Source organism: Ochotona princeps, chromosome 29 (assembly GCF_030435755.1).
Source record: "Ochotona princeps isolate mOchPri1 chromosome 29, mOchPri1.hap1, whole genome shotgun sequence".
Taxonomy (NCBI): domain Eukaryota; kingdom Metazoa; phylum Chordata; class Mammalia; order Lagomorpha; family Ochotonidae; genus Ochotona; species Ochotona princeps.
In genome coordinates this window covers 18,014,525-18,138,066 of record NC_080860.1, presented here as the reverse complement: position 1 = coordinate 18,138,066, position 123,542 = coordinate 18,014,525, and the positions used below count along the sequence as shown (strand labels likewise).

The following is a 123,542-nucleotide window of genomic DNA, read 5'->3' as shown; positions in this document are numbered from 1 at the left end:
AGAGGCGATCGTTTTGACATTGGGTTCTGACTTGACCCACCCCCAGGGCTCTTCGTGGGGTGAGGTGTGGCAGGGCAGGGCAGGGCTGGTGCGGTGGGCTGCCCTCGCCTGTAGCACCTGGGATTCTAAGCTCTGACCCTGCTAACTGGCTCCTTGCAGCCTGGCTGGGCAAGGAGTACCTCCCAGGCAGGAAGAGAAGGAGGAGGGCGATCCTGGCTGAGCCCAGGGCCAGAGGCTCTCTCAAAGGGAGGAAGGGATTAGGCAGGGAGGTGCTGGAGCCCAGCTGGGTCTCAGAGGACGCGCTTGGAACTCAAAAGCAGATCAGGTGCAGGCCACAAAGATACCACGGTGGCGCTGTGGCACAGCAAATTAAACCACTGCCTGACGCGCTGGCATCCCGTGTAGGCGCCGGTTCTTGTCCCGGCTACTCTACTTCCCACCCAGCCCCCTGCTCACGGCACCTGGGGAAGCTGGCCACTGGAGACCTGGAAGAAGCTCCTGGCTTGGGGAGTGAATGAGCAGGTGGAAGATAAAAAAATGCCCTTTATCTCACTCCGCTCTGTAACTAAAGTAAATAAATAAAAAAAAGAAAAATCCAAGATGGGAACTCCTTGTAACAAATCCTTATCAATGATGACAAGATCTAGGTTTCGATGCAAACTAGCAAGGGCTCAGTGAAGAATGCCTCGAGTAATGTGTAACCACTTTTATTCCTGGCTCGGTCTCTTGCCACAGCCGCTCCAATCCGGTCAGCTGCTGCTGCTTTATTTTTAAATAACTCTTTTTAAAGATTTTTAAGAAAAATTGTCATTGGAAATTCACATATATAGAGAGGAGAGCCAGAGCAAGATCTTTCATCAGTTGGTTCACTCCCCAAATGGCCGCAACGGCCAGAGCTGAGCTCATCCAAAGTCAGGATCCTGGAGCCTCTTTCGGGTCTCCCATGTGGGTGCAGGGTCCCAAGGTTTTGGGCTGTCCTTCACTGCTCTCCCAGGGCACAAGCAGGGAGCTGGATGGGAAGTGGGCCACCGAACACAAACTGGCGCCCATATGGTGTCTTGATGTGTGCAAGGTGAGGACTTTAGCCACTAGGCTACTGTGCTGGGCCTGGAGCTCTTTCTGCTTCACTTCACTTCTGTTCTCACTGTGGTGTCCGTCCTTGGAGATGGTCATGGATGGCAGAGATGGGCTCAGCTCACCAGCTGTGCCTGCAGCCCCCAGGCAGGTGGGGGGCAGGGAGGAGAAGGGGGAAGCCAGCTGGGGAGCTGGGTGTGGGGCAGAGGTCAGCTCCTGAGGGGGTATGTGTGTGTTAGAGGTTTTGAACCAGGTCCAGGGGCTCCCAAGCGCTCCCTGAACTGAGTGGCTCTCACCAACCTCTTTCTCTGCACCCCATGAAGACACTACAAGAACACCCCTCCAAAAAAAGAGAACCTAGGTGGGCCACCTGAAGGCTAGGCCAGTCCTGGGCCCCACCCCGGGCTTGGGGTATCCGTCAGCTTCCTAGTTCTGGATCGGAGCATCGACAGAAGAGGAGCAGGGAGGCTGGGTGTCCGGGCTGGCTGTGGTTCTCTCAGCTCCCATGGGTAGGATCTAGGGGCTGGGGAGGCAGGGAGCAGGTCCAGCTGGGTCCCTATCTAGCTCTGGCGCCTCAGCTTCCAGGGATCTGGGTCATTCTCTCCCTTGTGTGTCTTCGTTGTGGGCCTGGGGCCCATGGGCTGAGGAGCTTGTCTCAGGGCACGCCCCACAGCTGGACAGGGCTGGGTGAGGCGAGCCAGAACAGCCCCTACTCCTCCACAGCACCTCACTGGGAGTGGAGTGGGGCTCCCCAGCCCTGCACACAGCCTTTCCCATGCTGGACCCTCCATAAACAGAGGCAAAGACAACTGTTCCATCTTTATTAGAAAAGAAACAAAACAAACAAAAGGGGTGGGTTGCGGGATGGAGTGTGGGGTGCGGGCGTGGACGGGGGCGCTGGGCTCACGAGGCCAACTGCTATTTCATAGGACAGGGCGCGCGGCCCTCACAGGTCCATGCAGTCGTCATCCTCATCGGTCTCACTCTCCAGCGAGGACTCCTGGCTGGATGTTTCCAGAACCTCCAGGGCTGGCTGGCACAGGCTCTCCTTCCGCACGTTGGCAGCCGACTGGGCGGACAGGATGGCCGACTGTGCATGAGCAGGGCAGAGCAGCCGGTGGTCAGGGCTGCCCTGGGGAATGGGGGGCCCTGGTCCCACCCCCTTCACCCACCCCTGTACCCTGCAAACCTCCCCTGCCCCTACAGTCACAGTCACCTTCAGCTTCTGCTTGGTCTCCTCGGAGATGCTGCCTTTTGGGGAGAGCAGGGTTGGGGTGGGTGGTGTGACAGTGATCTCCGGGGGGAACTTGGTGGCAGCCGAGGGGATGACCAGCTTCGGCATGTTGGGCAAGAGGCGTGCCCTGGCCCGGCACGGCTCGGTCTTGTTTGTGTGGCCCTCAGGTGGCTGGGTGTTCCCACTGCTGGGGACCTTGGAGCAGGCGGCTGTAGGGGGGAGACCTCAGGAGAATGAGCCAGCCTGGCACATCGTTTCCTGACCTGGACCAGTCCTTGACCAGCTTGGGCCTTAGCCACGGCCCTGCTGCATGCCCCCAACCCTTGACGGTCCTAGGATGGACACTGAGCTGGCCCCCAGGGCAGGTGAGCGAACAAGGCCAGGAGATGCCTGGACAGGGGGCGCTGCAAGTTGTGGCCAATCTCGGGGCTGCTGTGTGAGCCAGGGGCGCCTGGCCAGGCCCCGCATTCCTCCACAGCCCTATGACTGTAAAAGGAGTGGGGCTTGACTCAGAGCCCGTGCTGGGTCCCCACAGGCCTGGAGACACTCCCACTGTCCCTGGCGGCTGGTGGGGTGGGGGAGGGAAGAGGTCCGAGCTGGGGGTCCCCAGGGGCCTAGCTATCAGGGCAGCTGGTGGTGGGAAAGGGGATGTTTGGCCCAGCCCAAGCTGGCCACCCTGTCCGCCTGCCTGCTGACGAGCCCCGGGCACGGGGCCCAAGCTCCTCCCTACCCACGCCTGCGTGAGGCCTCACTCTGTAAAGCCAGGGCTGGGGAAAGAGGTTCCGGGGCCCTTCTCCCAGGCCCTGACACTGCAGTAGACCTGTGGGACTCTGCAGCCTTCCCCTCACCCCTACCCACACCTCCGCATCCTGCCAGATGCTGCCGCCTCCTCCTCCAGGAAGCTTCCCCTGCTTGCCATGGGGTGGCAATGGAGTTGCTGGCCCTCGGCTGTCTGTGGTTCACCTTACCTTGGCTGCAGGTGGGCTCTGGTCCCGGCTGGGGGGCAGTCTCCACCGGCCAGCAGGAAGGCTCTGCTGGGGGTCCCGTGGGGGCCGGCTTCACCTGCTGGCTCTGTTGCGGCTCCTGGGGTGGGAAGCCAGGGCCCTCGGCCACTCCGGCCAGCTCCTCTCTCTCTGTGTGGACATGAGACTGGCTGTGAGGGATGACCCAGGCCATGGCCCCGTGCCCCATGTCTGGTGAAGCCACATCACGTGGGAGGGGTGAGCTTGTGAAGAGGGGAGGTGTCTCCTTTTCCTTCTAATACACAGCGGGGGAGAGGGGAAGCGAGGGGCCACTGGAATCCAAACATGCCACGTTAGACCCCACCTTCTCTGGCACAAAGCAGGGGCTAGGAATGGTCTGGGTTGTGCCAAGGCCTCGCCAGTGCCCCGGGGCGAGGGCCGGTGCCTATGGCTGCTGGCCAGGCAGTTACTTAGCACAGGCGCTGTGGGCCCCAGCCTCCCCCTTCCCCCATCGCCTACGTGGCCTCTTGGCTTCCTTCTCGCTCAGGCCCTACCAGGAACGCCTTTCTCCTCCACTCCAGCAGAGAAAGCCAGTCTCCTCCTGGGTTCTTGGGGGCGCATCTGGCTTCCAGAGGCCTGCCAAACTTGCCCAGGGCCCAGGCCGCCACTCCAAAAGGGCCACTCTTTCTTTTTCCAGGCCCATTGCCTCTGACAGCGGTCAGCAGGCAGAGTGAGCACCTGAGCAGGTGGCAGCAGGGCTTGGGGGGCAGGACACGCGGTGTGGGGGCATGGACAGGTGTGAGGGTGTGCCTGCATTTTCTGGCTGATATGAATCTATCTAGGGGACAGGAATGTGACAGGGTGGAACTGGCACACCCAGGCTTGGGGCTAGGGCTGGCTGCGTAGCAGGTGGAGGTTCCTCCTTGTAGGGTGGGGCTGGCCCTGCTGCATGGATGCTCTGAAGGGCACCTGCTCAGGTGACAGTTTACCCACCCCAGGGCTTCCTTCTTGGGCAGCCTGCCAGCAGGGAGAACACCACCCTGCTCCCAGGTCGAATCAGATCCTCTGCCACGTGGCAGCCTGCACAGCCCAGACTGGGTGGCCCAGGTGCTGTCCTGGCACTCCTGTGTGAGTAACTACAGGGAAAGGGGGGCCTGCCTGCCCTGTTTCCCCCAGGATTCAGCGTTCCTTGCTGTGGAAAGCAGGTGCTGGGCTGAAGTCCTGGACTTTATGGGCTGCTCTTCTTGCTCCCTGGGCTGGCCTCGCAGCCTGGATGTCTGCCAGGCCTGTGTCCCAGGAGGCCCCTGGGCCTGGCTTCTCAGGACATGCATGGTTCTGGCCTTCCAGCTGCCCCAGCTTCATGGGTGGGTGGCGCTCAGCTCAGGCAGGAGCCCTTCCTTCACACTTCCACCCTGCTCCATTCTCAGGGCTAGGATGGGTGCCCTACTTGTTCTAGAGTGAGGTGTGCAGGAGATGGGGGTCTGGGTGGGCAGGAAGGGAGGGCTGGGGGAGGGAGGTGGCATCGGCAGTGCCATGGGACAAACCCAGGGCTGAGTTCTCAGGGTGCATGTGCCAGGGCCTGCAGGAGCGAGTGCCCCACTAGAAGCCAGGAAACGTGCAAGCGCGCCTCTGTCCTAGGCCAAGGCCACTGTGGTGGGGGGCGAATGGGCACTGTGGACAGGCCGCCTCTGCAGGCATACTCTTTTCTCAAGCCCAAAGTGGGGCCCCATGTCACCCCACAGACTCAGTGGGGCACCCTGTTCTGGCCTGGTGTCTCTCCTGCTTAGAAGATTCTGAAAGTACCTGCCTGAGCCCGGCCCTATAGCCAAGTACCACCTGCTCCGGGACCCGTGGCTGTCCCTAGGCATGCAACAGAGGTGGCTATGGCACCTGGCCACGGAGAGGCCACAGGCCGTGAGAGGGGAAGTAAGGTATCCAGGTAACGGCACTGGGAGGGCTGCGGTGACTGGTCCTCCCCGAGAGATGCTGGCTGGACAGAGTGCATTAAGTATGTGCCCACAGCCTGCCCTGGCACAGGCACAGAGAGGGAGGTCCCGCGGGTGAGGTTTTTACATTCCACCTGCCCTCACCCCACCCCTGTAACTGTCATTTGTGTCATCTTCTGCATGGCATTCTCAGCAGCGGTGGGTCCCCAAAGGTGAGCCCACTGACCAGGCCAGCAGGCTTATCTCTCCTGGTTACCCTGGTTACCCCTCCCTGCACCGAGCCTCAGAGATGAACCCGTGTCCTATGATGGGCAACTTTACAGCCTGACCAGGGGCCCCAGGACGGGGTCCCCAGGGGCAGACAGAGCCCAGCAGGACCCTGGCACCGGAGCTGGGGATGTGCCTGTGCCTGCAAAGGCACCAGCATGGGGCCCACGCACCTTAGATCCCAAGGATACCCACTAATGGAGTGGCCAAGCCACCTACCCCGACCGTCCAGGCCTGCCCTTGTCCCCCTTGTCCCCCCCTCCTCCTCCTGCACAGGGTGGTGGCTGTAGGCAGACTCTGTGTCACAAACTGTCAGGCGCCGGTGGCCTCGCAGCCTGCCCAGGGTCAGGCTGCTCCTGTTGCCCGCAGGGTGGCCTCAGTTGGGCCAGGAGAAGCAAACCACAACAAGGACAAACACATGTGTGGCAGCTCCCCATGCCCTCCTCACCCCACCTCTCTAGATGGGGCACCTAGACAGCCCAGGTCCCTGTCCCTGCAAGTGGCTGATGAGGGCATCTGCCCCCTCCAGGGGTCACCCCCCCCAGGCCAGAGGGCATGCCTGCCCACCTCCTGCCTGCACTCTGCACAACAGGAGGACTTTGTGGACAGCCAGTGCAGGCACCTGGACCTCACTGTGCTGGGTGGCCCTGGGGTGGGACTCACCTGGGCCCAGAGGGGCCATGCTGGGGGTGGCCTCTGGCCTGTGTGGCCGGGAATGCCCGCTGTCCTTGGACGTGTGTGGGGTGGAGGTGGAGGATGAGGCTGGGCAGGTGACAATGGCCGTGGTGTTGGCCAGTGCAGGGCGAGGCTTGGCCTGGGTGTCGTTGGGCCGCTGGTGGGCATCAGCCTGCATGGGGTCGGGGGCCACGGGAGCCACTGCTGCAGGAAAGAAGTTCTCTCGGCTGTCCTTGGGGTGCTTCGGGGTGGTAGGTGTGTCTCCTGAGGCCTGCGATGGCAGATGGGAGATGAGCAGGGACCTCAGCAGGGCCCTAAAGGTGCAACCCATGGAGGACACAGGCAGGTGGCCAGTGGGAACTCAGGGTCTGGCTGGGTCTGGGCATGGGGGTGCAGCACCTGATCTGGGGACCAACCCCAAGAATGGGAGGACCCATGGGAGCTGGTGGGTAGGACTCTGAACGTTTGGGCTTAAGCTCCCCGGGACGCCCCCCAGCAGGTTGCCAGGGGAGTCGGGGGCCTTTCAGGGCACTTTCCACATGGCCACCTGCCCTCATTCCCCATTGGAAGTCCAATCCTCCCTGGATGGGGGTTTGGGGGAAGTGAGGTAGGGCAGGGTGCCCCTCAAGCAGTCCTCTGCCCAGCACCAGGCCTGCTGCGGGTCTGGGTGGGCCCCAGCCCCCATGTGTGGGTGTAGGAGCCCCATGCCTGCTTGTGGCTCTGTGGGTTGCCACCAATGTCCCACCCCAAGCTCTGCATGCTGGGGGACTGCCCTGTGCTGTGGGGTGGGGTTGCTGCATAGTCCACCCTGGTAAAGGTAGAACAGGAGGGTTCCGAGAGGCCACAGTGGCCATGAGTGACAGGTCCTGAGCACCCTCTGGGTAAGCATACACCTGGTTGCCATGCCATCTGGGATAGACCATGAGCAAAACAGATACCTCCCGAGCCCGAGGGCCAGGGACAGCAGGCTCTGCCAGCCATGGACTCCCTCCTCCTTGTGCTGGCCAGGGGTGGGCAGGGACTCCCTTTCTTCCCCAGCTCTAGAGCCAGGGAGGTGGCTTTGGGGATTGTGCAGGTGGCCACTGGGCAGTGTCTTCCCTGCCTCCCTCCCCCTTTCCCAGTCCTGCCAGCCAAGGCTCAGCAGAGTTAGGACACCCTGACCCTGCCCTGCCTGGGGCCACCTGCAAAGGAGGGGAGGATTCTATGGCTCACTTGTCTCTGGGCGGCAGCCCCAAGGTGGACCTGACAGAACTTCACGGCCTGCTCCAGCGCTGCCTCCTCGTCCACCTGAGCGGGCACAGGCATCACATCGACAAAGTTGGCCCAAACTCCTGTAACAGCCCCTCCCAGTCCCCCACCACTGCTGGTCACACCTTGCTCCCACCCCCAGTCCTGCCCAGGGAAGATGAACAGGTGCTCATCCATCGAACCCCTGGTGGTGTTGGGGGCGGTGCCAAGTACAGACCCAGCCACCCCTCCGACCACACCGAGTTCCCTTCCACAGCAGTTACCCAGAGCCCCGAGGCTGGGAGAGGCCTGACTCCTTTGCCCAGATGTCTTCCCCGGGGAGCCTCCCACACAAACCAGAGCCCTGGGCCTGGTGTGCACCTGCTTGATGAGCATGTATGTCTCAGACATGATCCTCTCGATGCGGCCCAGGTCGTAGGCCACGCCCTTCTGGCCCTGCTGCCACACACGGTACGCATCCAGGAGCAGCGTCTTGCCCGACTCTGTGTCCTCCAGGAGTTTCCTCTTGCGGCTGGGCCTCGGGGGTGGCTCGTCAGCGTGGCTGCCCGCCCGGGCGCCCATGATGGTGGGGGTGGAGAGGGCAGGAGTGAGCAAGGCTGGGGGTGTGGGCTGCTGCCTGGTACTGATGCTCAGCTCCTCCAGGGACAGCTCGGTGGGCCGGCTCTCGGGAACTCGGTCCCTGGGGAGGCGCCCGGGTGGCAGGGGGGGTGTCCGCTCTGTATCGGGGGCACGGCGGCCAGTGGCCTCCCCTGTGTCCATGGGCTCGGCAGGCCCCAGCCGCGGGCTCTCCTTGTCCCTCCGCTCCCCGCCCTGCTCGGCGCTGTCTCCCGAGTCCATGGCTACTGGCCGGTGGTTTGGGGGTCCCGCTCTGCCCCCTGACTCGGGCCCTGTCCCGGAGCCATCAGCCAGAGGGGGCTTCTTGGGGTGGGGAAGGCTGCCCTCCTGGCCTCCCTCAGGACTGGCCTTGTGGGAGGCGTCGGTGGTCATCCTGGGTCCTGGGGGGCCGCCCTTGGACCCTGGTCGTTCTGATCCCTAGGGGGAGTGGAAGGAACAAGGTGTCGTTGGTGTCTTGGCTGCACACTGTGGCACACCTCTGGGTGCCAGGGGAGCTCTACACAGACCTCACCCACCCTCTCTGCTCCTCTCGCCACCCCAGCATCCTTTCAGGCTGCACTGGAGCCAGGGACTTCTGTGTAGCCTTGGGCTCCGACTGAGTGTTATGTGGGAAGGGGGTATTATGCCAAATCTTGGGCAGCAGGCTACCCCTGGCCCTGCCACTCGGCACGGGTGCTGGGGCTCCTAGACTGCTTCTTCAGGCTCCCTGGCCCTTGGAGGTCCAGCTATGCCCTCCTTGAAGACAGGAGAAGGACGAAGCCCAGTGCTCTCACTGGTGTTGGTGAGAGCTCAGGGTGCCTGGCCCCGCAGAGGGGCCACAGTTGGTCACCCACCACTGTCAGGGCTGAGCTTCCCCATCCAGAGCAGGAGGAGGGGATGCACGGGGGTACGGTACCTCGGCGAGCTCGCTCAGCGTGTCTTCCAGCACCTTCACAGTGAGGATGAAGGCCCGCTGCGCCAGGACCTGGCGGTCAGCATCTCGCAGATATTTCCTGTGGTCCCACAGGGTGGGCCAAGGAGGATAGGAGAGCGTCAGATCCCACATGGGCCCCAAGCTCTGCCTTGGTTCTGGGGAGGTCCTGGCCTGCCTCCTGCCCACCTCCTGGGTTGGGGTGGGAGGATTCTGCTGCCCTTGGAAGCCTCCTGAAACTTTTCTCTAACCTCACCCAGCTGAGGCCACCCTGCTGGTGGCTGCAGCGCTGGCACGAGGCCTCACAGCCAGGCCAGACCCCGGTGCAGACACGTCCTCTGGGCCGTCCCACACCCCCACTTTTCAACACCTGCCCCATTACTAGTGGCTGTTGCTAAAGTTACCATGGCTACTACCACGATACATATTTCCCCCACAATCTGACAGCACCTTAAAAGTCCTAAGGGGGGGAAGCTGCTGTGGAGCTCAAGGCCAGCAGCAGGGAGGGTCTGTGTGGGCCCTGGGGTGCTCAGATGCAGGGCATGGTGATGGCATGGGCTTGGTCGCAGACCCTAGGCCAGGGGGGTGTCCCTGAGGAGGCACGCTGGGGGAAGGAGAGCTCACTCACTTGCCCTGGTCTGGGGTCCGCTGCAGCATGGAGGACACCTTCAGCAGAGTGCTGTGGTCCCCGAGCTGGGCCAGCACCTTGAGCAGCAGGACGATGGAGCGGTTCATGTGCCAGGCGAAGCTGCCTGGCCGGTCGATCTCGTCCACGGGGATCCGCCAGATGCCCTGCAGATGGACAGGGCCAGGCATGGGGTAGGGACCAGTGAGAAGGGAACACTCAAGAACACTGCCATGGTGCCAAAACAGATGTTGTCCTCCCACTGTGCTGCTGGGTTCTTCTGCATTAGTGCCCAGGGAGCCACGCACAGCTCCCAGGAAGCCAATCCCTCCCTCTGGCCAAAGCTCTGGTCCCGTCACTTCTCAACATCCTGCCCCACTGGACTGTGAGTGCTGAGCTGTGGGGAGGCTGGCCCTGGGTACCCCTGGCCATCCATCAACCAGCTCCAGGCCCTGGTACCCGGTGCTGTCGCTGGTGCCCAGGGTGGTGTGTGATTTTGCTAACTGTGACTCCTCCCCACTCCCACCCCTTGGTCAGCCTCTGACGCCCCTCCTTCCAAGGGACCCCTGACCCAGGTGGAGGTGTGGGGTCTACCTTGGGGAAGATGAGTAAGAGGACTGCATTTGGGGTGCAGTGTGAGGCAGAGAGCTGCTGACTTTTCCATGCCTCCCTAGAAAGTGATCCCAGACAGGCTGGGGATACCTGTGTTGGCAGCTCCCCACGTTATAGTGTGGGGCCCTAGGATCACCCCAAGGACTGCTGTCTAAGGCACCATCCACCTCTCATAGAGTTCATTTCTCTCAACTCTAGGCACCCACAGCCTCCTTTGGAGCCTCTGGGCTAACACAAACTGTGGGTCCCATGCTGCGAGCCCTTGCGGAGGCTCAGCTGGCTCCTTTGAGAATTCCCAGGTCCAGCTGAGATGTGTCACCTTCTCTCTGAAGCCCTCCTGGCTTGCCACTCTCCTTTGGCTCCCAGTCAGACCACTCAGGTGGTTAAGGCTGGGTCTGAGGTTGGCCAGCAGCAGTCTTCCTACATCCAGCGGCCTCAATACAAGCTTGGCAGAGCAGGTAAGAGCTGGTTCACCTCCTTTCCAGGAGGGGGGAGGATGGGAAGGTGCTGCCAGAGACCAAACCGTGTAGGGTGGGCCACACAGGCATGGCTGATGGGACAGGTGGAGGAGGTGTGAGTGGGCTGGGCTGGGCTCCTGCAGCAGGAATTTCCCTGCTCTGGGAGACAGGGGTTGTAGCAGAGGACCTGACTGCTCTGAGGGCCACACATAGGTCCCTCCCTGAGGAAGGGGGAAGGCAACCCAGCCTGGGTGGGATGCTGGCCATCCCAGCTGCACAACAGGCCCTCGTCCTGGGTCTGCGCTGGTTGTGGCAGGACCCCTGGGCACTGGCAAACAGCTCTAACTGCCCTTCCTCTTCATGCACTGTGGGTCACCGCTAGGTTCCTGGCCTCCCTTTCTACCACCACTGCTGACCACAGGAAGGGCCAAACAATGCAGGGAGCAGAGGCCCTGGAAAGTCAGGAGGGGATCGACCCCAGGTGCCTTGTGGCTCCAACAGCCACGTCCTGCCCCCACCCTTGCCCTCACTACTGTCAACTTGCCCCTGTTCTCTTGCTTGGCCTTTTCCTGCTGAGCTGTGAGTGGAAGGACACTTTCCTGGGCACAGTTCAGGCCTTCACTACTTTACCCATTACACATGCACTGATGTACATGGCCCCAACCCTGTCTTTGTCTACTGGGCCTGTCTTTCCTCATCCTCAGGCCCCTCACAGCTAATGGGTACCTAGCTCTCTGCTAACAGCAGCCCCCAGAATGCCCCTTCCTCTCTGGGGTGGGCTGGGGCTGTGTGCAGATGGACACAGGCTCAAGCCAGGGAGTTCCTAGCCATGAGGCTGGCCCTCCAGGGACAGCTGGCCTGGCAAAGGCACGAGCCATCAGGGAGTGAGCTAGCTCAGGATGGTGACAGCAGCAGCAAGCAGCCCCAGGATGAGCTGAACCTAGCTGTCCCACACAGGGCAGAGGGGGTGCCTGGCAGACTCCACGATGCATACCCTGAGGAAGGGCTGGAAAGTCCCCAAAGTTGCTAAAGGGACTGGGAGGGAGGGAGGAGCAGAGAAAAGGAGGGAGGGGTAGGGCTGGGTGGCACCTGTGGAAGAGGTCCCCCCACACCCTACAGAAGGTACAGGTGAAGGCATAGGTGAAGGGAAGCTGACACCCCCCACGCTCCCCTGGGCAGGAGCATGGCTGCAGCATGGACAGTGAGCTAAACGAGGGTGAGGCCTGCTTGCTGGTTCCCCCCACCCCTGCTTGGCTGCGCCTTGGTCCTGCTCTCCTGGACCCCTGCCTGAGACTCTCATCTCCCAGCTCTCTAGCCTATGTGTGGTCTTCAGGTTCCCCCTACACCACTCCTGTACCCTGGCCACCCCTGGGGACTGGTGCGGCTTGGAGCACTGTGGGCTAGCAGCTAGAGAGCACCTTGAGGGGGCCCCCAGGACTGTGTGTAAGGCCCTGCTGCATGCCAACAGCCATGCCCAGACAGGGTCAGCATGACGGGGAATCCTACCCAGGAGAGCCAAGAACTGGGGAGTTGAAGGCAGCAGGGTGCTGTGGGGACAGTGATGGACAGGTTCTGAACCCTGTCACTTGGCAGGTGCCGCCTTTCAGTGCTCCTGGAGGCCCCTTCATCCCAAGGGCACAGGCAAAGGCAGCCACCTGCCACAAAGACAGAAGGCCCTGGGGATGCTGGAGCAAAGAACAGGGGTGGGCAAGAGACTCTGCCTCTGGCAGAGTGGGCGAGGCTCAGGGCTGTCCCGCACCTGCATGGGGAGGGGCAGTGAATATGCCACCAATACACACTTCTCCTCCTGTAGAATGGGGAAGCTGCTCGGCGATTCCAAGGTGACCCTACTGCCTTGGACCTTGGGCCTTGCCCTCACCTTTCTCTCACACACATATAGAACGCAGGTCAGCAGCCTGTTCCAATTGTAGCAGTAGCCAGCGTGGAGAACACATACAGTGATGCCCATGTTGGCTTGGATTTTTGCCAGGCGCCTTTTAAGACCTGCAACCCTTTCCCATACTACCCACCCCCCCAAGACTAAGGGGCAGTCACTGAGCACCACAGGTGCCTCACAGCATCCCCACTGAGGCCCCTGAGATCCCGTTAGGGCAGAGGGAAGGCCTCCCTCCAGCTGTCCTCTGCAGCCCATGCTCCCCTTCCTAGCAGATGGGCCTACAAGGGGCTGCCTGGATGCCACACAGAGGTGCCAGGAAGACACAGGGCACAGCTGACGGGGTGTCCGTCACCCTTCCTTCCCACAGCTACTTCGATCTGGGGAGGCCTGAGTCTGTATGGGACTGTCTTGGGCCAGGCCTGGCCAGATGCTGCCCATTCACAGGGTGGCCCTTTGGCTGCTGACATCAACAGCTGGTCCCAAGGGCCTGGAGTTCTGGACGGGGAAAGGTGCCCCACCTGAGCCCCCGAAGGACACCGAGTTGCCCTGGGGTTGGAAGGCTGGCAGCCAGGAGGGCTGCCGTCTTGTTGCCTAGCTTGCACCTGTCCCTCTGGGCTTATCAATGGAGCCCCCAGCCCCTGTAGATAAGTCAGGCCAAGCAGTCTATCAGAAAAGGAGAGCTCCAGGTCAAAGTCATCCACCTCTGCCTCCCAGGGCCATACCCAGCCTGACCCCAAACAGGCTCTGGGGAGCTCTAGCCATAGGTGTGTCCCTTTCCTGGGTAATGGGGAGGGAACAGGAGAGGAAGGAGCTCTGCATACAAGAGCGTGACGAGTGTGCAGGGAGAGGAGGAAAGACGACGAGACGGAGCCAAAAAATGGAAGATGCCTCTGCGTAGTGAGTGAGAGAACTGGCGGGGGTGGGAGGTAGAGGGGGCTGTTGGGCCAGTGGGGTGTGGTGTTGACTCTCTAAGAAGTCTGCCCCGAGCAGAGGGGCACACAGAATTTATTGGGTCTAGGACTCAGTCAACAGTGCATGTGTTGTCAGAGTCTCCTAAGACCACGGAGCCTGTCACTACACGGGGTGGGTGCCGGGGATGGGGCCAGCCCCATTTGCCCACAATGAGATGAGATGGGTGAGTAGGCTTCTTAGGCTTCCCCACCCCAGTCCTGTCAGTACCTGCCTTGGTTCCAGGGCACCAGGGTGACCCAAGACAGAGAACAGGCGAGGATGGGGAGCAGTCCAGCAGGAGGAAGAAGAGGAGGAGGAGGAAGGTGCTTCCAGAGCAGGAGGTAACGGGCCTCCATGCCCAAGAAGCACTTTGATGTGAACAGCCAGGAATGGTGGGAATCTGAACTGCCGGCCCTGAAGCCAGGAGCAGCTGTGGGGGAAAAATACCAGAACCCCAGAGCCTTGGGTATCTGCCCGTTACCCACAAATCCATCCCCTGGCCAGTAAGATGCCCTGCAGGGGAGTGGGGGGGGGTGCGCTGAGCCTCTAGGCTTGCCACCTCACCCCATGGGGCCAGCTGGGGGCACCATCACAGGACGTAACTGCCCAAGGGCGGGCTTGTGTCAGGGGGGCCAGCCAGCATGGAGCTGAGGATGGCAGAACCTGGCCCACCTACTCTGGCTAGTGTTCTTATCATAGACACAGCTAGGGGTGTGTGTGTGGGGGGGGTGGAGGAGTGGGTGTGTGGGTGGACAACTGGGTGAAAAGGGGGGCCCCTCCCCATGCCGGATCCCAGCCCTTCCTCCTAAAAGACCCACAAGCCCGAGGTTTGTGGGGAAGGTAGGGAGGGGAAGCGGCCAGGTTGAACCCCCCCTCCTCTGGAAGTTCCTCAAATTTCCACCATGAACCCTTCTGGGTTGGCCTTTCTTGGCTGCAGTGATGTGTGGAGGCTGCCAGGGGGTGCCCTCAGGACCCTGCTCCCGCCTCCCTCCCCTGTGCAGGTCCTAGCGGGGCAGGGCTGGGTGACCCAGGCAAGGGATTCCCCCAGTGAGCCACAGGTAATGAGTCCTGCACGCAGCCGGAGGCTGGGGAAGCCTGCAATTTGCCTGCAGCTGGCGCTCGCCCGTTTGCAGACTCTTGCCAAAATGAGACATCGCGCATCAGGTCCCTGGCGGCGTGGGCCGGGCTCTCCCTCCCCCCACCCCGCCCTGTCCCCCCCCCCCAACGGCGGCGAAGAGGAAAAACAAAACAAACAAGTGCGTGATCCTAGCTAGCATGCCACCGGGACTGCGCCAGGCTCTACGGGGCCAGCTACCTTTTGTTCCAAACCCTAAGGAGCCCCCCACCCCTACCCCCAGGCTTCCCTCCCACTCTGCCGCGGGGAAAGGTCCCGGCCCGCAGCTGCGAGAGGGCAGGCGGCTTGCACAGCACCGGCACCAGCTTCCCGCCCCCGCACAAGGCTATTTATAGCCGGGGGAGCACCACGCCACGGTGGCGCTGCCCACCGGGCCGGGCAGCCCGCTCACCATCCCCAGGAGCGGCACCACGCAGCTCCTCCTCGGCGCCTTCCGTCGCTAAGTTGCTCAGGCGAGCGGCTTTCGCTTTCGCGCTGCGTACACCTCTGCGCGCCAGCTCCCGGCCGGGCTTGGCGGGGCTGGGCTCGCCGCCGCGGGCACGTGTGCGGGCTCCCCCGGCTCTGGCCGCCTCCGCGCACTGCCGCCTCCGCCACCAACACCACCACCCGGGCCGGCCCCCCGCTGCCCACCTGACGCTGCGCGGGGTGCCGGCCCAGCCTGGGCATGGGGCTGCCGTTCACTGCCACTGGCTGACTTCCTCCGCGGGGGCTCCAGGGAAAAAACGACGGGCCCGCGGGCTTCCTGCGGTCGCCCAGCGGGCTGGGGGCTGCCGCCCACCCGGGGAGGACCGAGCGGAAAGCGCAGGGAAGTGAGGAGCTGGGCTAGGCGAGAAGGCAAGGCTGTTGCGAGGCCCCGGCCCCCGCCCCCAGGCAAGTTCCTACCCGCCGGCTCCGCCGTGGCATCTGTGCAGTGGAGCTAGGGCGGGCGCCGGGCCATGGCCGCGGAGGCTCGCTGGCTGGCTGGCTCACGGCGGGCCGGGGCGGGGCGGGCAGAGTCGGCCGGGGCGCTGGCGCTCGCCTGGAAGCGGGCCCAGCAGCGCCACTGACTTTTGTTGGCCAATCCTCGCGGGCTCCGCGGCACGGCGGCGGTGGGCTGCCAGTGCGGCGCTCAGCTCCGGCAGCTGTGGACCTGGGTAGGGGTAGCCAGGGTGGCAGCGCCCAACTAGGTACAGGGGACTGTCTTCACCCATGGTATCCCCAGGTGTGTGTGTGTGCTGGTATCCTGCAGTGGGTAGCGGTATAGGGACCATACTGGAGCTATCCCGGTGGATCCCATTGGGCACCAGGGGAGTGGCTTTTCCTAGCTGTAGCCAGGTAAGTTCCAGGACATTCTCCTGCCTCCCTCCATTCCCTTATTACAAGCAGAGCAGCAGCACCTTTTGCCTGGAAGGGAGGCTATGCCCACACCACAGATGAGGAGTGGGGTGGGGAGAGCCTCATCCCAGCACCCAGAGCTCACCAACTGAAGAGAGAACCAGTGAACGCAGGACTGGCTGGGTTGGCTGGAATGCTGCACCCCTCCTAAGCACCACTTCCCCAGAGCTCCCTGCCCCTCCATGCTCAGACCTCAGACCCACCAGGCTTATCCTGATGTCCCAGGCTGGGACCCTGCACACCAGAGTTCACACCAACTGCTTGCACTGCAAGTCAGCCCAGGTGCAACCTGCTCATCCTCCACCCCCCCCCCCCCAGGGTTAGCACCTCCCTGGGGCGCGGTGGTGGGGAGGGAGCTATTGGTCCCTGCCAGCACTGGGGTTGCTGCTGGGGGACTTAAGTTGCAGGCCTGATCTCCCATGGGTTGCTTGTGCACAAGAGATGCAGGTGGACACAGGTGAGGAGAGGGGCTCTTCAGCAAGTGCCCACCAGGACCGCATCTCAAGCAAGGGATTTTGACTAAGCCCACACAGAAATAAAGCCACTGGGCCCGGTGTGATGGCCCAGTGGCTAAATCCTCGCCTTGCAAGCAACAGGGTTCCATGTGGGCACTGGTTCATGTCCCAGATGCTCCACTTCCCTTTTAGTTCCCTGCTTGTGGTCTGGGAAGGCAGGAGAGAATGGCATAAAACCCTGGGACCCTGCACCCACATGGGAAACCTGGAAGAAGCTCCTGGCTCCTGGCTGTGGATTGGCTCAGCTTTGGCTACCGCAGCCACTTGCAGAGTGAACTGATGGATGGACACAACATTTTCCTCTCTGTCTCTCCTCTCTGTAGATCTGAGGTTCCAATAAAAATAAATAAATGTTTAAAAAAAAAAAAAGCCACAGCAAGCCCTCTCCAGTTGGGGCCTGGGGCAATGGATGCTAGCACAGGGTCACGTGGCTGTTAAGGGACCTGACCCTCTGGGCCTGGCTGGCTCCAGAGCTGATTATCCCTAGCGTCGCTGCAGCGGACACAAAAGGTCAGGTGTACTTCCTGTAAGCTCAGGTTGGACAAAAAGGGATTGAGACCCGCTCATCACCCCTGGGCCCAGGAAGGAGCCTGTCAGGTATCGGTGTTGACTGCGTGCCTGGGGGGCAGCGCCCAGTCCACAGGCCTGACTGCCACGCCCCCCCCCCCCCCCAGGAACAGGTCCATGAATGTGCTGTCTCCTGCGCTGCTCTTGGCCCTGCAGGCTGCCCTGCACCTAAAGTCCTCCAGAGCTCTGTCTGTAGGTGGGTCTAGGACCGAGTACTTCCTAGGTGCCACTGCAGGGGGTGATGGGAGTAGCTTCCTGTGAGAGCACCTGCCTTGTCAGCAACCTCTGCAGGCCAGTCCCTGGATCCTAACTGCCCATAAGGCCCCTGGCCACCCAGGACACGGACCTCCGATGAGTGCCTTACAGACCCAGCTGTTCACGCACCTCAGGGCCACCTGTGAAGGCTTAAGCCATGGAATGTGCTGGCAGCAGCCCAAGGAGGCCAGGCCACCCTCACCAACCTCACCTACAGCCCTCCTGCCAATCATGTGCCTGGCTGCACCAGGTTCCTGTCCCTGCAAGGCCAAGGTCACTGGACAGGTCAACTGGCCCAGGGGACAGCTGGTGGCCTCAGGGCATCACCTGGGGAGTGCACCCACCTCCTACTGTGGCTCATGGGCTATGGTTGACCAGGCATTTCTGTCTGGGTCGTCATGGCAGCTGCAGACTGCCAGTTCCACACTAGCTAGCTTCCGGACCCCCTGACAAAGCTGTGCAGTCGGGATGCCCCCACCCTCTTCAGTCTCTCAAGTTAAGAGTTGCCCGGTCTGCAGGCTGCAGCTGTAGGCTCTGGCCAGGTGTCGGGCAGAACCACCTTCCTCTCTGTGAGTGACCCCTGTGGACACAGGTGGAAAGAGGAGATGGCCTGCAGGGTGGCAGGACTCAGGGCCCCTTGCCCCTAGGAGGCAGAGGTGGCATCGCAGATGTGAATGTTCAGCACTCCAGTGGGCAGGAAGTGACATGGCCCTGCTCATGCCCATTCCGTCTCAGTGTTCCGGGCAGCCAGGAGCACAGAGGACCACAGCAGGGGAGAACTAGGGATGAAGATGGGAAAGGAAGGAGAGAGGGTCCCAAGGGGCTATAGGTACACTGGGCTGCGGCAAGCCCCTCCCCAGCCCAGCCAGAGCTGGCGATGAGCCGCGGCCCAGGCTTCTAGAATAGTCCACTCTTTGGAGGGCTGCTGAGCGGCTGCTGTTTCATCTCAGGAGGAAGCCCAGATGGAGAAGCATGTCGGATATGCACACTGAGGAAACCAGGACAGTCTCTCTGACCCCTGGTCCCTGAAGAGAGGCCCTGGGGGTGGCGGTGGGCAATCTGGCTCCTCCGGCTCAGCCAAGTCTGTGGGTATGTCTCTGTGCGCGTGGTGCACACACGTGCGTGTGTGCATGTGTGTGGGGCAGCGGGCCTTGTTCTTTTGACCTATGCTGGGTTCAGACTGTGAGCAGTGGCAGCAGCTGTGGCCTGGATCGGTATTCTCCCTGATGGCCTGCAAGGAGGGCCACGTAGGCAGAAGGCTGAGCTGAGCGGCATTCGGGTGGGATGGCTGGCCTGCCGGCCCTAGGCTTGGCACACACAGTAGGCACTAAGTGGTCTCCCTGGCAGCCCTCGTCACTTGGGCTTGTCTGGCAAACGATCCATCATGTAGAGTCCCAGTGGTGCTGCTGACAGGTGCCACGTGCTCTGACCTAACCATGGGCCACATTTTCAAACCCTCTTCCTCATCAACCATCCCTGCAATTCCGTTCCATCTATCCATCTATCTCTCTGTCTCAGCTTCTTCCCCACTGACTTGTCACATGTGGACCAGTCTCTGCTACACAATGGCCTTCAAAGTGTCCCATGTACCCAAGCAGGTAGCTGGGTCATGCTGGCCCTGTGTGCTCTCACATGACCCTCACCGACACCCACAGGCTGCATAAGGCCGGCTCTTTGGGGGCTCCTGGGCAACACAGAGAGAGCCCTCTGACTGACCTCCTGGCTCCCAGGGACATTTGGGGTATCCCACCCACCAACATCCTGTCACCATGACAACCAGGCAGACGTGTGCCATGTAGTTTTGGTTTGGATTTCAAATCCAAAGCAAGGGCCCGGCGGCGTGGCCTAGTGGCTAAAGTCCTCACCTTGAACGCCCCGGGATCCCATATGGGCGCCAGTTCTAATCCCGGCAGCTCCACTTCCCATCCGGCTCCCTGCTTGTGGCCTGGGAAAGCAGTCGAGGACGGCCCAATGCTTTGGGACCCTGCACCCGCGTGGGAGACCCAGAAGAGGTTCCTGGTTCCCGGCTTCGGATCGGCGCAGCACCGGCCTTTGTGGCTCACTTGGGGAGTGAATCATCGGACAGAAGATCTTCCTCTCTGTCTCTCCTCCTCTCTGTATATCTGACTGTAATAAAATAAATAAATAAAAAAAAAAGAACCTGAATTGCTTCTAAAAGAAAAAAAATAAAAACAAAAACAAAAAACAAAACAAATCCAAAGCAACTTGTTCAAACTTTCCAAATAGGAAAAGTAGGAAAAAAAGGCGGGGGGGGAGGGGAAGAGGAGGTGGGAGAGTGAGAGCAGGAGGGAACACAGAACTCCTAGGATCCAAGCCACCACAGAAAGGAGCTGAGGGGAAGCCCCTGGTGCCCTCCTGGGCTCCCCCTCCTCTGGCCAGGGGAGGGGCTGGCTCGCCCTGCCAGGCCGGAGCAGCTCCCCTGTCATCTGTTTTCCACTGGGCCTGTGAACAAGGTTTCTTTTGGAAAAAGGGCTGGAAAACTGCTGACGTCATCTGGCTGACCCCACCTTTCCAGACAGAGAGGCTTAGGGCAGAGAGGGCCTGGGTGGGGGATCCAAGGCAAGACTTTACTCTAGGGTGCCGCCATCCACATTGTGGCGGTGGGGCAGGGGGGCAGAGACACATCGGTCTTTCATGCTTCTAGGCTCTCGCTGGCGTCCACCAGCCAGGGACACACCTACGAAGACTCTTGGATCCACACCTCTGCAGGGTGACAGGCGGAACCAACGACAGACGCACTCCTGCACAGTGTGTCTTTTAACTATGGAGTCAAAGGCCAGCCAAGGTCGCCCAAGAGCTTTGGGGACCTCTAGGCTTTCAGTTGCCGCATGAAATCTATCATGCCAGGCCACTGCAGTGGCTCAACAGGCTAATCCTCCACCTGCAAGCACCAGCATCCCCTGTGGACACCAGTTTGTGTTCTGGCTGTTCTGCTTCCCATTTGGCTCTCTACTTGTGGCCTAGGAAGGTGACAGAGGATAATCCAAGTCCTTTGGACCTTGCACCCATGTAGGAGACTCAGAAGACACTCCTAGCTATGAATCAGCTTAGCTCTGGCTGTTGCAGCCACTTAGGGAGTGAACCAGCAGATGGAAAATCTTTGTCTCTTCTCTCTGTAAATCTGCCTTTCCAATAAAAATAAATGGAGCTAAGGCTGGGAGCCAGTCGCACCTGCCCTGAGGACAGGTTTTCCTACTATGGGCAATGTTCCAATGCCCATCTCTGGGCCCTCACCCAGGTTCTGGGGCCACAGTGTCCATCTGGAGGGAGTGCCAGGTGCTGTGAGCCAAGAGAACAAGATGCAAGCTGGTCACACCAAGTCTTTTTTGTCTGGTCCACAGACAGGTGCCTGTAGCCCTGCGCTGGCCTTTCTGCCCTTGCCCAGGCGTTCCTAAGAGGAGGATGCCACCTCTGCTTAGCCTCGGCTGGGGCCCCATGCTTCTGCCCGCTGCTTCCCTTGGCTGTGTGCTGCTCCAGCAGACGGTGTCGGCAGACGGCGTGCCTGGGGGCCTGGAGCGGTATCCTGGGGCGGGCAGAAGGCTGTCCGTGCCTCACACAGACATGCCACCAGGGATGTTTGGAACAAGAGCAAAACCTCAGGGCCAGGCCTGGCAGTGGTAAAGGAAGTCTGCCCTGAGACACACATTCTTCTCTTCAGAAATGTTAAATAGTGAGCTCTGGCCTGCGCAGCAGTGGGAGCAGCTGGGAGTGGAGGGGGCCGGGGCGGGGCTGAGGCCAGGGCTGGATGTATATACAAACACTGCTGTCCCTCTGAGGGATAAACAGTGCACCCTTGGGGGGGCTGGGCAGAAACTCTAGTGTGGAGGAGGCCAGCAAGCGGGACATGGCCTGGGCTCAGGCCCAGTTCTGCCTCTTGCTGGCCAGGCAGCCTCTGGCAGGCAGGCAGGCCCATCATGACGACTCTGTGGCATTGCCAGTGCTAAGGACTGAGGCAGATCACCCCACTCCCTCAATCCAGTGGTCCTGACATCGTCATGATTTTTAATCCACATCTGGAGATGGAAATCTCTGATGGCCAGGCAAGATTTTCCACCAGGGGATGATGTTCTAAAGGCTGTTTACATTTGATTACGTTTTAAAGAGGGAAAAAAAAAAAAAAAAGGCCAGCAGTGAAGGCTGGAGGCCTGGCCGGGATTCCTGACTCTGTGCTGTGGTTCTATGGGGAGCAGGGCGGGGCCTGTGTATCCGGTCCCCTTATTCTCACTGCCCGTGGATCGTCAGGCACCTGCTGCCTCGTGGGCTTAGCCCCTCCCCGGACTGAGGTGCCTGACAGAGAAGCCTTCAGCACCTGCCCTGGGTGAGCTGGGAGTCTCCCAGAGCTTTCTCAGCCCTGGGAAAGTGGAGGAGGAAGGAGACATCAGGGCTCCTCTCAGAATGCACACAAGTGTGCTAACCTTTTAAGACTTTGCAGAGAGGGACTTTTCCCTGGAGAACTTGAAGTGTTTCTTTTGTTTACTCTGCTTGTGTAATTGGCCCGCAGAGCGGCTCAGCGAACACTAAAAATAGTGCCACTGCCGCCATCTCTACTATAAGCACGCGGTTCCTAATTCCTCAACTTTGGTTCTCCCCTTGTCCTCTGTTCTGACCTTGACTGGTAAGTGACTGGGCTTTCCGGAACCCCCAGCTGCTGCACACCTCGGTGACAGTGGTAACAAGGTGGTGGCAGGTGGCCCACCAGGCACAGCCACTGGGTGTGGGGCGAGGGGAAGCAGCCTGGCCTGAGTGCCCACCCGCAAGGCTGGGATGCCACGGCTGGTGGTGACCAGAATTATGGAGGCTGAGGAAAAGCCACAGCCTGTTCTAGACAGTTTTTCGTGAGAATTCCGTGCTGTGAGAGCAGAGGCCATGCTTGGGTGGGATGGTTAGTAGGTCTGCCATGTCCGGCCTCCTGTGGCATCTCCACTGAGGACGCTGCTGGCTCTGACCTCACCCAGGCACAGAGGCAAGGCCTGTCAGGCACGTCCTGTAGCACCACCCCCTTGCTTTCTCATGCTATCCTCACCTTGCGGTGACAGGGCATGTGCCTGGGAATGGGTAAAGGGTCCTATTCAGACCTAGCGGCTACAAACATTGTGTGTCAAAGTGAGTTCCCTGGTGTGTGTGTGGGGGGGTGAGAGAGAGAGATGGCTTAGGCAGAGCCTGACATTGGCCATGAGGAGCTGGCCTTGGGCAGGGCTGGGCTGGACAGTGACCCTGGGCACAGACACCAGTGGGGGAGGCCAAAGGCCTTAGGAAGGCACTGAAGGAGGCCCAAAGCCTGTGGGACAGGAGGGCAGCAGATGGCCAGGCAAGGTGCCAGAAAGGGAGGTCAGAGTTGGAGGGGACACGGTGTGGTTTCTACAAGCCAGGGCCATGGTAGGCCACACCCCAGTCAGAGCAATCGACGGGCTCAGACTCCCAGTTCATGGAGGGAGGAGGGGCAAAGGATGGATGCACTTTGTCCATCCCTGTTGTATGCCCACAGCAGGTGCCATGAATGGGACAAGACAAGCAGGAATGTGGCTTTCCAGTTCTCAACCACAACGTGCCTTAGGGTGCAGACCCTGATGCAGCCCGGCCACCTACTAGCTGTGTGACCTTGAGCCGCACCGTCGCCTCTGTCCCTTGTCTGAAGTGCAGGCCCTGGTCACTGGCAACTGCTGCTGCTGTGGAAGCACACTCAGCAGCCATCGCTTTGGTGGTGCCTGGACGGTGACTCGCCAACAGGGCTGTAAGCTCTGCTGGACAAGGAGTGGGTACAGGCCTCTGAGCAGTCCAGGGGGCAGGGGGTAGAAAGGGGCTTTTGTGCGGCAATAAGAACCTATGGCTAATGAATTCCTCATCTGGGAAGTGGGGATGATGACGGCACCCATGTCTCCCAGACAGGCCAGGGAACCCAGAGGAGACACCAGGTTAGGTCCCCATGGAGTGCTTCTAAGCAGAGTCAGCCCTGCAGCTGCCACCAGATGCCTGGGCCACCCAGTTGCTGTGGCGCTGCAGGTGAGGTGGCCTTGCAAGCCCCAGCCCCTGATGTAATGTGACACACACAGAGTGTGGTCACCACCCATCTCGCCAGACACTCGGGACCCCACCCAAACAGGCTCAGTGACCAAGACTGCCAACAGTGCTGCCCTGAACCCAGCAGGCTATCGACCCGATCAGTTGGAGTTTGGCCTCCTAGGGTGGGGCTAGATGCCTTTGTGCCCCCATCCCTGCTACCCTGTCCTCCTCCTCTAGCTGGTAGGCCGTTCAGCAACATTCCTGCCTGGGACAACCAGGCCAGTCCTGCAGAAAGCAGCAGCAGACCCTCAGCTTCTGCCCTGGACCTAGAGCAGTCCGCACTCCTTGGACAGACCAAGTTCCCTTTACCTGCTGGCACCTCTGGAAAATGGGCACTAACATCTAGCCTCACAGACGGGCACAGGGACATGAGCCTTGCTGATGTTGCAGCTGGCACAGAGTGGCTGACACATTCCTCAAAGTGTGGGCACAGGGACAAGCAGGAGAGAGGCAAAACCAGTTGCAACCAGTCAGTCCTGAGTAGAGAGAGGGAAATGAGACTGACTTGGGGCAGGTGTGGGACTTTTCCTATCCTGCTGTTCCCCAACCCTGATAAGAGGGGTGGGCGAGGAACCCCCTCCCCTCCACCCCACTGGTGCCAATGCCCCTGGGCTTGTTTATCAACTGGGAGGTGGCCCAGATGTGCCAGTGCCAAGGGAGGTGTGGTATCCCAGGAACTGACCCACCTCTGTAGGTCACGCCCTGGTCTTCACTGACGCTGGCCTGCAAGAGCCCCTGAACTTGGGGCTAGTGTCTGGGCCGGGGCTCTGGAGTGCACAGTGAAGGCGGGAGCAAAGGAGCAAGTCAGGCTCCGGCTGACCCCAGGGGAGTCTCCCAGCCACAGGCACGCCCTGCCTGCTGGGACCTGCGCCAGGGGAGCTGGCTCAGGGAGTCTGGCCCCTTCTCTGAGGAGGGACATTGGCAGAGGCAGCCTGGAAAGTGAGCCAGCTGCATCCGTCCCTCCTGAACTCTAGGCATCTGTTCACCAAGAAGCCTGGGAGGGAGGCACCCAAATGGTGACAGCTGTAGGAGGGTGGGTGGGACCAAAGGACTGGGGGCTAGGAGACCTCTCCTATCCCACCGGTGCTGGCAGTTGGTGGGGTCCCAGCTGGCTGCCCCACCAGTGGGGGCCCTTCCTCCTCAGCAGACCACATCAAGGCCTTCTGTGAACACGCAAGCTCCAGGGCTGGGGATGGCACAGAGCACAAACACCTGAACAAAGACGGCTCAGGGTGACTGTGCCTCCCATCGAGTGAAGCAACACAGACGAGACAAACAGAGCCACCTGGGCCTGTGTGCTGGCCTCCAGGTAGGGCAGAGAGTGAGTGAGCATGGCACAGCCTGGGCAGAAAAAGGGGACCAGCCACTGGCGTGTGAAAGCTCGGTGTCCCCACGCACTGGCAAACCCAGACTGAAGCCATCTGGGGTTCTTTGTTACACCCCACACAGACGGGTCACTCTCAGAGGCAATGGCTGGTGGTAGGGAACCCAGCCCAGCCCTGCAGAACCACCTGGCAACACATGGAAGCATCGGGTTTGGAGCACCTGTGTTCTGGCCAGCACCTCTGGGCCTCTGACTGGGGAAGACTCAAGCAGAGAGACCAGAAAAGGCAACATGTTTTGCAACACCAGGGAGCAGGAAGCCATTCACCTGCTGGGAAGTGGGCAGACACACTCTGGGATACTCAGCATAGCCTTTAGTGGCAGTGCCCAGGAAGGATGGAGCATGTGGCCACGGGCACCCACTGTGGCACCAGGCCCTGGACAGAAAGGGGCTAGGCCAGGTCTGAGATGGGGCTTCCACCACCCCATATCAGTCCCACCCCATAGGGCCCAGCAAGATCCATGGGCAAGCAGGTGGCTCTCTCGGTCCTCAGGGTGAGCCATGCCATGGAACTGAGTGTGTGCTGAGGCCCTCAGCGCCCTGCTCGGCGGCAGGCCGCAGGTGGGGTGGGGGCAGCACTGCTTGGCTCTCTCCGCCTCGCCCTGCACAGCCTTGGAAGTGGGAGGCCACGCTGGCCCGGCCTCAGCTGCCTGTGTCTCTTTGTAAGAGGCTGGAAACTAGGTTGGAACAAGAAAAACCCTCTGCCTGCTAAAATAAGCAAACATTTTGGGGAAGGAGGGAGAGCCATCCCTGGCTTGGTTACTATGGGAACATTTCTGAATCAACTTCAAGACAGGGAGAAAAGTTCATCCTGGACAAAGCAGCCTGGCTCTGGCCTGCCTGGCTGCCCAGAGAGGCAAACAGTCATGCAGGGGCCCTGGAAGCTCCTGGCTGCTCAGAGGGAGCCCTCAGTCTCTGAGGTCTGGGGAGCCACCTGCCCCCAACTTGGTGTGGGCCTCCTGGCATGCCCCACCTCAGCTGTTCATGGCCTCCAAATGGCCTGAGGAGCCAGCTCTGACCCACATAGCCACGTGCCTTCTGCCAGGAAGGGCCATGGCACCCAGGCCAGACCCTGACCAGCAATGTCCAACACCTTTGGTTCTACTTTGGCAAAGACCTGATTCTCTGCCTGCTGGGAGGGGGCTGGGACGTGGACTGTCTACGGCTGAGGTGGGGAGGGGGAGTAGACAGGAAAAGGGCTGGTGGTGGCACAAATCATTCTCACTCTGGGGGTGCCAGCTCAGACGTGCCAAGTTCATTCCTTCCCTTCCTCCCCTGCATCTCCAAGCCCACCACTGTGCCATATACCACCGGCAGGCCCAGGGTATGAGGAGTTCCCTAGGAACGCTGACCCGGAAGCCGAGGTTCTTCTGCTGTCCCTTAGCCGCAGCTCCACAGAGGGGCTGGCTCTAGTCCTGCCTTCTCCTGGCTAAATAGCACCCACCCACCCTGCCAGTGAGAGCACCACTCCTCATGCTTCCCACATGCCCTGTGGCACCCTACAGAGCCCTTGATGAAGACACGTGCTACACAAGCCCTGAGGGCCCTGTGGCCTGGGCCCAGCATCTTGTCACAATATCAACACAGCAGAATGCAGCCGGGGAAAAGGGCCAGGGTGGCCCCTGATAATGGAGTGCTGGGCCAATCCCAGCTACTCTGCCTCAAACCAGCTCCCTGCTGATGCGCCTGGGAGGGCGGCAGAGGGTGCCCTAAGGACCCCTGAACCCACATGGGAAAACAGGCTGGAATTCCAGGCTCCTGGATCCTGGTTTTGGTTTTTCCCTGGCCTGGCTATTGTGGCCATGCATTCTCCCTTATAAATAAATAAAAGGAGATGCATGGAAATTTCTCCAAGGCTTAGCATGGGTGGAAATACAAGAAAGTTGATGATGACGTGTGTATGTATACACACACATCCCTACACATGTACATGCTATATTTGAAAAAGCTTCATACCAAACCTGTTTTTGTACACATGCCTGGAAAAAGAACATAGCACAGGTGCTTACAGAAGCACCTCTCAGAAGGGCATGGTGGGGGCCCATTGGGGCCCATATGAGCGTCCCATGAGTGCTGGTTCAAGTACTGGCTGCTCTACTTCTAATTCAGCTCCTTGCTAATACACCTGGCAAAGCAGAGGAAGGCTCAAAGTCTTGGGTCCCTCACCCACATGGGAGACCTGGAGGAACCTCCTTGCTTCAGACTGGGCCAGTCTTGGCCCTTGTAGCCATTTCGATGGTAAACCAACAGAAGGAAAATGTTTGTCTCTCCTGCTTTTAAATACATAATTAAAAAAAAGATTTATTTATTTCTATTGCACTGTCAGATTTACAGAGAGAAGGAGAGAAAGAAAGATCTTCTGTCCATTGCCCAAGTGGCCACAATGGCAGGAGCTGAGCTAATCCGAAGGCAGAAGCCCGTAGCTTCCTCTGGGTATCTAACACAGGTGCAGGGTCCCAAGGTTTTTGGCTGTCCTCGACTGCCTTCCCAGGCCACAGGCAGGGAGCTGGATGGGAGGCAGGACCGCTGGGATTAGAACCGGTGACCGTACGGGATCCCAGCGTGCGCAAGGTGAGGACTTTAACCACTATGCTATCACGCTGAGCCCTGCTTCTAGGATTCTATCCTGTGGATGGAGTCCCGCAAACATGGGAGAGGAGCCCACAGAACATGAGTTGGAAAACCTTCCCCCTGGGTAACCAGGCTGAGGAATGACATTTCATCAAGAGTTGGCTTTTAGGCTGAGAGACAGGGAAAATAAGTGACTTCAACTCAGAAAAATTGGTGACTTCTACTGACCCCAAAGCATTTAGCTGCAGCCAGTCATGAACAGCAGCTGAGACAATTGAACACACCCAAACATAAACCTTTCCCTGATGGTGATGCTCAGCCTCCTGCCCCAGGTAGAGCCCAACAGGCCCTCTGACCACACAGTGTGCCACATGTATCCAAGTGTGTTTCCAAGCTGCACCGTGTGAGTTCGTGACCAACACCTCCCCTCCCGCACACGCACCTCCCTTTGCTCAGGGAACCTCTGTTTTGAAAAGGATTGCCTGTGGTCTCCTGATGTGCCACCAATAAATCACGGTGTGTGACAACTGCTCCTGGCAGAAGATTTGGTTACTGCTTGCCCGGCAGCCGAATGCAACTTGGGTAGGCGACACAGGATATACACATGGGAAGCACTGTTCAACAACAAACATACTCATCAACAGGGATGGGGAGGCAGGCAGTGGGCCGCGGACTGCAGCACCATGCGGCTGCCAACAGGCAGCAGGTTCTGAGACACTCTGAGGGTGTGGAGTGGAGGGGCAGAAGCCTGTGCGTTTGGGCCCCTTGGGGTGCTGGTAGAGAACCCCTAGATGCAAGGACACTTGCAGGACAGGAACAGTGGCTGCTGCGGCATGGAAGTGCGGGGTGGCAGGGTGCTTCCCTGTGCGGTGGGACCTTCCACTTGTCTATATAAAATGCCACCTGGGAGAGAGAAGCAGGCACGGGCCTCCCAGGACCCAGAGTCCACACCCGCCCCGAGAAGGTCATGGCTTAGGAAGGGGGAAGGGTCTTGGGTTAGACATTCCTAGGACTTGGCAGCTCTCGGGATGGCTGGGTGGGGTCCTGCCTTATTACACACCTTGAGAACTAGCCTTAGTCCACCCCTGTGACCCCCCTTCTTAGCTCCAGTGCAGGCCAACCTTGGCCGGTCTCCGTGTAAAAAACGAGCAGTTAGGGGAAAAGCTCAGAGGGGCTGTGGGCACTGGTCAGGGATTGGGCTGTGCTGGGATGCATGGTGGACAGGTGAGGACGGAGAGGTAGACAGGAGTGAGGGGAGGGACTGGTCACTTCCAGCAGAGCAGGGCAGAGCAAGGGAGCCACGATGGGGGTGAACCTTAGGGGTGGGAGTAGGGGAGCCTGGGTGAGTGGATTTCTACCCTTTATGGAGTAGGAAGCCTGGCATCAGCTGAGCTCATCTTCCAGTACAGCCGGCTTCAATTACCATTTCTTTGCTGCCTGAGACAGTGCAGGGGAAGCAGGGGGCCCCTCTCGCCACTGCCTATGTGGCCTCGGCAAAACACCCGGCTTGCCCATCTTATCTCCACAGATGGCGAACTGGTGCCCAGAGTGGGCAATCACTTGCCACAAGTTGCACGGGATCTGGTGTGCTTTCGACTGCACCACCCTGCCTGTCTTCTGAGGTGGTGGCGGCAAACCTGAGGCCCCGGGAACACCTACCCGGAGGTCGATTTTGTGCCCTCACAGAAAAGTGCTAGTGGTAGCAGCGGCAAGCAGCTTCAGAAATCAACAAGGCAAAGTACTCACGTTGAAGAAATTGGTCTTGTTCCTCTCGCAGAAGAGCCCCTGTGCCGGCATGTGCTGCAGCTGTTGCCATGGGATACTGCTGCCTAGCAACACGTCGCGGGCCCACTGGAGGTTCTGAGGAAACCAGAAGTAGGTTGGGAGTGAGTGTGTGGGCTGTTCCGTGTACCCCCGGGGGAGGCGGGCGGTCCCTCCCTCCCCGCAGCACTGACTGGTGCACCACTGCGAAGAGCGGCAGTTCTGCAGACATAGATCCCGCAGCCTGGGAAGCACAGGCTGCGGCTTTGATCATCGAGACTGTGGGATGTGTTTTCTGGAACTCTTTTTTTTCATCCCCCACGTTCACTTAGGAGTGTGGCCTCAGACAACCCAGGGTGGGCCTGGCAAAAAAAAAAAAAAAAAAAAAAAAAACCACTCACCCTGGCCAGTCCTGCAAAGCTGCTCAGAGGAGCCAGTTCCTGCCCTGGACGCCATGGGACTCCTCACTTTGGGTTCCGTGATCTCAGGCTGAGGCCCAGGCTCCGTCCAGTGCTCTCTGGGCAATGGTTATCTCTTGGTGGAGCCCAGACACAGGAAGGGCTATGGAGCAGGGTCAAGGCTACATTCAGGCCTCACTACTCTAGCCTTTTCTAGAAACCTTCTTCAGCTGCTACTTGGCTGGCATCCTCCTCTCATAAGGTCTTCCTATGGGGAAATGTCAACTCCATTTTAGTGTGGTGCCTGGTGGTGTTGGGTGTTGGCAAAGGGCATCGCTGGGCCTGGATGCCCCACCCGTTCTACAGAACCTACTGTCCCCTCAGGCCCTTGTTAGCCTTCCCCAGCCCTGGGCTCAGGCCCTCAGCCCCTCATACTAGCTGTCCTCAATTTTGCTCACTTTCCTCCACTTGCAAGCTTGCTCTACCTGCTCCACAGCTGGTCAGGTGGGCCTTCCTGGATCATTCAGACATCACCATGTTAGGCAGGGTACAAATCCTAGCCTCGCTGGCCTGCCTCTGCTCCCATCTTCACAGAGGGCTGTGCCTGCCTCCAGGCTGCTGTGTAGGGGGACTGAGGACTGATCCACAGCCCTGAGAAGGGCTCTGTGGCTGAATGGGGGCAGGGCACAAACACGAACGACAGCCTCTTGAGGATGGGGACAAGTAAGGTCTCCTGGGTGGCACATCACAGAAGCCCAAAGGAGAGAGACACTTTGGTTACGCCTGGCACTGGTTCTGGGGCTGACAGGGACGGGTCATAGGTGACAGCCCTTTAAAGGTGAGGTGGCTCTGTGGCTGCAGGACGGCAGCCTGGTTTGGTCTGAACAGGCTCCATGTTGTAGCAGGGCAAGCATTATCTCTGTGGGGTGAGAGGACACTCTGCATGTCAGCTCTCTAGCCTTGCAGGCGGGAAGCCCATTCTCTCGTAGACAGGCCGAGGTCAGGGGCAGGGTGACCTCGAGCCCTGAGAGGGAAATTCCACTGGGGCAGGGCAGGGCGGAGCAGGGGTGTGAGGGAGCTGAGTCCTATTCCCTCCAGCACCCACAGACCTCCCCAGGACCTAAGGGACCAATGGCTGCCCTCTTGCTGTGCACCATTGAGGCTCCCAGCCCACTGAGAAGAAGTAAGTGCAGGGGGCTGGGGAGGGATTCCCTAGGCAGTGAGGGTATCATTAGGTCCTTGAGTCATCCCCAACCAAGGGCACAGAGGCCCCTCTGCTCCACACACTTTTCCTTCAATGCCCCACAAAGGATGAAGTGAGCTTATTTCCACGCCTTTGGTGATGTCCATCAGCCAGGCTTTGGAGAACTTGTCCCTGGGGCCACTTGGTTCATAAGTCTCCTGATTACAGGTCCTGGACACCCACAATTTGCCCCCAGGCCACAGAGCCCCAGGAAGGGAAGCGCCAAAGCCATGTGGTGCCCAGAGTAAGGGAGTAAGGGGTGGGTGCCTGGAGGATTTCATTACAGGAAGTAGAATCCAAAATCAGATCAGGTTGCTGCTAAGGCTGCAGGCAGGAGGGAAAGGCTCAGAGCTGGTGCCAGAGGCAGGTGCATGGCCGCCTCTCTGCTCAACCCTGCCTCTCTCTGGAGGTAGGTCTGAGGCTTAGCCCAGACAGGTATCTCCACAGGTTTAACCAGCCATGCTCACAAAAGGCACGTGGAGGACGGGAGACACCTGTACTTTGGATATTATGGGTGCGCCCATCTGAGCATGGAGGTGGACCACAAAGGAGGCCCACCTCTGATGCACAGATGGCCAGAGGAGGTGATACATGGACGGAGGGGTCCACTGCAGCCAGGCCCAGGCAGCCAGGGTCCAGCCAGGAGGGAGGGTGCCTGAGGTGCTGGTGGAGAGTGCAGAGTGCTGGCTTGTCAGGACCGACCTGGATCATAAATTAGCCTCCCGCAGACCTGGCTGCTGCACACAGTGGAGACAGAGTTTCTTCACCGTCTCCCAGGCCTGCCAGTCAAAGAGAGCCGATCGATGGCTGTGGCACAAAGTGTCCTGACAGCTCATGGGAGACCTCAGACAAGGCTGAGGGAACACAGCTCGGGATGTGGTGGGAGCCAGGCTGGCTGAGTAGAGGGGTGGTAGAGACTGTGTTGGGCCCTTGCTGGGCCTCAGTGAGAGGCGAAGCAGGGCGTCTGACCTACAAGATGTACCTGCCACACAGACTGCCCTGTTGCTCTGCACTGGATGGAAGTGAGAGGAGTGACAGTGCCATGGTCCTCATTTACTGCCTGTGATTGCTACTTTACCTATGAGGACACCAAGGCTCAGAGAGGCCCCGAGGCAGAAGGCAGTGGCCACAGAGACTTGGGAGGCCTGGCCGCTCCTCCTGCCCACTGCAGGGTGTGCAAGGCACCTTGTAAATCCACTGGGGCCTGTGCTGAGTATGTGCCAGGCGTGGAGCTGGCCACTGGGGCCGCTGCTACGGCCAGTCCTCTGATGCCTCCTGCAAACCTGTCCCTATGCCATGGGCTGGAATCCTTGGGAACGGGAGGAACTCCCTGGAGCCACTCACACCAGGCAACAGCACATGTCTGCCAGGGCTCCTTATGCATAGACCCCACCCTGACAGAGGGTAGACGGGTCCTGATGAGGGGTGGTGGGGAAGATTCCAGGGGTGCACAGGTGATCTCTTCCTGTGTCCCTTCCTGCTCCCCAGCAAAAGGCAGAGGCATCTTCTAAGTTTTCCACTTGAAGACCTTGGGCTCACACCTCCCTTGGAGCGAGGGCCAGCCACTGGCTTCAGTCCTCTGCCCAAAGATCAGCTCATTGTGCCCCTCCCCTCGCCCTGCCCCACATACAGCCCTTCACCTATTTCCACTTTGGTCCCTGTAGGTCTCATTGTTTGGTGGCATCATATCTACCCCACCTCCTCCCCACAGGCTGCTATGACCCTATCTTCAGAGTCCTGTGGGCACTTCTTCACTGACTCCCTGATGGGCTTGCTGTCTCTCTGCCCCTGCCTCTTGGGTCACTCCCATGAGGACAGGCAAGGGACACGGACTGACCTGCTCGTTGGTGGTTGCTTGGGGGCTATGCCCACTTGGAGACCACAGAAAGGACATCAGCAGCAATGTATAGAGAATGACAGAAAACATCAGGCCAGAGGAGCAGCCAGAGGTGCGCAGGCAGGCAGGGGCTGATTTAGGGCAAGGGGAAGGAAGACCCTGGGTCCCCTACAGACAGGCAAGAGCAAGTGGCACAGGGCAAGAGAGGGTGGCTACATCAGCTCAAGGCCAGATCGGCTAGCACTGGGCTTACCAGGGCTAGCAACGCCAGACAGTCCATGCCTTCAAGGTGTCACTCAATCCCAGCCTCTGCCCACTCACCCCTGGAGTGTAGTGGGGGCCTGCAAGAGCCTGCTGATGGAGGGAGATGAGAAAATGGTCCCGAGGGTCACCTGCAGCCCCAAGATGGCGAAAGTTGGTGGACCCAGTGCCAGGTACCATCGGCCGCCACTGCACATGGGGGCTCTTTTTCTGCCACCAACAATGACGGTGGCACACAGCAGCATTCAGCTACTTCCTTCCTTCCACGGGGAGAGGGTGAGGCTCAGAGAGACCAGGTTTCAAGGCCCTCACACAGACACACCAAGCACGCACACTGCCTGGTGGGGCCCAGGGGCAGCTGGCTGCTGGCCAGGGCTCCCCAGGGTGTGAGGTCCTGGCCGTGTGTCATTCCCTGGCCACTCCCTGGGAAGTGGCCTGGGGCAGGGACACCACTCATGGGTTCCACAACAAATGAAAGAGCTGGGAGTGGGTGGAGGCCTCACCAGGGAATTGTTCCTTGTCGCCTGTGGGGGACCCTACGCCCTCATCCCCTGGTGCTGTGGGGAAACAACTGGAAGCCCCTGGAATTTCCATGTTTGGAAAAATCCAGATATAAAGGGCTGAAAGAAGCGGAGGGCTGACAACCTGCTATATGGTCACCAGAAGTCATGTGGTCGGAGTTTATCAGGGCATGGAGGTAGAAAGAGAACCAAGTAAGAGTGTGTGTGCATATGTGTGCAGGCTAACCAGAAGGGAGGGCGCCTGGCACAGAGGCCAGAATGCTGCAGGGGACGTTCATATCCTACATCAGAGGGCCTGTGTGTGAAGCCCAGCTCCACTTCTCACTCCAGCTGCCTGCTAACACCACAGCCCGGGAGGCAGCAGGGCTTGGCTCAGGTACTTGGGTTCCTGTTCTGCAAGGGGAAGACTGGGATGAAGTTCCTGGCTGTCTTGGGTATTTGGGGGAGTAAAATCAGTGGATAGCTGATCTCTCTCTCTGGCTGCCTCAGATGCTCTCTTTGTCTCTCCACTTTTCAAATAAATATGGGTAGATAAATAAAAGACAACAATAAAGGAGGTAGGGGGAGAAAAGGGAAAGGAAATGTATGTTGGTTTGGGGGTTGCCTGTAGGAGACTTGTGTCACTGCTTCCCCGTTCCTCCACCAGCAGCCCCCAACCGGGTCTGGAGGTCTGTGGCTGTCACAGCTGCGGGTGCTGCTGTATATCCCACAGGACACAGGACCATTCATGACATGGACTGACTCTGCTTTGAATGGCCTAGTGCCTAGGAAGGACCCTGTTTTACAAGTAGTGCTCACCTGTGGGCCATAGGCACAGGCACACTAGCACTTTCAAGGTGGAAGAAGAGTATGAAAAATACAGCTGTGGATGCAATAGAGTGACCTCAACAGTACCTCCTCCTGAGTCATGGCACAAAAGCAGGATGTGGATGGCGGATATGGAGCAACTAGGGCTTCACTCTTCCCTTCCCCCCCACCCCTACTGCTGTGCTACCAGAAGACACCTGGAGTCAGACACCTGCACACACACCTGCTGGGGTCTCCTGCTGCCCTCACTGCAGTGCTGGCTTTCCCTCCAGCCAGCATGGACATGGCCCCAAGCTCCTGGGTCGACCGGACCAACTGCCTGGAGCCACTGGCAGGGCCACAGCTTTAACAGTCTGTCCCTTCTGGTGGCAACTGGGGCTGCCCAGGGCTCAGCATCCCTCCTCTCTATGGGTTCCTGCACTCCTGGGTCCTGTGTAAAGTGCCCCTTCCTTGAATGCTCTTTGGATGAATCAGTTGGGGGGAGCCCCCGGGGCATGGCAGGCCTCTGGCTGGCACCTGCTACACAGCTCTACGCAGCAGGCCATGTGTATTCCATGCTCAAGGGCCACAGGAGCTTCACCTCCACAACCTAGAGATGATGCTCTTGTCACTTGGGATCATGACCCCCAAGCCTCTCACCACATCTGCTCTCCTCCCTGCCCAGGTTTCTGACTGATCCTGGCTTCTCTCAGCCCAGACCTATCTCTGGATGGTTGAGTTGGGAGGCTACAGCGGCTCCATCAGATGGTGCGGCTGATCTCACTCAGGACAACATCCTCCAGGGGCCCCACGGTGTTGCCTCTAACAGCATTTCCTTCCTGTGTTTTTAAAGGCTGAATATTTTCTGTATTGTTTTGATTACTATAGATTATAGGATGTTTTGCAATTGGGAAGGCCAAGTCCTCTAAGTTTGTTCTTTCAAAAAGAAAAAAAAAAAAGTTTGTTCTTTCCTCCACTGTTAGGCTGCAGGGTCCACCCTAGCAGGTGCTGGCCTGGCCCCCAGGCAGCAGGAACCACAAGGTTGGTTCCCATCAAGAGGGCAGAAGGTGGCATGAGGACAGGGTGGTGTGGACATGCCCTGGCCTCCTTATGCCTCTTAGGGCAGGCCAGAGCCTCTATGGTAAGGGTGGGGGGTCCCCATGCCACGTGCCCTCTCTCGTGGCCTGCACAAGTGGGCTCAAGATGCTGCCCAGAAATTGCAAGTGGGGCAGGAGAGTGAAGCTGGAAAGGAGGCCCTGGGCTGTCAGCACCAGTGATCTTCCCCGACTGAGGTGTGGAGGGCCTTTGGGAACCCGAGAGGCACGCCTGGCCATGTGGGGCCTTCCTTGGGGTGGCTTGTGAGCAGCAAAGTCAGATGTGAGCAGCAGCGTGGCTCCGAACAGGTTTCCAGAGTCTCTTAGCCCCTGGCGGCTCTGTCCCAGGCAGGGGCCCTCGGCTGGCCTTGCAGTGGAGTAAGGAGCCATGGGAGACATGAGACTGTGGCAATGGCCCTGTCCGAGCACCCCTACCTCCACCTTGTCACAACAATTCTATCTGCATATCATCATCCCTGGTCAGCAAGAGCCCTGAGCTACTAAGTGTGCCTGTCACCGGGATGTGACCCAGGGCAAGGCAGCTTCAAACCCACGTTCTTTCCCCTTCTCTAAAAGTTCTCTGCCATCAGCTGAGCGACTGGTACCCTGTGTCCTGCAGGTGGCTGCTGTGCAAAGCCTGGATGGGCTTTGAAATGAGCTGAGCCTCCCCAGGGGTGTTTGTGAATGACCTGTGGGACCAGGAGCCTACCACGCAGCGCCAAGCAGGCTATGCTGACAGGGTTCCTCTCAAGAAACAGACATCGGATGCTCCAGTCATCCACTGAGCCACAAGGCAGCGATAGGGAAAATAATACTGCCCAACCCACAGATGCAACTTCATGGCCAAAAATGCATGGTGGGGTGTATCTGTTACCACACAGCTGTGTTTGGAAAGTGGTCACTGCTTGCCAGTTAGGCCTGCATTAATCAGCAACCACGAGAGTTGCGGTCCCCAGCTTTGCAGACAAACTGCTGCCAGCAAGCTGACAACCCAGGCAGGGATGGCGGCCTGCCCGGATCCCAGGTCTCTGGACAAGGCATGCAGAGGATTTGGTGGGAGCTAGCTCAGTGGTCCAGGGTATAGGCAAGGTCTAGGTGCACTAAGTGGCCCAGAAGCCACCTGAGGTGCATGTGGCCCTGCACACACCTGCGGATAAGCAGTGCGGCTCTAAGTAGGGAGCAAGCTCTCTTGGGATCATGACCAGGAAACCACAGATTCTAACCTGGGAATACAGCTCACGGCAGGCTCTATGGAAGCTGAGTGCGACAACCCAGGGTGGCCTCCATCCTCACTACTGGGGGGCAGCTGTCAAATGGGGGCACCTACCCTGACAGGCTGCCACAGAGTGGCCAGGAGGACCCAGAGAACGCTATGGAAAGAGCCAAAGAGCAAACTCCGAGTGTGGACATCCTCAGCAGTGTATGTGTGGCAGCAGGCTAACTGAGCCCTCCCTGAGTGCGGCTGCCTGGCCCTGGGTAACCCTGAGATGACATGCCCTGCTTCATGACCACAGGGTATGTGCACAGCAACGGGAGGAAACACCAGAGGCAGGATAGCTCGGTCTTGGGGGGTGGCATGGGTGGGACTATGGTGATGTGCCGCACACTGTTTCCCTAATTTCAACATTAATACTGCTTGGTACTTTGAAGGACTCATCATTGTCTTGCGACCCACTCCACTCCCACAAGTGGAATCCCTAACAATATCCTGCACCCCATCTTAGCACCTGCTCCTGAGGAGCACTCTGTGACAGCATGTGGGGCGGGACTGGGCTCAGCCTTGAAGCACGGGGTCCTGGTCAAGGGGCCAACAGTGCTGCTCGCGGCCATGTCAGAGTAGGGGGACACCCATGGCAGAGAGGCCAGGTGTGGCTCCGAGAGTCCCTTTCACCGAGGCACGCAAGGAAGAAAGTGGATGATCCCCAGACAGGCCTAAAGCTCAATCAGCCTGGACACAGGAGCCCTGGGGCACACAGGTGAGGTGGCAGCCAAGTGCAGACCGGGCAGACCGGGCACTGAGCAGGTTGGGCTTTGGCCCAAGAGGCAAGCAGCAGGCAGCAGGCAAAGCAGGCCTACCACCCCCTGTCCTCGACTACCAGCAGACACCTCGCCTCCGAGCCAGGAGTCCTGGATGAGAGCCCCCTCCCACCCCACCCCCACAGGCCTGCCCGTGCCAGCTCCACCTGTGGTGCTCTGTGGACTCTGTCAGGCCAGATGAGCATGTCAGTACCACAGGGACAGGGCAAGGACCTCCCTGAGCAGCATTCTGTGAAGTGAGCTCCTGCACACAGCCAGTGCCAAGCCACTGTCCACCTCCCACAAATGGCCCTTCCTGCTTCTTCAAAGGTCACAGACAGAAGGTGGGGAGTGGTAGTGCGGGAACCAGGAGGGGCTTCTGGGAAGCCTGACTGACAGGGCGGTGTCACTGGCTGTCCTGACTCGCCCCTCCCATGCTGGGGCACTGATGCAGGTCCAGGCTGGCCTCTTCCCTGCGCTGCTGGCCCTGTTCAGCACGGTCCCCTTCCTCCATCCTGCTATCATTCTGCACTCACTACGGATGCAGCAACGTCTCCAGGCCTCCCTCCTTCCACACGGCCCAGGACTGTTATAACTACAGGAGGACTGGTCACGACAGGATTGGCTTTGTGTATTTCTAACAATCTGCCTACCCAACACCTCCTGGGGAAATGAGGAGAGACTGAAGGCGAAGAACAGCTGCCCCCGGGGTCCCTGTCCCTGCCCACGCCTCACTCCATGCACAGACACTGAACGCCCACATGGACGAGCTGGCTGGGCAGCCCCGGGAACTCTGAAGGCCAGTGCAGCTGTTACTTTCCAAAAACGGCTGGGGAAGGCTGTCAGCACCCCACCCGTGGGCTGCAGGGGCAGCTGAGACGGACCTAGCAGCTGTCCCTGGGGAGGCATGCCTGGGGGCAGGGAGCAAGCAGTGGGGTGCCTGGGGGAACTGGGAGAGGTACACGAGGGGGGCCTGAGATGGTGGGTAATTACTGGAACAAGGGAGCCCAATTGTGAGAAGACAGCTGCTGTGGGACCTTTACTAGGAAGGGCCCTCATCCCTAGCCCATCCCCCAGCCTGAGAGGTCCCACCATGCTCCTCCCCTCATCCCTGGCTGCCACCCAGGGCCCCGTTGCCTCTGGCCCACTCTGAGGATGGCCCTCCCGTGTGTTGCCACCCCAGACCTGTCCATCACAAGGCTCCCATCTGCCCACCCAACTTTAACAGTGCCCGCCTGCCTGCGCAGGCAGGAAGAAGGTCCCGAGGCCCCTAGCGCCTGCCAGGAGCAACAACGACTCACCCGGTGGGTCTTGCTGTGTGTGTAGAGGAAGGCCAGCCGGTAGAGGCTCTTATAGTGCTGGGGGAAGCGGCTCAGGCACAGGCGGAAGGAGGCGATGCACTGCTCCGTGAGGAACTGGCGCTGTTCCTCTGCGCCGGCCGGCAGTCCCTGTGGGAAGGCGGCAGGCTCTGCCAGGGGGTCTCCTCTCTTCCTCCCGTCCCACGGGGCAGGGGCAGACGCTGGAGGCTTGACGGGGATGCCTGCAGAGGCTGCGGGATCTGCAGCAGCCTTCTGGCTGCCTTGCTCTGTGGCCCGGAAGCCTTCTGTGCTCTCCAAGGACTCCTCAGTTTTCCCTACAGTCGAGGAGAAAGAACACAAAGTCACCCTGGGCTGAGGCCTCAGAACCCTTGCTCAGATGGGCACTGGACCCAAGGTTTGGGTGGCCACCACCGGCTGAGACCTCTGTGGCCACATGGACTACTCTTTTTGTGCCATGGGATCCTGTCTCTATCTGGCACACAGCACAGGGACCCAGAGATAATAGAGAATGGGGCTTCCAAGCTGGACTCGACGTCCCAGGCCCTGAAAGTGGGGCACAGCTGGGGTGTACAGGTGAGGCCGCAGCCACATGCAGGCCAGGCACTGAGAGGGGCTGGTGCAAGTGTAGTCCACAGAGCCCACACCTGACATGAACTCAGGACCTGAATGCCCAGGCGTGATCCACTTAGGGCGCTTGGAGCCCTGCCATGCAGGAGAGCCAAGGCTGGGCCCCAGGACCATGACAGTCAGTGGGCCAAATAACCTTGAGCCAGCCCTGAGGCTGACCAAGGAGAACCAGTATGACCCAGGAGGGAGGGATGGGAGAAGGGGCAAGGGCAAGAGCAAGGTGGCTACTGTCTGTGGCTCTTTAGGTGCTCAGAAGTTTGGCAGGTCCTGCACAGCCCCCTGGAGGAGGCCAGAGAGACAGAGTGGCATCACCCATCTGGAAGGTGGTCCATGCTGTGAGTTGACTCACTGACAGCCCTGTGGGACCTATGCGGCAGGACTGGGTGGGCAAGGACTAGGGTCCCCAGGGTGCCAGTGTGCTGATGTGGGTTTGTGACTGGCTTGCCTGTTGCTGCTCCACTTGCTGAGGAAGTCATTGGAATAAGCCCTTCCTGTGCTCCCCTCATTTATCTCTCAGTGGCCTGGCCTTGCCTCCCAGCCCCCCTGCCACCAGGCGCTTGGGACATCCCCCTCAGGGTCCCTGCCTCTCTGACTGCTGCACCTTCTTGTTGATTCCTGCTCTCCTCGATCTGGGCCTTGGTCGCTGCCTTGCACCCCGCAGGGCCCTGCTGTCACCTTCCCTTGCACACGGCACCTCCCTGCACCATGGTGCTGTGTGCATAGCAAGTAGCCACTTTTTGCGACTATGCTCTGCTGGTAGCCGAAAGCCTAGCAGGGATCTGCCCCTTCTGCAACCCTTGGAAGGCACTGGAATAATTGAGTCCCAGGAAGCCCTAGCTGCTCCTCATACTCCACTCGTTCTGCAGGTGAGCTCAGGAAGCTGCCTAGGTCTCCATGGCTGGTGTCTGACAGGGGACACCAGAGCCTTATTACAAAAACCACGTAGCTTTCCAGGGCATTCCTGGGGTGACAACACACAGTGAGTGCTGAGCAATGGCTCCAGGCCTGGGGGTAGAAAAGAGGGTAATACCACAGGCCCCCACCTCCTGGGGGTTCAAGTAAGGTGCTAAGAGCTCAGAGATACACAGACATACACAAGAGTGGCAGTTTGGCCCAGTAGGTAAAGCTGCTGCCTGCAAGGCTGGCATCCCATCTGAATCAAGTCTTGGCTGCTCCACTTCTTACTCAGCTCCCCGCTGATGTGCTTGGGAATGCAGCTGTAGATGGCCAAAGTACCTGGGCTCCTGCCATCCATGCGGGAGACCAGGACGGAGTGCCAGGCTCCTGGCTTTGGCCTGGGCTAGTGCTGGCTGTTGTGGACATTGGGAGAGTGAACCAGCTGATGGGAGATCTGTCTCTCCCTTTGTCTCTGTAACTTTGCTTTCAAATAAATAAACTTAGATAATAAACCTTTTTAAAAAAGTATTCAAGAACAGTTATTTCACAGAACGCAGGTAGAGGCTCAATATACACATCCGAAGACACAAAAGAAACAGCCAGAATTTAAATATCTAGTCAAAACCTCAGGGGGTTGGGTGACCTGAGGGGCCCAGGAAAGATGGGGTGAGCTTTATCCGCCATGCCATGGCCTCTCCCCCTGGGCATGACCCTCAGGGGCATCTGACTCCCCCATTCCTCCTTGCTTTAGGAGAGAGAAGAAGATGAGAAATATCCACAGGGTCACATGGCACTTCCCAGCCAGGGTGTCCCATTCCAGCCTTGCTGGGGAAAGAAGCAAGGACTCCCACCAACCCATAAAAAAGTGAAGTGCATGCTCTGATTGCTCCAGCCTAGGCTGAGGCTGGCCGTGAGGACTGCCTTGTTTTGCCCGTTGGCCATGTGTTAAAGCCAGCAGAACATGGGAGCCACACAGTCAACCTGAGCCCACAGAGATCCTAGGAAGCAGAGGGTAAAGACGGCGGGGGCCTTCCATGGTGGGTTCCTGGTGCAAGCACACATGGGGCCTGGACATTTGTCTAGCCCAGCCTCTGGCTAAGGTGTACCAACGGCCCAGGAGTTTCCTGATAGAAGTGTGATCTGCAGGAGGCTATATGTGGTGGTGAGATCCATAAGAGAAAATGAAGCCAAAATTTGCCCAGCCAAGGTGGCTGCTACAAAGGTCAGATAAACAGCAGACAGTTGGGCTGCTTGGGCAAGATGGCCACGGCCTCTTGGACCGCCTCTTCCATACCAACCAAGCACCACTACATGTTAAAACATGGGGATGGTTGCAAGGCTTCTACCTGACCAGGAGTGGGTCAGGTCCAGCATCCACAGCCTGGACTGCAAAGGTTGTTAACAACTTCTGAGTAGTAGTAATAATATAAAATCATCATACTAAATAAAAACAAAGCAGGCAAACAAAAGCTAAAAAGAGTCAACTTCTTTCTCTATTTAAAAAATTCATGTTGTTGTTCCGTCATGCCCAAGAGATGCTGTCAAACTCCGTCCCTGCACAGGTGAGCTGCAGCCAGCAGCTACAGACGCTCTGGGAAGCCTTTTCGTTCAATGTACCATGGGCACGACGACACAGCCCAGGTGGGGAAGCATCCTCTGGAGGATGAAGGGAAAGGGGCCAGAGCTCAGCAGGTGTGGACATGGGAGCAGGAAGCCTGTGTTTTGTACCAGGCAGGGCGCGGCCGGCAGATCTGTGCTTCTCCCTTCAGCAGCAGTGCCCGAGACAGACCTGGACAAGGAATACCTGGCTGCTCAACAGTACACACAAAACGCATGAACCAGGGCCTGCTCCCTAACATACAACCCTGGGGACAGGGACACCCACAGGGTGTCCTGGAGGGTAAGGAGTGTGGATTATACTCAGGGACACACATGTAGGGCTGGCCTGGGCTCTGCTGCCCTGGCTTTCTGTTGACCCACTGGGAACCCAGCAGAGGGATGCTGGAAATTGCCCCTGATCAAGGTCAGGCCTGAAGCAGTGCCATCCCGGCACCGTGTGCTGGGCATGGGTTCAGTATGCATTCCCTACTGCATCTGCCTGCCCAGCTACTGTGGTGGTGACCTTCGGTTCTATGCTGGTTTCCTTTACCAACTGTACCCCCCACCCCCTGGTCTGCTCTGAATGGAAAGAGGAAGGGGCAGAATGTTCTCAGAGCCTAGAAAGATTGCACAGGCTGGGCTGCACCAATCTGCCCTGAGTTCCGCGTATCCCTCATCAGGTCCTTGCCTACACTGCAGGGAAGAGGCCAGCAACCACACAATGGCACCTGTGAAGGTTCACTGCTTGGCAGGTTATAGACCTACCATGGTAGGCCTCTCTTGTCCAACTGGAAGAACACATCATTCTAAGACTGGAAGTGCTGCATTAGTGTTGACCATGTTAGTTCTATCTTTCCTTCCCAGTCCAGACTTCCTATAGAGTGTCTATGTCAGCTACAAAATGTCCACACTGGCTGTGGTCACATAATGGGCTGGCAGGAAACTAAGGCTGTGACCCCCCCTCTCAGCAAGGAACAGATGCAATAAAGCTACCTGCCGAGTCTCATGTTCTGTGCTTTTTTCCCTGTTCTTATGAGGCATAACTCCTCCGAGCTGGAGGGGCTCTGGTCTCCCTCCAGTCTAAGGCTGGCCCGGGGAGGCTGGCAGGGGAGCAGTGAGTTGGGAGAGGCTTACTGCCAAGGCCAGGGAGCTCTCAGGCTTGTGTGGGACTTGATGGAGCTGGCGCAGGGCCCCAAGACATGGGGGTTCTCCCCAGCTGCACTTGCACCCCACAGGCCCACCTGAAAAGGCAGCCTGGAGTAGTGAGTAAGATGCAAACTGACCTTGGGCAAATTCCTGACCCTCTCTGAACCTCAGGTTCTTGGCCTGTAACATGGGACTGTCATAGTGCCTTCCTTCTTGGATGGTTGGGAGGACTAAAGGAGTTCACGCAGGGCTTGGCATGGGCCAGCTGCATGTGTGGGCCTGGGGTGTTGCTGTTGTTACTGGCTAGTGGGCACCTGTACACAAGGCCCTGGTCAGACCAGGAAAGCTTTTCAAATCCACGCAGACCAGCCACCCCGAGGGTAGCAGCGCGAAGGCCTCGGCCCCCCTGAGGTCCTCCAGCAAGCCCAGAGGTGGAGTTCAGCCCACTGATTTCCACAGGGAACTGGGGAGCCCAGAAGAGTTGGGCGGACCCAGGGCCAAGATCAGGGCCCTCTTCCCATTAAGGGGAAATTTCTCCTAAAGTCCTGACGTGATTCAGACTTAAAAAGAAAACACATTTGTGACACCTGGGTCCAAAGACTTTTTTTTTTTTAATAACTTTTTTGCCAAGAAAAAAAATAGGGCTGACCTGTTGCCACGGTCATGGTTTCCCAGGCTGGGCTGCAGGGGTCATCAAGGCAACAAACACCACGGAGCACACGAGGTGCACTGGCTTGGGGTGGGGTTGAGGAGGGTACCCCCAGGGGCTGCCTCTTTTAGTCCTCACAACCCAGGGGTGGGCACTGGGATCACTCCCATCCTACAGGGAGAACGGGGGGAGGGTCAGAGGGGTGAGTAACTTGCCCAACTGAGGTCTCCGTCTCGGGGCAGCCGGTGGAGGCACGGGGTTGGAAGCCACTCTGGAGCCCGCGGTCTTCCGCTCTGCCTGGGCTGCCACAGGACAGCAAAGTAGTGCTGATTCAGCGGGCTGGGTCTTCATACCTCTTTCCTCTGCAGGCCCCTGAAGGTCTTTACCCGTTGCTGCTGGCTGGGAACTGAGAGTGGGCGGCTTCTTCTCCACGGAGGGCTTCCGAGGGCCTTCCAGGGAGCTGGCGGGCTCGTTAAAGAAGTCCTGGGTCAAGCTGGAGTCTGAGAGTGCCACGGCTGTGCTGTCCTGGCTGCGGTCTATGGGGGGGAGGAGGAGGGAGAGAGAGCCAGAGGGTGAACCTCGATCCTCTCCAACACTGACGGACCTTCCTAAGGCGTATATCCCACTCCTTGGCCGGGGCACTACCCTGAGCGCCGACGGCCTTGAACACAGCCAACCTAACACTGCCGAGCCAAGCCATTCAGTCCTGGAGGGCCCGGGGCCATTCGCCAAAGGCACCGATTTCCACAGGCCACCTTCTTGGGGTTTCCCCAAGCAGTGATATTTGGAAAACCTGTAAGAGTTGACTCTCAAAGGACCTGGTTTGTGGCATTTACTGACTCCGGTAGTGCACACACTGCCACCACAGCTGATCTTTGGATGGGCTGGAAAGGGGCACAGCAGCCCTCACCAGGCAGCGTTCGACCACGGAGACACAACAGAGGAAGGAATGTAGTGTGCACATCAATGACCTGCTCTTACAGGCCAAGCGTGGACTGGCACAGAGACTGGCACAGGAGCCACACCCACAGCACTCTGGCTGTGCTCACCTGGCCTGCACAGGTAAGTGAACCACAGCAGTAGGGTGGGATGGGGCAGGAGGCTGGAGGACCTCCCTGGGAACACAAGCCTGGAGGGGAGAAGAAGGGAGATGTCTTTCTCCCTTAGGAACTAAAACCCTTCATCCGCGATGGTTCCAGGGAGAAGACCAAAGAACAAATCTACCTTGTGAGGTAGGCAGGCCCGACCTGAGGCTGTGTTCAAAGCTCCCAAGGCTGAGCAAGCAGCTGTCAAGAGCTATGCAGCAGACAGCCAGGTGGGGCAAGGGCCTCAGAGGCAGTGGCTCTCGGTGGCACTCAACCTGGAGAGAAGCCTTCTGCCAAGCCAGAGGCCACTCTGAGCCCAAGGTGGTGGCACCTGGAAGCTGGAGGCACATCGGAGGCATGTCCAGCCACATCACACTCAACATGCCTGTTTCCCAGAAGCCCAGCTCCACTTCTCTGACAGCCTCAGAATGGAAGAGCAAAACCTAAGTCAAGAATAAATATCACCTCAGTCTCTTGCTGAGCATAAAATATCTGATATTCAACACAGAAGTTGCAAGAAGCAAGGAAGAGGGTTAGGTGTTGTGGCACAGTTGGTTAAGCTGCTACTCTGGATGTTCATATCCCATGGGGTGCCTGGTTGGAGTCCCAGCCGCTCTGCCTCAGATCCAGCTTCCCTGTGGTGTACCTGCAAGGGGCACTTGGATCATCATGCGTTGCCTCCCAAGGACATGAGCAGGAAGCAGAAACAGAGGTGAGACTCGACCCAGGGCGCTATGACATGGTATGCAGCTTGACCCACTGCGCCACAATGCCCGCCTTGAGAACGTATTTTGTTTACCCTAAGGGCATAGCTAAATTCTAGAAAAGAGTTATCATAACCAAGCAGTAGTCGACCATGCAGAACTGTTTCTCCCAAGTTGGAAGCCTGGACTCTGGAAGACGCTGGCTGTGAGAGGCCAAGTCCTGCACTGGCACTTATGGGCTCCAAGTGCCTGCGTAAATGCCACAGCTCTTTTCACTTCCAGTTCCTCACCAGTGCCCATTCCATGGAGTCGTCAAAAGGGTTAGTAAAGGTTAATGCACAGCGAGTGCTTGCAGCAGCGCTGGACGCCACAGAAGGCTAGCTTGGTTATCAGCCCTTCTGCTCCCAAGGTCGTGTGCCTGTTGCACCACAAGTGCCTCAGACTTGCCACTGTGGATTCGTTGCTGCCTGGGCAGGCAGGCTGCACACAGCAATGCTGAGAATTAGCCCATGGTCCAGTGGCGGTGCAGTTCTCTGACCTGACATCCATGTCTCAGCACATGCCAGGGTTTGGGTTTGGTGGCCTTGTGGCAGCCCAATTCCAGCCTGCCAGAGTCCCTGTCCCCTGTCTGGAAATGATGCATCACCAGTATCAGGTGGGCTGACAGTGGAGTTAGAATGGGGGTGCCTAGGATGTATGTGAGATTTGAGCAGGAAGCAGGGAAGGGCTCCTTCCAGACCTGCAAGGCCAGATCTTAGAGCTCCAAGAGCACTGAACGGGAGTCAGAGTCATCCTGCAGCTCCCACTGGAAGTTCCACAGCCAAGGCCAGAGTGTGAAGGAGTGACTGCTCTCTTGTAAGAGTGGGGACACCCCATTTGCTGTCTTGAGTACAAATGGAGGCCTGGGGCTGGCACCATGATGTAGCAAGTCAAGCCTTGCTGTGGTGCCAACACTTTATATGAATTCCAGGCAGAGTCCTAGCTGCTCCACTCCTCCAGCTCCCTGTTAACGTGCCTGGGAAAGTAGCAGAAGACAGTCTGGGCCCTTACACACACAAAAAAATTATAATAAAGTAAATATATACATATTTTAAATAAGGGAAATCTGACATTGGAGACCCTTAGCTCCAGAGGACACACAGGGTCATTGTGTGTGTTTGGGACTCAAGGCCCAGACCCACATTCTTTTTTAGTTTATTTTTATTGGAAAGGCAGATTTACATAGAAAGGTGAGACAATTGGCTGGCTTACTCTCCAAACGACCACGACGGTCAGAGCTAGGGTGGTATGAAGCCAGGAGCTTCTTCCGATCTCCCACATGGATGAAGGGGGCCCAAGGACTTGGGCCATCTCCTGCTGCTTTCTCAGGGCATTAGCAGTAAGCTGGATTAGAAGTGGAGCAGCTGGGACTTGAACTGGAGCTCATATAGGATGCCAGAGCCACAGCTGGAGGCTTAACTTACCATGCCACGGCACTGCCCCTCAGACCCACATTCTAAATCCTCCATTAAGAGGCTGGCTACCCTGGCTGAATGAATTTGCTGCTCTAGGACCCTGTTTCAAGCTTTGTAACACGATAGTCACAGTGTTCCGACCTCTGACCCTGACACACACGAGGGATCCGTGTAGCAACCTGGCCTAGTGCTGGGTGACCCATCCTGTCCTTGGCCCTGACAGACAGAAGATCAATGGCCTCACAGATTTGAGAAGATGGCTGGCTGGCCACGTCCCTATGACCCACGTCTCTTGCAGTCATGCCAGGGCCAGCTCTGCTCAGCCGGCTCCAGTCACTGCATGGCTGCATGTCTGAGTGGCACAACCCATGGCAGCTCCTGGAAGCCAGCCTGGCTAGGGTGGTCTCATCCATGGGCATGCAGTCCCACCTGCTCACTTGCTCACAAGCTGCTAGGCTCTGCTCCTAAGGGGATCCTAGCCCTGATCGCCATGATGAGAAGCAAGGTTTGGCCCAGGCATGCAGACCTTCTCCCTGAGTGCTGACTCCTCATGCTGCAGTGTGAGGGAACCACTGACGGCCCTGAGTGTGCAGAGAAGGCGGCCCAGCCTCACCATGCACAGTGTGGCAGAGAGAAGATGGCCTGCTGCACTCCAAGGAAACTTGGTTTTAAAACAACATCCAGAGCAACAGCTGCACAGCAGAGAGACAGGGCATACACAAGTTGGGGGGCTGGGCAGGGAGCGGCTAGTACCTGCACTTTCCCAAGCACCCTCTGAAAGCAGGGAGACCTGAGGCTATCACTGGCTATGGGGGGCACTGTGCAGGGGGAAGACAATCGCACCAAGACACAGCTGAGGAAGGCACTGCTCATGGGGCTGGGGTGAACACCGGTCAAGGAGGAAGCCCCAGGAGCCATCACCTGCAGGAAAGGCAGGGCTGTGCATGCTGGGAAGCAGGAGGTGGTGGAGATGCCGCAGGAAGGAATCCAAGGACCTGAGTGCCTGGGAAATATAGGACATGCACATCTCCTCAAATGGCAGCCCTGCCTTCCTGCATTGGGGGCAGGAGAGCCATTTCTCAAGTCACCAGGTGCACAGCCAAGGAAGGGCCAGGGCAGCCAAGAAAGGCCAGGAACAGGGGAATCTTCAGAGGGGGGAGACTTCTCTTGGGGAAGAGATCCAACCTGTTAGCCACATGCCTTTGGCCAAGAAACCCCCTCTCTGAGGCCCACTGCACAGCTGAATTTAGCCTGGCTTGTCCACTGCCTGTGTGCTCTGCTGCTAAGACATATATATATACATGGATAATCCCCGAGTATGTGGAGAGGGGATTGTGGGTCGGAGAGCACACAGCTTCCATTCAGCTGGGAGTGGAGGTTTCAGGCCTGGCTCCCATCTCCCCTCCTCCATGAGGTATGCCTGGGGGAATCAAGGGGGTGGGCCCTGCGGCCAAGCAGCTGATGTACAGCATTGTGTGTGAAGGCCTGTGTTGAGCAACCAGAGGCCCTCTGTTTTCCTATGGGACCTGGTCGAGGCAGGTAGTGCTGGCCAGCATGCTGCCTTAGACACCACACAGAGAGGCCTGGCGGGGGGAAGGGGCAGTTTTCTGGGTTCCCTGAGTCCCAAGATGGTACAAGAGCCAGATGGAAGTAAAGCCTCTGTGTCCCAGGGGTGCAGGACTTGGCCCCAACTTCCTGGAGGGCTGAGTGGTTAGGTGGGACCTCCTTGGAAAGCAGGCTTAATGAGAGTGGATTTCTTCAAGGAGCTGCTGGGAAGTCAACAAGAAAAGAAGGCAGGCACCAGGAGGCAGACTAGGGGCTGGCCCTGCTTTTCTCTTCCAACATTCCTTTAAAAACCTTCCCCCACAAAACCTGCTCACTCTAATTAATATTTGTGGCAAAATGATAAATATTTGATTCTTTCATTGTGAATCACTGGAAGGTTCCAGGTCCGTGCCTGTGGGCTATTCCTGCCTCCCTCAATCCCTACGGGATGGCAGCTGTCAGCCAGCTGCCTCTGAGCCCAGTGCATTCTGCCTGCAGACAGGAGCCTATGGAGTCAGCAGTGATGGGGTGAGAGCCGGGCCTGCAGGAGGAAGTGGTGCTGGGGAAGAGCGTCGTTGCTCAGCGCAGCACAGATGCTGCTCTGAGGCTGTTAAGGTCTGACTCGGCTTAAACCCCTGCACATTCCCGTGACTTCCAGGCCAGCGTACCAGAGCTCGCTACTCACAGCGTACCAGTTTCTGCCTGGTATGTTTTCTTCATTTCTCTAGCAGGAGATTGCTGACAGTTCAGCCCTGGCCAAAGTGCAGGGTCAAGTCCACGGCAGTGACTGATCGCTGAACCCTGAGATCCCAGATGTGGGTGAACTAGAAAATGTGCTTTTAAGAACTGAAAGCCTGGGTGCAACGGCTGTTGGGAGAAACTTTTCCACTGGATAAAAATCTGCCCTAGTGGACACTGCCGGCCAGTTACAGGGACAGGTGCACCATGCTCAGAAATGGCTTCTCTGTCAGCCTGAGGAGACTGGACTGATGCCAAAGAGAAGAGATTCCAGAAGTCCAGGGCTCCGAGAGAGGCAGACACACAACAGGCAGCAGGGAGGCTGCAAGGGCAGCATTAAGAGGCTGGGTTGTACCCTGTGCCCCTTCCCTGCCAGGGCTTGTAGGTGAGGCGATCACTTGGAAGGCCCAATGTGCTAGAACAGTGGGTCTGCCTGCTGGGAGGATATCACCAGCATTTTCCTAACTAAGGACAGGTGGACAGCCCCCTCTCAAGCCTCTCAGGAGAGCTCTCAGAGGGTGACGGGCAGGATGTGGCTGCCTTAGGGTGCAGAAAGACAGGGCCACAGCACTCTGCTCCGCCTATGGGAGTCAGTGCCAGGTCCCTGGGGTCTTACAACTGCACTCACAGACTCTCTTCCCTACAGTCTCTATTGAATCTTTGTGTCCATCAGCCCTAATCTTATGTGACCTTGCAGGCATCTCTTGGGACCTGCCTCTTCCAGCAAGATGTCCCGAATGACCAACCCTCAGAGCATGCTCCCGTCCTGGCACTGCCCTGGGACAGCACTCTGGGAGCAGAGTGCCCTGCCCACCACGGCTTCTTCATGAAGCCATGGCCAGCTCAGGTCTGGAGAGGTTTCCGAAAAAGTAACAGAAGATGAGGCGAGCAAAGGAGATGCAGTGTCCACGGTGCCATCACTGCCTTGGGGGACTGAGGAGGACAACCCACGCTCCCCTGAGTCTCCCCACCTCTCCTCTCTTGGGCATCAGTCCAGTCTCCTCAGGCTGACAGGGGAAGCCATTTCTGCTGGACTCTAGCAAGGGAGGCTGCTGAATGGAGCCTGGGGTGGGGGCCCTCTGCAGCTAGGCCACTGTGGTCTGCACACACAGGGCCCACCTCAGTGTACCCTGGTCACTCTGCAGTTTGGCTTGTCATACATTTGTCCTTGCTGAGAGATGCTGGTATCTTGCATTCTTGCTGTCTTTCTTATTTCTTTTATTTATTTATTTATTTTTAAAGCAAGAAAGAGCAAAGCAATGGAAATACAGGACTGAGCCACCTGCCAGGCAGGTGGGAGGGCGCTACCGCCTCAGCCTCTGGCCAGGCCTGAAAGACTGGCCATCAGCAGAAGCGAACGAAGCACATCGGACAGACAGTCTCCAGATCACAGGACCAGCAGGGTCACAGGGGAAGCAGGGAGCCGGACTGAGGGCTGCACATGCGTCTGCTGTCCCCTGAAGCGAGCCGTGACAGGTGCAAGCGCAAAGACAAAGCCTGGAGAACAGAGTGTGGGCAGGGTTAGGGGCAGCACGGGCAATATTGGTGGAGGCAGCGTGGGGCACACAGGTGAGGATGAGCACAGATGGCACACGACACACACGCCAACAACATGATGGTGCAATGGATGGCTGTGGGAGGGCCTTGGCACAAGACACCCTGGGCTCCCCAGAAAGGCCCACACCCTACCACCTACCACCTGTTCAGGGTGCCTCTGAGGCACCTCAGCAGCTCGGTCCAGGGCCAGCAACACGGCCACCAGCGCCTGAGGCTCCCTCTGTCATCCTCCTCCGTCCTTAGCAAACACAGACACCTACTTTGAGTCTTGCCAAGCCTTCACTCCTCAGAAAGACTTCCCACCCGGGAAGTGGTCAGGACCCTCCGGGATGGGCTCACCTTTCCTGCGTTGGCTTTGGTTACACCCCAACCCTCAGCTGTGTGACTGATGGACTGGCACCTGCCTCCCTTACAGTGACGTGCAGCAGACTCCTGGGCTGCCCTGGGCAACCAGCCCAGCATCAGTGAGGCCCAGGCTGGTCAAAGGCATAGAAGGCCCATTTCTAGGTGCCCACAGGGCAAGCCCTCTAAGGCCCTGGCATTCTGAGATCACACAAAGTATGGCAGGCAAAAAAATGAGGGTTTCAATCCACTGAGTCACTCTAGGCATATCCCAAAGGCTGGCAGAGCCCAGTCAAGCGAGTCCCCAACAGCCCTGCTCCCAGAACCATCGGTGGAGGGAAATGCCTACAGAGGTGGCCTGCCCAGCATTAGCCTCACCCCCGGCCTATGTGGAAGGGACTTAGATGCCTCTGTCTTAGCTCTGCCACAGCTGGTAGGCAGCCCTAGCCAAGTGCCTTTCTTATCTAGAAAACTCAGCTGCCTCCCGCAGGGCAAGGAGAAGACGAAACCTACAGGACTGCTGTGAGGAGGGGATGTTACTGTCAGTGATGTTGCCCCAGGCTGAGCACACGGCAGGCACCTAGGACTAGGCAGTGGGACCTGCTTGTTCACAATGCACACACACACCCCAATATTGAGGGGGCGGTCAAAGATTTTGTTCAGAAAGGCCACATGCTGTTCACTCTCTGACGGTCACAGGCTTCCAACAGGCAGCTAAGGGCACCTGGCTGCCGTGGTATCTTGCTGTGAGCTGAGAGACCAAATGTCAAGGCTTTTTTCACCAGCTTGGGGTGGCTGCAGGAAGCTCCCAGCCCGGAGTGGACAACACGAGGCCAGTGACGGGAGTGCAGAGAGCAAAGCTGGGTCCCGTGAAGCAGCCACTGTCAAATGTCAGGTGACCTTCATAAAGCCAAAGCTGTTTTTCAAAGATGCCTGCACCAAGTCCGAACTGATCCCAACTTGCTGCTGCTTCTGAAGCAATGGCAGGTCCGTTAAAGTGGAGAGGCAATCTCCTCCTAACCATGCGCTTATTTAATACCCCTGGAGAAACACTCCGTGCTGCAGATGCTTAGAGAAGAGAAGGCCTAGACAAGGTTCATGAGCATATACACAACAGAGCCAGGACGAGGACTCAGATTCCCTGGGCTCTGAGGCCCACTCCACCCTGGGTTTCCCGTCTCACAAGGGTGCGGTCCCTGAACCTTTCCACCCCTGTTTTTCCTCAGCTATCCCATGGCTAGAAGCACCTGCCAGCCTCCCTGGGGCAGGAGGGTTCGGCTGTGGCTTCCTAAGGCATGGACACCCATGTGCTCCCACGGCAGACCTGCAGCTGATCTCAGGAGAGGAGTAAAGGGGGTAAGCCAGACTTCTCCCAGACCCAGGCTGGAGGCAGGAGCAATGAGGGGCTGTGTGGCTGTGGTGGCCATCAATAAATCCTGACCGGAGTGATTGGTGGCCTCTGCCAGGGCCCAGGCCCCTTCCCTCAGCACCAGTGCAGCTGTGGAAGGGGTTACGTCAACAGTGTGGTGGTTGCAGAGCCGCGCAGCTTCCTGTTGCAGACACCGCTTTCTCTCAGAGGTGAGGAGGCTGAGGGTTCGACACTGGGCAGCCAGGGTTGGGCCTTGCCAGGGCTAGGACTAGGCAAGGGTGGGCCGTGGGATCCCAAAGGTTCCAAATCACTGACAAGAATGACTTGCAGAGCTTTTTAAAAGTCAGTATTTTAAATTGTTCAAACATGAAAAATTTTGCATTTATGCTAATTTCAACAATTCATCCTGCAAGCTTCCAGAACAAAACAGGGATTATGTTGACACCCAGGACTTGTCAAGCCCAGTGGCTACCATGTGAGCACGCTGCAGCAGCCCCCTCAGTGCTTGGCACATGCTTGCGCTAGTGCAGGAGAGCTGGGCAGCTGGTGTCAGGTGGTGCCACGCCTCCGTCCTGACTCCCGGAGGAGGACACGCTCAGCTCTGTGGGCCGCCGGCCAAGCCCAGTGGCATCTGTGGGCTGAGCTCAGCAGGAGCCTGCAGGGCAGGGGAGGGTGGGGCTGGTGCTCCAGCCCAGAAGCACATGGGTGGGGCTGCCTGGCACAAGGACAACTGCAAAAGGCAGTTCTCTTCCCTGAAAATTCGGGCCCAGTGCTAAACCCTCACAGGAAGTACCTGGCAGAAACAAATTCCCAGGGCAGGGATTTACTGCTAATGTGTTTCCTCAGTGTTGCCATGCTGGAACCTGGTGGTTCCCTGTCTAATCTGAGCTAACAAAAGAGAGGGCACACGCTGCAAAGCTGAAGCCTGCAGGGTCAGGTGGGCCAGCTCCTCCCATCTCTGTTCAACCCCTGGGGCAGCCAGGAGGCACCAATACCACGACTGGGGGTTAGGACCCGAACCTGTGTCTGGATGGACGGAGACACACAGCACACATATTTAGATCTGCTGCCCCTCTCAGCGCACAGTGCAGATGACAGCCACCCCAGGTCAGGACACTACAGTCTCTGGGCTCTCAGAGGACGGGGTGCTCCTCCCCAGTGCTTCTCTAAGATGCTCTCTCAACCCCTGCCCCTTGGCTCTCTAGGAACGTGGGCACTGGGGCCCACTTGGACCTTCTATCCAGCCGAGTGTGAGGCTCAACTGCAAAGCTACCATGATGTGGCAGAGGGCCCAAGGCTCCCACTGGGTAAGGTTCACCAGAGCTGGCCAGACCCAGTTGTGAGGGTGTGCTATCATGCTGGGAAGGCAGTGTGATGCCTGTCTCCCCTGCAGCCCAGATGAGATGAGTGGCACGTGAATGAGGGTGGCTCTGTCATCTTCCAGCACTGTCACCACCTCCCCAAGGCCCCACCTCGTGCCCCTCTAGGCACCCTCCAGCAAGTATTCTGTCACCAGCTTATCACTGTCATGAGGAAAACATGAAGAAATCAAGCTATAGGCCAGCATGCAAGCCTCCTAATGTTAGTAAAGAATGTGGTTGGATGGTCGCCACCTGCCATACCCCACATGGAACAGCGTTGCACGGGGTCCCAGGTGGCCCTCCCAACAATAATTCGGATTCCTGGGGGTGACAGGTGTAGCACTAGCTGCAGGCTTCTCAGCACTATCAGAATGTCAGAGCCACCCCAATGACTATCAACCAGCCAGGCTGCACAAGCATGGCAGCCGCGGCATTCCAGCAGCCCCTCTGTGCAGGCTGTGGGTAGTGGGCAATGCAAGCTCAAAAAGGCAAGACCCCTGGCTCCCAGGTGGGCGGCACGGCAGGTGGCGACCCTGTACGTGTCTCTGGAAGCACAAGAATCACCGTGAGTCCATGAGGTTAATGAACAGCCGCAACATTGCCCGTGTCACCCCAGACCCAGCAGCCCGCCCCTCACCAAGACAAAGCGACAAAACAAAGTCGCCCGAGCCCCCGCCCCGTGATTGGCGTGCGCCGCCCTGGGCTGGCAGTAGGGAGAACAGGCACTATACCGTCCGGCGTCGCCTGCTGGTGGGGTTTTTTACATTTGACGTAATCGTGGTCAATCGGAGTGGCTGTGTAAGGTGGGGATGTCAGACCTGGGCCAGAGGAGGAGGGTAGGGAGGCTCCGGGGCCCGGCAGTGTCCCAGCTGAAGAGTGGGAGTCCTCGTCCACCAGGCAGGCCTTTTCCCTGTGAGGATACAGTGGTATGGAGCAGGTCAGTCTCCTGGGACCAGTTGCTTCCCAAGCCCAACTTCTCAAACACACCTCTCGCAACTCAGGCCCCAGCCGGCAGGTGTCAGAGTCCTGGGAGGAGCAGGCTCTCAGCACCCACATGGGCTCTGGTCTCCAGCTGGATGCTGCCCAACCCTTTTGGTTCTTTGTGTGTTTTGGGACTCTTGGGCTTCAGGCACTGTATGAGGGAGATGATGAACCCAGTACTCTCCTTGTCAAGCCATAGCCCTTCTGGGTGACAACCCCACTGGGCTACCCACTGTCAGGTGTGTGGAATTCCTGCTGGCTCACACATATACAAGGGAGCCTGCTGCAACACGGTTGAACAAAGAAATGAGAATCAGCTTCAATGGGGGCTGGCACTGTGGCACAAGGGGTTATGCTGCCACTTGCAATGAGGGCGTCCCACCCCAGAGTGTTGCACAGCTGATCCAGCTCCCTGCTGATACACTGGGAAGCAGCAGATGAAGGTACATGCCACCTGTTGGGGTGATCCAGATGGAGTTTCAAGCTCCTGGCACTGGCATGGCCCAGCCTTGGCTGTTGTAACCCCAAGTGAATTAACAAATGGAAGATTTCTCTCTCCCACACTCCAATAATAACTAAACAAATAGCAGGATGGAAGGGAAGGATAGGGGAGGGCCTACACAACGTGTCCCTAGTAATGGTTATATCACAAGGAGCAGTCCCTAGGAAGAACTGGGTGAGCAACATTATTATTTCCATGGACTGGGTCCCAGACTCATTGTTTTGGGAAAAAGCAAACTCTGGAACAGTATTTTTCGCAGACTATTTTTATAAAAGAAATCTTACAAAGTTGGAACAGCCAGGGCTGGGCCAAGCAGAAGTCAGGAGCATAGAGCTCCACAGGGGCCCTTCCGTGTCTGCTGCCTTCCTAGGTACATTACCTGTGAGCTGGATTACCAAAGCAAATCAGAACTCATATGGTATGGTAGTGCTACAGGCAGAGGCTTAACCTGTGTGCCACAATGCCGGCCCCTGCCTGAGCTTTCTGTAAATAGAATACATTCGTGTATTATTTGAATATCTCAAACTTACAAAACACACTCAGGATCAATGAAAGACAACTTCATCGTAGCCCAGGTCAGAACGTGCACCCGTAACTCCCGAGGATAATGAGCCACATGCATGACCTGGTACCCTGCCTGGGTACACTGAGGGTATCACCTGCACAAAGCCGGGTGCCTCTTGCCACATCACTTAGAATCTCTGAGGCTGTGAGCAGGTGGCTCCCAGGGACAGGGCCCTTGCCTAAGCCTACACAGTGCCTAGCCAGGGGGCAGGTCCCAAGGAGGAGGTCAGCTGAGCCAAAGTTTCAGGGAGCAAACACCAGAGTGAAAGAGGCCTGGGTATGCAGGGTTGACTGTCCAAGGAAAGGGAGGCTGGGCGTCAGCTCCAGGCCCACGGAAGGGAGCACAGCAGGGCCCCTTATTCCCCAGGCTCTCTGGTACCACAGGAGTCCACACTGTCCACTGCTTCTAGGGAAATGGGGAGCAAAGCAGGCCTCAGAGGTCCCCCATCTTGGGATAGGCCCTGGGAAAGGAGCAGTCGACTCCAGTGCTAGGCACTGGAAAGAGGCAGGGTCCAGAGGAGACAATGAGTAGATACTGGCACCTCTCCAGGACCTCGCCCGAGGGCGGAGCAGCACTAGCTATAGCTGCAGGCTGAGGGACTGGAGCCTGCACCTTTAATTTCCACAGAAATGTCTCAGCCCAGCAACAGGAGTTTCCCAGAGTCTTAGAGACTCCCCGAACTACAGCGTACTAGGTTGCAACCCTCTGGACACTGCCCTGCAGTCAACGGATGCTGGGGATCACTCACTTTTCCGAAGCTTTGGGTGTATTCTTCTCCTCACCCCTGGCAAAGGGTCCTTCAGCAGCCTCCTTCATGAAGTTGACCAAGACCTCTGCAGCAACCCCAGAGTCGGGTTTCCCCAGGAGCTTCAGGATGGAAGCATGGAGTCGGAAGTATACCTAGGGAGAGGGGTTTGTTGCACACGCCATGCTGGCAACGGGTCCCTGACTCTGGAAGACAGGCTGTCTTCCCACTGCCTGATTCACTAGCTTTTAAACCAGCCAACCTATAGCTAATTTAAAACAAGCTCTGACACGGACACCAAATTGACAGCTTAATCGCTGGGTTACCCAGCAACCTAGGCACATGGTGGTGAGGGAAACACCACTCAGGGCACTGCCTCCGTCATGGTGCCAATGCCGTCTCTGGGCCCCTCTCCTGGACCCATGAAGTGTGAGCCTTTCCACTTGTCTCCCGCTGGACTGTGGATGAAGCTGGCTCCCTGTGAGTCAGCCCTGAGGGTACTTGGTGGATGAGGAGGTAACACAATGCATTGGTTGTGCTCTATGCTTTCCTTCATTTCCTTGAGTCCTTGCCACAACCCTCAATCTACAAATGGGCCAAGTGGGTTGCCCCATAGCCAGGAAAGCCCAGGCTAAATCCAGTCTGTCCTGTCTCCTGCTCTCTACTGTCCCTAAGTAAATGCAATACAGACTTGCAGACACCTCCGCAGGTGCGCCGGCCTGACCTTCCCGCCCAGTTGTGGGTATGGCGTGGTTCCCAGCTGCAGTGTATGTCCACATGGAGGGCATGGGAACTACCAGCACTGCGAGCCCTGCCTAGCAGGCCTCCTCTCACAGGCAGTGGTTTGCTGGTCCAGATCCACTCTCAAAGAGCATCCAGGACAGTGGGGGCTTCATCTAGAGCCGCTCCACCTCTAGCATACTCATGGACTTCCGCGAAACTGGCACTACCCACAGCCAGGTGGCAACTGGCCAATTTCATCTGAGTGGCAGGTACAGTCTTGTGAAGGAAGCTTCCAGAGTAGAGGAGACTTTGCATTAGGGCAAAGTTAACCTCTTCAAAGAAATGTTATTTTTCACAGAAAGTTCTATGCAAGGATGTACCCACTGACTTCAAGCAGCAGGGCCTTGCTGGCTGCAGGAGTGGGAGGTCCTGGAATAAGCTCTGCCTGCCTGTTCTCTTAGCAGTCAGCATGGTGTGCTAGGAAAGGCCACACACCTGAGGCCATAGTTCCTCATTTGCAAGTCCCATAGCATCCCCAGGTCACCAAGCCATGTGGCTATCAGTCGGGCAGCAGCAGAGACCAAAATATAAAGAAAAACCCATGCAGCAAACACAGAGGCCTCCTCATCTTCCTGAGGGCAGAAGCACCTCCCATGGCACGCACGGCTGGTACTGACTGGATGGGCCGTGTGGGAGGTGGGCCTGGGCTCAGTGGGGGCTAGCTCAACTCTCCTGTGGCTCTTCTGTGACTCAGGCAGGTCACACCTCCACACTGGACCTCATCCTTGTCGTCTTTGAAGTGGAGTTCCTCTAAGACACACTGTTCTGCATGAACGGCAGGAAAACATGGAGACAGGGAGGGCCTGAGACGTGAAGCTGTGAGAGCCAGTGGCTAGGTTGCTGTGGAAGGTGTTCGCTGGAAGCTGCACTCTGCTGCTTCACTACCAGCCCCAGGGATGTGGCCCCACACACTGCTGGATGCCACTCCGTGTGAACCACCTTAAAAAGGCACATTTAAAAAAAAAAAAAAGGCTTTGTTTGTTTGTTTGTTTACAAGATTATCAAATGTTAAAAGAGGCATGATTGATGGAAAACGGTGCAATGAAACATTAATCGTTAAAATATGACACGACTCCACAAGTCACCTTTGAACTTTAAAGCCTTGAGAAACATTACTTGGTGCTCACCAGGAGGTATGGGACATGCACCGCGCAGGCTCTGGCAGTGCAGAGAGTGAGGAAGATGCCAAGCCTATTATGAGAAGCAGCTGTGCTAATCAACAAATGCCCAACCTGATGTCATCACAAGGAGAGGCCACACCTCCCACCACATGGTGTCCAATGAAGAGGCAGTAATGCCAAATGGAACCAACTGTTACTACAAGCCAACATGGTAAGAGCAGAGACCCAGGACATACTCCAACTGCTGCGAGAGAGTACTAGGATCACCAGAGCTAACTCCCACGTTCTAAACACTTTTGGATCGTCTGAATCTCTTAAAAAAGTGTTAATATTATAATTAGAAAAAAAATATATATGCACAGGCAGAAAAAGAATAAGCAAGCAGTAGTCTTGCCCAAATGCCAAGAAACTAGCTGGGGACATGAGGCCAGCAGAGGCCTGGGCACGCAGCCCAGAGCAGTTGAAGTGAACGTGCTGAGGCCCACTGGGAGTTTGAAGTCCTGGACCAAGCCAAGCACGTCTGGATTCCTATCCAAGTCCTGGTTTTGGAGGCAGCAAAATGCATCTGCCAGTCGGAGCTCCCTGGTCTGTTGCGAGGGGATACTTTGAGCAACAATGAAAGCTTCTTTCAGAAATGCTGTGGAATTTATAAAAGAGGACCCAAGGGCTAAAGAACAGCTCTTTCCTTAAACATCAATGAACAGACACAAATTTGGGCTCAAGAAAGCATGCTATCCTCCCTGGTGCAACCTTGCCTGGCTGTAGCCTTATTGGGTCTCCACTGTTCCATGTACACCCTGGGAATAAGGTGCCAAACCCTGATCCTGTGTGAATGCCCCAAGAGAAAATGGAAAAGGTACATGCAACTGTTGCACATAGAGGAATTCCATGGGACTCTTAGGGAAGTCATTGGTACCTCCTCTGTTTGGGAGACAGAGTCCAGCCCACACCCGCCCTGCTTCCCCACCCTGGGCCAGCAGGGTGTCACCTCCAGGGCCTCCATGGCCAGCTCAGGTGGATTGTGGTAATGGATCTTCTTGGGGTAGCGGGCTGCCTCCTCGTGCAAGTAGTGGCCCGCCTGCCGGTAGTGCAGCAGGTAGACGGCAGGCGGCTGCTGCTGCTTCTCAGCCACCTTGCCCAGCATGTAGTGGATGAGCCACTCCTCCTCGTCGCCATCACCCTCGCAGCGGGCCGCCGATGTGAAACAGTGCCTGGCGGTCTCCAGCATGCTGTCCCGCCGGCCCTCCATCTGCGGAGAGACCAGGAGCTCCATTGGCCTTGGGTGCACGGCCAGAAGCAGGCCAGGGGTCACACTCTCTCTCTGATGAACTTTTCTCAATAATCACAACCCAGAACTGCTTGTCACCATTTCACAGCTGGTGACCCTGACATGTGGCAAGGCCTAGGGACTTCCCAGAAGCACACGCCCAGTGAGGCAAGGAGCTGGCCGGTGAGGCTTGGAGCTGGCCTGCAACTTGGGTCACCTCATGTCAATTCTATGACTCTGTCCTCTACCATTCCCTGCATCAGCATAAAACACAATTTGTGTGTTTATAAAAAAAGTATCTGCTGATTCTAAGGATCCCAGTTGTGAGCTCTGTGGTTGCAGGAAGGCCGTGTGCTGCAGTGGGACAGAGGAGGGAAAGGGGGCTACCACCCACCGCTGTGAGGAAGAGCCAGGTCCTGGGCAGCCTGAGTGGGCCAGAATAGAGCAAACATTCTAAGGTGAGCCTGGATGTGGGCAGCGAGTGCCCTGCTCTCTCGTCTTCTCACCAGGGTGAATAAACAGAGGACATGCCCCAGCAGCAGAACCTGGTGCCACAGTGCCAGAGGGGGATGCACCCTTGAGGTTCAACAGGCCACTCCCCTCCCCTAGACTCATACGGGATGGATTACTGGACCCTATCTAAGACCCTCAAACTTGGAGTTCACACTCACAGCATGGGCCTCAAGGCACCTGGAAGGACAGAAACAGTACAAAGGGTCAGTTTCTAAGAGACTTGCCAACTTGGAAAGGGGTTACAGCTGTTCAGCCCACGGGAATGAACCTGGTAGAGCTCAACAGCCTGGCACCGGGTAAAGAAGGAAGCAGGGTTACACCATTAAGGCTGAAGGAGAAAGAAAGCATGTCAATCACGGGTTTTGGTCCCAGAGCACACATGTGCACATGTGTTAAGATTAGAAAGTATGTCTCAGTGTGGGTCCCTCTGAGGGAGGGCTGAGAGGCGAAGCAGCCTGGGGATTTTAAGCTCACCCTGAATATTGTCTTTTTTTTTTCTTTTAATTTTTATTTGAAAGGAAAAGTTACAGACAGGACAGACAGTGAGCTCTTCCATGTGCTAGTTCACTACCCAGATGATCCCAACTGCCAGAGCTGGGCTGGTCCAAAGCCAGGAGATTCTTCTGGGTCTCCAATATGCATGCAGAGGCCCAAGCACTTGGGCCAGTCTCCGCTCCTTTCTCGGGCCAAAGGCAGGGAGCCTGATCACAAGTGGAGAAGCTGGAACTTGAAACAGCACTCATATGAGACACTGGCAATGCAGGCAGAGGCTTAACCTGCCATGCTTGTATTTCTGTAATTGTGTTAAAGAAGAATGTACCCCTTAGATAACTGAAGTCATTACAAATCTGTTTTTTAAATGAGAGATAGCAAGAGGGAGAGACCTATTTGCTGGTTCACTCCCCAAATGCCTGTGATAGCCAGAGCTGGGCCAGGTCAAAACCAGGAACAGAAAACTCCATTCAGGTCTCCACCTGGAACCCAATCACTATATCCAGTGTTGGCCCCTTATTTTAAAATGGCTTGTACTGATTTCTTTAAAAGGCAGAGAGACAGAACTCCCCACATCCCTGAAGAACATTTCTAAATGAAGCAGCGTTCGAGGCGAGGACCACGCTGGCACTTCCCTCCCCTGTTCCCTTCCAGGGTCTGGTCCTGCTGCAGTGCTTGGCATCTGCCTTTTGTCAGCCACGAACAGGGCCCCCTACGACCTCTGCTTCCACCACCGACACAAGGGCCAGGCCTGTCCCCCACTCCAGAAATCTAATATACAGATCCGACTGTGGGTCTTAACAGGACCTTGTAACAAGGTTCTCCCCCAACCCAAGAGGTCCTCCTGCCCAATCAGGTGCCACCACAGGCTCATTGACACGTAGGGCTTATACAGTCTGGACACTGAGGAAGGAAAAATCTTGGGGGCAAGGTTCTAGAAACCTTGGGTCCAGAACCCTGAGGGGACTGTCCTGGGCTCCAAGCTCACATGAGCAAGGCAAGGCCGCTGGAACAGACCCCGAACAGACTCTGGCAAGGCACAGGGTCATGCTCCCTGCTTGTCCTCATCGAGTGTGGGTGACATGTCGATTGTGAAATGCAGATTGTGAAATGAAGTCAGAATTCTTAAGGTCTCATCAAAACATGTTCCATGTACACCAATGTCCAACAGGGCCCCGTGTGAAAAATCTGACAGGTGCCCCCAGCAGTGAGTGTAAGGAGAGAGTCCCGGAGCCACTAAATGATGGCCATCAGGGCATTAAAATGTTCATCACAGTGAACTGGGCCTGTGCCACTCAGCAGGTTTACCAAAGTTCATACCTTCCAGCTGTGCCCACCATGTTTTGTTGTTGTTGTTTTTTAAGTCAGACGCCTGCTCACCTTCAGATCTAGTCTGATAGGATAATGAAAATTTATTGTGAAGTACAATTGCAAGTCTTGCATACAATGTGGGATTTTATGAAGGTGACAAAATTATACTGTGAGACTGTTTAGGCCATAGGCCAAGCTTTTACACATGAGGACCAGGCAGAATTAACACAGTCAACCTTTGCTGGAGGAAGGAAGAAGAAGTGGTTAAGGAAAATAAACTGGGCCTGGTGCAATAGCTGAGCAGCTAAAGTGTTCACCTTGCACATGCTGGGATCCCATATGGGTGCCAGTTTGTATCTTGGCGATCCTGTTTCCTATCCAGCTCCCTGTCTGTGGCCTGGGAAAGCAGTGGAGGACGGCCCAAAGCCTTGGGACCCTGCACCTGTGTAGGAGAGCTGGAAGAGGCTCCTAGCTCCTGGCTTTGGCTTAGCTCAGTGGCCACTTGGGGAGTAAATCAGCAGACAAAAGATCTTCTCTGTCTCCTCCTCTCTGTATATCTGACTTTCCACTAAAAATAAATAAATCTTAAAAAATGCATTGTATCTATATGAAATAAAGTCATTTCAGATCCAGCCAAATAAATAAATAAATAAATAAATAAATAAATCTTAAAAAAAAAAAAACCAACTCTGTGGTTTTCAAAGGCACAGAATTCTGAGAATCCAGAGGAAGAGGATATGACCTTCGAATATTTTTGCAAATTTATGTGGCAAAAATGTCATATCAGAGATGGAAACCGTTAAGTTGTTATGATGCCCTCATCCCACATCAGAGCACTGGTTCAAATCCTGGCTACTCTAGGCTTCTAATCCAGCCTCCTGCTAATACAGCTGGGAGGCAGCAGGTAACGGTCCAAGAACCTTGGTCCCCACTTCCAACGTTGGAAACCCAGTGGCATTACTGGTTACTGGTTTTGGCCCAGTCCAGCCCTGGGCACTTGGGGAGTGAACCAGTGGACAAATGATCTGTCTCTCTCACTCTGTGTTTCTGTGCCTTTAAAAACAGTCATGTTATTTTATCATACATCTCTTGGTGAGGCCAGCATTGTGGTGCAGTAGGTTAAGCCATTGCTAGTGATGACTACACTGGAATACCGTTCTGAGTCTCATTAAGTCTGTTTCCAATCTAGTTTTCTGCTAATGCATCCTGTGAGGTAGCAAATGATGACTCAAGTACTTGGGTCCCTGCCACTGACATGGGAGCCGCAGGTGGAGTTTCAGCCTCCCAGATTGTGCCTGGACCAGGCTTGAATGCTACGGACGTTTGGGGGAGTAAATCAGCAGACAATGCTTTCTTTCTCTCTGCCTTTCAAGTGGAAGAAAATTAAAAATCTTTTGAAAAATTGAGCTCTCCAAAGTTGACCAAACTTAAGCTCTCAAGAACCAACCGAATTGCACTCTTTGAAGAACTGGCAGCAAATTCTTGCAATTAGCATCGAAATCCTCATAGTATAAGATTTAGGGTTATTTCATTATTCTTAATTTTCTGCAAGATGCATCATTTATTTTATTCACTATTTACACAATGCTTTAGCCTCATTTTAAGCAGAGTCATAAATCACCTAGCAGCGCTGCCCTTCTCTTACTTTTGGTTTGGTGAACAGGGACGTTACCACACTGTAAGGGTGGCTGTCTCAGGGTGAATCTATCCAGTATTGTGTGCATTTTTACACTAAAAACACACCTATTTACAATCAGAAACAAGCAGTGAAGATCTGGCCAAGGAAGAGTTCAAGGGCTTGGAGTCTGCACCTGGTTCTTCAGGAGAGAGGTCCTGGCCTCAGCAATGGTAGCCACCCAGAGGGGCCTTCAGAGGGTAACAGCTGCAGGCCTGAGGGCTGAGCGGCACGGGGCCTCCCACAACCCTATGACCATGACGACAATGCCATCATTATGGGGTTTTACCTGTAGAGGGGGCCTCTTCAGCCAGTCCTCTGCTGTACCGGCCTAAACCAGTCTGAGTGGCTCCTGCAGTTTCAGCTCCAGGAGCCAAATGTGCCTTGCTGAACAGAGATCTTGGGCCAGACCTAGCTTCCTGCACTAGGCAACCCCTCACAAAACAAGACTACAAAAATCCCCAGGAGAATTTTAAAAGGGACCGAAGTTCTTTTGAGGAAAGAAAAGGTCAACACCTGGTCCTTGCCTCTCAGCTACCCTCAAATAGATGGTGGACCCTGAACTTCCCTGCCCTGGATGGGGTATCCAGGGACCAGGGCCTACCTATCAGTGACTGCAGGATGGCTTGAGTCTCAGCAGGGCATCATTGGTGAGCCTCCAGCAGGGATGTGAGGACAGCAACAAAGACTGCATGGGAAAGAGTTGGGCTGTGCCGAGCGTACTACAGCTGGGCAGAGGTTGGCAGGCCCCTCTTAGTGTCCCTCCCCTCCTCACCTGCTGCACAAGCTCAGGGGGCAGCTCGGCTCGCCACTGCTTCAGCTGGCGGGAGGCGAATGAGTGTAAGGCGTAGGACATGGTGCCATACTCAATCCACAGGGATAGGTTCGAGCTGTCGATCTCCAGAGCTCGCCGGAAACAGTTCAGGACAGGTGTGGCATGCTTCCAGATGGGCCCATCGCTCTTCAGTTCATTGGAGTTCAGCTTGTCCTGAATGCGGCTGGCCCGCGCCAGGGCCATGCCTGCCCAGGAATCGAACCTGCAGTGGTAACAAAAAGCCTCAGCAAAACTCATAGCTGCTCTGACAGCACAGGACAACAGTCTGCTAGGCAGGTGGACGCCATGGAAAGCCAGCTACCTGGCTCTAAGCCTGGCTCTGTCATTCACTAATGTCGTGACCACAAGGAGCCATGTCTCTAACCTGTGACCCAGGGCAGTGACCAATGTGATGGATAAGGCTCTTGGCCTCTGCCTCCTTGTGCAGAAGGGTCAGCCATGAAATAATTCTGATGCAAAGTACAAGGGATTCCCTGCACGGTGTCACATCGGAAGTAACAGTCTCCTGGTAGGTATCAGCTTCCTTCCTCCTGAGCCAGCAGAGCCCGTCAACACCCACCTACCAGAGACGTGGGCAACCAAACTCCGGGAGCTCAGCTATCCAACTTCTACCCTGCTCTCCCTCTGGGACCTGAAGAAACCCCCACCCCTGCCAGCTCCATTTCAAGTAGCAACATGAAGAGCCAGAGGACTTAATAATGGTTTAATCCAGACTACCATTCTGAGATCATCTGAAAAAAAGCGACAATGAGAATGAAAACCTCCCTGAGGAGGGTGATGGCCACAGAGAACCAACACCCAGGCCATGTCTGGGCATCTGAGCATCTGGAATTTCCTGAGTGTCGAGAGCAGAAAGGGGAGTATGTGAAACAGCAGAGGCCACCTCCCATAGCCAAGGATTCTTAACCCATTGTTACGCGACTGAACAGGCTGAGTAGCTTCCTGAACCATGTGATGGTGACTAAGATACGGCAAGGGCAGAGGAAACGTGTGACACTCGATGTGGCTTTCACTGCACTCCAGCGCTCAAAGGTGTGAACAGAGAAGCAGGTGACAGTCTGCAAAGCATATGGTGACAGGAGAACAGCAAAGATGAGGGCCTTCCCCAATATCACAGGCCCTTGAAAGCTCCCCTCCTGGGGCCAGAGGATCCTGGAAGCCATGTAGGTCCCCTGGCTCCATGCAGGCACCCCAGGAGCAGACAGCAGGCAGCAGTCGGTGTGTGGTAAACTCCCTTTGGATGGTGGGAAGCCTGCCAGAGACCTCCAGGGCCAGCTCCTTTTCACATGAGAACCCTTTTCAGTTCCCAGGGTACCTGTAGCATCTCCTATTGGCCTCACTTTGAGGAAAGAGCCCATACCACAGCAGGTGCAACAAAAGCAGCTGCCTCCTGTCGCAAAGACACAGTAACCACACAAGCACCTCATCACAATTCAACAGGCTCATCTGGGTCTTACTCAGAGTCATTTCCTAATATGAGTCCCTGATTCTAGCAGAGCAGCCACACCTCACACTCTGGCCTACAAAGATGCTGAGAGAACTGAAGCCTTGTGACAGCTTGAACTCAGAAGGGCCAAGCGCCCAGGGCCATGTGCCAGGCTGACTTGCTTCCTTGGCAGTTGTGATGAACTGTACCAGGCCCCATTCCTACTTCCCCCATCCCAAATGCTGCCATGCAATATGCTACTTCTGGCTCAGGAAAGGCAGAAGGAATGGCTAACATAGGTGGAAACCAACACTGACTCCAGCGTACCCAGGATCTGGCTTTCCCACAGCAACTCCAACATCACCGTCCAGCGTCCTATCCACCTGGCTGGCTGCCATGGCCTTGCTCAGTACCCAGCAGGATCAGATCCAAAGAGGAAACCAGCATCCATACTTCCAGCTCAGTCAGCACGGGATCAGAATAAAGGAGGCCAAGGGCTCAAACCCAGGACAGAGCTACCAAGTTCCTATCTGGCTCAAAGGCCAGTTCTCAGAGCAGACCCCTCCTCCGTAGCAGGGCTGCCTAGTGGACAGAGGCTAATGGCCTGACACCCTCTGAATGATGAGACACGTAATAGGAGGGTGGCCTGGTGCATCCAGCATGATCCTCACTCCATTGACCGAGGGGTTGTCGGGTGAAAGGTGCTCTGCAGGAGTCCAGCAGGCACCCAACACCCTGCGGACAGGTGAGTTTGATACAAGCAAGCAGTGATGCAGAGCAGACAACCACATGTGTTTACATTTGGTCAGCTGGAGAACAGCATGCCATCACCCATGTTCCCTCTCTGGAGGAGAGCTCAGGTTGGAGACAAAGGGCCCGTGACAGCCTCTTCCACAAGTACAGGTCCTAAACTGTCTTCTCTACTCAGACTTCAGTTCCTTCTTCTCAGGACAAGTGGGGCCTAACAGGTGGAACGTTCTGGTTTCCCCTGGGACAGGATGGCTCAAGGTAGCCACTGTGATATGGCCCCTGAATACTTCCAGGAAGGCTGACTACAGGTGCTGCTCTAGACTCTGTGGATGTAGCTCATCCACAGAGGGTGGTCTTATCTTGTTCGTGACCGAGGCTCACCTCCTAGGTACAGCAAAGCCATGAGAAGACATTCCCTGTTAATCGAACATTCCAGATACTTCTTGAGTATAGTAGGGTGCTTTAAGAGTCCTAGGTCAACCAGTATACCTTTAGAACTGGGCAGAGCCCTGTGGGAAGCAAGGCATGAGCTTCATGTACAATGGGCTCTCCTACATGTTCCATCAGGACAACCACTACTGTCAATGATGTCCTGGCCCCAGAGCAAGTACTCACAACCCCACAAAACAAAGTAAGCATAACCAAAGATCATGCAGGGGAGGTAGCTGCCAACTGCCTAGAGCCTGGGGCAGGAAAGAAGGCCGTATATAAAAGAAGCAGACAGAGCCAGGCAGTGTCTCTCTACTCCAAATGCCAGGGCCTAGATGGAGACCTGGTACCACCTCTGATCTTAGTGCTCCTCACACAGGTCTTCGGGAAGGAAGTCTTCCCCCATCACCCTTTCTCTGAAGAGCCTGCCTTTCCTAAGAGCTTCCACATGCTAAACCGCCTTCATATTCCTTTCCCTGGGGTTTCTATTTAGGCAGGGAAATCCCATGCTGCGCCACTGCAGAGTTTGCTGAGCTGGACTTCTCCCAACCACCCCCACCACGAGCCTGGCCTGTGCCCACACCACGCACCTGTTGGGGCAGATGCAGATGTCATGCATATAAAATTTGATGGCCTTGGACTGCTCCTTGTTTTTGAAATGATAATCAGCCAGGAGGTAGTAGAGTTCATTTACCACGGGAGGGGAGGGGTCAGCACCTTCTGGAAGGCAGGGCACCTGCCAGGTGAGAGGGAGAACATGAGGTGAGATGGAACCAAGGACTCATGTGTGGCCTGAAACGCCAGGATGCTTGGCTGACTCCCCAGCTTCTCCTGGCCCTGTTGTACAGTGCACAGCAGAGCAAAAAGGGCACACAGGCAGCAGTGCCCAAGCGGAAGGGGATGCCTCACCCCGTCACCCATACCTCCTCCTGTGCCCTGGAGCCCACCTCGGATGAAGTGCCCTCGATGTAGGCGGAGACCTTGTCCATACTCAGTGCTGGCCTCTCTGTGCGGGGCACAATGGTGGCAATTCTCTTCAAGAGGTTGGCCAAGTCAGCAGACACAGTACTGGTCTTATAACTGTCAAATTCAGGAAGTGTCTTGGGTTTAAAATATTCAAACATAAACAGAGCATCCTCCCATATGAGGTCCACCTTGAAAAAAGACAGAAGGCAGATGATAGTACATTCAGGGTAAGGGAAAAAGGAAGCATTTTCTCTATGGAGAAGTACTGTGTGGATAAATGAAGTCACAACACACTGGAGAACATAAAACAAATCCCCATTGTGCTTCAAGTCTGTGTGCTGGCACATGCTGCCATTAGCCTCGTGGTTAAGTACTCTGGAGTACCCTGGGTTCAGTATCTGACTCCAGCTACCTGCAAAGGCAGGCCCCAGGAGGCAGGGAGGCTAATAACTCAAGGAATTGGGTTGCTGTCATCACATGGATGACATGGATTGAGTTCAGCCTTGCCTAGGCAGTTGCAGGCATTTGGGGAGTGAATCAAAAGACAGGAACATTCTGTTGGGTACATCCTTGCTCTCTCTTTTAAATGAAAACAAACAGAAAAAAAGCATACCTCATAACCCCCAAATCCAAGTGTCTAAAGAACATAAGCCAGTTCTTCAAAAAGGCAAATATTGGGAACTGAGGTCTGCTCTCTGTAAGCCTACACTATTGAGCTGAGTTGCGGTTTCAATTAGGGCTGAGGCCGTGGGCCAGCTACCAGCCCTGTCCACATCTTAGCCTGCTACTTGGTCACTTAGTTGACAAATATTGACTGGGCATGGACTCTAAGCCAGGATGGTTTTAGGTACCGCAGCCTCAGCAGAGACCCTGCCCTAGGTGCTTAGACTAGTAGGGGCAGGGAATGTCTGGTCTGTGGGCTGCATGAAGCTCACAGAATTATTTGGTTTGGTCCTGCCAAGGCAACCACAGACCAGACTTAAAATTCAATAAATCTATAGTAGACTTTTTTTTAAAAGTTGATGATATTATAAATATCCAAATTGCCACTGGCAGAAAAAAGGTTCTCAATCGCTTCTTCAGAGAATGGAATTCCTAAGACCAAAGGAAAATGGACAATAATGATATTCAGTAGCATCCTGAAGACCAAAATAACAAAAATGAAAAACCCCTAAGAAATTCTTAATATTATCCAAATTGGAAAGAAATCCACTGACAACTGCCACACGTCATTTTTGAATGAGTTGTCAACAAGTAAGAAGAGAAGTCATCAGGTTGGTACTGTGGAATAGCAGAGAGAGCTGCCATCCCAGATGGGTGCTGGATTGAGTCCTGGCTGCTCCATTTCTGATTTTACTCCCTGCTAACACATCTGGGAAATCAGCAGAGGTTGAGCCAAGGGTTTGGGTCTCTGAACCCATATAGAACACCCAGGAGAAGCTCCTGGCTTATGGCTTTGGCCTGGTCAGGTCCTGGCCAGGTGACCTCCTGGGAAGTGAACCAGTGGATTGAAGACCTCTATCTCTGTCCCTTCCTGTATGTACTGAGCATTTCAAATAAATAAAAATAAGTCTTAAAAAAAAAGGTGACATATTCTGCAAGGAAAGTCCTTGTCCTCTTAGTAGCCTATTGATCAGACTGGCTTCTTTCCCCTCCTGGAATAATTCCAGCTGAGACTGAGAGCTGGGTGCCAACAAACTCATGTCCTTCCAGAGAGCCCAGGGCTCCTACTTCCTTTGCCTGCTGTGGGGCCCTCACCTGCTGGGCCGAGTGCTCCTCCAGGTACCTGGCCTTGCTCTTCTTGCTGGGGAAGCTGTACAGGCAGTAGAAGCATTGCTCCAAGGCTGTCTCCAGCTCTTCCTTGTAGGGGTGTGTGTCTTCAGAGGTGGATGCAGCAAGCTCCTTGTGGAGAACTCGCACCTGCAAGGGATGGGAGAAAACACCTGAGCAGAGGGCCAGTAGCCAAAGCCTCCCTGTTGGACACGGGCCCAGGGAAACCATCACTGTATCAACTCTTTTAATCTATGGAGGTTATGAGTGACCTGATTCTCAAAGAGCAGTTGTCTGGAAAACACCTGTTTTCGTAGAGGGAGTAACTCTGGGCCTCTTGACGAGCTTGCTCTGCTGCTGCCTCCCAGCACGCCTAGCCAGTGCCCACCAGCCACTGGAAGGTATCACACATTCCCTGCTAACATCTTCACTCATTGATCTAGCCACAATTATTATTTGTGCTAGGCACAGTGACACAATTCCCTGCTTTTAAGACTCTCGGATCCCAACACAACAGATGAACCTGAGCACATGTTTATAAATACCCATCAGGGGTGTGATCAATTCCACTAGGGCTCAATGTCAGACAGGATGTGAACAGCACAGTAAACAAGCTAGCTACATCCTTGCATTTGAGATTCCTGGTCATTGTTATGCCTATTAGTAAACGCACTTTCTTTTCAAGCATCCATAGGACTTTTACCAAAAACTAGATGAAAAATGAGTTTCAGCAAGTATCAAGGGACTAAAGTTAACAAACACCACATCCTCTGAATGTAATTCAGTAAAACCAGAAATCAATCACAGAAAAATCCCAAACACAAAATACCAAAACTTAGGGATGCTGTTAAAAGTCTATTTCAGGGGGCTCGGCAGCGTGGCCTAGTGGCTAAAGTCCTCGCCTTGATCCCATATGGCCGCTAGTTCTAATCCCGGCGGCTCCACTTCCTCTCTATCTCTCCTCCTCTCAGTATATCTGACTTTGTAATAAAAATAAAATAAATCTTTAAAAAAAAAGTCTATTTCAGGGGTGGGTGGCTCGGCGTGGTAGCATAGTGGTTAAAGTCTTTGCTTTACACGAGTCAGGCTCCCATATGTGTACCAGTTCTAATCCCGGCTGCTCCACTTTCCATCCAGCTCCCTGCTTGTGGCCTGGGAAAGCAGGAGAGGATGGCCTGAAGCTTTGGGACCCTGCACCCGCCTGGGAGACCCAGAGGAGACGCCTGGGTCCTGACTTTGGATCAGCTCAGCTCCAGCCTTTGTGGCCACTTGGGGAGTGAACCAGCAGACAGATGATCTTTGTCTCTGATCTCCTGCTCTTTGTAAATCTGACTTTGTAATAAAAGATAAATCTTTTTTAAAAAGTGCATTGGGGGAAAACATGAGTTTTCAATACATGCATTAGAAAACTGAAGACTGGGGCTCGGCAGCATGGCCTGGTGGCTAAGGTCCTCGCCTTGATCCCATGTGGCCGCTGGTTCTAATCCTGGCAGCTCCACTTCCTCTCTATCTCTCCTCCTCTCCGTATATCTGACTTTGTAATAAAAATAAAATAAATCTTTAAAAAAAAAAAAAAAGAAAAGAAAACTGAAGACTGAATAGGTATTTAACTCAGTAAGCCAGGAACAACACAGGGTAAAACCAAAAAAATAATATGGTGGGGGTAACCTGTAAGTTAAAAAGCAAAGAAAAAACAAATTAATAATCCAATAGCTGACAGTAAGAAAAGACCATTTCAGACAAGCCTCAAGACAGAGTGGTTTTAGAACAGGAGGGCGGGCACACTCAGACCAGTGACTGGCAGAGAGAGTGGTTATTTCTGGGCAGCAGCACAGACACAGCCTGGTACAACTCTTCCAAAAATGGTTCCGAGTGCAGAGCTGGTCTGGGGTGACATGGCGAGGAGTCCACAGGCTGGGGGGGCTGGAGTCTGGTGTTCACTAATCAGCTCCACATCCTGGGTCAGATGGGTCTCTTCCAGCTCTCCACAGCCTCCAACACACGGGCTGTACAAGCTGCCTAGCCCGACACATGCGTGAGCTTACATACAAGTTCAGTCTCCTTCAACCCCCGTTTGCTAAGCACCTACTCTGTGCCTGGCACTGGCCTAGGAACTTAGAGCAATGAACCAAACTAACAAAAATACCCACTGTCTCAGAAGTTGCAGTCAGCGGAGAAGAGGACGTGGGCTAGGCACCGAGTCAGTGGGGCTCAGGGGACGGAGGCCTGCCAACACGCAAACTATGCATATCGTCCAAGGTCTCTGTGCATTCACTCCTTAACAGGCAGCCAAGCTTCCCTTTGCACCTTGCCCCCATGTCGGGACACCTTGGAGACTGTGTATCCTGAGGCCCCACCCAAACCCTGCCTTCTTTTTTTTTTTTTTTTAAGATTTATTTTTATTACAAAGTCAGATATACAGAGAGGAAGATCTTCTGTCCGATGATTCACTCCCCAAGTGAGCCGCAACGGGCCAGTGCGCGCTGATCCGAAGCCGGGAACCAGAAATCTCTTCCGGGTCTCCCACGCGGGTGCAGGGTCCCAATGCATTGGGTCATCCTTGACTGCTTTCCCAGGCCACAAGCAGGGAGCTGGATGGGAAGTGGAGCTGCCGGGACTAGAACCGGCGCCCATATGGGATCCCGGGGCTTTCAAGGCAAGGACTTTAGCCGCTAGGCCACGCCGCCGGGCCCTAAACCCTGCCTGCTTTAGTTCTTCCATCAGGCCATGCCCCAAGCACCACCCCACTATTCTATAAAAAATGATGAACTTGGCTTCGGTGGGGACAATTTGGTCTCCAATCTGTTGCCTGCACTCCTGCTTCGGTGTGTACTATTCTCTCCTTTTCAATAAATCCTTTCCCTTTCAATAAATGCTGATTTTCTGCTCACCTCTATCTATGCCTCCTGGTTATATACTCACACATGGCAAGACAAGAACCTGGACTAAGTGTAGTTTGGGGAGTCTCTCTGAGTCTAGCTAGGGCTCTGGATCCCCATGACCCAAATGGGAGTCCCTATCTCCACACCAAAGACACACACCAGACATACACCCTAAGTTATATGGCAAGCTAGATGTCAATGAAAGCCAGATAATGTGAGATTCTAGTCTCCTATGGACTCCCAGCCTCCCTTCCTTACCCAGTTTTATAACTGAAAATCAATTTAACACCCTCAATTGGGGGATGTGGTAGGTGCTACCACAGCATCCCTAATCCTAAGACTCAAAAGTCATTTACGTTCTCTAAAGATGACATTCTGATGCTTAGTCTTACCTTGAGGGTTTTTCCAGCAGTCCCAGGGCCTAAGCAAGAAGTAGCTCTCACTTGACTGACTGAAGCCCACTTTGCCATCATCAAAATTCCCCCCTAAACCCCAATGCTGTTCCTCAAGCAAAGGAGGGCCATGGACACTGTAGACAACAGGGACTCGCAGCTATGAAAAGTCCATCTGTAAGAAACCTGAACTCTAACCCCTCCAGGAACCCAGAAACTAAGTGACAGCTTCCCAGCTCTTCATTCTGCACACTGCAAAATAAATCACTTTCTTCCACTATTTTAGCAGCAGTGATTGGCTTGCTGTGTGATGGGTGGGCAGAGGCAGGTTCGGGTGCTACAATACAGAGAGAAACCAGGGCAGAGGAGAAAGACCAGGAGTACTAGGAAAGAAAGCTACAACTGTAAAGACAGCACGCTCACTGAACAGGGAAGCACAGGACAGCCAACCTAAGAGCCACACAGAAAAGGCTTTAGGCTTTGCAGACCCTAGACACTTTCACAGCTTCCTGACTCTAGCAGGGTATTGCAAAAGCACCCATGAATAATATGTAAATAAATTAACACACACTACAGGCCAGGTTGGGTGTTCCATTTCCTTGAAATATCCAAATGCTGGGTGTTTTTCTAACCTGTCTGGGTGCTGATTGGCTTCACACTCAACAGCAAGAACTGGAGAAAGTTCATACTGTTTATCTCCATCATCAAGTCACAGGAGCTATCACCACTGTTGGCAAGCACGAGGAGGCTTATTTCTGCTTGCCAAACATTTACTGACTGAATGAACGCAATAGCTATTGACTGAGCAATTACAACCTGGCCAAGAGTGGTGGCTGGCAAACACGTCTCCAAGGGAGGTGGCAGGGGGGAAGAATGCAGTTATTACCCTAACTTACCATTACATGCAAAAACCCAGTGCCTCACTCAGTGGTAACTAGTTGATCTAATGCCACCTACTGTGTAAAGCCACGTCCTGAGCCTCAGCTGTCTGAGGGAACCCATGTTCCGAGTCTCTGGCAAGTTTCAATAATCACATACACGCAGGAAGACCAAGAAGTATAGAAGGCTCCATGGTAGGTGGCACAAGGGTAATGACATGGCTGTGTCCCCCTCTGCAGGTACATTCCCGGATCATGCAGCAGCCCGGCAGGGCAGCCCATGGTGTGCCTGTGTGGAGGACAAGGAGACACTCACGTAGAATCTCAGCAGAGCCCCGTCAGAATTGCAGCACCAGGACCTTCTGCCCAAATACTCATGGGCTGTGTTGAGCAGCATGAGGGAGGATGGCAACATGGGTGTCTCTGACAGCCCTGGCAGGATGCAGAGTGAGAGAATGAGTTAGCACAGGGGCAGGTGCACCCACAGCTGGCTCTGAGACACTCTTTTTTTTTTTCTTAAGATTTAGTTATTTTATTTGAAATGTAAAAGTTACAGAGAGAGAGGGAGAAACAATGAGAGCAAAAATCTTCCATCCATTGACCCACTTCCCAAACAGCTGCAACAGCTACAGTAGAGCCAATCTGAAGCCAGGAGCCAGGGCTTCTCAGGTTTCCCACGTGGGTTCAGTGGCCCAAGGTCTTGGGCCGTCCTCTTGCTTTCCCAGGCCACCAGGGGCTAGACTGAAAGCAGAGCCGCTTGGACATGAGCTGTTCATCACAAGGGATGCCGATACCGGCAGGCAGAAAAAGATCAGCCTGATACATTACCCTGTTATCAAGCAGTTGCAGCCTTCTTCCCTTTTTTAATTGTCTGTTAGACTAAGGAATGATCTGATTGGCCTTACTAAAGCAACAGATACTGATGAAATGAACCAAACCTTCAAATTATGAAGAGGGCTTCACCTACCAAAATACCACCTCTCAAAGAAGCAATGCTAGTATTTGGTTGGTGAATGTTACTCAAAGTAATCTTCCTTGTATTCCAAAAGTTCATAAGAATGGAACTAGGACGCAGCGCAGTAGCCTAGTGGCTAAAGTAATCGCCTTGCATGAGCCGGGATCCCATATAGGCACCAGTTCTAATCCCAGCTGCTCCAATTCCCCTTTTAGTTTCCTGCTTGTGACCTGGGAAAGCAGTTGAGGATAACCCAAAGCCTTGGTACGCTGCACCCACATGGGAGACTTGGAGAAGCTCCTGGCTCCTGGCTTTGGATCGGCTCAGCTCCAGCTTTTATGGCCACCTGGGATGTAAACCAGTGGATGGAAGATCTTTCTCTCTGTCTCTTCTTCTTCTCTCTGTAAATCTGACTTTTCAATATAAATAAAGAAATAAATCTTTAAAAATGGAATTAAAAGAAAAGCTTATTTTGGTGCAAGATAATTTTAAAAACCACGTATACTTTACTTATAATATGCATTCCCCATGAACTTTTTTTAAAACCCCTTATCCACGAGGTTTTTCTAATGAAGCAAATAATTTATAACAAAGGAATCCATGGTATGAACATCATTTCTCAACTTAAAACAGCCTTATATTGAGGATTTCTTGAACGTTACAGAAAGAAAAGTAAAACAAAAGGGTAGAGGAGCGCTGGGCAGGTGGCTGGCACAGCCGTGGAGACGCCTCTGACATCCTTCACCCCTCATCCCAGGGCCTGGACTGAGGGCCCCGCTCCACTCCTGACTCCAGCCTCCTGCTCACGTGGATCCTGGCAGCCAGAAGGCGACGGCTGCACGACAGGGTCCTTGCCACCCATATGGGAGACCAGGCTCTTTGTCTGGCCTGGCTAAGTCTTACTGTTGCAGATATTCAGGAAGTAAAATAGTGGATGAGAGATTTGCCTCTGTTTGTCTCCGCCTTGCAAATAAATAAATACACAAAACAACACGGCCCTGCACAGTAGCCTAGTGGCTGAAGTCCTTGCCTTGAACGCCCAGGATCCCATATTGTGCCAGTTTGTATCCTGGCGGTCCTGCTTCCCATCCAGCTCCCTGCTGTGGCCTGAGAAAACAGTTGAGGACGGCCTTGGGACCTTGCACCTACGTGGGAGACCCAGAAGAAGCTCCTGGCTCCTTGCTTTGGACTGGCTCAGCTCTGGCCATAGTGGTCATTTGGGGAGTGAATCATTGGACAAAAGATCATCCTCTCTGTCTCTCTTCTTCTCTGTATATAACTTTGCGGTAAAAATAAATAAATCTTAAAAAAAAAAAGAAATAAAGAAATCAACAAGAATAGGCTCCCTTGCCTGGGTATATTAAGGTAATTAAATATATGATACTCATTGTTTTAAAAAAAAATTAAAATAAGAACAAACTACTGGGGCTGACACAGTTGCTCAACAGGCTAATTAATCCTCCACTTGTAAGCACCAGCATCCCATATGTACATGAGTTTGTGTCCTGGCTGCTCCACTTCCCATCTAGCTCCCTGCTTGTGGTCTGAGAAAACAGTGGGGAATGGCCCAAATTCTTGGACCCTCTGCACCCACATGGGAGACCCAGCCAAAGCTCCTGGTTCCTGATTGGCTCAGCTCTAACCACTGCAGCCATTTGGGGAATGAATCAGCAGATGGAAGACCTCTCTGTATCTTCTTCTCTTTGCAAATCTATCTTTTCAATAAAAATAAATATTTTAAAATATCTTATTAAAATATATTTTAAGGGCCCTGCACAGTGGCGTAGCGGCTAAAGTCCTCGCCTTGAAAGCCCCGGGATCCCATATGGGCGCCGGTTTTGATCCCGGCAGCTCCACTTCCCATCCAGCTCCCTGCTTGTGGCCTGGGAAAGCAGGAGAGGATGGCCCAAAGCTTTGGGACCCTGCACCTGCGTGGGAGATCCGGAAGAGGTTCCTGGCCCCGGCATTGGATTGGCGCGTACCGGCCCATTGCAGCTCACTTGGGGAGTGAAACATCGGATGGAAGATCTTCCTCTCTGTCTCTCCTCCTCTCTGTATATCCGGCTTTCCAATAATAATAAAATCTTAAAAAAAAAAAAAAATATATATATATATATATATTTTAAAATATAATAAAAATATTTAAAAATAGATTAAAAATTACTAATTTTCCAGTTCATCTTTTGTTCAGCACTGATAGTTCTTTGAGGACCTCTCAGTAATTTTGAAACTCTGGGCCATGCCAGTTATGGTTTATAACTAGCATTTTTTGGAATGGAGTCAGATAGAATACATCAGAATAGAAAACAAAACAAAACAAAACAAATCAGTCAGTAGAAATAAGTTTCTTTCATGAAACTCATTTTGTACTTTTTTTATTGGCGAGTCCTAGCCAAAGAAGCACGATAAGCTCTGGTTTAAAAAATAAATAAAGAAGATCAGATAGTTATAAGAATTTTAAGCTACTCCTTTTAAGGTTTTCATGTGGCTTTTAAATTAATCTCCATTTTCCTAGGGTATCAAATGATTCTCCACTAGACAAGACCAGTGTTTAGCTTTGTAACACTTCTTCCTCTCAAAATGTGGTTCATACAATTTGTAGAGATTCAAGATTTGTAACATTTCCACACTTTCCTATGACCATATTCAGCCTAACTGCTTTTTCTCTTTCAAGATTTATCTGCATGTTTTACAAGCAGCATGAACAGAGAGAGGAAGGGAGTGACAAAGAGATCTTCCGTCCTCTGGTTCACTTCCCAGATGACGACGACACAGCCTGGTGGCAGGACTAAGCACTGTTTTCTCAGGCACCCTGGCAGGGAGTTGGGGTGAAGGCTGAGCAGCCTGGCCTGGGCCCCCAGCACACAGACATGGACGGTGGTGTCATAAATGGAGGCTTAGCCTGCTGCCTGACAACGCCAGCCTCCAGCTGCTCTCCTGGAGCCCAGTCCTGAACGATGAGGTGCTCTTCACCGGTCTCCTCCCGAGGCTTTTCCTCTCCGACCCTGGCTGGCTTCCTGACTTTGTCCTCCTGAAGAGGTCCCCTGCCCCTCCCCACTTAAAGATTTATTTAGTTATTTATTTTATTTCAAGGGCGGAGTTACAGAAACAGAAGGAGAGAAGACAGGTGTTCCATCCGCTGTTTCACGCTCCCAGAAAAGCTTCAAAGGCCAGCAGGGAGGGCAAACTGAAGCCAGGAGCCAGGAGCTTCTTCTGGGTCTCCCATATGGGTGGAAGGGCCCTAGGGCTTGGGGCATCCTCTGCTGCTTTCCCAGGCCACAAGCAGGGAGCTGTATTGGAAGTGGAGCAGCCAGGACTCAAACTGGCATGCAAATGGGATGCTGGCCTTTGCAGGTGGAGGCTTAACCTGCATGCCACAGTACCAAAAGTTTCTAAGAAGCATTCAAGAGAACTGGGGTCCCTGGCTGTAAAATGTTTGTAATCACTCAACCACAACTTGGCTACTTGTCTTACTAGACCACCAGTTCTTAAGAAAGCACGAGACCTACCATACATCACTCCGCACTGACTGACTCTCAATGTTGCTCCACCCAGACAATCTTCATCCCTAACAGATCCTTTACCAGGATATGCCTGACTGGGGTGGCTGTGGATTCTAGCACTTACTGCGGGGCTGGACTCTGAGAATTCCATTTTCATCACAATTTGGAGGAACTGTCCCGCGTGTGAATTGGTCATCTGCTCCTCCTCCCCCGGGCCCTTTGCCTCAGAGCACTCTCCCGGCCCAACATCACCTTGGGCCTGCATGTCTAACATCTACTCCCAACGCTCTTAGCCCTTCCGCACACCTACTCACTTCCACTTCAGTGTGGATGGTTTGTGTTTATGAGTTTACCATGACGCAACTTGGGTGGCAATGTTTTCCCTTAGTCTGCCAGTTTTCATTTCATTTTGCTTTATCAGCTCGCTTTTGTTCTCCCCCCCCCCCCCCACACTGTTGTAAACTGTCTTCAGCCGCCAGCAACTGAGTAAGCTGGGAACATGGGTGCCTCTGCCAGCCTTGCTCCCAGCTCCTGCTTCCGAAGCTGGCAGAATACCAGCCACTTTCCAGATGTGATTTTGGCAAGCTCTAACAGCTCAATTTTTACAACAAATTATCCTGGAGCTGGCACTGTGTTGCAGCCGGCTAATCCTCTGTCTGCAGCACTGGCAATCCCATATGGGCACCGATTCATGTCTCAGCTGCTCCACTTCCTATCCAGCTACCTGCTCGTGGTGCAGGAAAGCTGCAGAGGATGGCCCAAGTCCTTGGGACCCTACATCCACATGGGAAATCCAGAGAAAGCTCCTGGTGCCTGGCTTTGGGTTGACTTGGCTCTGGCCATTGTAGCCATCTAAAGTGTGAACCAATGGATGGAAATCTCTCTCTCTCTCTTTGCTTTTCTCTATAATTCTGCCTTTCAAATAAAAATAATATTTTAAACAAGCAAAAAAAGAAAGTAAAATAATAAATACATTATTAGGTCCCAGGTGCAAGCCATTTACAGCCCTTTATCTCTTTCCCATGGTCCATCAATGTTTCCTCCTGGCCTGAGCTCATCTCTTCCTCGGATGCGACCTCCACTCTTCCCCTGTGTCCCTCCAGCAGGTGGGACTTGGCTACGGTGGGCGACCTCAGCAGGTCATCTCTTCCTGCTCTCTCATGTTGGACACGGGCAGTTTGCTAGACTCTGGTATTCTTACACACCACAAATGAGATGTGGGGGGTATTTTCCCCCACATGACCGAATTAACTTGTCCTTAAAGATATAGTTTTCATTCTATTTGTATGTGCAGAGGAGCTGAAGGCAGGTAAGTCGGCGAGGGCTGCATGCAGGGCTCACAGGACATTAGGGAACAACTTCCAGAAGTCAGTTCCTTCGGGGCCTGCTACAGCTTCAGGGACTCACCTCACCCAGGTCACACAACTGCTGTGGGAGCCACATCCAGAAATTGGGCAGATGGAAGTACAAAGGCTGTGTACTTCAGTTCCATGTGATGGGGTAGCGCTAGCGGAAACTCCCTGCAGCAACCCACTCCTCCCTCTGCCCAATCCTCTTCCTCTACCTCCTTTGACAAGCACTGATCCATAATACACCCTGTCTCAGGGCTTACTTCCCCCAAAACCTATTCTTAAGCCAGCTGAATAAAAGCATAGATATGTGTTTTATGAGGGTACTTCATTAAGGTCATGCAAAATGCTACACCATGAAAAAAAAAATTAAGCATGGATTTCAAAGTTGTTTTGTACCTAAATAAACTCATCTCTTAATTCCCAGACTTCAACGAGGTGAAATACCATCACATTGTCACAACTATACAAAAAGGGGATGTGATGTGTGGAGACCAAGTCTGGACTGCATATGCAAGGAAACTAACTAACTAACTAAAAGATGCTTGGGGCAGGCTGCCTTTGGGGCTGGGTAGCTGGTGCTGTGACGTAGTTCCTTCAGCTCAGCCCTTTTCCTCCTGCTGCCCTGACCGGAACTCTCAAGCCACGTCTATACCAAAGGCCAAACGCGCACCCACCCAGCCTCTCCACCCACCTTGTGCCAGTTTCCTGTGCCACATTCACTCACTGCCTTTATTATTTCACTTCGTCCAGTGCACAAATCTCTGAGGCAGGGACTATTATGCTTGGGATGAACAGAGGGAAAGAGGCGGACTTGCCCTGGGTCACATACGCACGAAGTGACAGCTGTTATGTGGAACCTGTGCCCACTCCACACTGCCCTGGCTTCCTGTCCCCGGCAACTGCCGTAGGGACACAGAAGCAGGCAGCAGTGCCAGCCTGGAGTGGTGCCAACACTCCCCAAGCACTCACCCTGCTGTCATTTCCTGGGCTGCACGTGCACACACCCGCCACAACCCATATGCCCTGCTCCTTGCTGCTGCACAGGGAGAAACAGCTGTGACAGCTTCTGCTCAAGCTCCAAGCCTAGTCCTGTCACTCTGTGACCCCAGCCCGCTCACGGCACCTGGGGAAGAACAGAACCCAGAGGCAAAGACGCTTGAGTCAGGGCCAACCCCACAAACTCGCTGAGTGCACACCTTCCTCCACTGGGTTCTGAAGTTGCTGCTGGTGGCACAGGGAGCGGAAGGTGTCTTCCTCCTGCCAGATGATCCGGTGCAGGATGATCCATGGCAGCACCGAGGACACGTGGGGCTCCTTGGGCTCCTCTTGCACAGCCATACTGCAGTCAATGACCTGGTGGGGGCACAGGGCACCAGGGGTGTCACAGCGGGGCCAGCCCTGCCCACTGCCCACCCAGCTCTGATAAGAGACACTGGCCTGGCAGCACCTCAGCATGCCATTTGATAGTGACAGAGTCCCCTTGTATTCCCTCCTCGCTCTCTGTGCCACATGCAGCTACTGATACTCTCAGGCACCTCCTGGATGCTGGGCCCTGGGAATGGGCACTGGGGAGATGACACCTCAGCGGAAGAAAGCCAGAGACAAGCAACAAGAGTGCAGATATCGGGGCAGGGTGGCTGAGACAGGAGCAGGGGCTGCTTCCAAGGGCTGTAGAGGAGGGCAGACAGGAGGGATAACGGGTGGGCAGGCAGGGGCCCCAGGAGGTGGCTTGGCATAGTTACAGCCAAGGACATAAAAGACAATGAGGAAGAGGACAGCTGGGAAGGTGTTGAACAGGGGACGAGTACGTGCTTATCTGAGACAGTGTCGCCAGGGCAGGCTGGGGGCTGGGCTGGAAGAGTAGAGCATTAGGAAGAGTGTGGGGAGGGTGCTTCAGGAGGGAAAGCAGGAGGTGGCAGGGGCTTAGACCATGGCAGGACAGGGACCGAGGGGAAGCCAGGCTGAGCCGTGAAGCATGTGGACCTGGCACGCCTTGCGCATGGCCTGGACGGGGGCTGGGAAGAGGTGAGCATGGTATGCCCCCTAAGAGATGACCCAGGGCCCCGTAGCTACAGACAGCGAGCCAGGAGGCCTGGTTTCTAGCCTCATTCTGCCTCCAGCTCCCTGCAGACAGAACAGGGTCTCCCCTCTGGGCTCGCTTCCTCCACCTGGGAAGGGTGCACAGAAGAATCCTGTGGTGGCAAGTGTCCTATCACCTCTAACAGCCATGACCAGTCCCAGCGAGGTCCGTGGCATGTGCACAGCCGCAAGCTCAGACCCAGACAGCTCCAGCCAGAGAGAGCAAGGCATCTTTTCTGGAGTGCCCAACTTGCAATGAAAAAGGAGACGCCTGCTGGGGAGGGGTGTGGTGCAGAGCCAGAGGGCAGTTACCTGGATGAGGTTGTTGGTGAGCCGGACCAGGCCGGTGGTGGAGGACAGGTCCCTCAGGATGCTGCCACTGCTGTCGGCAGCCAGTGCCTGCTCAATGCCCTGCAGCAGCTGGGTCACTGTGGCCACCCACTCCTCCTTGGCCGCGGCCTCGCTGGAGTTCATCATCTGCTGCACAGCCTCGTGCAGAGCCACGTCAGAGCACTCGAAGCACTGCTGGTGGTCCTTCAGCCGGAGCAGGGAGTCCTGAGCAAGGCAAGAAACCAAGCGTGGAGGCGCCGTGAGCTCAGGAGCTCAGCACACCCAGGGCTCGGGCACAGGGTGGCAGAGTTGCGGGGAAAGAGGCAAGCGGCAGTACAAAAGACAAAGACAGCCCCATGTAGGCTGAGGGCAGGCTGATGGCAGGCTGAAGGCAGACTGGTACCTGCGTGCCACTGCTGCAGTGGAGTGTGCTAGCCTGGGAACTTTCAGAAAGGGGTCTCAGGAATGGCACTGTGGCACAGCCAGTAAAGCCACTGACTGTGATGCCAGCTTCCCATAGGGGTGTTGGTTTGTGCTCGAGTCACTTCACTTCTGATCCAGCTTTCTGCTAATGGCCTGGGAAAAGCAATGGAAGATGGCCCAAGAGCTTGGGTTCCTGCATCTCTCCTGTGGGAGACCAGGATGAAACTCTTGCCTCTGGTTTGGCCTGGCTTAGCCCCTGCCATTGCAGCCATGTGAAGAGTGAAACCAGGAGATGGCACAACACCTGTCATTTCTCCCCTGGGCAACCATGCCAGGCCTTTGCAGGGGGCTCAGTGAGAGAGGGGCAGGCTGCCAGGGACTGTCAGACGCAGAGGATCTGAGTCAAGGTCATGTCATGCTGACATCACTGTCCTGAGGGCCCCCTTGCCCAGGGCTGGCCAAAGTGCCGAGTCTGCCCAAGGTAGCCTCTCAGAAACTTGAAGTGAGCTGATGTGCGCATCGTACCAGCACAGCGCCTGGCACACAGGTAAGCTCCATGCGGAGCTGTTCTTCTATTTTAAAATGTCCTTTCTGGAAGCCGCTGCTTTTTGCACAACTAGAGAATAGAGACCATTTAGACACTGGGACCTCAGGCTCTTTGATCACTGTGTGGGTTCACTGGGAAACAGCCTGTCTGTGAGTTCAGAGCAGGTGGGCAGCTCGTTGGACCAGCGGGGAGCGGCTCCTGCCTGGCATCCCGTCAGGCCCTGACCTCCCATGGCCCAGGCCCAGCAGTGTCTCCCGCATAGCTGCCACTCTGAGATGACACCGACAGGTCTAGGGACACGGATCTCTGAAATTGTCTTTACAATGTTCTACAGCTTCTGCACACAGATCATAACCTCCCAGCATGTTATTAGCCATAATTTCCAGAATAGGGTCCTGCTTCCTTAGAGAAAGCCAGCATCTGTTTCAAGGAGCGGAAAAGGGTGTGTAGGATGGGCTCCAGAGTCCAGGCTCACCGCCCTGGTCAAGATCCCAAACACACAGGGGGTAGAACGCTGCTTCCCAGCAGGATACAGCCTGCAGGCCTTGAACTGAAGCCAGAGCTGTTGTGAAAGTCAGGAACAGGGGCCCGGCACAATAGCCTAGTGGTTAAAGTCCTCGCCTTGAATGTGCCGGGATCCAATATAGGCACCAGTTCTAATCTTGGCAGCCCCGCTTCCCATCCAGCTCCTTGCTTGTGGCCTGGGAAGGCAGTCAAAGACGGCTCAAAGCCTTGGGACCCTGCACCCGTGTGGGAGACCCAGAAGAGGCTCCGTGCTCCTGGCTTTGAATCGGTGCAGCTTTGACCATAGCGGTCACTTGGAGAGTGAATCATCAGATGAAAGATCATTCTCTCTGTCTCTCCTCCTCTCTGTATATCTGACTTTGCAATAAAAATAAATCTTTAAAAAAAAAAAAAAAAGGAAAGTAAGTCAGGGACAAGACAGAGATCCAGGCCTGGCATGATGGCTCTTAAATCCTTGCCTTGCGAGTGCTAGGTTTGTATATGGATGTTAGTTTGTGTCCTGGCTGCTCCACTTCCCATCCAGCTCCCTGCTTGTGGCCTGGAAAAGCAGCTTAGGACAGCCCAAAGCCTTGGACCCTGTACCCACACGGGAGACCCAGAAAAGGCTCTGGGCTCCTGGCTTCACATCGGCTCAGCTCTGGCCACTGCGGCCACTTGGGGAGTGAACCAGCACATGGAAGATCTTCCTCTCTGTCTCTCTGTAAATCCGAGTTTTCAATAAAAATAAATAGATCTTAAAAAAAAAAAAAGGACAGGATTCCACTAGCAGCTCTCCAGCTTTTCACAATCCCCAGATTCAAGATCAGAAAGAGCCAAAAGACAGAAGAACTGCCAACACACAAGGAGACCAAATTACCACTGACTATGGGCCAATCACCCACTGCAGGCAAAACAGAAAAGGATCAGAAATTAACATGAATTCGGCAAAGCAGCTAGCAGCAAAATAAACACCTATGAATCAATAGGATTTCTATAAAACAGCAACACAGAGTAAGAAAATACAATGACTAAGCAAAGGAGCCTGTTTGAAACAGCAACCCAAACTATTAAGGACAAAGAATCAACTCAACAGGAAGAAAACAACTCAATTATACTGCAAAGCTAAAAGATGGCTTGCCCAAGCCGGGAGAGACCTGCAGCCGAGGGTTCCAAATTCCATCCGACTCAAGAAAAGCCAGATGATGCAAGTTCAACCCGAATGTAAAACACAAATGCCTGGCGAGCATCTGGTTATGTGGAGACAATGCTGTATGGGACGCCACAGCCCATGTCTGAGTGCCTGGGTTCAAATCCCAGCATCTTGTTAAGTTTCCTGATGCCACGCCTGGAAGACAGCAGGTGAGGTCTCTGCAGCCACGCGGGGTCCTGGCTGTGGCCTGGCTCAGCCTTCGGAGAGCGAACCAGCCAAGAGAAGCTCTCGTGCCCCCTGCTTCTCACGTACACAAAGATTCAGCACACCAGCAACACGAGCACGGCTTTCTCTGCTGTGTGTCTCGTCTGCTTCCCTCAAGAAGGGGAGTACCCCGAGTGTCACCTTTCCCAGTGACAGGCAAGCTGCACTAGCTCAGCCTCGTGTGCAGAATGAGTGGATGAGTACCTGCCCAGTACTTTGACAACATAAAGATACCAAACTCCTGTATATCAAACAAAACACAAAAAGCTGCAACATAAGAGCTGACCACACACTTTCAACCTGCAGGACTTCATTATAAAATGTCTAATAATTTTAAAATTTCAACAGCTCTGAACAACACTAAGGGAATTCTCCAAGCAGGAAACTGAGTGGCCACGGCTCACTCCCAGCAAGCAGGGGGACCACAGCAGTGGTCCAGGCTTCAAGCACAGGGTCACTCTCACTTTCTTCCCATCCACCTTGTGTCCCGCCACACCCAGCAGTCCCACGGGATGGCAGTAGCAAGATGACACTGGAGCACTGAGGCAGAAGGTGCTGCTCTCTCTGCAGCCAAGGCCCTCCAGGCTGCACCTGGATGTCCCTTCCAAACACAGCCACGTGGGGACGCCCCACAGCCTGCGGTGGTGGTGACAGAGGTCAAACCCGTGTCAACCTCCCACCCTACCCCCAGCTCAGCCTAGGCCTGACTGATGTGCCAGGAGCTGGGGCCTCTTTGCTCAGCCCTTCCTCCCTTTCAGGTCTCCATTGGTTTCCACAGTTGCACCTCTTAACTGTTTCTCAGCTCAAGAGTTAATGATTAAATGCTTCATGTCTGGGACCAGCAAGGTTAAGCCACAACCTGACTCTTGTATCCTATATCCCTATATCCCCTGCCCCTTCTCTCTGTTTCTTCCTTGCTTTTTTTTTTTTAAAATGATTTATTCATTTACTTGAAAGGAAGAGTGACAGAGAGATAGTCAGACAGACAGATCAACCTTCCATCTGTTGGTTCACTCCCCAAATGGCCACAATGGTCAGGACTGGGCCAGGCCAAAGTCAGGAGCCTCTTCCGGGTCTCTCACGTGGGTGCAGAGACCCAAACACGTGGGCCATCCTCTGCTGCTTTCCCAGGCCCATCAGCAAGGTTCTGGATCAGAAACGGAGCAGCCGGGACCACAACTGGTGCCCAGATGGGATGCTAGCAGTGCAGGTGGTGTTAATTTTACCCACTATGTCACAACACTAGCCCCTGCTCCAACTCTGATCCAGCTCCCTGACGATGCACCCAGGAAAGCAGTGGAAGATGGCTTAAGAGGTTGGGTCCCTGCCACCCACATGGGAGACCTCAATGAAGCTCCTGGCTCCTGTACGACCAAACCCTGGTCATTTGGGAGTGAACTAGCAAATCGAAGTTCTCCTCCTTTTTCTGTCTCTTCCCCTCACTCTGTAACTCTGTCTGCCCAAAAAGCTTCGTGTCGCTTGAACAAGAAGTCTGAGTTCCTTCTGAATTGCAGAGAGAGAGCCCAGTAACATAAATGCACGATCCCTAAGGGACAGTAGGCTAGCCTGCATTCTGCTAACCACATTACATTCATTTTCTTCCAATTTGTGGACAACATCCTCCCGAGGGTGACAGTAATGATGATGGGGCACCCCAGGGTGCTACTACGTGCCTGGCACAGTAAAACACATGCTAGCTGGTATGGTTCTCACACGAGGCCTCTGTATGGTCATCCATCACCCCCATCCTAGGCAGCAGGAACCAAGGCTCAGGGAAGCTGGGAACCTGCACAGCGCTTAGCAGCTGCCAGCTCCCCAGCTGTTCTTTTTCTTCAATAACACAACAGCGCAAGGTTTTTGCTTTATCTTGATTCTTACGCTGATCAGACATTTAACCCACTTTCCTATTTCCTTAATGGTTAATTTAAAAAGACGTTAAGCGAGAGGAACAAACACAGGAGGACAGACAGTATCCTGACCATTCTTTCTCCTCTGCCATGCAGAAGTTCAGGGTCAAATGCAGGGCTCACTCTGGGCATCACAGAACCCTGAAACTGTTCTCCTAGGTTCTGAAGTTTCCAAGTCTGAAGTGCTTAGTCTGGCTAACACCCTCCTGGCAGTGAATTTAGTGATTCTGACTCCGGTTTTTCTCCTCTATGTCCTTGAGGGCACCTCAGTGACTGCCACAAGAAACGGGCAAGCAAGGAAGGGAGCAGACGGTGTGAAGGACATGGTGGCACGCACCTGCAACAGTAGCAGCTGGGCTGGCCTCTCAGGAATGGAAGTCATGAACTCCAGGTGCTTGGCCCGGTCAAACCCACTGGTGCACAAAGTAGGGCGCAGCAGATGCACGACCGCCTTATAGTCACCGGCCTCATACAGCCGCTGGATCTCCTCCAGGGACTGGCACCGCTCCAGTGACTTCAGGTTCTTCTCGATCTGAAAAAGGCCCACGAACATGGCCTGAGGCAAAGCCCTCACACTCTCCGGGAATCTGGAGAGCATTTGCATTTATCAGACCCAAACAAAGAGAACTGAATAAAAATTCAACCCCAGTCCTGGTACCTGAAGAAATCATATTTTCCCCCTCAATATACACCAGTGCTAATGCCGAAGGTACACGTGTTTGAAAGTTTTCCCATTAAGGCCAAGGCATGCAACTCTTTAAAAACTAAACACATCTAAATCCAAAAAAACTACCCTAGAAGAAAGAGGGGTTCCAGGAAGGCATCCACCAGAACAGTCGCACGGCCTGAGCACTAACATTCGGTGAATCAGATGCAGAACCATGGAGCACCAGGCGGTCAGGGACTTGGTGAGCCTGGGCAGGAGGTCAGCAAAGTACTGATCATGGAACCTTCTCCTCGCATGGGCCTGACGTGGCCCCAACACACAGGCAGCAGGACACTGCACCAAGACGTGGTGTCAAGCAACTCCAAAGGAGCTGAAGGCCACTTTCAGCCACCTGGGACACATCCCAGCAGGGGAGCTGTGGTGGGGTCTGAAGCTATCCAGGGAGAAGGAGGTCACTGGAATGGAGCCTAGTTTACATCCCAGGTACAGCAGACCCAGCCTCATGGCCAGAACAGCACGGCTTGTGTCAGCTAACATTTCCCTTAGTTTCACTTGAGCTGCTGTCACAGCCAGGAGAGGCGAGTGATAACCACTTTTAACCCTGCAGGCGAGAGCTGCCATGGGGGAGCTTGAACAAGCAAGATCTCTCTCTCTCAGGGCAGGGTGCCATGAGGGGAGCCCCGGGCATTCACATGCCCATGTGGCTCTCTCAGGCCTGCCTGCCCTCCCACCTGGGACCCTGCTCAGCAGGTAGGCAGGCAGTTCTCTCTTGTTCCTCAGGGATAGGTCAGGTATCAGGGCTGACTGGGACAATTTCGAATAAATAGTTGCCCAAGAAAGTACCATTTAAAAACCCTACTCACCTCTTCCAGGGAAACCACGGAGTCATTGTGGAGGTTGGGCAGCCGGATGACAATGTCTCTCTGCTCAGCCCCTGCCGCAGCCTGCATGGCTGTGGCACTCTGGAGCATCTCTGTGCAGATGTCGTAGTTCTCCAGGGCCTGCTCCATGTCTCCCTGGTCAGAAGGAAAGCCAGGTCAACGGTCAGAGCAGAAGGCAGGGAACTAACTAACCATGCTGTGCCAGGTTCCTGATGTGTCTGCTCTCCACACACTGCAGGTGCTGCAAGCGTCGGGGCTTTAGCCAATTACTGTCAAGAGGGGGACTCAAAAAACTCATGGGAAATGTGCCCTACATTTTAAAACATTTATTTGAAAGGGAGAGAGAGGAAAGAAAAAGACAGAGGGAGGGAGAAGGAAGCAACCAACCTGCAGTGCCAAAAAGCGAGCCTTGAGCCAGTAAACACGGACCACAAACTCCAACCAGCCATCCTCAAACAGATCACGCTGAGATGAGGCAAAGGACAGCTGCAGGAGGTCCCCCAGGCAGTGGGTTCCTGGGAAGTCAGGTCCAAATCTGCCGTTTACCACACCGGCAGGGCCGTTCCGAGGAGACACTGCAAAGCATCAGGCCAGCAAGTCAACTGCATGAGCGGTAGTCAAATGCCCTTCTGCCCCCAGGGATCACCCTCAACCTGCATGGGCACCCGTGGCCCCAGGGAGCCTCATAGCCCCCTGAATGGCAGCTATTGACAGAGTTGGACTAGTCAGAGATGCAGAGGGTCCAAGAGCCTGGGAGTGAACAGGGATGGTTTCCTGAATGGAGCATCCAACATAGCTTCAGAGTGACCTATGTCATTTGGGAAGCTACTAGAGACCCACAAAAAATCAAGTGGCCACTGTACAGCCGTGACCCTGTTTTCTTTAATCCAGAGTAATGGCAGGAGTAGACGGGTGGCTCCCTCTGGACCCCAGACCTTGCCTGGAACCTTGACAAACAAACCCAGAAAACATGCCCATGACAGATCTAAGTGTGCATTTCAGGACTCCTGCTTCTCCCAGTTCCTGCAGACTCAGAACACCCGCCCTGACATGCCGGTCCTTCTACCTGCAGAGCTCCTGCCTTTGGTCAGCAGCCACTGGTCCAGCTGCAACTCCATGCAGGACAAAGACATCAGCATCATGTCCTGCAAGACGGGCACAGGAAGGAAGGGGACAAAGTCAAACCCAAGCACAATTCTTCCTGCGGCCTGCTTTCCTTTTCCCAACTTATAATCAATGGCCACTTAGCAGGACATAAAAGGAAGCACAGGAACCTACGTTGGGACCACACCTGTGAGCGGCAGACCTATCTGCAGAGTCCTAAGGGACTCTCTGTACAAGAGGCAGTCCTGCCAGACAGGATGCTGCACCCACTCTACAGCTGTCATCCCTTCAATGTGCCAGAACCCAGGGTGTCATTCTCAGGGCCCTTGAGGAAGCTGAGGCTTTGACAATGAGGCACCTGCCCAGCAGGCACTGCTGGGAAAGGATCAACCTGGTCTACCTGATATCAAAGCCTTGACTCTTCTAGGGAGCAAGGCCCAGTGGGCACAGACAGTAGGGCAGGCTGCAGCGCTGACCCACATGCCCCAAAGGACATGAAGCTCTGCCAACCCCAAGCTCCTCTACATTCCACTCTCTCATGCAGATCCTAAGAGCTGCCCACACTCTGCCTGGCATTGGCAGCAGCATCCTGAGCTCCTCTGGGCTCCAGCAGGCACTGAGAACAGAGTGAAGCAGGCAGATGAGACAGGCTGAGGCTCAGGCCCACATCTCGAAGCACCCTGCAAGACTTGGAACTAAATGTATGCCCTCACTAACAGTCACTGGCCTCCACAGCACAACAGATGCTTCCCTTTCCCAGCCCCTGGCCAACTCTCCGGGCCCTTCCCTCTGACACATTCCCTCCCATCCATGTTCTGGTCATCCTACCAGTTCTGCCTTCAGAACCATGCCTCCTGCCGCTGACACTAGCATGGGTTCACCAGGCAGAGCCTCCTGCCAGCTGCCCCCTGCGCACCCCACCCCATTCCAGGCCCATCAGTAGACACAGCCGATCAACTCAACGCAGCAGCAGCCTCACACCCACGGAAGGTCCTGGCCTGGTCTCTGGCTCCCAGACCACTAAGAGGCCCCACCTTGATATGCTTGTTGCTGCAGTCCCTCAGCAGTGGGTTGGGCAGGCTGGTGCTGTGCCTCCTCCAGCTGTGGTAGACGCTGAGCACAACTTCCGCCAGCCCCGGTGGCCACCTCAACAGGAACTTGTGGCCCATTCCCTTCAGGTAGCGCATCATCAGCTCCAGGATGCCGCCGTTGGTCAGGTTCTCCAGCAGGAACTCATGCACATCTTGCTTCTCTGCCAGAGCAAGGGGAACAGCGTGAGCTGAAGGAAGGGTCTTTGCTCTCTCTGTGACAGGAGACCCTGCATCCTCCCTCCAGCACCAGCTCCAGTCAGACACGATCAGCACTGCAGGGCAGCGCACAACACGTGTAGGCCTTGCTGAGTCTCCAAAGGACCCTTGCCCAGTGCTGCCTTATGTATGGACTGAGCTCATGCACGTAAAATGCAGAGCACACTGAACAGCTGTGGACACACAGTCAACTGGCCAAGCCAAGCCTCTCAACTCAGCCGGCAACACACAGCAACTAAGGGCCTAGCAGTGCAGTAGATTCCAGGCTGGTCACAGGGCGTGGGCCCCAGACACACCTAAGCACCCCAACCGCACTTCTGAAAACAGCCCAGAGCCATTCCTCCAGAATAAAATGTAAGCAAGTTACTGGACAATGGAAGGCAGAATAAACACTGACTGCTTGATTCCTACCGGATTCCATAAATGTGGCAGAGTCAAACGACATTCTATGAGGCCCCACGCTCGGGAAGCTTTCCAGTTTGGCTTCCGATTGGACTTCATAGTTGTTAAATGGATCATCTTCCTCCTCAGGGTCCAGCTTTCTTAACCTGCATGGAATAATACAGCAAAAATCACAAAAATGGGGAAGGGTTTGTGTGTGATGGGTAGGGTGATGGTGCAGCATATTAGGCCCCCTCTTGCAATGCCTGTATTCCACACTGCAGCGCCCGGTTCACATCCTGCCCGTTCCACGTGGAAGGCAGCAGAGGATGGCCTAAGTACTTGGGTTCTGTCACCTTGTGGGAGAGTCAAACAGGGTTTCTCTGAATCCTAGCTTCAGCCTGACCCAGCCCTGACTGTAAACCAGGGATAGATAAATTCTCTTTCAGATAAATACATAAATAAATCTATTTTAGAAACTCACAAAAACTACACCATACCTTCTGACACAAATATTTGAATTCTTCCTGTTACAGAAGTTAAATATGAGCCAGAAAGGATGACCAAAGTAGGTGGCAGAGTTCAGAGCCCAGGCCTCCTTTGTTAAAGATGGCATGTTGATAGTAACCCACAGAAACCTCCCAAACTCCACTCCAGTAACCAAGACGGCATTAAAAAAAAAAAAAAAAGGTATAAAATCCGACACAAAAGACAGGGAGGAAGTCCAGAGGCAAAACAAACAAACAAACAAACAAGCAAGCCACATAAGGCAAAACATGAGGGCCAGAGTGAGTGAGTGAACTGTGAACTGCCTTCTCCCCCCAGCTTTAGCTCCACAAACCTTGGCACTGAGCAGGGAAGATCCAGAGGCCCTGACGGAGGGGAGAGGGTGGGGAGCAGAGCAGCAGCAGCGGCCTGGGGTCCCCCCAGCTCCCAGGAGCCTAGCACCTGCTCCTCTCTTAGAGCGCTCTGAGGAACAGTAAGACCCAGGCACCCAGGGAATACTCCCCCTCTGCCTTTTTCAGGATACAAGGAGTCCACCGAGCAGGGAGAAAGTCCTGCTGGGATTCCTGGGAACACACACTCACCCCGATGGCTGACAGAAAGTGCCCTTCTATGGGGCCTCTCACGGGCATCTCTGTCTGATGCCCAGCGGCCCCACACCCCCAGCAACAAGGGGGGGCACCTGTAGCTGCATATGGAAGGGGCCGTGCTGTGGTGCCTCTAGCAGCTCCCTGATTCGTACCTGGTATCCAGAGGATGACTAAGTCACAGCTCCTGCCTTCAGGAAGTTGAGAGGTAGAAGGAGGTGAGAAAAAATGCTAAGCCACCAATCCAGTGGGATCAGTGCTTTGGGCGTTTACAAGGGAGGCACGTGGAGCAGAGGGCGGAGATACGATGGCAACATCACTACAGGGGCATAGGCTGGTACTGTGTGCACTGCCTATTTTCACCAACAGTACCTGGAAGGCAAGAACTTCACCAGAAGCTCCTGGAAGTCCACTTTCTCCTCCTTTTTACACTTGGTATTCCGGACCCGAGCAGACCTCCTCTTGGCTGGCTCTCCGCTCTCTTCCGCGATTTTCTTCCGCTTCACTCCTTTCTTGGACTTGTCTCCTCCAGAAACGTCACCTTCACAAAGAGAGCAAACTAAATTTACAAGGTGGAGGGGAGAAAAACTGCACCCCACAGATGTATCAGCCTCTTGCTTTCCTAGTTCTACCAGCGTTATGCTTCTGTGGGATGTTCCTGTCTCCCACCTCTTCTTTAACAATGGAGAGCCCTGAGTAAAATTAACTTGAAACCCTGTAACTCTCATCCCTTTCTTAAACTCACAAGATTTGCAAGCCAGATCTCAGGGTTCCTTCTCACAGCCATGAAACAACAAGGTCTCAGAAGACCTCCCACCCTTCAGAGCTGCGGGGCCTCAGGCGATGGACCTGCATCGATGGAGTGAAGGATGCTGACCCTACCCAGGACCTATGAGCACCCGATCATAGGATAAGATCAAGGATGGATTACATAGAGAACAGAGGAATGGCATATACTATCAGGCACAAAAGTGGTGAGAGTGGCTCTGTAGCGATGGCCCGGGAACCTGACTATGAGCAGGCACTGCACCCGAGCCCCATGCCCTCCCTGTCCGGGCTCAGAGCTGAAGTACTCCAGAATCAGTCATGGCCCTCCAAGCAGACTGGAGCCTCCTCTGGGGGGCTGGGGCTCCCACTTTCATTGGAGCCGTGAGCACGGCCTGCTTACCCACAGGAGTGCCTGTCTCCAGCAGGCCAGAGCTGTGCAGTGGGAAGCTGGCCGTGGCCACGGAGGCATAGGGGAGCACAGGCTCAGCCACAGACATGGCAGGGTTGGCGCTGACGGGGCTGGGCTGTATCATACTGACGGGTGTCATCACCACGGAAGAGGCTGGCGGCCGGCTGGGGTCTTGGTAGTCAGACAGGTCGATCCTCTTGCCGAGGCTGGGCCGCGGTGGCTCGCAGGTGGTGAGGTGGTTGTACATGGCCAGCAAGCTCTCACCAAGGCACTTCCAGCTGCAAGGAAAGGGTCACTGCGCATCAGCAGCCCCCCTGAGGCGCCCCAAGCACAAGGCTCATGGACCAAAGGGGCTCCCACAGCTGCCACCTACCTCCACAGTGTGTCAGGGAAGCCCAGGTCTGCCCTTGGCTGAAACTGTGACAAAATTCCAAGTCTAACATCACTGAGGGTGTAGCAGCCTGACAGTCTGAGCTGGAACGGCAGCAGAGCCCCGTCTCTCTCCCAGCCCGCACCCTAGCAGAAGCCCCTGAAATTAGCCTAAGGCACCTTGACTCACCCAGGCAGACTGGCTCCCTGAGCTCCTAGTCCGTAAGGCAGAAGTCCCACCTACCCTGGGCTCTGCCACCACTTCCCTGGGTCCTGGGGGAGGGACCACTAACAGGATTGGGTGCTCTGCAAGGGCTAAGCCAGCTCACAGGTAGGGCCTGCTGGGAGCAGCAGTTTTGGGGTTTCCCAAACGTCCTGAAGATCTTCCTCTCTATCTCTCCTCCTCTCTAAATAACTGACTTTGCAATAAAAATAAATAAAATCTTATTTTAAAAAAAAAGTCTCAAATACACAATTGCACTAACTCAAGCCTTGCACGATCATGCCCAAAAGATCATGCTGAAGAGACCAAGGGGTGACTAACTGAGACCTGCATCCTGCTGCATGGCTGCCAAACAAAACCGAAACAAAGAGCCTGCAAGAGATGCTGTGCATGGCCCACAGAACCTGAAGGGCTTATTCTCTGGCCCTTTGCAGGAAAGCTCTGCTGAGCCCTAGAAGGACGGCTGGCTCTTTATGACGCCCCATCCTCTGCTCCCAGAGATGGAATCCCCATTCCTCCTCCAACAAGCCAATGCCAGGCTCAGGTAACGAACCTACGTAATGCCTCCTATGTCCACTGAGTCCTCACCTGCACATGGAGGAAAACTGTGGTGCCAGTTCACAGCTCTTTCCCTCCAGGCACATCACTCCAAGCCCTTCTAGAGTCTGAAGACCTCTTCCTTTCTATTGCAACTGGGAGGCATCCCGGGGCCCTTCCATAAGCCCCCAATGCTGTGTTTTGGAAGCCTACACTCTGATAGGATGAGGATCTTGACTTCCTGATGCTCAGGCATGAAGACATTGCTAGGCAACTGCACCTGCTGAAACTCACACCCCATCATAGCAATGGCCAGAGCCTGCCCTCACTGACAAGTGCTGGAAACCAGTTCCATGCAGAGCCTACTTGTTCTGTTATCATGATGACCCCAAATGAGGCAAATGCTGACCATCCCCTTCTCACGGCATGTAACGCTCCCCAAGGACTGGACCCATGTCCTCCTGCCCCATGCCAGGAACTCCAGATTCTTGTGACAATGCCTCTGAAGGAGGGAATGGCACACTGACACACAAGTATTGCAAATCTGAAGGATTCAAGAGTTAACCTTAGAAACTTTACAACAGGAACTGAATGCTAGATTTCTCCAGAGTGCTTTAAGCTACTCCCAGTGGACCACCAATACCAGCTTGTTTGTCCTGGAGGGCAAGGCTGCCACTGTGGTCCACCCACAGCTGTGGGTACCTTGCATGGGGCGGGGAGGAAGCATGAAAGTAAGGGGCAGGGAAGCCACATCTGGGACCAGCTCAGATTCCCTGTGTTATTATTTTGAGCCCTGGGTTCCTCCTGGCAAAAGATGGGATGACCCAGGGATGCTGGATGACCTACGTCAAAAAGGGGATGGGCTGCACCAGCTTCAGGTCCGGCTCCTTCTCCCGCACGATCAGCGCCTGCCTCTTCTTCCGCAGCCCCAGAGCTTCATCCACAATGGCCTGCGCCTCAGCTGGACTCACAGACACCTCATGGATGGACATGTCACTACAGCACAGAGCGGAGAGTTACACAGTTGCAAACCAGAGCCAGGCCGGAAAGGGGTACAGCTCAGTCAATACCCTTTCATCTGTACTGGTTCTACCCTCAAACAAAATAACCACTTGAGCCCAGCCTCACAAGGGCAGCAATGAGCACTGCTAATAACCACACGAGCTGGAAATAACTAATACTATTTGTCCTTCCACAGCTCAAAACAGAGCAGACAACAGTATCATCGTGGTATCTAAAATGCCACAGAAAATACAATCTTTCGATAAAATCTTTCAATTTTCTATAGAAAATGTTAAAAAAAAAAAGTAACTACTTCCCACTACCGGCAAAAAGCCATGAGATACTTACAGTTCACCCAGATCTTTGATGATCCCCAAACACACTAACAGGGGGAGCATTGGTGAGGGGTCCTCTGGTGTCCTCCCACAGTCTGATCTCCGCCCGAGGCCACCCAGCAACACCTGCCCTGCAGCCTTGACTGTCTTGAAGCTCTCCCAAGTGAGGGGGCCACTAAGGAAGTCACCCCCAGAGAAGGGACAATGCACCAGCCAGACGGGGAGGGCACTACAGCTGAAATGTGAACTGCCCCCCACACTCCTGCGGGAGCTCAAACCCAAGATCAGAAGTCAGTGGTGCAGATAAAGGGTGAAAACTTCATCTGACTGGTGTTTACAGGCAGGGACTTTGGGAAGTGATTTAAGTGTACCTCATGAGGGCACACCCCCCTCCCTGTGAGTGACTCCTAGTGGTGGCTAAGCAGCAGAGACTACACAAAGACAAAGACACACACACACTCCCAACACGATGTGATGAAGCCCACAGCGCCCTGGTCGGAGCCCAACCCATGTTACGTGAAGGACCCTGTATCTTTAAAACCATGAGTCAAACTAGACCTCTTCTTTCTGAGGTTGTCTGCCTCGGGTGTTTCCTGACAGTCCACAACCAAGGGAGCACAACCTTGCCCAGGCAGGGCAGGACTGACCATTGGAGGAACATCCGGAGTGAGTCCTTCCGGAGGCAAGGCTGCTCCTCGAAGATCTTCTCCTTCAGCACCAGTCCCTTGCTGTAACGGCAGTCCTTCTCCAAGGCTTTGCAGATGAAGTACAGACATGCTGGTGGGGAGACAGACAGCTATGGTTACTGAGACTGCACCCAGAAACTCTGGCCAGGCCAGTCACAGCAGGAAAATGTCCCACGCTGGCGGCCAGGAAAGGCAGGGTGGACAAGAAAGGACTCAGGCAGGGAACATTTCTGACAAGAAAACCCAGGACAGACAGAGCACTGCAAGGGAGGCAGACCCGCACCGCCAGCTGAAGACAGGAGCCACTTGACCCTTCTAGAGGCTCTGGGCCTCACACAAGCTCTGCAATCCCACCTAGAGAAACTGCTACAGAAAGCTAATGGTGCTCTCAGCACTTCACCTCTGGCTCCCTGGGAAGTGGCCCTCAACAGCCCTGAGGGCCTCCCTGTGCCATCATAAGGACCTAGCAAGGTGACAGTTGGGCCAACACATGCGGGAGTGACAATCAGCCATGGCACATATGGCTGAAGTGTGTGCTCACTGACCAGAAGGACAACTACGAGGAGAAGCAGCAGTACGAAGGGGCAGGGAGCAACCGAGGCGTACCACAGGACCCCATTTGTCCATATAAAACTCATCTTTTGTTTCTGCTTACCTGTGTTTTTCAATTTTTGGAAGCAGTTCTTTTTTTTTTTTTTTTTTTTTTTTTTAATTTTATTTTAAATTCATTAATTACATTGCATTATGTGACACAGTTTCATAGGTACTGGGATTCTCCCCACCCCTCCCCAAACCCTCCCACCATGGTGGATTCCTCCACCTTGTTGCATAACCACAGTTCAAGTTCAGTTGAGATTCCCCCATTGCAAGCATATACCAAACATAGAGTCCAGCATCTTATTGTCCAGATAAGTTCAACGGCTTCTTAGGTATACCCTCTCTGGTCTGAAGACAGAGCCAGCAGACTATCATCCCGATCAATTAAAAGCTCCAACATACCATCAGCAAAAATTTACATCACCATGGAATTAATTGACATAGTAACGAGTAACCAATATGGTAAAAGTAAATGCGATTTCTTATCCACCTTCTGTGACCACCTCATTGACATTTCAATTTAGGTTTATACACAACATATAACATTCATAACATAACTTGTTATACATAACATGGAAGCAGTTCTTAAGGCTACTGCCTACAATTTAAGACATGTCCGCTAGTCACCTCAATGTAATGATGAAAAAGTACTGGCAAGCAGACTGTGCCAGCCCCAGCTCCTCCAGGAGTGGAGACAGCAACAGGTAACCAACTCACGGAGCAAAATGGGGTGGTCTGGACTCACGAAGCAGAACTCCAGTGGGAACTATGAAAGCTGTTAGCCCTGGACAGTGGGAACAGCCCCTGCAACGGTGACTACCCAAGGCCGACCCAGCAGCCTCTGTGCTGGAAGGTCGCACCTAGGAACACACAGGGAAATGGCACGCTGCAACAGAGCGCTAGCTCCCTCTGCCCAGGCACTAGGAATACCACCGTTCCCTGCTCAGCTCTCAGCGGGAGTGTGGGAGCACTGCAAGCTCTTCCTAGCAGAATAACCAGGAACAGAGCCGGAACAGAAGCAGAGCTCCGAGGATGGTGACCTTGGGAGAGGAGAAGGCAGTGAGGGGCTCACCATGTGCCATGACCCGACAGGTTGGAGCCCGGTCCCAAAGCTCAGCAGGGCCACAGTGCCTGAGGCACGCCAAGGCTATGCGTCCTGGGACAGGGAGAGGTCTGCGCAGTTCCAGCAAGGCCCAGAACCCTGAGGACCAAGCTGCTTGATAGATGGCCCAAAGGGGTCTCCCTCGGACAAACAAGGAACACAGTCAATGGGCTGGCAGTGAGGCCTGAAGGGTGGATGGCACAGGAAAGCAGGCAGGTGCTGAGCGGCTAGATACATTAGTCCCAGGACGCACCTGAGCTGCAGTGGGCCATACCTGCTTCCCTGTGTGGCCCACCTGGCTGGTGGGTACAGCCCACTAGTACATCAGGAGCAGGCTGCACAGGGAAGCCCTCCCTGAGAGCGCAGGGGAACAGCGGCAGGCAGTGGGCCTAGCGCAGCAGCACCCTGCCTGCTCATCTCAAAAGATGCAAGGCACCACTGACAGGCAATCTGACAAGCTGCTTCTGCTTTTTAGATCAAATGAACAGACAATCTCCCAGGGCTCTCGAGGGACTCTGGCAGATGCATGGATGAGTTCAGTCACTGCCATGGTTACTTTCATGTCTGTTTGGGCCACCAGGTGTCCAGATTTTTTGGCTAAACGCTACCACCATTGTGGGATGAGATTAACACTTCAGTGGGCAGACTGGGTAAAGCCAGGTGCCCTCCCTGGTTTGCCTGGGCCTGCTCCAATCAGCGGAAGGTCTGACCATAACAGGCTGACTCCTGCCAGGGTTAGAATTCTTCTAGCCTGACTATCTTCAAACTGGGACCTGGCTTCTTCCTACCTTCTCACAAGAAGTCAAACATCGGCTCTTCCTGCCAGGCTTCCGACTGGGAGCACACTACCTATCTCCTTGGCTCAGCCCACATCACGTTCTGCGAGGCCTCCAGCTTGCCCCTTGTGGATTCTGAAATTTATCAGCCTCCATAACTGCATGAGTTGATGTTGGAAGTCATCTTCCTAAATACACAACCTATTGGTTTTGCTTCTTTGGAGAGTCCCAGTGCAGCTCCTTGAACTCACATTTTCTCTTTTTTTTTTTTAAAGATTAATTTATTTTTATTACAAAGTCAGATATACACAGAGGAGGAAAGACAGAGAAGAAGATTTTCCGTCTGATGATTCACTCCCCAAGTGACCACAACGGCCGGTGCTGCGCCGATCCGAAGCCGGGAACCAGGAACTTCTTTCCAGGTCTCCCACGCGGGTACAGGGTCCCAAAGCCTTGGGCCGTCCTCGACTGCTTTCCCAGGCCACAAGCAGAGAGCTGGATGGGAAGTGGAGCTGCCAGGATTAGAACCAGCGCCCATATGGGATCCCGGGGCGTTCAAAGCGAGGACTTTAGCCACTAGGCCACGCCGTCGGGCCCAGAACTCACATTTTCTTAAGCAAAATTTCCACCATGAGAGAGAGGTACGAAGAAGTACACTAGAGGGCTAGGAAAGGCAGCCTGAAACACAGAAGTTGGTCCCTGAGCTACGGGAGGAGCACTGAGAAAAGAAACCTCTGCGAGGGGACCCCAGAGTGGAGCAGGTGGACAGGAGGAGGCTTGTATCCCAACCCTGAAGACTCCCAGATCCTCACCAAAGACTATCAGTACAAACACCGAGGACTACATCCCAACTGCCAAGGAGACCACGGGGAAATGGAGTGCCTTCAGAGACCAAGAACTCTGAGGTCAACCATCCCCATTTGGATCTACCACATGGGATGGAAGAAGCCCAAATCCTGCCTTGCAGGATCCCAGGCCATCGGAACAACAAACAGGAGCACTAAGCGGTCCGCAGAAACAGAAGAACAGTAAACTTCCTTCGGAACTAGGGAGAGGAGCTTTCTCTGGTCCTTGCCTGGTTCCGACTTTGGATCCCCACTCTCTCTCTTGCAATGACCATCAGGATCGCTCTAGAAACCCCTCAAAACAAACAAACAAACAAACAAACTAGAATAGATAGAGAACAACAAGGAAAGCTTAGAAACAGGAAACGGTCAGCGGAGATGCACTTATACCTCACTGGGTGGGACACAAAGATTAGTTATTCCTCACTGGGGTATTGAAGATTTCTCTGCACACCCCTCCTAAAACTGTTCACCTAAACTGTTGACATATGTCTTGTTAGAGTTATAGAGTTAGACTACCCGAAAAACAGGCAGGTGCAGCAAAATCATGCTTCAACGCTATAAACTGCTAAATACTAAAATTAAAATAGACATCAGACAGCTAAATAGTAATCTGTAGCCATTTTAAGGTGTACAGAACCTGGTTGTATATAAACTAATAATTGAAATGTCAATGTAGAAATCATAGGATGTGGTTCAGAACTTGCATTCTTTTTTTTTTTTCTCTTTTAACATATTGGTTACTCAACACCATGTCAACTAATTCCATAATGTTATAAATTGTTACTGATGTAATGACGGGGCTTTTAATTGAATGGGATGATACTCTGCCGGCTCTACCTTCAGACCATAGATGGTCTTCCCAAGAAACCACTGAACTTATCTGGGCAATAAGATGCTGGACTTTATGCTTGGTAGATGCTTGCAATGAAAGAATCTCAACTGAATTTGAACTGTGATAATGCAAAAAGGTGGAGGAATCCACCATGGGGGGGTTGAGGGGCGGAAATCCCAGTGCCTATAAAACTGTGTCACATAATGCAATGTAATCAATACAAAGAAAATTAAAAAAAAAAAAAAAAGAAAGAAAGAAAGAAACCTCTGCGAGAAGAAACTGCTAGCTCCAATGTTAGGTAGGCAGGCAGACATCAGCCTAAGTGAGAAGCAAAGAGGTTTATATGAGATCCCGAGGATGAGTGTCCTCAAGAAGGGATTGGTGGCTTTTCAAAGGAAGAGATGAATCTCTCAATCTCTCTCTCCCTCTCCCTTTATCCCCCTTTCGCCCTCTCTCTCTTCCCTCCCCGCTCCGTCATATCCTATGAGAACACCAAGATGGCTACCTGCAAGCCAACGAGAAAGCTGAGATCAGAGATGGAATCTCCCAGGTCCTACATGTTTACATTTACGTTTAAGCCATCCAGCCCAGGATATTAAATCAGCCCAAACTCAGGTCTAGAAGTCAGGACAAAGAAAAGTCAGAGAACATGCTACTTATTACTATAGAGTAACTGATAAAAAAAAAAAAAAAAAAAATACAAGCAGAAAAAAAAAGTAAAAAACAAAACTATGAAATCAAACTATAAAAACAAAACAAAAAGCAAACAAGCAGAATAAAGCAGGGTCATAAAAATGTCTCCTCTGATGACCTGGCAAAAAATCCTTTAGCATAAACTCTGGCTTCCAGCTTACCCAGGCCAGGCTAACCCCTGGTCGCACAGAACACGGCCACATGGGAGAAGGGATCACAGCCTGACTCACTTGTGTAATCGCCGAGGGTGTACAGGACAGTGATGAGGTTGTCCAGGCAGGGCCAATGGTCAGGATTGCACCGCAGCCCTTCCTCGAAGGCGTGGCGAGCCAGAGGCAGGCGGATGAGCCTCAGGGCCACGTGTCCGATTTTGTACCAGAGGTTGACATCCGTGGAGTCCAGCATTACTGCCTGCAAGCCACACAAGAAGAGGCATACACACTTAGATCTCTTGCCGAGCAGATGCCCGTGAGGATGAGAGGGGTGCAGTGATGTTGCACCCACTCGAACCCCCAGGGAGAAGCAAAAGAGGCATGACTGTCCTATGGATGACTCATCCTCCCAGGAGCACACATTTCCAAGGCCCAGAGCAATGGTATATACAGTTTTATGGACCATTTTCTTAATATAACCTGTAAAACGGACCAGTAGTCCTTACACACATAACAGAGTTGAAAGGAACTATCTGGGATTCTACAGGGAGAATCTGGAGGGAGAGCCCGATTCACACTGTGGCTCCAGCATGCATTAGCAGCAGGACCCAAAGCTTCTACTTTATCGGCACTCCAGTGAGGACGAAGCTTCTTCGTAACATAGTGTGAGAATCCGAGTATGCAGGGGGACAATGAGTACAGTGACTGGCACCCAATCATACAGAAATGAAGGCAATGCTACTACGGTGCAGAACACGCCATTTAATTTCCAGCTACCTGCTATTACTAATCCCACAATACACTGAGGTGGACCTGGTTCAGTCCTATGAGCACTGGGTGGCAGAAAAATACTTTTCTGCTCCAAGCACACTCCCCACGCCCTGGCCAGCCCATGAGTGGCTGCACTCACTGCTGCCACCCTCTGACCAGGCCCTCATGCACTACAGCTGCGGGACCTGCCACTGTGAACTCCTCTGGCTAAAAACACCCAACCTTGAGCATCTCCATCAAGAGCTTTTGAAACACTGAAGACAAAACCACACCTCCAAGTAGAATTCCATGGCTGTCTCCAAATCCTCACGCTGGGCTGCCAGCTGGGCCAGGTTCTTGTATGTAGAATATTTCAGTATCAGCCCAGGGTGTTTCAAACCCTCTTTTTCGTCACCGGATGAAACTGCCTGTGAACAAAACAAACAGGAGCAGAAGGGACACTCAGCAAGTGGTCAGCGGACACCTGGCCTCCAGACTGGCCTCGGAACAGGCCCTTGAGCCAGGGCAGTGCCACCATCCGCTGGAACCAAGGTATGGCATCGTATCATCTGGAAAGATCCTCCAGCGCCAGTCCCACAGAGGGGAAAAGCCAGACTCCCAGGAGGGAATTTGTGGGCATCGACACCCCATCCTTGTCATTACTGCCATGTTTGAGGGCTCAGGCCAGCAGGGGAATGATTACAGTGCAGTGAGCCAGCCGGCAGCACCCCAGGGCTGAAAGCTTCGCCCCAGGAACTGAAGGATCAGGAGTCGGAGGCTGAGTTCCCAGGTCTGCAAGCTGCCACGTGACAGCAGACAATTTCCTGTAACTGAAAAATTCACGTCGGCGTAACCTCTGGGACGGAAGGACGATGATTCCTACCCCCAATGTCACAAGAGAAAACAAGCTGAATGAGTTACAGGACCACGACCAAGCTTCATAGCAAATTACTCCCACTACAGCTTTCGGGGCGACTCTCAGAAAATCTTTTATCTTCTGAAAAAATACTGAGTAGAAAACTACTGTTCCAACCACAGAATGAAGAGTAAAACATTTTCTAACAGAAAAACTCCCTAGCACAAAGGAGCTCTCTCAAGGGGCAAGTCCAATCGGGGAAGGGCAGATCACAATGCCCATGGCCCTAATTCCAAGCAACTGTGATGGGCAACCAAAAAATCTTGACACCATCTATTGAGGACCATAAGACAATTCACCAACTGAGAGAAGGGATGGCCACAGCCCACAGCCCATCAGAACTTGGGGAGCACATCCTCCAAATGGTGATGGGACCATACAGAGGTGGGACTTGCATGTGATGCCTTCCAGAGCTGAGCGGAGACCCCACTCAACATGGAGCCCGCCTGTTCTTTCATGCCTTCGTTGTGTGTCTGGGTGCTTGAAAACAAAAGCCTTCCCTCCCAGTGAAAAGATATATCCTTCTAATTTAATTCCAGCAGGTTCAGACCAACATCCAAACCTCCAGGGAGCACCTCTGTGACCCAGCTGCTCCGGCCCCCAACTCCTGTGCTGGGAGTCACATGGGTCAGCCCACAGGTCAACAGCATGGCACCTGGCCTGGCCTGCCGGCCCCTCACCTCCCGCAGCAGGCGCGCCTCCAGGAGCTCATGGTAGGCCTTGGCAGACTCCTCAAAGCGGTCATGTTTCTGCAGATCCAGGGCCCTGTGGTATAAGGCAAAGGCCTCTGCTTCCTGCAAAGCGAGACAGAGACATCATCACCCAGCGCAAGGGTTTATCCTTTTTAAGCCAAAACTGCCTGTGAGGGAGGGTGAGGCAGCACACACTTGCTGTCAGCGCCACCCTCTGTGGCAGAGAAAACCTTCATACTGGAACTTCCAAGGAGCTCATGCCTGCCCCAAGGAGACCCGAGGGATACAGGGGCCGCTGGGGCCAAGTGACAACAACGGAAACACAGAGAGCTAGGCCACGGAGCCAGTGGCGCCCAGGGTGAAGTTGAGAGAGTGGGCACCCTGGCCAGTGCAGCCCTGGGGATCCATGAGTGTGAGGGGTAGTACAGGAAGTGTATGCTTGGTCCTTGCCTCTGGGTCCCGACTCACAGTACTAAAACCAACCCTAGGACTTTCCTAAGGGACACAAGTGGAGTGACGGGAACATCTTTTGCTACTTCTAACAGACCCCTGGTGACCAGACCTGAATTTATGTTAATGAGATGACAGCTTGGGGGTGAGGGGCTAGTGGCTAGAGGGACAAACCGGGTCATTAAAGGGTTGGTACTTTCATCCACCTGTCTCCCTCCACTTAAGGGTGGGAAGAGCTTTGGAGACCAAGTTAATGAGTCAAGCACCAATGACTGCATCTGCTGTGCTTAAGTAATGTACGGGAGCCACTTATAAACACACACACACACACACACACGCACGCATACAGCAAAGCTTGGAGAGCTTGCAATGGTGAACAGCACACAGCGCAGGCAGCCAGGAGAGGACACAAAGCCCTCTGCACACACTGCCCCCTCCACCTGTGCACACACTCCACCCCACCCTGTGCACACATGACCTGTATCCTGTGTATATACTGCCCCCACCATCCTGTGTGCACACTACCGTCCATCCTGTGCACACACTGCCCTCCCCCCACCCCTGCTCTGTGCACACACTGCCCTCCCCCCACCCCTGCCCTGTGCACACACTGCCCTCCCCCGCCCCTGCTCTGTGCACACACTGACCCCTCCACCCCTGCCCTGTGCACACACTGACCCTCCCCCCACCCCTGCTCTGAGCACATACTGCTCCCTGCTCACGCCTTGCATGTCTCTTCCATCTGGTTGCTCCTGAGTTGTCTCCTTTCTAAGAAATTGGTAAACACAAAGTGTTTTCCTGAGTTCTGTGAGTCATACAAGCACACTAGTAAACCTAAAATGGGCAGAGGGTGAGAACCCATGGTTTTGTACCCAAGCCAGTGGGTACTGTGGCACTCAGTTCATGAGTAGCCTCACAGGATGGAGCCATTACCTCTTTGGCACCTAACACCCTGTTCAGGGTCATTAAAGTCACACGGTCTGACCTGCAGGTCACCTGGGGACGCTGCAGAATGGGCTAGGGTGAGGAAAATATACCCCAGGTGTTTGATGTCAGAAGTGTTGTAAATAAAAATAATTTGGTGGGCCTGGCACAACAGCCTAGTGGCTAAATCCTCGTCTTGCATGCACCAGGATCCCATAGGGGCGCCGGTTCATGTTCTGACTGCTCCACTTCCCATCCAGCTCCCTGACTGTGGCTTGGGAAAAAACTAGAGGATAAGCCTTGGGACCCTGCACCCATGTGTGAGAACCACAAGAAGTTCCTGGCCCTTGAATGAATTGGCTCAGCTCTAGTAGTTGCAGCCACATGGGGAGTGAACCAGCTTTCAAATAAAAATAAATAATTCTTTAAAAACATAAGAAAAAATTTGGTGGAAACAGTTCATCACTGGGCCTAGGGAAGGCAACAAGTTCCTCCAGAAGAGGGAAGGGACATCAGGCAGGTTAAGTCTCACTGGCATTTCTTGTGGCCCAGGGACAGCTGGCTAGTGGACTCCCAGGAGGGCTCTGGAAATGTCCCGGCTGCTCTCCAGCAGGAGGTTGGGAGGCATGTGTTCAAGCCAGGGGCAACAAGCCAGGAGCAAACCCTTGCTGCCCTCAGATAGAGGCTGGGTAAAGAGTGGGGCAGACGCAAGGGAGGAGGAAAGCTGAAAGGGGAGAGAGGCCAGGTCTCCCACTGGACAGCAATGACCAGCAATCCTGAGAGTGCAGGCGGGCCTGGCTTCCCAGACGACCTGGAGTGAGCTGCCAGGGCTAGGAACTCCTGCCAAGGCCCCGACAGCACTGCGAAGAGACAGAGAAGCACTGGGGAAGCCTAACACGTGGGCCCTGAGTATTCTATTCCCAAGGAATGCCAACTCGTGAGGCCTGCCCAGGCAGCTCGGCCCAGCAGCAGCAGTGGCCCTGGGGCTGCACCGGCCTCATGACATCCATTCCTGGAACACACATAATTTATTTATGGTACAATCAACTCCTAGGTGAAACAGGATATACGAAATGGAAGGTTAGTGCCCTTTCAAAATGGAATTTCCTCCTGAACTCCTACTAAGGAGATATCTGAAGGCATTTCGAGTGGGATTCCGTTTGCAGCCAGGAGCAGCGAGGCCCACCAACAGGAGCAGGCCTGAGGTTACATACCTGAGCCTCCTTCGTCTGGGTTTTATGACTCTTAAAGCTTCCTTCATGCTCATCTTCAACCGTGGAGCTGGCATTCAAGGCTGCAATTCGAATCTAGAAACCAGAGGTTGGGGGAAGAAGACCTGCTTTCAGCAGCAACGTCACTCACCTGTAGAACCACAGAGGCACGCACTCCTGCTCTAGCGGACAGCCCATCCCACCCTGGCAGGCCACAGCCCTCCAGAACGTGGAGAACGAACCACGAACAGGCATCTTGGAGAAAAATAGGTGGGTTCTGTGCCCTTCCCATGACCGTGACAAGGCCTGCGAGCCACTTCCTGGCTGCTCACTCACATGTGCCCACTGCTCTGCAGGAAGATGGTCACAGTGAGGTGACAGGTCAGGAGAACGCCCCTCACTTCCGGGAGTAAAGTGACAGAAGAGTGGCCCCCTCCGTACACGAGGCGTCGGTCCTTACCATATTCCAGGAGAGTCAGTACTGTGTTGGAGCATCCCTTCCCATAACTGGCAGAAGCCGTGCTCGTCTCCAAGTTTCCTAGAGAAGAAATGCGGCAGGTTGACAGAGGGCTCAGCAAGAGCCAGGGGAGCTTGCAGTCCCCAGCACAGGCCACCCCGGGACAGCTGTGTGACCCCAACTCCCAGCACCGAGAAGCAACAGACCTGTAAACAATGGCTGTTTATGACTGACATACAAAGAAACACTGGCAAACTCTAAAGGCAGGGGAAAAAAAAAACATTCAAAGGAATGTGAGAACAGGAACTAAGCCCCACATTAAATTCTGCAGGAGCGGAACACACAAAGAGCAGGTTGGGAGAGGGTAGTGTCCAGGGCTGGGAGTGGGGAGACGCCCAGAGGCTGGAGAAACGACTGAGGGCCCAACACCTGCGTCCTGAGTCCTTCAGCAGCAGGCAACAGGGAAACATGGAGGGTTGGGGGAAAATCAAACTGTTTCAAGTACATTTAAAAAATACAATGAGAATAAATTCAGGCCAGTTTAGAGCCTAGCGCGATAGCCGAACTGCTAAAGTCCTTGCCTCGACCGAGCCAGAATTCCATATGGGCGCCGGTTCTAATCCTAGCAGCCCCACTTCCCATCCAGCTCCCTACTTATGGCCTGGGAAAGCAGTCGAGGACGGCCCAAAGCCTTGGGTCCCTGCACCCACATGGGAGACCCAGGAGAGGCTCCGGGCTCCTGGCTTCAGATTGGCTCAGCTCCAGCCGTTGCGGTCACTTGGGGAGTGAACCATTGGACAGAAGATCTTCCTCTCTGTCTCTCTTCCTCTCTGTATATCTAACTTTCTAATTAAAAAAAAAAAAAAAGGCAAATAAATCTTAAAAAGAAAAAAAATTCAGGCCAGTTAGAAGGATTGGCACGGGTGTGAAGAAATCAGTCTCATAGATTATTGCTGCAAATGTAAGATGGTGCAGCCCACATGGGACACAATCTGGCAGTTCTTCAGAACATCAGAGCTGGCAGCTCCCACTGCTGCTCCCAGGGTCCATGTCAGGAGAAAGCTCGAGCCCGGTGCTGAGCCCCCAGGTACCCTGAGACGGGAAGTGCACATCTTAGCCAGGATGCTAATTGCCTTCCCTTGATGGCAAAGATTAGTCTTGCATAATTTCTGGCCTCTGCCCCCTTAGCAGGCTCCATCCTTGGGCAGGGCATGGAGTAACAGACCAGCCTAAGACGGTGTCATCCACCAGCATTAAGTTCTCCTGGGAGCGAGCTGCATTTTTCTTGTCACTTTGTACAGGAAGGATTCCTACTGCAAGGAACGAGACTCACAGATCATTTTATTTAGCAAGGAAGACTCAAACCTTACTAGGCTGACAGCTGTTTTATCTTCCGGGTTCTACACTCAAGAAAAAAAAAGTGCTGCTCACTGAAATCTGGACACTAAATCATGCCAGGATGAAAACCATAACAGAGGCCAAAAAAAAAAAAAAAACCCAAAAGCATGCTGCATCTAAGCGGTGACCAAAACCAAACCAGAAACCCACAAGTATCATAAGGAAATAGAGAAATTGGAACTCTTGTACACTGGCGGCATGGCAGCTGCTCAAAAAAGTTAAACCTAAGATTACCATGGGGCCCAGCAGTTCCACTTCCTGGTGGACACCCATAATACCTCCAATCGGACCCACACGTTCATTCACACACCCACATTCACAGCAACATCAGTTAAAAGGTGGGTCCTTCAACAGATGAATGAATGCATACACCACGTATGGGGCGCACCCACCACGGGATACTATCCAACCTTAAAAAGGAAAATCTGGCACACCCTGCAAAATGAGGCTGACCCTTCCAAAGACCATGCCAGATACAGGAGGCCAGCAATGATCCCATTGATAGGAGGAACCCAAAGCAGGTGAATTCACAGAAACAGAAAAGCAGAACAGTGGTTGTCAGGGGCTGGGGGAGGGAGCAGGGGCTGGGGAGGGAGCAGGGAAGAGGGGCTGTTGAATGGGTTCAGTGTCTCAGGAAAAGAATTCTGAAAGGACACTGGGGATGGCTGGCCAACAACGTGAACGTATGTAATGTCACGGGGCATCACAGCCTCCACCCAGACTGCTGCCTTCACTGACAGGTGGCCCTCCATAGTTACTGGCTGTTGGCTACTTTATTGCAGAACTGTGCTGTCCTATCTAGACTTGAAGCTGTAACAACGAAAAATGGAAAAGACATTGGATTTGGAATGGGAAGATTTCAGAGTGTGGCCAGGCTTGGTCATGAGATGTCTAAGCCCTTGACCCTTTACCAACCTTGATGTCCCGGGTTATGGAAGGGATACGACGGTGTAACTAGACTGGGAACCCACCTTGGCCAGAGACTCGGACACTCAGAGGGGATACCTCATGTCAACCACCCCCCAGGACAGACACTCGGGAGCTCTCAACATACTTTAGATCAAAGATGTCACATCCCTCACCCCCACCCCTACTCCAGCCACCCCACAAAGACAAGAAACAAGGTGTTGGGTGGCACTCATCCCTCACTACAGGCAACTCAACGTGCTCTGCCCAGGGCAGGTGCCAGCTCGGGTACCACTGACTGCCTCGCTGTTGGAGGAAGCAAGAGGATGCCCACACACAGCCCAGGATGCAGGCCAGCGTGCGGAGGTGGCAAGCAGGATATCGATACAACACAGCCAGCATCGACTCCTGAAGGCAGAGGGCTGCCTGCTTTCTGCCATAGCAGCACATGGCATAAAAACTCCCAGTAACCACCAGGATTCTGCTAGGGAGGTCTGGGCCTGGCCCCGTGACATGTTTCTATGATGGTGAAAGGCGGCCCCTTGGGACAGAGGGAAGGAGTGATGGAACAGCCAGTGAAACTCAGAAAAAAACAGCAGGCTCAAGTTGGGAGAGGAGTCTCTCGCCCCACACGTTGCTGGAGGCCCCACGCCACCCCATCTTCCCATCCACACCCCAAAGGAAAGTGTTACGACTGCCTGAAACAACAACTCCCTGGGCACTACAATCAGCAGGGCTGGGGACCCTCAAGATGCCCACCACGTAGGAGAGAAAAGGTAACTCTCAGGCTTCTGAAATACTTTCAAAACTTTTCCCCTTTAAACTCGTGCCAACTCTCCCCATGGCAAAAGCACTGTGTTCACTTTAACACAATCTAAAAACAGCAGCATCTTGCGCCTCTCCATTCCAGCCCAGATGTTCACAAGCGTCTTCACGCCTCGCACTTGAATTTAAAGCAGCCTGACGGGATGCACATCCTCATCCCCGTTTTCCAGATTATGAAACTGAGGCTTAGCATGCCTGGCCAACCTGACCAAAGTCGTGATGACAGAAAGATGGAAACGGGACTCCAGGCCCAGCATGCTCCTTGTAGCACAGGACAGAGCGAGCTGCCCAGCCAGAGTCCCCTGCCTTCCCAGCCCTGTGGACGCCACACACACACAGCTGGGAGCCCCTTCAGCAGACAGCCACATCTGACGCCTCACAGGGACCCACAGCAGGTCTGCGGTTGACCATGAATAAGCTGTTCTCACCCAGGAGGCCGGGCTCTAGATCCTGCAACATCAAGATCATTCTAGGGAAGCAGAGAACACAATTTCCAATACTCTTAAAACAATTTATTTAATTTCACTGTAAAGTCAGATATAGAGAGGATGAGAGACTGAGAGGAAGATTTTCCATTCGATAATTCACTCCCCAAGCAGCTGCCACGGCTGGAGCTGAGCCAATCCAAAGCCAGGAGCCCAGAGCCTCTTCTGGGTCTCCGGCACACGGTGCAGGGTCCCAAGGTTTTGGGCCATCCTTGACTGCTTTCTCAGGCCACAAGCAGTGAGCTGGATGGGAAGCGGGGCTGCCAAGATTAGCACCGGGGCCCATATGGGATCCTGGTGCGTGCAAGGCGAGGCCTTTAGCCACTAGGCTACTGCACCAGGCCCTCCAATACTCTTAACAACGGTGTTTCCACGTTCAAGCCTCATGGAAATCCAAACTCAGAGACCAGTTCTCAGAGACAATGTCAGGTGTCTTGCCTCAGCCCAGCTGGTTGGTCTTCAAAAGAGCCCAAGTTTCACATCTCTCACGGCTTGTCAACATGGATCATGGGCAGGAACACCCTGGTCCTGGAGCATACTCCTGAGTGACCGCCGGCTCTGTCCACACCCTGGTCCTGGAGCACACTCCTGAGTGGCCGTCAGCTCTGTCTACATCCTGGTCCTGCAGCACACTCCTGAGTGGCCGCCGGCTCTGTCCACACAATCTTTCAAGGCAACTAAAAAATGATCCTGACATTGACTAAGCATGTGTTTTGGGCCCATGACACCAGCACCAGCACCCCTTACACCCACTAACGTTATCCTTTATTGCCATTCTTCCTCAGCTCCCTCATAGTCCCAGGAGCAAAACTGAGCATGAGCCCCAATAACGCACACACTGAGAAGAGTGGGGGTTCTGCACAGAACGCCGCCCAGCAGCGTGCACCGCACCATCCCCTTTCCTTTTGCCAGAATAGTTTACAGCAGCTACAGGGTTCTAGACAGGTTTTGTTTTTAAATATCTGCAAACACAAGAGTGTGTACCCAACATACAAATAAAGAACCTTGGTTTTTTTCTTTCAAACTAAAAATTTTACAGTGACTTACTACACCAAGAACTCTCCCTCAACACACCTTCATCTCTGCACCAGAAATCCCCCGTCTCCAGGTCTGCCCCCCACGCTAGGCTGGGAGCCCCAGAAGGGTAGTGGTCCTGTGTTTCTTCATGTCCTCAGGCCTGGCACAAAATTGGTGTTCTCTGTAGGAAGAACAAACGAGGGAGCTGCTGGATGGAACCCAGGCAGCTTGGCCATTTCTCAGTCCAGCCCTCTGTGCAGGGACAGTGGTCACGAGTCGGGCAGACAGCAAGGAGTCTCCGGGGCAGAAGCAGCCTGCACCCTCACCTGGAGCTGAGGAAGCTGACTGGCAATCACCCTCCTCAGGACGGGGTCAGCAGCAGGGACAGCAAATGCTGGACTGCAGCCGCAGGAGGACAGGTCACGTCTCAGGCACACCTGTGTCCAGCATCCGCAGCCCTCACGCACAGCAGCAGGTCCCCGCACGGAAGTGCTTTATGGACAGCTCTGGTGACGCCAGGGCTGGCAACTCTCCCAGATGGAGCAGAGCAGGCCCTTCTGAGCTCACAGCAGGCGCCACCGGTCCCACTCACCGGAGGCAGCTTCCCTGGATCCCCTCTTCTCCTTGGCCCGTCACATGCGCTCACTGCACACCGGGTCCTCCCTGATGAGAACCTAACTCTGAAGAAACCAGGAATGGAAGGAAACAAAAATCCATGAACATATGGTACTTCACAGGAAAAAGTGGTTCCACCAAAACCACTCCCCCGCTCACCCCCCAGGAACCCAGACAAGGAGTAAAGGAACTCCTCAGGGAAATCACAGGGGAAAATCTTCACACCCCTGGGCACGGCAAAGGTCTCTTAACATGACACCAAAAGCAACAAAATAGACCCAAACTTCCTCAAAACTAGAAACTTTTATGCAAAGGACACCATCAAGAGTGAAAAGACAACCCATTGAATAGAAGAAAGTATCAATCACACATCTATGAGAGATTAATAACCAGAGTACATAAAAAAACTTCTATAACTCAACAACAAAAAGACAATCCAACTGATGATATTGGGTGGCTGTTCCCCATCTGGGTACTCAGGCAGCTGGGAGGCTGAGTGTGGCTTAACCCCTTCTCTCTCCCCTTCCCCCAGAAACAGGAAGAAGGAAAAGAAAAAGTGGAAACAATGGTCTCACCCACTTTTCCCTGATCCTGGGCCCTTCCCACCCTGATCAACTATGTAAACATCATCAAAAAAAAAAAAAAAAAAAAAGGCAACCCAATTAAAACCAGGTGAAGAACTTCAAAAGATATTTCTCAGAGATGATACATGATGGCTGGAATTGCGTGACAAGATACTCAATATCATTCACCACTAGGAAACGGCAAATCACACCGGGTGATACTTCCTACAACAGCTATTACCAAAGCTACAAGCCAAGCCAAACCAAACAGAAAGTACCAGGTGGTTTTTTTTTTTTTTTTTAAAGATTTTATTATTATTGGAAAGCCGGATATACAGAGGGGAGGAGAGACAGAGAGGAGATCTTCCATCCGATGATTCCCTCCCCAAGTGAGCCGCAATGGCCGGTGCGCGCCGATCCGAAGCCGGGAACCTGGAGCCTCTTCTGGGTCTCCCACACGGGTGCAATGCCTTGGGACCCTGCACCTGCGTGGGAGACCTGAAAGAGGCTCCTGGCTTTGGATCAGCTTAGCTGTGGCCATTGTGGTCACTTGGGGAGTGAACCAGTGGATGAAAGAGCTTTCTGTCTCTCCTTCTCTCAGTAAGTCTGCTTTTCCAATAAAAATAAACAAATCTTTTTTTAAAAGGCACACAAATAACTCAAAAGCTAACTTTCAAAGCTAAGCACACAGCAGGTGCCCAGGACTCCCAGAAACACACTAACAAAGAGACTTTCAACCAACCCTCAGTATAGGAACGACAGGGGAGGTCTGTGAGAGGCAGACCTACACAACATCACAGGTGAGTTCCGACACGTGTATATCAGACCGCACAGCTTGAAAACAGAGAGAGCATATTCTTTCCCAGTGTTCACAGGACATTCATAAACAAAGTAATCATTTATTACCTCATAAAGTAACTACCTTCAGGCCTGGCGGCGGTGTAGCCCAGCTGCTAAAGTCCTTGCCTTGAATGCGCCCCGGGATCCCATATGGGCGCCGGTTCTAATCCTGACAGCCCCACTTCCCATCCAGCTCCCTGCTTGTGGCCTGGGAAAGCAGTTGAGGACGGCCCAAAGCTTTGGGTCCCTGTACCCACGTGGGAGACCTGGAAGAAGTTCCCGGCTCCTGGTTTCAGACTGGCTCAGCTCCGGCTGTTGCAGTCACTTGGGGAGTGAATCATCGGACGGAAGATCTTCCTCTCTGTCTCTCCTCTTCTCTGTATATCTGACTTTGTAATAAAAATAAATAAATCTTAAAAAAGAAAAAAGAAAAAGAAACTATCGGGCCCGGCGGCGTGGCCTAGCGGCTAAAAGTCCTCGCCTTGAACACCCCGGGATCCCATATGGGCGCCGGTTCTAATCCCGGCAGCTCCACTTCCCATCCAGCTCCCTGCTTGTGGCCTGGGAAAGCAGTCGAGGACGGCCCAAAGCTTTGGGACCCTGCACCCGTGTGTGAGACCTGGAAGAGGTTCCAGGTTCCCGGCTTCGGATCGGCGCGCACCGGCCCATTGCGGCTCACTTGGGGAGTGAATCATCGGATGGAAGATCTTCCTCTCTGTCTCTCCTCTCTGTATATCTGACTTTGTAATAAAATAAATAAATCTTAAAAAAAAAAAAGAAACTACCTTCCATAAAGTAAAACCACCTACAACAACAACAATACTCGGATCACAGAGTAAACTCCATGGCCACCAGGCGGAAGGTCTAAGAGCAGGGAGACATGAGGCCTAGTGACAGGATCAAATATTTGCAATATAAACAACACAGTGAAGTAGCACAAAGTGAGATGAATATATAAAAGCATCAGCCTTCATACACTATACACACATCACACAGAGAAGACATTATGTAGAGAAGAATTCCATTTGCAAAAGCAACAAGATGACTAAATACTTGAAGGCCATGGGGGGGCCAGCAGGGGGTCAGGATGTCGACTGCCATGCCTGCATCCCGCACTGGGGCAACGGTTTGAGTCCTCCGCTGCTCCTCCTCCAAGATCTTGCTGCTAATGTGCTTAACGCAGGCTCTATCTGTTATTCTATCTTTCAAATAAAACCCATGCAAGGAAAAGTTGAACTGTCAAAGTTCATTACCATGAACTTCACGAAGTGAGCAACATCCTCCATTTGGATGGGACACAAAATTACCAAGATGTCAGCACTCCCCAGGTTAGTTTCATAAATCCAGTTGCAATCTTAATTAACAGCACACATACAGAAAAAATGTAGGAGCAGCTAGGAACACATTCATATTTAACAGTGTCCACATGCCAAGGCAAGAGCCCAGGTCCAATACAAAGGGGAATGACGACTGTGCAAAGGTGGCAGCTCGAATCAAGATGGACTCTGTTGTCCGGGAACAAACTGATAAGCACTTGAAAAAAGATAACACTGCAGCCATTTTATTTATCATAAACAAAAATAAATTCCAAAGAGATATGCATCTCAGTGGGGAAAATGAAATCACACAATCACCACTCCTTTCTACTGTTAGTGGGAAACAAAAAATGTTTAACTACAATTGAAAATCCAGAAACAGTAATGAAAACCAATCAGTTCAGTCACACAAAAATGTTTAAATGTTGGGCCCAGAGTGGTAGTAGCTAAAGTTCTCACCTTGCACACACCGGGATCCCATATGGGCACCAGTTTGTGGCCCAGCTGCTCCACTTCCCATCCAGCTCCCTGCCTGTGGCCTGGGAAAGCAGTGGAAGATGGCCCAAAGCCTTGGGACTCTGCATCCGTGTGGGAGACCTGGAAGGGGCTCCTTGTCCCCTGTTTCAGAACAGCCCAGCTCTGGCCATTGTGGCCATTTGGAGAGTGAGCCAGAGGACGGAGGAAGATGTCTTTGTCTCTCCTCGCTGTTAATTCTGCCTTTTATACAAAAAATAAATCTTAAGCATTCTTTGTTCCTAAGCTGAACAAGAAAACAATGGGCTGCTAGCTTAGAGAACCCTGTTCAAAGTCTCAATGCACAAACTGAGGTCCCTTCCCCCTGCGCTGTAACTCTGGATTTCAAGTAAAATAATAAAATAAATCTTAAAAAAAAAAAAAAAAAAAAAAAAAGAGCTGCTTTGGTCACAAACCTACACAAACAAGTGACACTGCGGCCATCAAGGGATGGATGTCGTCCCCACAGGCTGGCTCCCACCCTGGTCAAGCCTAGCATGCTGCTGGCAACCCTGCCACCAAGGTCAAAGGCAGATTCCTGCCAAGAGAATCACTGTGCGCACTGAGCACGTTTCGCACTCCGAAGAGCCAAGGGAGCTTCCTGAAGCTGTGAAGGAACGTGATCAGAAAAAGCAGGAAGCCAATCCCGGTTCAGTCAAGTGCCAGCCTGCACACCAGAGGTGCCCTCTCTGGGAGAGCCTGGGGAAAGGCCTCAAAGCTGCTGGAACCTACTCCCTGTGAACTCAGAGTAGGCATACAAGCAAAATCTAAAAGACCTCTGGACTGTACAACAAGAAAAATCAGAAAAAAGTCAAGCCACCTGACACCAAGGGAGAAAGGACTTGCAACACAGAGATACCACTGACAAGAGACTGATACGACATCCTCACCAGGCAAACAGCTCCTCAAAGCGGAGGGACACAGCCCGGTCCACATCCTAGGAAGAAACTCCTCAAGTTCTTGGAAGTACCTGAGTCATCTCCTGCTGCCTCCCACGGAAGCTGGCTTGGAAGCCAACGTGGGACTTGATCTGAGGCACACGCCAGGGGACACGGGCATCCCAGAGGCCAGCTGCAACCCCATGTTTCCAAAGCCTGGAGCCAGAACTCACCCAGGTCTCCCACAGGGGTGTAGAGAACCCAACTACTCGAGTCCTCATCACTGCCCCACGGGATCTGCGTGAACAGGAAGCCGGAGTCAGAGCTGGGTGCTAAACCCAGGCACTCCAACGTGGGGTGCAGAGACAAACAAAAAAGTGGACAATGGAAAGTTCCTGCCGCCTGCCTGACCCAGCCGCAGCTGCTGCAGGCATCTGCGGAACAAACCCGCAGAGGGAAGAACTCTATCTCTGCCTTTCAAATAAATAAAACATTTAAAAAGCTAAGGAAAAGGAAAAAAACGGAAAAAACATGAAGAAAAATATGCCTAAGATGATTCCCAAAGATGCATAACTAGCTCTCACATATATGAAAAATGCTCAAACTCACACTTACAGAAGTGTATATTAAAACAGCAGGCACCATTTTTCACTGGCACCCTGGGCAAAAATTGACGTGCAATGGCACCCTCTACTGGCGATGGTGTGGGGACACAGGTATTATTCTCCCAGTAAACTCTGGCCGCAGGGAAGTTGATGACACCCGAGGAAAATCACACGGCCACCTCCCTTCCAACTCAGCAGTTCTGCTCTAAGAATCTCCTCCAAAGAGTACGAAACTGTACGTGCAGGGGGTTACTCACTGGGTGCCACTGGCTGCAAATCCAAGTGGCTGAAAGCAACTTCAACGACCAAGTTTAGAATGGATTAGTGTAGCACAGCCACACAGACAGCTGTAAAAATTAACAGATGTGAGGGCCCGGCGGCGTGGCCCAGCGGCTAAAAGTCCTCGCCTTGAAAGCCCCGGGATCCCATATGGGCGCCGGTTCTAATCCTGACAGCCCCACTTCCCATCCAGCTCCCTGCTTGTGGCCTGGGAAAGCAGTCGAGGACGGCCCAAAGCCTTGGGACCCTGCACCCATGTTGTGAGACCCGGAAGAGGTTCCAGGTTCCCGGCTTCGGATTGGCGCTCACCGGCCCGTTGCGGCTCACTTGGGGAGTGAATCATCGGACGGAAGATCTTCCTCTCTGTCTCTCCTCCTCTCTGTATATCTGACTTTGTAATAAAAATAAATAAATCTTTAAAAAATATTAACGAGGGAATGCTCCAGCAGCATTATTCAGAACCACTAGAAAGTGGAAGCAATCGAGTGCATCAACTGATACGCCGCTGGGGTCCGCGCAGTGGGTGTGAACGACACCAAGGTGTGGAGAGAACAGCTCCCCTGTTTGGCAGGGCCTGGCGGAGGTCTCTACAATCACCTGTACACAGCTCCACCTCTCTTTGCAAGGACCCCCGGCCACCCCTCTAAGCATTCTGTAATCTATTGAGATACTGTTGTTTGCCCCTGTGAGATGGCTTTTACATCCAATGTGAGCTTGGGAGTGAATGCTGCTGCTAACGTCCCGCTGAACCAGCCTTTAACAATGCCTGCTGCCTCAGTGGTTCTTACGGCCCTTTGGCTGGAAGAGCTCAAGAACGCCTGTACTAAAACATCGTAATACATGCTTCCAAACTAACTCAGGGTTGTTGAGTCCATGGTTGCAGTGGGAATTTATGTTTGTAGTTTTTCCGTTTCTGTTCTTTATCTTTTCCCCTCTGTGATATATTTTCTCCTCTAATTGATAAGTTGTAGACTGAGAATTGTAGTAGCAGTGCATTACTGATTAATAATGTACTGTCTACTGAGGCATTCCTGCCTGCAACAACAGAATGGATAATGCCCTGCCTTAAGGTGAAACAATTTGCAGAATTCTCTTTGGAAGCACTCACTTGTCCATGGTAGAGTTGAAATCAAAATAGAGTAAACACGGCTCATTGTTAACTGCAATTCTTTTTGCCTTTATAGCTCCTGCTTCACTTGCTTAGCTAACAAACTGTTGAGCTTGCAGGCCTAATGGCCAACTGGTGCCGATGGCCCCAATCCCCATAAACCAAGGCCCCAGACTTATTAGCCCATAGATAATTCAAGATCGGGGTCTGGTTGTCAAGGGGGCACCAAGGTTAGAGCCCAGACCTGAGGGGAGCAGGCGGGGGCTGGCAAGCCGAGACAAGCAAGGAATGTGTAATCCTTCCTTACTCACCTGTTGTAATTGTGCCCCCCTTGAAGCTAGGTCAAACTGCCCCTAAAGAAAACTTTGTAATTGTACTGCTTGGGCCCACACTCTGCGGTCTAGTGAATGCAACACCATGACGTAAGTCTGTGCCAGAACTTGCGACTGCTTCTGTATAAATAAAGCGGACAGCTCCCTTGCATCGTCCATTACGATCCAGAAATTGTAGTGGTCTGTCTCTTTTCTCTTTATGCTTATTTCACACACCCTTCTCAAGTTCCGAACTCGGCTGGAGCTGGCCTCTGGCAATAAGCGTATCAATACATTTTATGTCATAAAATGAAATAGTATTCAGCCACAGAAAGCAAGTACTGACAATATGGATGAACCATGAAAACATCACGCTCCGAAGAACTCAAGCACAAAAAACAAACCCACGTTATATGATCCCATTTACATGAAATATCCAAAAATAGGAAAGCTATAGGGAGAAACTCCTGGTTGTCCAGGACGGGAGAAGGACACAACGGGAAATGAACTGCCGATGGACTGGGGCCTCATTTGGGGGTGTATAAATGCTCCACAAATTTCAGAATTACAGAAACAGGTGGATTATCAGCTGGTCAATTCTATCTCAGTAAGCCTGTTTTTAAAAACAGATGTGAGGGCCCGGCGCGGTGGCCTAGTGGCTAAAAGTCCTTGCCTTGAATGCGCGCCGGGATCCCATATAGGTGCCGGTTCTAACCCTGGCAGCTCCACTTCCCATCCAGCTCCCTGCTTGTGGCCTGGGAAAGCAGTCGAGGACGGCCCAAAGCCTTGGGAGCCTGCACCCATGTTGGAGACCCGGAAGAGGTTCCAGGTTCCCGGCTTCGGACTGGCTCAGTTCTAGCCGTTGCAGTCACTTAGGGAGTGAATCATTGGATGGAAAATCTTCCTCTCTGTCTATACTCCTCTATGTATATCTGACTTTCCAATAAAAATAAATAAATCTTAAAAAAAAAAAAAAAGAGCCAGGATGGGGTGATGGGGTGCAGGCCAGGCCAGGTAGGACCACAGCATCTGCCAGTTCACACAACAGCTGGGGCTGGGAGTAGGTCAAGCTGGGCTAAGCTGCTGCACCCGCTGGCAAGAGCAGGGACTTGGGGTGGGCCAGGCTGAGCCAGGCTGCACCACCTACTGGGGGAGGACCATCTCAGGCTCGGCCGCAGCACCCACTGGCACACACTTGGGGAATATGACGGTGAGTTAATCTAGGTCAGCGGGGAATGGATGTCAACTGCCTCATCAGAGGACGGAAAAAAAAACAGGTTAGACAATTTTCCTGGCCATGCTTTGCAGAATGTTCCTGGGTCTGAGGCCGCACTAAGATGGACTCGGCTATCTCACGCATCACTGTGGCTTTGAAGTAGACAAGGGGTCCACAAGCTACCCAGCCCACTGGGTTGGTGCAGCTCAGGAATGAGTTTTCACACTTTTACATGATTGAGCAAAAAGTTGGTAATGTGTGAAAATTATACAAAATTCCAACTTCAGTCTTCGTCAGTAAAATTCCGTAGGAACGCGGCCGCTCTCTTACATCCTGTGGTGTATCCACACTACAGCGCTACCAGAACTAAAAACCCAGAATCAGGGCACAGTAGGCTAAACCTCAGCCTGAAGCACCAGTGTCCCATATGGACGCCAGTTCAAGTCCCAGCTGCTCCACTTCCAATCCAGCTCTCCACTAACGCACCTGGGAAACCGACAAAAGTTGAACGTGGGCCCCTGCACCACGTGGGAGACATGGAAGAAGTTCCTGGCTCCCAGTTTCACATCAGTTTAACTCTGGCTGGTGTGGCCATTTGGGGGAGTGAACCAATGGATGGAAGGTCTCTCTCTCCTTCTCTAAATCTGCCTTTCAAACATAAATAAGTAAATTTTAAAAATAAGTATATTAATTAAAAAGAGTGAAAGAAAAGACAAAGTATGGTCTCCAAGATCTACAGTACTACCATAAATGGCAACACACGTATTGCACGGAGTTCGTGGAAAATGGCATCAGAAAGTAAGCTTATCATGATGCAAAATATTTCTGAAGTCCATGCAAAAAAAAAAAATTTGAAGTCCACTCCAAATAAAACCGTGCAGATGCTATTATTAAAAATGCATGGATTGCAAAAACTTTTGCAGTAAAATAAACTTCTAATTTCATTTTTCACAAACTTTCGGAAGTAGTACTACAGTATTCGCCACGCGGTGTGATATAAAAAGCTTGGCAAACTCCCCCCCCCCCCGAAGATCATTGCTTAAGGCTATTCTAAGTCCAGGAAAGAATGAATGACATCGCGGAAGCCCCGAGCAGCCAGGAATCCATCCGTCCTGCCACACTTGACACCTGTCAGGACCCAGGGCCGGAGGACACCTGTGCAAGACACCCGGGCGCGTCAGGTGTCCCGTGCCTCCCGCGCGGCCTCGGCTTTCCGCCTCCTCCCCAGTAAACGCGCTGCAAGTCGCAGCACTCACCGCACAGGGCTGCCAGGAGGGTGAGGCAAAGCTCACCAGGGAGTCGGCGGTGCCCGGGAGGCCGGGACGAGGCCGGCCGAGCCCCCAGGAAGCCGAGCCGCGCGTCCCGGGGGGCTGCCCGCACGCGCCGACCGCTCGCTCCGGGAACTCGCTTCTCGCGCCGGCCGCCGCTCCGGGAACTCGCTTCTCGCGCCTCTGCTCGGTCCAGTCGCGGCCTCTCCCGAGCCCCTAAAACCGGAGACGCCCCCCAAAACCGGCAGCACCGGAACTCACCCCGGCGTCTCCACGGCAACGGATATCCACTCCGAACCCCCGCGCCGGTCGACGGCGCGCCTCAAAACAAGACGCGTTCTCATTGGCTGCAACGTCTGTCCTGCCGACCAATCGGCGCGCTCCTCGGCGCGGCGCGCGCGCACGCGCGCGCCCGAAGGGCCGTCTGGTTGAGGGTGCCCCTCGGAGTGCTTCTGGAAACCCGCTCCATCGGGCATTGGTTCCGGATCTCTGCTGGCGGAGCCAGCTCACGGGCGGACTTCCGGCTCCCAGTTCGGCATTGTTTACGGTTCTGTGTCCCAGGACAGGTGTAATAGCGGCTGGCTGGTTCACCTCTTTCCGCAAAGAATCACAACCTCAAAGGCACAGATATCGAACTATTAAACTCATAATAATAATAATAAATCTGCTTTCCACCAGGGCCTGCAGAAGTCTTGGAAACTAATTGCAAAGTGATTTAGGGGAGCGTTTCCCAACCTCCCCTAAATCTAGTTGCTGGAATCCCACCAGAGGATGATTTAAATGAAAAATGATTTCTTTCCTTTTTTTCCGTTTATTTTTTTTCAGAATAGTTTTAAATTTATAAAACAAAAATCCTACGGTAGTAATATATAATTCCCATAAGCCTTCGCCCCATTTCCCCTATTATTATTATCTCATTATGTTCATCATAATTATTAAACCAAATCCACATTCCCCTGTTTTTTTGTTTGTTTAATTTCAAAGGCAAATTTACAGAGAGAGAAGGAATGATAGAAAGAGAATCTTCCCATCCACTGGTTGACAACTCAAATGGCTGCAATGGCCAGACTTGAGCTGGTCTGAGCCAGGAGCTTCTTGCGGGTCTCCCACCTGGGTGGAGGAGCCCAAGCATGCGGGCCATCCTTCATGGCTTTCCCAGGTGCGTTAGCAAAGAGCTAGTGTTGGTGCCGGATTTTGATATCTGCAGAAAATCATCAAGTCTGAAGTCAGTACTAAGGGCATAAAGGTGGTTTATTCAGGTTAGCCTAGGTCTCCCAACCACCTTCCCCAGCCCAGCAGGGCTGGGCTGAGGGAGGGGCAGCCACAGCCAAGGCTGCTGCAGGATCCACAGGGAAGGAAAAAAGAGAAGGAAGCGTGAGCCAGAGAGATACCCCTGGTTGAACAACCCAGCGTTCTTATGCATTTCAGGCTATTAATTAGCAGGCTTGTATTGGTGGGTTTGAAGCAAGCAACTTTCAAAAAGTACAATCGATGAGCTATAGGGCAGTGGATCTTATCAAGCACCAGGTACCTCCTTCCTGAGGAGTGGTCTGCCTATGTGACCTGCCAGGTGTCCTGCCGGGTGTCATGTAGACTATCAGGCCTGGAGTTCACACAGCCCCCAGCCAAGCCCATTGAGGCAGAATCACAAAAGGCAGAAAACACCCAGGTTCTTCACTAGATCAGAAGAGGAACAGCCAGCGACCCATATGGGATGTTGGAGTTTGCAGGTTGTGTCTGTACCCATTATGCCACCGTGCTGACCCCCACATGGGATCTTCTTTAAAGAGAGTTAATTGCGGAATCAAAAAGTCAGTTCAGTGCAATACAGCTTTATTGATACTTCAAGAAGAACAACAAAAAAAAATTGAGTCAGCAAACTTTACTCTGACTAGAATACGCAAAGTTGCAAGATTAGGGGTGGGGAGGGGTGGGTGGAGGTTACAGAAGCAAAACATCACATGGTTAACAGGCTGCCCTGAACCCAATCCCAGCCCTGAGTTTATCATGGAAGATGCACTGGCAGGAGACATATCAAAATAAAGGTGGGAAGGGTAGGATGGCTCAGTAGCTAAATCCCTGCCTTGCACATGCTGGGATTCCATATAGGCGTCAATTTGTGTCCCAGCTCCTCCACTTCCCATCCAGCTCCCTGCGTGTAGCCTGGGAAAGCAGTAGAGGATGGCCCAAAGCCTTGGGACCCTGCACCCATGTGGGAGACCCCGAAGGAAGCTCCTCGCTTCTGGCTTCGGATCGACTCAGCTCCAGCCATTGTGG

The 123,542-nt window shown here is 54.2% G+C and overlaps 1 protein-coding gene across 4 annotated transcripts; it reads right to left on the bottom strand.

Annotated features, from left to right (window-relative positions):
* Positions 1–1,881: 1,881 nt before the first annotated feature.
* Positions 1,882–121,596, bottom strand: CABIN1 (calcineurin binding protein 1). Of its 4 annotated transcripts, none has more exons than XM_058656490.1 (37): positions 121,527–121,596; positions 107,126–107,203; positions 106,669–106,761; positions 104,069–104,182; positions 102,766–102,900; positions 101,801–101,981; positions 96,684–96,813; positions 95,546–95,695; positions 93,562–93,848; positions 92,766–92,934; positions 91,333–91,469; positions 90,649–90,866; positions 89,577–89,655; positions 88,898–89,085; positions 88,493–88,645; positions 87,300–87,494; positions 82,150–82,392; positions 80,955–81,111; positions 74,265–74,380; positions 69,785–69,946; positions 68,008–68,214; positions 67,651–67,796; positions 64,396–64,657; positions 59,351–59,611; positions 56,462–56,613; positions 54,397–54,575; positions 43,864–44,046; positions 38,575–38,906; positions 29,103–29,216; positions 9,560–9,723; positions 8,917–9,013; positions 7,767–8,438; positions 7,371–7,445; positions 6,147–6,429; positions 3,277–3,441; positions 2,291–2,517; positions 1,882–2,164 (listed from the first exon to the last, which is right to left on the bottom strand). In XM_058656490.1, the coding sequence occupies exons 2-37, from the start codon at positions 107,126–107,128 to the stop codon at positions 2,021–2,023; spliced, it is 6,573 nt and encodes a 2,190-aa protein (XP_058512473.1). In that variant the 5' UTR covers positions 107,129–107,203; positions 121,527–121,596; the 3' UTR covers positions 1,882–2,020. The 4 variants fall into 4 exon arrangements, with proteins under 4 accessions (XP_058512473.1, XP_058512472.1, XP_058512474.1 ...); XM_058656489.1 differs by lacking the exon at positions 121,527–121,596 and adding an exon at positions 121,254–121,423; XM_058656491.1 differs by lacking the exon at positions 121,527–121,596 and adding an exon at positions 121,254–121,423 and having other exon boundaries at positions 43,897–44,046.
* Positions 121,597–123,542: the final 1,946 nt, after the last annotated feature.

What these genes read in the sequence shown, in the direction of transcription:
- CABIN1 (XM_058656490.1), bottom strand. An exon ending in AGGCGCGCCTGCTGCGGGAG is followed by an intron (nt 102,901 to 104,068) that starts GTGAGGGGCCGG and finishes TTTTGTTCACAG; the next exon opens with GCAGTTTCATCCGGTGACGA. An exon ending in GGGGCCTGCAGAGGAAAGAG is followed by an intron (nt 38,907 to 43,863) that starts GTATGAAGACCC and finishes CCTCGACTGTAG; the next exon opens with GGAAAACTGAGGAGTCCTTG.